Source organism: Hylobates moloch, unplaced genomic scaffold, assembly GCF_009828535.3.
Source record: "Hylobates moloch isolate HMO894 unplaced genomic scaffold, HMol_V3 SCAFFOLD_23, whole genome shotgun sequence".
NCBI lineage: Eukaryota > Metazoa > Chordata > Mammalia > Primates > Hylobatidae > Hylobates > Hylobates moloch.
Window position 1 is genome coordinate 5,371,444 of NW_026652298.1, and position 114,057 is coordinate 5,485,500.

At 39.0% G+C, this 114,057-nt stretch overlaps 1 protein-coding gene and 1 long non-coding RNA gene across 13 annotated transcripts; one reads left to right on the forward strand and one right to left on the reverse strand.

Annotated features, from left to right (window-relative positions):
• Window positions 1-3,575: 3,575 nt before the first annotated feature.
• On the reverse strand, window positions 3,576-89,536 carry SLC38A9 (solute carrier family 38 member 9). Of its 11 annotated transcripts, none has more exons than XM_032144766.2 (16): window positions 89,429-89,536; window positions 88,661-88,708; window positions 74,664-74,810; window positions 50,724-50,856; window positions 48,083-48,204; window positions 47,882-47,945; window positions 47,553-47,646; window positions 42,985-43,155; window positions 35,001-35,060; window positions 31,047-31,241; window positions 27,742-27,849; window positions 24,321-24,427; window positions 13,619-13,732; window positions 11,839-11,987; window positions 5,620-5,709; window positions 3,576-4,384 (listed from the first exon to the last, which is right to left on the reverse strand). In XM_032144766.2, exons 3-16 carry the CDS (start codon window positions 74,774-74,776, stop codon window positions 4,219-4,221), a joined length of 1,686 nt encoding a protein of 561 aa, XP_032000657.1. In that variant the 5' UTR covers window positions 74,777-74,810; window positions 88,661-88,708; window positions 89,429-89,536; the 3' UTR covers window positions 3,576-4,218. The 11 variants fall into 11 exon arrangements, 10 of the variants coding, with proteins under 10 accessions (XP_032000657.1, XP_058289882.1, XP_032000658.1 ...); XM_058433899.1 differs by lacking the exon at window positions 89,429-89,536 and adding an exon at window positions 89,083-89,102; XR_009211761.1 differs by having other exon boundaries at window positions 4,331-4,384; window positions 11,839-11,937; window positions 89,429-89,523.
• Window positions 71,874-106,797, forward strand: LOC131382349 (uncharacterized). Of its 2 annotated transcripts, none has more exons than XR_009211763.1 (4): window positions 71,874-72,002; window positions 91,432-94,166; window positions 104,806-104,906; window positions 106,432-106,797. It is a non-coding gene; the product is annotated as an uncharacterized LOC131382349 (long non-coding RNA). The 2 variants fall into 2 exon arrangements; XR_009211762.1 differs by lacking the exon at window positions 71,874-72,002 and adding an exon at window positions 89,834-90,012.
• Window positions 106,798-114,057: the final 7,260 nt, after the last annotated feature.

Genomic DNA, 114,057 nt, shown 5'->3' on the forward strand with positions numbered 1-114,057 from the left:
TGCATTTGCAAAATATATTTAATATAAATAATTCCCTTTAATATAGTCCCCTTTTATGAATAAATTTATTCCTTACATCAAAGCATTTTTTGAGTGTGATGATAAAATTGATTTTGGATGATCACCCACAGGTGTCAAACTTAATTTTCTTTGTCCTTTCTGGCTATTAACATACCACATATTCATATATAGACTTTCTAAGGAAGACCCCTCTAAATATTCCATATTTTATTTTATAATATCCTCAGTTGTGTGTTAAGCTAAATTCAAGAGTTAAGCATGGGACCAAAAAGTGAAAGAAATTCAATTAGAAAATTCAAGGAGATGACAGCAGACAAAGAAGGTCTAAAATTAGTTGTGATATGAATGACTTCATATCTCGTCATTCTAATGTGTGGGCCAGGATATACACACTTACAAAGAGTTCTCTGACCAAGCCAAATAATAGGCCAAAAGAGTTGATCTCATGAAAAAAAACTTAAGAAGGCAAAGTCATTCAGCACAAGTCTAATACAAGATTTTAGAAGTTCCAAATTATCAAGTCTTTTTTTTCTTTTTTTTGAGATGGAGTTTCACTCTTGTTGCCCAGGCTGGAGTGCAATGGCGCGATCTCGGCTCACTGCAACCTCTGCCTCCCGGGTTCAAGTGATTCTCCTGCCTCAGCCTCCTGAGTACCTGGGATTATAGGCACATGCCACCACACCTGGCTAATTTTGTATTTTTAGTAGAGATGGGGGTTTCTCCATGTTGGTCAGGCTGGTCTCAAACTCCCGACCTCAGGTGATCTGCCTGCCTCAGCCTCCCAAAGTGCTGGGATTACAAGTGTGAGCCACCACACCCAGCCAATTATTTTTTTCTTTAATTAAAAAAAATTGTTTTTTTTGAGACAGGGTCTTACTCTGTTGCTCAGGCCAGAGTACAGGGCTCATTGATCTCCTGGGCTCAAGCAATCCTCTCACCTCAGCCTCCTGGGTACCTGGGACTACAGCTGCATGACACCGTGCCCAGCTAATTGTTTTTTAATTTATTTTTTGTAGAGACAGGGTCTCACTATGTTGTCCTGGCTGGTCTTGAACTCCTGGGCTCAAGTGATCCTCCCACCTCAGTCTTCCAAGAGCTGGGATCACGGCCGTGCCCACATCAAGTCTTTTCATTTTGTTTTGTTTTTGAGATGGAGTTTCACTCTCGTCACCCAGGCTGGAGTGCAGTGGCGCAATCTTGGCTCACTGCAACCTCCGCCTCCTGGGTTCAAGCAATTCTCCTGCCTCAGCCTCCTGAGTAGCTGGGATTACAGGTGCACGCCACCATGCCCAACTAATTCTTGTATTTTTAGTAGAGACGGGGTTTCACTGTGTTGGCCAGGCTGGTCTTGAACTCCTGGCCTCATGTGATCCGCCCACCTCGGCCTCCCAAAGTGCTGGGATTACAGGCATGAGCCACCATGCCCGGCCTCACATCAAGTCTTTTAAAGAAAACAATAGCAAAGATTCACATTGTCTTTTAGTTTAGTAAATACCACATTCATTGTCATATTCACTTAGTTCATTAAATGGACAAAAATATATCAAATCATTTTTTCCATGTGTTAAAACATTCAAGTACATTATTGAAAAGGGGCAATGAAAACTCTGTCTCCACCTCTCAAAGAACTGGGATGACAGGCATGAGCCACAGTGTCCAGCCCTGTTTCTAAAGGTTTTACAGAGAAGGAAGGTGACTGGGGATAAACTGGGATTAAGCCTAGATCGCTCACAGTGCTGTCTGGCTTTTGAATCCTATGTCTCTTAACTGAACAAGATTCTGAAGTCATAAAGATTCAGGGGCTCTCAAGCACAGAGAAGCACTTTCTCCATTCATTATACTCCTTTTCTAAGAGAAATTAACACAGTGATCTGACACCTATTGCAGAATTTTCCAATTAACCGAACTCCTACTACCAGCAATTTATGTGAACAAAAACTTTTGAGACTATTTCCATCAATGTAACTATGTTCAAAAGGCTATTATTAATAGCTGTAAATTAAGGTTTGTAGTGATGAAATAACATCTGGGATTGACAATATTTCAGTGGAAAAGAAAAAAAAAGATAGGTGAAGCAAATACAGCCAAGTTTTATAATTACTAAATCTAGGGGATAGGCATTGTGGGGTTCACCGTATTACTCCATATTACTTTTGTGTGGGCTTGAGATTTTAATAATGAGACTTTTTATTAAAACAAACAAGCTTTAGGAAATACAGTTCATCATTAATATAGGTCTATGGCTTTATAAATAGGACAGAAAGCTTTGCTGAAAGAAATTAAGGCTGATCTTGAATCTGGGCTCCTTACTAGGTTTACAAAAACCGTTTTTCTTTTTCAAAGGAAGGAAATAACACAAATCCATACACTACCCTGAGAGGTGAACATACAATAGATTTTTAAAGTTTAGCTTAAAATTAGAGAAATCTAATTTTTTCAGAAAAAAAAAATCACCATGTTGTACCCTGACCTGGACACAGAGGCTGTATTACTTGGAAAACGTGAATGTGGATTCTAGTTTAGCTTTTAGTTCAGAAGAAAAAAGGGAAGAGTGTCAATTCCAAGGATCCAGATTCCTTAATCTTTTTCTCAGATTTAAGGGGTTTTTCTTACAGGGTTTTAACTCTGTACTGTCAGAGGCATGTGAACCAGAGCAACTCTTGTCTTGAATAGCAGCTGGGGAAAATGAGGCTGAGACCTGCCAGGCTGCATTCTCAGATGGTTAAGGCATTCTAGGTCACAGGATAAGACAGGAGGTCGGCACAAGATTCAGGTCATAAAGATCTTGCTGATAAAACAGGTTGCAGTAAAGAAGCCGACTAAAACCCACCAAAACCAAGATGGCAATGGTGACCTTTGGTCTTCTCACTTCTACACCCCCACCAGCGCCATGACAGTTTACAAATGCCATGGCAATGTCAGGACATTGGCCTATATGGTTTAAAAGGGGGAGGCATAAATAATCCACCCCTTGTTTAGCATATCACCAAGAAATAACCATAAAAATGAGCAGCCAGCAGCCCTCGGGCTGCTTTGTCTATGGAGTAGCCATTCTTTTATTCCTTTACTTTCCTAATAAACTTGCTTTCACTTTACTCTATGGACTTGCCTGGAATTCTTTCTTGTGCAAGATCCAAGAACTTTCTCTCACAGTCTGGATCAGGACCCCTTTCCTGTAACAGTACTGCCAGTTACAGAAGTAAGCAGTTGGAGGTCTCTTTCTGAAGGTCATACCTCAAACAAAATCAATCCTTTTTTGTGGTGCAGAAACCAGTCCACCCCCAGAGGACACAAAATATGCTGGGCTGAGGCCTCTTCCTTCCTGGCCCCTTCTCTGTTCGCCTTCTCCCCTATGGGCCTCTCAGGCTCCTCTCTGCCATGCTTTCCCCACTGGGTCTGTCATGACAGCCTACGCTGGGATCTCAGGGATCCAAAAAGCAAAAGCACCCCCTGGGTCTGTGGGGACAATCATTCTTGTTCCTATGCAAAGTCTGGCTTGGGGAACTGTAATTTCGATCTAAGTCACTGGTACTGGATTAGAAATAAAAGAGGAGTTAGACAGCAACAAACTCTCCTACTTTATTTATTTTGTATACATTTCACGATCCTGGGGATTACATTGACATTACTTTTGTCTCTACTTTTTCTTCAAATAGAGATTAAGACTCAGTTAAGAATGTACTTTATTAACACTGATGCCATGAAAACTTCTTTTTAAAAATGAGGTATTTGGCTTACTGTCCCAAACAGTAGAGGTTTGGGCAAACTGCAGAAATGGTCTAGTAAGAAAATGAAAGTGAATACACTGAAACAAAAAACAGAAGCAGGATTTGGCAATATGCTGCTCTGACACCCTGAGAATCTTTACTGCAGGCAAAATAAATCCACCACCATTTATCTCTAAAAGCAAAACCCAGCATGATTTCTTCCTAGGGCATACATTTCTATTCAGAAAAGACCACAGAATAAAGAGGCGAGTTAATATGAGAAAGGTAAAGACACTAAGATCATTCTTTTTGCCCCTTTCCCCACCCCAATAAAAAAATACTTATTAAGGGGCCACTGTTTCCCTTGCTTTCAAATTATCTTAGAAAATATTTAGAATTACGCAACAGCAGCATTTACAAGTGAATTTATATAGAACTGTTGTCAAGGCTCAAAATATCATGAGCTCTTGAAAAAAACAGTTGAGGTATTTCACATAAAAAACTGAACAATCAGGTTAGCCACGCCCAAAATGATGATGAAAACGTGGAAGATTAATTTAGGCCATGTCAGACGCTCTTCTTGGTGGAGGGAAATTATATAGATGAGAGATGGGTATATGAATACAAAGGCCAGGCCACATGCTGCTCCTGAATATCTGCAAAATAAAAGCTTTTGGGGTTAATATTCATCTTGCCCTTTGCTTTTTTCTGATTTACAATTAAGGTAAACATAGAACAATTTAAATCCTCCTCAGTCTGATAGCTCAACAAAAATTATTTTTGATTCATTTGTTGTTGACATAAAACATCTGGGTTTAAAACTTACTTTACTTGCTAAGTTAATATAAAATATGATTTCCTGCTCATCTTTATAGCATCTGCTTAACAAAGACTTTTTATTCATCCCTCAAATCTCTGTACTTCCTCTGTATTTGGGTGATTGTGGCTACTTCCTCAGAAACATCTGGAGCTAGGCCTCTTATCTTTGATCTTTTATAAACTAATTACTCATTCTCAGTTTTTGAGGGACTGTTAGCATCCCCGTTTAAGTATAAGAACAAATAAATGCTACCATGGCATTCAGGATGATTATGAAAGATAATAACAAAAATACTTAAACATGAGACTGACAGAGAAATATGCACTTTCTTCTCCTTTTCTCTATACTTGGGTTTTCTTGAGGAACAGTTCAATAGGAACTTGTAAGCCCCTTATATTCAATAAGCATCAGGCTAACAATCTCCCCTTCTTGTTCCTTGTTACTTTCTTAGGTAAGAGTGTTCCCAAAAAAATGACTCATTCCTGCTGTCTATAGAGAAATCAGATCATTCTAAATCCCAATTCCCCATGAGAATTCGAGGTACAACTTTATTCCTACTCTAATTCATCCTGTCACGTTTTTAGGAAAAGGATATTAAAGAAAGCCATCTAGGGTCTGAACTCTTACTTAAACTCTTACTTTTTGACTACAGTTGACATTGAAAAATACTTTTGAGTAGAAATGGATTAAGGAACTTAGAATGGATTAAGGAAGCTCTGACAAACAAAGGACCTCCCAGGTAATCCTAAAAAGTTATACATATATTAAAAATAACTTTTAATTTTGGATACAGAGAGGAAATAAAGTAGAAGATGATGAGAGAAAGAAAAAGAAAATGATGCCTGAGGCTAAGGGATAATGGGGCTTCTAGAGTGAGTTCTCCACCAGAACAAACAGAAAGGGAAGATAATAAGCATCCTTACTGATACCAAGGGGCTGTATTTGAATATTACTAGTTTTAAATACTCATAGGAATTTCATACAATTAAATTAAAACAACAACAACAACAGGAAAAGCCTAAAAATAAAGACCAATATATGTAAGGGCACCATTCCCTTACAAGGCAGTACCTTATGATCCCTCCTATGTTTGGGTAGAAACAGGCCATGATCACTCCAGCTCCCACAATAATTAGATTAAGAATCAGCACGTGGAAAATGCTAGAAGTCGAGAAGAGAGTTTGGAGGAAAGAAAAAATATAAAAATAGGCAAATTATAACCACTAATATGAGACTACAGTCCATTCTTAACATCGTTAAAATCAAAATGTCTTAAGCTTGATAAAATCACAGCAAAAATAGAAGGTAACACTAGTCCTCAATTTCGGTAACAAGAAAGTGAAATTAGCTCTTTTGTGCAATTATACTGGTTAAATTTTGTAGAAGTACACTGGTAGTGTGTATCAGACTTCACATTCTTTGATCTATTATTCCATTTGGAATATCTTGAGAAAATAATCCAAACAATGAAAATGCTATGAATATCAAGATATTTATGAAAAAACAGAAGAATCCTGGACATAGCAAGACAATAATTTACTTGATACAATATGTTAAAAATTATTTAAAATAACTTACCTCTATTACCTTGTCAGGTAAAATACTACCTAGGCAATTCAGAAAAAAAGCCAGCTAGGTTTTCCCTACACAAGAAAACCCCAAACACATTTGGAAAAAAAAATCAGAAGGATATACACTGAGAAGGCAGTAGTGATTTTGTTACAATTTGGGGTTTCGGATAACATTCCCTCTTTTCTATATTTAACGAACTTTTCATAAAGTGTTCAAATTACTTTTATATTAAACACATTATATTAAGGGAAAGACAAAATGGGCAGGTTTTTATCTTCCAGATTTAACCACTTAAAGAAAGTGGTCATACTTCATACTTAGACCATAAAGAAAGAACTTAAAGCTACTCACTACCATGAAGAGAATATTTACTAAATACTTTAACTAGATATTAACAATTCAAGGTTTGGGAATCAATTTTGGACACAAATAAAAATAATGTAGATGAAAATTTGATGCTGAAGAAATAACTCCATTTCCCTTGAAAATGATTCTCAAAAGCCAAATGTACACATCAAAGCAATCCTTTGGGCCCAAGTTATCAGAGGTTAATTAATCCCAGATAAAGATTACAAAGAGAATTAAAAACAAAGAAAATTATTTATATAAATAAGTGGTTAGTCATATACCCTGATGAATTAGAAAGATATTAGGCTTACAGATCTTACTGTTTACCCAGAAACTCTAACCTTAAAATTGCTTCAGAGCTTTGAGGTATTGGCTGGGCCTTTGTTATTTCTGTATTATAAAAGGAAACAACTTTGTATACACAGAGGGAAGCAGTTGCACCCATCTGTATTCCTTTTCTGAAATTTTAATTATTATTATTTTTTTAAGAGACAGGGTCTTGCTCTGTCATCCAGGCTGCAGTGCAGTGGGGCAATAATGGCTTACTGAAGCCTTGAACTTCTGGGCTCAAACCAACCTCCTGAATAGCTGGCACTACAGGCATGTGTCACCATGCCCGGCTAACACCCATGCTTTCCATACTGTATTCTTTAATGCCAAACACTCTCCAAAGAATAAAAAAGGTCCTTGATAAAGGAGTAGAACATTAATTTTGCTAAATCTCATGTTTGAATATGTAACTTTTAGATATTCTATGTGATCAAATAGGAAGGTCATAATAAAGCACATCTGCGCGTACTGCAGTACAGTACGCTGGAAGTCTTGAGGAAAAGTACTTGTGTGGCTGAGCTGAGGGGGACCTAGCTGTTTTGCCTACCAAATGCTACGTTTACTTGAATTGCAGTCAAACTATGGTCATTCAAACTCAGATATTCAAAATATCTGTTTGACAAATATTTTCCAGAAAAATGAATTATATAAGTTTGTCACTTCAAGGAAAACAACTGGCAGTATTTGTTGCCAAAGATAAAATTAAAGTTTTCGGCCGGGCGCGGTGGCTCACGCTTGTAATCCCAGCACTTTGGGAGGCCGAGGCGGGCGGATCACGAGGTCAGGAGATCGAGACCACGGTGAAACCCCGTCTCTACTAAAAATACAAAAAATTAGCCGGGCGTGGTGGCGGGCGCCTGTAGTCCCAGCTACTTGGAGAGGCTGAGGCAGGAGAATGGCGTGAACCCGGGAGGCGGAGCTTGCAGTGAGCCGAGATTGCGCCACTGCACTCCAGCCTGGGCGACAGAGCGAGACTCCGTCTCAAAAAAAAAAAAAAAAAAAAAAAAAAAAAAAATTAAAGTTTTCAAATAAAAACTAGAATTTTGGAAAACTTGTATTTGCTACCCTGAGCTTGACAGTTTCCCAATGTTTAAAGGCTCTTATGATGAAATTAGTGACAGTATTAATGAAAGTGTGTTTTGATATTGTAAAATGAAGTGTGTCAACATTTGGAAGATCCACAGAACTCAGTGAACCAATACTTTCCAAATGATCAAACAGATGTTACAAAATCATGCATGTGTAAAAGATCCAAAGTGCACGATAGACCAATTGGTTTTAATGTAAACAAGTTTCAGATTCCACCATGCAACTCATATGAAGCTACCACTTGTCAGGTTTCGGCACAGTATCAAAGAAGAATATCCACAATTATATGGAAAAGCTATTCAAAGTACTCTTTCTTTTTCCAACTATCTATGTGAGGCTGGATTTTCTTCACAAATCTAAACAAAAACAGGATATTGTAACATGGAATGCAGAAGTAGAGAGGAGAATCCAATTGTCTACTAGTAAAACAAACATCAGAGTTTTGCAAATGTAAATTAAAGGTTTTTTTTGTTGGTTTTTTTGGTTTTTTTTTTTTGAGATGGAGTCTCGCTCTGTCACCCAGGCTGGAGTGCAGTGGTGCCATCTTGGCTCACTGCAACCTCTGCCTCCCAGGTTCAAGCAATTCTCCTACCTCAGCCTCCCAAGTACCTGGAATTACAGGCGCCCGCCACTATGCCAGGCTAATTTCTGTATTTTTAGTAGAGGCGGGGTTTCACCATGGTGGCCAGGATGGTCTCGATCTCCTGACCTCATGATCCACCCGCCTCGGCCTCCCAAAGTGCTGGGATTACAGGTGTGAGCCACCATGCACGGCCACATGAAAAATTTTTTGAAAGCAGTTATTTTTATTTTTTTAGAATTTTAATTTTGGTGGGTACATAGTAGGTGTATATATTTATGGGGCACATAAGATGTTTACATACAGGCACGTAATATATAATAATCACGTCGTGGAGACTGGGGTATCCATCCCCTGAAAGTGGTTTTTTACAAAAATGTTACTTATGTTAACAAGTAATGGTTTTATCATTGATTTTAAAGAAATTAAAAATACTTTGCTGGGCATGGTGGCTCATGCCTGTAATACCAGCACTTTGGGAGGCTGAGGCGGGCAGATCACCTGAGGTCAGGAGTTTAAGACCAGCCTGCCCAACATGGCGAAACACCATCTTTACTAAAAACACAAAAAATTAGCCAGACATGGTGGTGGGTGCCTGTAATCCCAGCTACTCGGGAGGCTGAGGTAGAAGAATTGCTTGAACCCAGGAGGCAGGGGTTGCAGTGAGCCAAGATCATGCCACTGCACTCCAGCCTGGGCGACAAGAGTGAAACTCCGTCTCAAAAAAAAAAAACAAAACACAGAACCTAAATTCTGTTTTTTAATATTTAGATACTGATAGCTATACCTGTATAAACTGAAGCTCCTGGAGTCCTCAATACATTTTTAAGAGCATAAAGGGTCCTGAGACCAAAAATTATGCTCCAAAGTGTGCACACTCTATAGAGTGCTTATAACCGTCAGATAAATGAAAATGACAATGTGTTCTTGGTGGTAGGGGAAGAACTGTAATGTGAAAATGAAAGGGAAATCTCTGACTTTTTCCAAGAAGAAAAAACATTCTTGTAAAGATAGCCACAATTCTGCAAAATAATGGTAGAAAACAGGAATAATGTATTTACTTAGCATTTTTTCATCTATGACTTCACTGTATTTATTTTCTTTGATGAATATAAATACAGCAGAGTAGAAACACAATCAGAGGCTTACACGTACTGAGCTCCAATCTTCTGGATAATAACACTAGAACTATAGCTGCTGCTATACTTATCAGTGCTTGAGACCTGGTAACTCCTGACTTTTGCTTTGTTTTGAAACCAACATATTTATGGCAAAAATTATTTATTGAAGAAGCAGACTACATCAGTTCATTTTAAACAAGAACTGATTAAGACCACTTGTTTAGTTGGTCTTGAAAAAAAATGCAATTTTTTCCAAATTTTATTAAACAGTTATCTTTCTTTAAAAGAACTTATTCCTAATAAAAGTGGACTAGGTTCTTTTCACTAGGATGAACCTATAAAAAGACTTAATGTAAGAGTAGGAGTTAACCAAGGGTCCACAAGAAGGCTGCTGGGAAACTCTGAAATGACATATAGAAATTTCTCTTGGAAAAAAAAAAAAAAGAGAAAAAAAAAAGAAATTTCTCTTGGATGAGGGTAACCAGCTTTGAAAAGATTTTCAAAAGAACTCACAACTCCTTCATCCCCAATAAGAGGTTAACAATTATAGCAGTAATTTAAACTTGTTATATATCAAATAAAAATTAATTATATATCTGACCTTCAATTCTAAACAATTGATCATTTATGTAAAACTGCATAAATGTAAGCCGGGTGCAGTGGCTCACGCCTGTAATCCCAGCACTTTGGAAGGCAGAGGCGGACGGATTACAAGGTCAGAAGATCGAGACCATCCTGGCTAACACAGTGAAACCCCACCTCTACTAAAAAATACAAAAAATTAGCCAGGCATGGTGGTAGGCGCCTGTAGTCCCAGCTACTCAGGAGGCTGAGGCAGGAGAATGGCGTGAACCCGGGAGGTGGAGCTTGCAGCGAGCCGAGATCGCGCCACTGCACTCCAGCCTGGGCAGCAAAGCGAGACTCCATCTCAGAAAACAAAAACAAAAACAAAAAACAAACAAACAAAAAACTACATAAATGTTAGTGAATATAAAAGTAAGGATTGTTGGACTCAGCAAACCATACCCCAAAATGAAAGCCTCAGAAACAAAAGTTTTTCTCTGACCTTCTGAATCTCAGTCCCATTCTCCCGAAGCTAGCTTAGAAACTAGAATCCCTCTTCCCCAAAGCGGAACATGGAAACCTTTTCCCTCAAGCTGGCCATAAAACCTAAAAATATCACTCCAATTTCCCTCTATTTCTGTGTAAAAACTAGCCATAAAGAAATGATCTGACCTGTCTTGTTTGACTGCAGGTCATAAGACTCCCATTCCGGAGGGTCCTGCCCCAGACGCCGATGAAAAAGACGCATGCTCAGAGAGGCTAAGAATCTAGACAGCGAGGCCTTGCTGGGTTTCCCCTCTCAGTCTATTAGCATTAGACATGGCTGTTCACATAAACGTAACCATAAAAATGGACAATTTCCCCTGTATCTTTGGGTCTTCTTTCTAAAGGCTCCCACGTAACATAAAACCACATTCAAATACATTTATATGCCTTTTCTCCTTTTTTTTTTTTTTTCTTTTGGAGTCAGGGTCTCACTGTATCACCCAGAGCAGCAGCGTGATCTCAGCTCACTGCAGCCTTGATCTCCCGAGCTCAAACGATCCTCCTCCTCTCACCTCAGCCTCCTGAGTAACTGGGACTACAAGCATGCCCACCATGCTCAGCCAATTTTTTAACATTTTGTAGAGATGGAGTTTCACTATGTTGCTCAGGCTGGTCTTCAACTCCTGGGCTCAAGCGATCCACACAGCTTGGCCTCCAAAAGCGCTAGGATTACAGGCATGAGCCTGGCCCTTTTTGCCTATTAATTTGCCTTTTGTCAGTCACTTTCAACAAACCTTCAGAGGGCAAAGGGGAAGTTTTCCCTTGGTCCTGATAGTTTCAATGACCAATAATTAAAATAAAAGTGTTGCTTCTCATTAGCTACACATTGCCAACATAGGTACTATACACTATAAACTTCTTGACAATGTGTAAATCAATAGCAATTAAATAATAAGATAAATATAAATGATATCAGAGCTAATTAACTATACTGGAAGGAACGAACTTTAAATCATTGTAGACAAGGGAGTGGCTTCTATTTTTAAAGCTCTTCAGGGAAGAGGACACCAATGATCTATCTTTAGTCACCACTCGCATTAGGCATTTTTATAGCAAAAGATCAGTCACACTTTAAACTGACCTGCTTGCACAATCATTTGCTGTTTGGCACATCTTGCTGGTCAAGAGAAGAGCCCTTACCTAGGATAAATGTCACCGAAGATATGGCCCAAAAGCTGGACACGAGCCAGGTAGCCTAAGAGTGGGTATACAGTCATCATCTGGAACAGCAGGAATATCCTTGCAATGAAGGACAGGGTGTCACTGCTAGGGAAGTTGTCTAAAAAATTCTAATCCAAGAAAGATAATGAGGTCATGTTAAAAATCAAATTCAGTACAAACATTGATAAAATGGAATGTCTTCTGCTTATTTTGAACACAGGTGCTACTCCAATTGTGGTTTGTGGACTAGTGCCCATCCACAACTACTTGTTAAGTATTTTTTCAATGAGGTAAGTATAGAAATTGAAAGTGTTCAGAAACTTTTACAGAAATCTGACATTGCCACAATTTTATTCTATTTTACAAAAGTATCAGCCTACAATTTATTTAACATTAAGGCAACAGCAAAGACAATTTTGTCCTTCACCAGATAGATCGAGAAAGCACTGCTTTATGTGGTTCAAGGAAAATACCAGTCCGCTTTAAAGATTTAAAGAGCTAATTTAATTCAGTGTTATTTTACCCTCTCTGGCTCTCTTGCTTTCCTCCTCTGAAGCACTGTAAGCACTTTTGAAGTAAAGATGACAGAATAAGGTGAGAGTATGTCTGTCACCTACTACATCATTGTTTAGTCTATCACTAAATTGAAAAGGATTTATCTCTACTTCCTTTCACGACCCTTTTCTCCATTTTGGTTTGGTATCTTAAAAAAAAGTTAATTACTCAGAATTTTTATCTTTTCTTTCAAATACAAATACCACAAATATTCCTCTTCCCAACGGAGTAGGCTTTGTATGAATTTGTTCATATCAGGGAAATTTCCAGCAAACATTTGGCTGCCAAAGAACTTCTGGAGTCAAGGAAATCAAGAAAATAAGAACATTTCCAAGCTGCCATAATAGCAGTAATTCAAACTTATTTCTCTTATAAAGATGAGAACACTATTAACATTATTTTGCTGAAATAACTGTTATAATTCAGCTGTAATAAATCACATTGTATATTCCACTGCACTCTATAAGAGGAATTTCTTCTGACCAGAAAGTCACTTGTGAAATGTTGTTTTTTGTGAGAAACTCTTCAGTCACTTATAACTAAAGACTATACTATTGCTAAGTTTTTCATGGGTTAAATCAAAGAAAATATTAGTTATGGCAATCTTTTATTAAAATATTTTTTTCTTTTACTCTTTCTTTTTTTTTTTTAACCCTCTGGTGACTCACAGGACAACTCTCTCTCTTTTTTTAACAGTCAAATACTCTTTTTGTTTTGCTGCCTGTCACTCAATATAAGAATGACAGTCTGATTAATCATTAGGGTCTGATAAAATAAGACTCTAGTTTATCCAGGGCATTCCTGATACAGGCTTTTAAAAATAGGGAGTTCCTTCAATGTATTCTCTGTGAGGTTTTATAACTACATGAGAACTACTTGTACCAGTTCCCCATAAAAAGAGAAATATATGTACATAATAGTAGACATTTATTTGAGTATGACAAGGTGCCTGGCATGTAGTACATTATCTCAGAGTCCATCTAAAAATCAAATGGGGGTACTTATTATACTATTTAATGGAAAAGAAAAATAAAGCTCAGAAAGAAAAGGGAAGGTGCCTAAATTCCCATACTTGGAGTAGATAGCAGAGATGGTATTAAAACCCAGGCCTATCTGATGTTATATCTTGCCACTGTATCACCCTACCTACTATAAATACATGAAAGTGTACACGATCACACAGAGAGGGTACACAGTGCCTTACCTGCTCAATACAATCTTTGGATAATGGTGGTGAAGGAAATGAAGCAAAAACCAGGACTCCAATATAGAGATAAGTTAATGTCACCAGCATATAAGCAATGCACAAGTCCCTCACCTGTAAATACAGAACAAAAGTCCCATAACACTGAAGAACCTTGCAGTAAGTCTACCTGAATAGGCTAAGAAGACTAACAAATAAATATAAAATTTGTCTTTTTACCTTGTACATGTGTGTATATACTTCTAGATATTCAATTTGTTCACAGAAAGTAGTTAAAACAAAATCCACACACTTAACAATTAGTCTGCCAATTTTTTTAAAAAAAGTACTCTGAAGTATGTAGACTAGGCTACCTGTTGGCAGACTTAGAAGTTAACATAGTGGTTTAACATGATTGAAATTCTGACTTAATTTCAAAAGATAATTTAGTTGCCAAATTACAAAATATTTAACTACAATAATAAAGCTAAGGGACAACAAGAAAGTAAGCATAGCCACTTCAGTATGGTCTGCAACATTTTAAAAATTCGTCCTTTGGTAAATTAACTTATATTATTAAAACATGCCTAGACCACAGCAGAGCAGAACATACTAAAATATATTTAATAAAGAAAGAAAGCTAGTTAAAGAACAGACAACAAGCAGTATTAAAGACAAGCTTAATAAATCTAAACAGTAAACAAAAGGAAATCAAAAGACAGCTGTTCAAACAGCTGCACAATGTTACTGGAATCAGCAGACAAATGCAGAACATTAAATAAAGTGGACTGCTTTCTTCTACTGCAGTTCCCACCCTCCCAACCTTCCATCTCCATGCAAAGTAAAAAGCTCCAAGATATTTAATGTAGCCAGCTGTCAGATCCAAACAGAACAGATTCCCCAGCTCAAAAATGTGGTCTTCATCACCACTAAAGTTATGGCCAAACAATTCAGCACAATTAAATTATGGCAACAAGCCTATTCGTTTTTCATTTTAAACAAAAATTACTTTGAAAGCTAAGAAAACAAATTAGAAAAAAAATAAACTTAAAAACATTTGATAGCACAATAAAAAAACTGGACATTTGGTATTAGGGAACATTTCTGACTTTTTGGATTACTTTCTTCCTTAAATGGGCTAGCTAACAGAGTTGTATAAACTCGAATGTTGACAAATTCAGTTAAAAAGCAAGTAACAAGTTATGAGAAATCTTAAGGCCAGGTCTAAATTGACAATCAACTTGAAAGTAAATCAAGGGTTTTAAACCCTAAATTAGATGGTGGATAAGCCCATGGAGCTAAAGGCTTATGCAGATTGGTTCCAGCCCTCTCAAAATGCTTCTAATTGCTTAGGAATGAGGAAGAGGATGACTAGGCGCGGTTTCAAAATCATTCCTCTTTAGTTCACGAAGCTCTAGGTCTGACGGGAGGCCAGAGTTCAGTCACCCCCAGGGCTGCCTCCTGATCTTGTGTAGGATGAACAGCAATGAACCCGGCCAACTCTACTTTTTTGTCAAAGAGTAGTAGTTTCCCATTATGATGGTTGAAAGTCATTCTATTCCCACCTATGAGTGAGAACATGTGGTGTTTGGTTTTTTGTCCTTGCGATAGTTTACTGAGAATGATGGTTTCCAGTTTCATCCATGTCCCTACAAAGGACATGAACTCATCATTTTTATGGCTGCATAGTATTCCATGGTGTATATGTGCCACATTTTCTTAATCCAGTCTATTGTTGTTAGACATTTGGGTGGGTTCCAACTCTTTGCTATTGTGAATAGTGCTGCAATAAACATACGTGTGCATGTGTCTTTATAGCAGCATGATTTATAGTCCTTTGGGTATACACCCAGTAATGGGATGGCTGGGTCAAATGGTATTTCTAGCTCTAGATCCCTGAGGAATCACCACACTGACTTCCACAATGGTTGAACTAGTTTACATTCCCACCAACAGTGTAAAAGTGTTCCTATTTCTCCACATCCTCTCCAGCACCTGTTGTTTCCTGACTTTTTAATGATGGGAATTGAACAATGAGAACTCATGGACACAGGAAGGGGAATATCACACTCCGGGGACTGTTGTGGGGTGGGGGGAGGGGGGAGGGACAGCATTAGGAGATATACCTAATGCTAAATAACGAGTTAATGGGTGCAGCAAAACAACATGGCACATGGATACATATGTAACAAACCTGCACATTGTGCACATGTACCCTAAAACCTAAAGTATCATAATAAAAAAAAAAAAGAAAAAGAAAGTCATTCTACACTCAACCTACTCAATGCCACTCGAGAACAGAGGTAGCCTTGTGAAAAAATCCTGGGAGGCAAAGCAGCTGGGCCTGAGACAGCTCTCTGTAAAGTGGGACAGCTACCATTCCATAGACAGTTTTCAGCTTATCTACTACCTGATCACCACGTTATTTTGGTCTGACTTCTTGCAAAGAAGTGTACCATAGCACACTTAGGGGGAAATCTGATTAAGATGCAAAGGCTATGGTGCACAGCTTCCAATAAGACTTTTCCCCTCCACTTCTCTGTTCTCACGGCACTATATACATATCTCAAATACAGCAACTATTCCACTGTATTGTGACAGTCATTAATTTATATTATAAAAGTAAACCATGTGCACGATATAAAGAATTTCAAGTGGAGATAAAATGTCCCTTGACATCCCTAAAATAGCCAAGGTTAATAGTTCTTGCATCATGTTGGTATTTTAACTTTTCTCTAAATGTGTCTGTACCACAAGACTCTGGGATTCTGAGGAGAGAGACCATGGCTTTTTCTTCTTTGCATACCCAATACCCAGGACCACACCTGGTACATAGGAGGAACTTGGTAAATGTAGATAAAGAATAATAGCCACACTGGCTTTATTAAGTGCTTGTAGGTGCCAGGCTCTATTGCTAAGCACATTACAAGTGTCATCTCATTTAATCCTCATTGCAACCTTATAATGTAGATACTGTCATTTTCTTCATTTTACAGATGTAAACTAAGCGCAGCAAGGTTACAAAACTCGTTTGTGGCTGCAAAGTGAGTATCTGGTGAAACCAATATTCAAATCAAGATCTTTTTAGTTCCAAATTGCAGGCCCTTAGCTACTACGATGGAGAGCTGACTAGTCTCCAATGCAATTGTGTCATAGTTAATAAGCAATAATAATAAAAAAAGAGAGGTAACAAGTTATGAGTAACAACTATACAACAGAACACATACAGGGATGCTTCCATTTTGAGATACTAAAATCAGAAAAGTTTTATTTCACAGTACTCCAACATACCTTCAGTAAAAGTGGCTCAGGAGCTGCATATGTGTTTTCATCTGAATACTCCAATGAACAGAAATGATGCTTTTATTATAAAAGCAGCTGAGGTTTAGCATGACGCTGGGAAACATGCCACTTACGAAGAGTATACACATATATGGGCTTTGCTATTCTCTGGCTCAAACACAAGCCATTACTGTATTAGGCCTAAAGATATAGCCTCTTGAAAGCCCATTTAATGGAACATTAAAAGCTATTCTTCAGAAAATGAGGCTCAAAGTAAAAAATATGTTTAAAAAGAGACACAAGTGACAATATAAACTGGTAATTATGTCAAGAAGCCTATACATTAATAAGGTGACTGATTCTGTCTTGTGAATAAGAAATGGCTGGCAGGGTTGACGGTAGAAAACTAAAGACAGGTAGAATGCCAAGTCAGAATGAAAACTGGATCTACAACAGGCCCAGAAGTGGGTTTGGGAGCACATTCTGTTTGTCAGACATGGTTTATTATTTGTTCCACGTACTGTTCATAGTGAAAATACTATCCAGTGGAGCATTTACTAACAAAAATGACAGAAACTGACCACACAGACTGACCCCAAACATTTACATAACTTCTCCTGGTATATAGCCAAGTAAACCACAGATTCATATGAAGAAGGAAAAAGTAAATAACAAAGCACAATATGAGGCATTTCAAATCGTTTTAAAGAACAAAGCAGGGTAATACAACTAAACACAGACAAAACAAAACTAAACAAAAGAAGCACTTAGAGGTTCTGATTCAAATACGATGAGGAAATATCAAGAGGTCAATCCACACAACCAGGAGGGTTATAGGGCCTACATACTCTGGTGATAAACTAGTTGGATGGTCTTCAGCTCCCTAATCCCCTTTTTTTGGTAAGATATGACAAAAGAATAGAAATGATGGCCGGGCGCGGTGGTTCATGCCTGTAATCCCAGCACTTTGAGAGGCCGAGGCGGGAGGATCACCTGAGGTCGGGAATTAAAGTCCAGGCTGACCAACATGGAAAAACCCCATTTCTACTAAAAATACAAAAGTAGCCAGACGTGGTGGCACATGCCTGTTATCCCAGCTACTTGGGAGGCTGAGGCAGGAGAACCGCTTGAACCGGGAAGGCGGAGGTTGCAGCGAGCCAAGATCGTGCCACTGCACTCTAGCCTGGGCAACAAGAACAAAACTCTGTCTCAAAAAAAAAAAAAAAAAAAGGAATAGAAATGATATCCCATTTACACATATAACAAATTACTTTTCATGGAAAAAAAACTGTATGAAATAAAGTTGAACTTGGAAAACCTGGAAAATTTGATCACTACACCTATTTAGGAGTTTGTTTCTTTCTTTGCAAATGTCTTTAGTTCCAAGTCCAGGTATAGTTTATACAGAAGAGGAGGCCTTTTCTATTCTTTTGTCTTCTTTTCTATTTTCAAACTTTTGTTTACTGAGCTTGGAATGATCCAGTACCCACATCATGAATTCAGAGTCCCTGGCAAGCTTTACATTTTCTGACTTTAATCTCAAGAAAATATTACGCCATGATATTAACAGGACTTCTTTCAAATTACTTACTGAAACCTGCTGAAAGGTATAATCATTAAATAAATCAAATGACAAAGTTTTTCTCAGTATATAGTACCCATTTAGCTTGATTTTTGCTAACATATAAGCCAATTTCAGTATAATCAAAAAGAGAGTGTATATATATTTACATATAGTCAAAGTGTTTAGAATGTTGCTGGCACATAGTGCTTCATAAATGTTAGCTTTATCCTTAGTAATTATTAATATTTTAAGAAGTTAACATGAAGTACAACTAGTTTTTTGAATGGTAGACCATCACTTCATAACCCAATTTCAATTAAGACAGTACAAAAAAAAAAACAAAACATCCATTTAAACTTTTGCTTTTTTTTTTTTTTTTTTTTTTTGAGATGGAGTCTCGCTCCGTTGCCCAGGCTGGAGGGCAGTGGCGTGATCTCAGCTCACTGTAACCTCTGCCTCCTGGGTTCAAGTGATTCTCCTGTCTCAGCCTCCCAAGTAGCTGGGATTGCAGAGGCCCACCACCATGCTCAGCTAATTTTTGTATTTTTAGTAGAGATGGGGTTTTGCCATGTTGGCCAGGCTGGTCTCGAACTCCTGACCTCAGGTGATCCAACCACCTCAGCCTCCCAAAGTGCTGGAATTACAGGTGTGAGCTACCATGCCCAGCCATTTAAACCTTTGCTTTTAAGCCTTTGTTTTAAAAATAGTTTCCACAAGTGACAAAAGGTGAATCAAATTGTATTAGCTGAACCTAACATAATAGTTCTACAAAGCCCTAGTCCTAATACTAAGTGGAAAGAACTCATTTTATGGTATTTACATATGAAATACGGATTTCAAGGCCCACTGAGTGTTCTACTAAGAAAGGCAAAGACATGTCCTCAGTCCTTGGGAGACCATGAACTAAGAACGCCCATCTCAATCCAGCCCTGAGCTTCTCACAATGGGGCGTATACACCTCCAGATAAACTGGTGTGACTTTCCAGAAAAGCAATTCAACTTGAGAATTTTGGTGAGTGAAAAGTTAAGCACAGACAGTCCTCACTTTGCAGGGTAGTATGAGATTATAAAAATTACTATGCAACCTGAAACTCTGCAAAGTGATCACAATAATCAATGGGAAAAATTATAATTGTTCTAAGATCTTTAACAATTATCAAAACATTAAATACTCTTACTGTCAGTTATAAATGTGTAGGGAAATGAAGAAAAAGTAAAATATATATATATTTTTGAGACAGAGTTTCACTCTTGTTGCCCAGGCTGGAGTGCAATGGCGTGATCTCGGCTCACCGCAACCTCCGCCTCCCAGGTTCAAGCGATTCTCCTGCCTCAGCCTCCCTAGTAGCTGGGATTACAGGCATGTGCCACCATGCCCAGCTAATTTTTTTCGTATTTTTAGTAGAGACCGGGTTTCTCCATGTTGGTCAGGCTGGTCTCGAGCTCCTGACCTCAGGTGATCCACCCACCTCGGCCTCCCAAAGTGCTGAGATTACAGGCATGAGCCACCGCGCTCAGCCAACATTTTTTAAAGTACGTTGCAATGTCAAAAATATTGAGCTTAAAATATTTTATTTTTTGGTAAAAACGTACCAAGAGTAGTCTGAACTATGTTTGCCTCCTTCTTCTCATTGTATAACTTAACAATATGGAGCAGGCATCTTTTCCATGCCTTGGTGAACTGTCATACTCCTTCATCCTTACTGTTCACCAGCTTCTAACGTTTCATCTTTTGTGCTTTCAATGTCGTGAGACATCTCTAAGAATTCGATTAATGTGAAGTTTTCTGACAATGTCACTTCCTCTGGGATGTCTTCATTCTTGTAATCATAACCACTTTCCAAATGCATGTTGATAAGCTCACCTTCCTTAAGTTTCTCTAGCTGCATATCTGGAGTCTCTTGTATGGCAGCAGTGTCAACATTTCCACAGTTGGCTATTTCTTTTATAACTCTATACATAGAGTTCAATTCAAATTTTACTTCTTGCATTATTGTTTTGTTTCATTGTAGCACTTTCACTTTGTTATTGTTTTGTTTCATTGTAGCACTTTCACTTTGTTATTGTTTTGTTTCATTGTAGCACTTTCACTTTGTTTGACAATTCCCCGTTCAAGTATCCAATTTTTGTAAAATATCATGTCAGTTTATCACTGGGAGACAAGGAGTTAACACAACTATCTGCTTTGCAGACTGAACAGTGAAAAACATACACAGTGACCAGTCATTGACAGACTTTGAAAGAAGTTATGTGATTGGTTACTAATTATCACGTGCACTTGTTATTTATGTAGTGCTTTGTGAAGTGAGGGCTAGCAGCTACTACTTTACAGGTACTAATAGTTCAAATTCTGTGGTAACTGAGATTTGAACAAATGTTGTTAGGAGGAACTGATGTAATTTAACTAAACCAGATTGATGAAACTGGTGCATGTAAGAACCATGCAACGTGAGAACTGCCTGTAATTTAACTCATTTTGAGCCCCTCCCCTTCCCCTTTCCCTTCCCCTTTTCTTTTTTGAGACAGAGTCTCACTCTGTCACCCAAGCTGGAGTGCAGTGGCGCGATCTCGGCTCACCACAACCTCCACCTCCCAGGTTCAAGTGATTCTCCTGCCTCAGCCTCCCGAGTAGTGGGGACTATAGGCACGTGCCACCACACCCGGCTAATTTTTTGTATTTTTAGTAGAGACGGGGTTTCACTGTGTTAGCCAGGATGGTCTCAATCTCCTGACCTTGTGATCTGCCCGCCTTGGCTTCCCAAAGTGTTGGGATTACAGGCGTGAGCCACCGTGCCCAGCCTGAGACTGTTTTCTAGTAAGATAAACAAATATTGAGCATGATAAAAATATGTGTAAATGTTTAAGATAAAACATGACACTTCAATAAGATTGTGTTTGTCTTCCCCAGATTCCTAGGTACATGAGGTTGTTCTGTTATTAGGGAGACTTTGGTGGTGAAGTTTGAGAAGCACAGCCTTATGGATAGGATTATCCAATTGTGAGAATTCTACTTAACAAAATGAGTTTCCAGGGCACTTGGGCTAACTTAGCTTACAAGAACACACTGTAAATATCAGGAAAGAAAGGGTAAGAGGGATAAAAATACTAAAAATTTCCAACCTCTATTGTAAGTTAGATCATGTTAACATCACAACCCTGATAGGTAGCTATCATTTTTACATATGACAAAAATGGAATTTGAGGTAAATTCACCAAGATAGGAAGTATGAAAAATCCAGATTGACTCAAGTACAACTCCATTTACAGGTAACATGCTACATGTATGGTTAGTAAAGATGAAGATGGAAAAGCTTAATTTATATTTTTGCTCTAGAGAGCTTACTTCCTCTACTTAGAAAGGTTTTTGCCTTCTTAACGACTGCCAAACATTACCCCTTACTCAAAGCCTTCTCAGAATCTCCAGGCCCAGCAAATCCTTCCTTCTCTTGCATTTCAGTAACAACTGTATAGATCTCTACTAGAACTTCATTATGACTTTTGTTTACAAGGTCAGAAGCTGTTAAATTGATCACAAAATCTGCAGACAAGCCAACAAGTAACTTGTTAACTTCCATTTGCCTCGGGTTTAGTTTGCTTTACTTTTTCTATTGTCTAAGGTACAAAGTTAGGTTTTTGAGATCTTCATTTTTAGTGTAGGTGCTTACAGCTATATGTTTCCCTGTAAGCACTGCTTTAAGTAAACTCAAAGTATTTCTAATTTTTCGTCTGATTTCTTCTTTGACCCATTGGTTATTTAAGAGTATGCTGTTCTATTTCCACAATTTGTGAATTTCCCAAATTTCTTTCTGTTATTGATTTGTATCTTCACTCCATTATGGTTAGAGAACATACTCTGTATGACTTAAATCCTTTCAAATTTATTGAGAATTGTTTTATGACCCAGCATATGGTTTATCTTGGAAAATGTTCTTATGTATTTAAGAAGAATGTACATTCCGCAGTGGAGGGAAGACTTTTTATAAATATATATTAGATTAAGTAGATTGACAGTGTTTTTCATGCTTCCTCTATCCTTACTTATTTTCATCTATTTGTTCTACCAATTACTTGAAGGAGGGTGATAAAATGTCCAATTATAATTGGGGATTTGTCTACTTCTCTTTTCAGTTTTGCAATTGTTAATTTATTTATTTTGAAGCTCTGTCACTGAGTGCATATACATTTAGGATTATTATGTCTTCTTGATGAATTGATCCCTGCAGATCATTATGTAAGGTTCCTCTTTATCTCTGGCAATACTCCCAGTTCTAAAGTCTATTTCATCCGATATTAATTTGGCCACTCCAGATTTCTTATGTTTAATATTTGCATGGCATATCTTTATGTTTAATATAAATTCCTTGTAGACAACATATAGTTAGGCTTTGTTTTTTTAACAAGTCTGAAAATCTCTTTTATTTATTTATTTTTTTGAGATGGAGTGTTGCTCTGTTGCCCAGGCTGGAGTGCAGAGGCACGATCTCTGCTCACTGCAACCTCCACTCCTTGGATTCAAGTAATTCTCCCGCCTCAGCCTCCTGAGTAGCTGGGATGACAGGTGCGCACCACCATGCCTGGCTAATTTTTGTATTTTTAGTACAGACAGGGTTTCACCATGTTGGCCAGGCTGGTCTTGAACACCTGGCCTCAAGTTATCCACCTGCCTCAGCCTCTCAAAGTGGTGGGATTACAGGTGTGAGCCACCGCACCTGGCCTCTTTTAATCTTTTAACTGCAGTGTCTTTTAATGTAATTATCAATACAATGGGTTTAAATCTACTATGTTGCTATTTGTTTTCTATTTGTCACATCTATTCTTTGGTCTCCTTTCCATGGCTTCTTTTGGATCAGTTGCATTTTTTGTTTGTTTGTTTTTGTGAGACGGAGTCTGGACCTGTTGCCCAGGCTGAAGTGCAGTGGCGATCTCGGCTCACTGCAACCTCCACCTCCCGGTTCAAGCAATTCTCTGCCTCAGCTTCCTGAGTTGCTGGGATTACAGACGCCCAACACCACGCCTGACTAATTTTTGTGTTTTTAGTAGAGACGGGGTTTCACCATCTTGGCCAGGCTGGTCTTGAACTCTTGACCTCGCAATCCACCCACCTTGGCCTCCCGAAGTGCTGGGATTACAGGCGTGAGCCACCGTGCCCAGCCGCATTTTTTTTTTTAAGATGGGGTTTCGCTCTGTTGACCAGGCTAGAGTGCAGTGGCATGAACACAGTTCACCACAGCCTTGGCTTCCTGGACTTAAGCAATCCTGCTGCCTCAGCCTCCCAAGTAGCTGGGACTATGGGCATGTGCTACCAAACCAGGCTAATTTTTTTTGTAGAGACAGGGTCTAACCATGTTGCCCAGGCTGGTCTCGAATTCCTGGGCTCAAGTGATCTTCCTGCCTTGGACTCCCAAAGTGCTGGTATTACAGGCCTGAGCCACCACACCCAGGGTATCTTTAAAAGATTTTACCACGATTAATGGCTTATTAGCCATACCTCTATTTTTTCAGTGGTTGCTCTATGGCAGGCACCAGCAAACTATGACTCATGGGCCAAATCTTGTCTGATGTCTGTTTTTGCAAACAGTTTCATTGAAACAATGCCATCACCCATTTGTTTATGTATTATCTATGGCTGCTTTCATAACATAACAGCAGAGTTGGGTAGCTGCAACAAAAACCATAAGGCCTACAAGGCCTGAAATATTTATCGTCTGAATCTTTACAGAAAAATTTGCTGACGACTGCTCTATGGTTTAAGTTTAAAAATTAAGATCTTGTAACAAAATTGCCTAATTGTACTTCAAATATAAAGTGCCTCAAATACTGACTTAAAACATTTATCCTCAGGAGATACAAAAGTCAATTCCAAAGATAATTACTCACATTGTTTTCTTGTTTCTTGTTGTTCTTCAAGAGTGTGATGATACAATTATGAATAAAAAAAGCAAGGGTAAGCACTCCAGTCAGCTGTGGAAACTGAAATCTTATCTCTAAGAGAAAAATAAAACAAAAACATTAAAACTGACAATTAGAAAATGAGTATTGGTAGCCAAAAGTTGATTACTAAAAATCAGTTGTCACTGTTTCATCCAGGGAATAAGAATATTAAAATGTCTCTATAAAGTTCCTCAAGGCCAGCATTATACTTAGGCAAAGCACTCAAAAGAGGGAAAAAAGTATGCTCTGGCTGGGTGTGGTGGCTCACACCTGTAATCCTAACACTTTGGGAGGTCAAGGTGGGCAGATCACCTGAGGTAAGGAGTTTGAGACCAGCCTGGCCAACATGGCGAAACCTTGTCTCTACTAAAAATACAAAAATTAGCTGAGTGTGGTGGCGGGAGCCTGTAATCCTAGCTACTTGGGAGGCTGAGGCAGGGGAATCACTTGAACCTAGAGGGCAGAGGTTGTAGTAAGCCGAGATCGCGCCATTGCACTGCAGCCTGGGTGAAAGAGCGAGATTCCATCTCAAAAAAAAAAAAAAAAAAAAAAAAAGTATACTCTGTGCAGGCGCTTTATATCAATTATTCCTATGTGAGGTCATACAATTGGTATGGGGAAGGGCAGGATTCAAATTTAGAGACCGTCTCTGTCTGACTTTAAAGTCCTTCATTTTTTTAATACCTGAATATGCCAGAAAAGTACCTCTAGAAAAGCAATTATGAAAGGGCGAACTGGTCATTTAACATTCTTCACTGAGAAATCTAAAAAACATTATTTAAAAATATTAGAAATAAATGTCCACCTACAGGGGATTCATTAAATTGAGATACAGTTGTGCAGTGGTATGTGGTATCAAAAATTATGTTGCAGAGGCAGTTTCTTTTTTTTCCCTATGATTGAAATAGCATACATACTGTGATTTTACTTTTTATTGTTTTATTCTTTTTGAGATAGGGTCTCACTCTGTCACCCAGGCTGGAATGCAGTGGCACAAACACAGCTGACTACAGCCCCAACTTTCTGGGCTCAAGTGATATTCCTATCTCAGCTTTCCTGGTAGCTAGGATTATAGGTGCATGCTACCACACCCAGCTAAGTTTAAAAGAATTTTTTTTTTTTGTAGAAACAGGGTTTCACCATGTTGTCCAGGCTGGTCTTGAACTCCTGGGCTCAAGTAATCCTCCCACCACACCCTCCCAAAGTGCTGAGATTACAAGCATGAGCCATTGTGCCCAGCCTACTTTTATTTTTAAAATATATGTGTGTGTATAGATGTGTGTATGCAAAGAAAAAAGACTGGTGGGGGGGTATCCACAAAAACATAAATAGTGGTTATGTCAGGTTATGCAATTTATTTTAAATTAACCACTTACCTATAATCTCTAAATGTTCTGCAATAAACACAAAGCTACTTTAAAGTGAGAATAAAATAACTGCAAAAGCACTGCCAATTTCTGTTCTGAGGACTGCTAATAGAAGGAAAAAAAATTATTTTATGTAGAATAAAACCATGATTTACTTGAAAATACTGCTGGTCTAGACAAACCCATCTCAGGAGATTCCTTAGAGTAAAAAGTAGAAATGTATAAAAAGTCCACTGACTCTGCTATATTATTTTAGGAAAAGAAGAGAAAACAATTAAGAATCAAGCACTAGCTCTAAAATAAAATAAATAAATCTAAATAAAATAAGATCTATTAGTTTTCAACACGTTCTTTTCAATTTAGCTGAATTTCCTGTCTCTCAGAGTAATCAGTTCTATTACTTAGTTAAGATACCCTGTAAAGCAATTTGTTAGCTAATCCTTTTCTATCTTTTCTAATTAAGGCAAGTAAGACCACTGTTAGGTTTCTAACCTGTCATATTACAGTGGGTAAATAGTCAGCTTTTTCCCATTAACTAACAAAAGTTATCTTTTTGAGAAAATTTCTTGAAAACCTGAGATTCTTTTTAACAGCACTATTGAAATAAAATTCATGTTTCACCTACTTGAAGTGTACAACTAGTTTTTAATTGAATAGCATATTCACAGAGTTGCACAACACATAACTACAGCACTTCATTCCTTTTCTATTGCCAAATAATATCCCATTGCACAGATACACCACATTTTGGCCGGGTGTGGTGGTTGGTTCATGCCTGTAATCCCAGCACTTTGGGAGGCTGAGGCAGGCAGATCACCTGAGGTCAGGAGTTTGAGACCAGCCTGGCCAACATGGTGAAAACCTGTCTCTACTAAAAATACAAAATTAGCCGGGCATGGTGGTGCGCACCTGTACTCCCAGCTACTCAGGAGGCAGAGGCAGGAGAATCACTTGAACCTGGGAGGAGGAGGTTACAGTGAGTTGAGACTGCACCACTGCACTCGAGCCTGGGTGACAGAGTGAGACTCTGTCTCAGAAGAAAAAAGAAAGATACACCACATTTTATTTATCCATTTGTTAGTGATAGACATTGGGCTGTTTCTATTTTTGGCTATTATGAATAATGCTGCTATAAACATGCATGTACAAGTTTTTGTGTGGAAAATACACTTTGTAAAGAACACAGACATTTACACCATGATTATTACATAACACATTAAATAACAGACTCCTTCACAAAATGGTTTTAAAGAAGCTCCAAACTTCTGATCATTTTCAAACTGCTTACTTTATTCCTTTGAAAAGGCATATCAAGAAAGGATGTAAGCAGGAAGAAGATAATTGCATTACATGTATCTGAGAAAGGATTCATATTTGGAATGTATAAAGAACTCCTATAAATCAATATGAAAAAAACAGACAGTTAAATAGAAAAACAGAAGCACTTCAGAAAAAATGAAATCCAAATGGCCAACAAACATATGAAAAGTTGCTAACTCCACTGATCATTACAGAAATGCAAATTAAAACCACATTGTAGTTCCCAACAAAAAGATAAATGTTTGAGGTGATGGATATCCCAATTACCCTGATTTGAACAATACACATTGCATCGAGGTATTAAAATATCATATTGTACCCCCCTAAATACGTACAACTATTATATGTCAATAAAAATTTTTAATTAAAAAACACAAAACCACAATGTAATACCACGTTATATACCCATCAGAAAGGCTGGATGAAAAACACAGAAAATGCAAGTATTAGTGCACTATAACTTAAATGAACTTCAACTAACAAGTAGAAATGACAAAGGGCCCTGGTTACCACTAACTGCAGGAAACCCAAAATAATCTCAATTGTAGTCCTGTTTTTAACTTAATAGCATTTATAAAAATGCTCAGCATAAAAAAAATTACTTGTTTTAGAATAGCATATAAAAATGGTTAACTTAAGATCACATTATTATAATTTATTATTTTGCCAAAGCAGCTCACCTGGTACAAAAAATTCTGTTGGTATAAACCAATGAAATTCCAAATGAAATCCCAAGCGAACAGCCTTAAAGGTGACAAGGAAAATCAAATAAAGGACAGATACTGTGCCTGTGAGGAAAAATTCAGAAACCATTTATTATCTTTGTGTGTTTTACAGATTATTTTAAAATCAAGCATTGTTTCCATAGTCTCAGCAAAGTGTGGGAAACTGATACCTGCATTGATTATCGCCACTAACACCCAGCTGGGATCTAAAGACTAGAAACAAGCTGAGGGAGTTACCAGAAAAAAAACAAAGACACTCTATGTAGTAGGCCTAAGAAGAACCAGATGGACTGGGCGTGGTGGCTCACACCTGTAGTCCCAGCACTTTGGGAGGCCGAGGTGGGCAGACCACCTGAGGTCAGGAGTTCGAGACCAGCCTGGCCAACATGGCGAAACTTCGTCTCTACTAAAAATACAAAAGTTAGCCAGGTGTGGCGGCACACGCCTATAATCACAGATACTCGGGAGGCTGAGACAGGAGAATCACTTGAATTCAGGAAGTAGAGTTTGCAGTGAGCCAAGATTGCACCACTGCACTCCAGCCTGGGCAACAGAGCGAGACTCCATCTCAAAGGAAAAAAAAAAGAATAAGAAAAGAAGAATCAGAAGAAGGTAGCTCATATATTGCTGAATGCAAAACTGCTTCATTTACTTATGAGTTGAGTTTAAGCAGAAGATACAAGCAGAGAGTCCATTATAAAATTGTAGGATTACATAGGATTGAAAAAACAACATGAAACTTACTTTTATTCTTTGAATTGGAAGTGTTAGAGACAGTCTGTCACAGTATTTAATGTGAGATGGTAAGAAGGTAAAGAAAGAAAAGCAGTGAATGTGGATCAAAAGAATATTTGAGAAAGGTGAGAAGCCAAATACATGAACAATCCTGATTTAGTATCTAGATGAGGTTTTGATTGGGTAGCATTACTTGCTAGATGGAGATTCCAGACTCCATTCTCAGGTATTATATACCGGGTAAAATGGGCATTCAGAATTTCTTAGTAGTGTAGAAGGTGGAAGATTATTCCTTTTAAGAAATTAAGTCTAGTCATTATGGAGTAGAGTCAGAAAATTCAGGAAGGCCTTAGATGCTAATTCCTCTAATGAAGCTATGGTTTTAAGAGAAGGGGAAAGTACCAAGGAAAAGAACAAAAGCAGAATATCCTTAAGGAGCTGAAGAATGAACAATCAACCTGGTTGGAAGTCTGGTGATTGTTGTGCCCAATTGAGCAAATCCTTCTATAAGTTTATATTCTTTTAAAAGATCTGTTTCACAGAAAAGTTGGCAAGCAAATCAGGAAACCACAAATAAGCGATATAAGCAGTACTGTGGGTTTGGAGATTAGCTGATTCAGAAAGGATGAAAACAGGACGCCAGAGCTTATATAACCACAACTCTTCACCTTCGGTGTGTCTATGGCAGCTTACAGTGAATCCTGTTCCTGAGGCAGACGGGCAAAGAGAAATAATTTTAACTTTTCCTCTGGTCTTCTGGAAACCTAGAAGCCACTGCCTTGTTCCTTGATATGATGGGTTATTTATTTATTTATTTGTTGAGACAGAGTTTTTGCTCTTGTTGCCCAGGCTGGAGTGCAATGGCATGATCTCTATGCAATGGCATGAAGTCTATGCCTCCTGGGTTTAAGCAATTCTCCTGCCTCAGCCTCCCGAGTAGCTGGGATTACAGGCTTGCGCCACCATGCCTGGCTAATTTTGTATTTTTAGTAGAGACGGGGTTTCTCCATGTTGGTCAGTTTGGTCTCGAACTCCTGACCTCAGGTGATCCACCTGCCTCAGCTTCCCAAAGTGCTGGGATTACAGGCGTGAGCCACTGCACCCAGCCTATCTATTTTATGCTCTAGACTGCCTGCCAGAGATCACATCCACAGGGAGGAGGTGAAATCGTATGGTTTATGTGGCGTTATCAATTCTTTATGAATGATATACTTGTCTTTGGTTAGCCAAATCTGAACTTTCACTGGGGGGTTCCTTTCGCGATTTTTTTTTTTTTTTTTTTTTTTTTAAGACAGAGTCTCGTTCTGTCATCCAGGCTGGAGTGCAGTGGCATAATCTCGGCTCACTGCAACCTCCACCTCCCGGGTTCAAGCAATTCTCTACCTCAGCCTCCCAAGTAGCTGGGATTACAGGCACCAGCCACCACACCCAGCTAATTTTTGTATTTTTAGTAGAGACAGGGTTTCACCATCTTGGCCAAGCTGGTCTTGAACTCCTGACCTCATGATCCACCTGCCTTGGCCTCCCAAAGTGCTGGGAATACAGGCGTGAGCCACCACAGCTGGCCCCTTTTGCCACCTTAAGTGGGGTAAAAACATTCGTTTAGTGGTTTCTGAAAAGCAGGGCTCACAGAAAGAGGTCTGTTCCTTGAAGAAGGCAATAGCATTCTAAGAAAAAAAAGCACTGAGGAAGACAGCAAAAGCAGAATAAACCTAAGAAGCCTGAGATACAGAATGACTTCCCAGGTTCAAAGTCAGGTGACAATTCTGCATAATACTCTTAGAGACTGTAGGAAAAAACATTCTACAACTTTCCTTAGTAAGTTCTGTTTCCAACCGTTAGAATCAAGAATTCCTATAATATCCAATTTGGATCTCTCCTCCTGAAATTTTCGTCTATTTCATCTAGTTGTATCCTCAGAGGAAATGAGGAAGAATTGTTCATAAGTTTGGAATGAGAAACCAAATAATTCATGTCTCAAAAAAAAAAAAAAAAACACACAACAAAACCAAAAATGGTCATCTACACTTTTCTCCGTGCCAAACTCCCTAAAAAAAATAGAAAAAATCAGGTTATCATAAGGATGAACAAATTGCTGGGCGTGCTGGCTCACACCTGTAATCCCAGCACTTTGGGAGGCCGAGGCAGGTCGATCACCTAAGGTCAGGGGTTTGAGACCAGCCTGGACAACATGGTGAAACCCCACCTCTACTAAAAATACAAAATTAGCCGGGCGTGGTGGCGCATACCTGTAATCCCAGCTACTTGGGAGGTTGAGGCCAAGAATTGCTTGAACCCCGGAGGCAGAGGTTGCAGTGAGCTGAGACTGGGCCATTGCACTCCACCCTGGGCAACAAGAGCGAAACTCCATCTCAAGAACAAAACAAAACAAAACAAAAACAAATGAACAAATTAAACACAGATGAACAGGCTTGGAAGGTAACTCCCCACTCAGACCGTATTTCCCTAGACTCCACCACGTATTCTATTACACAAAGTCTCCATAATTCAGTGCTACTACTTACCTAGGATATTAAATTTTGAAAAAAAAGAAGGAGACTTGAAATTGAGCAGTGGAAGGAGGAGCCCTACAAGATAAAAGGGCACTGTCCTGGACTTATCCCACCACTTTTCAAACTGTTGGGCTCCTGTGTCATTGGCATAGAAAATCATAGAGCTGTTGTCAGGATGGCCTCCACTCCCGGCACTTGGACAAATCACTGCAATAGGAAAGCACCAGATTAGAGAAGAGGACAAAAAAACAAAACAAAACAAAAAACAGAAAATGACTGCCTCTAGAGACAGATACTTGCTCTACCAACCTCAACTCTTCCTAGGAGCCTAAATTTCTCTTTTCTGGAAAAAATAGAGGGTTAATTTTAGGAATATTAGGACTCCTTCACCTAAAAATAAATAAGGGTGATGGAATCTTTAAAATTTCTGAGATATTATCATTATTGTTATTTATTTTTTGAGACAGAGTCTCACTCTGTCGCCCAGGCTGGAGTACAGTGGCGTGATCTTGGCTCACTGCAACCTCCGCCTCCTGGATTCAAGCGATTCTCTTGTCTCAGCCTTCCAAGTAGCTGGAACTACAGGCGCACATCACCATGCCCAGCTAATTTTTGTATTTTTAGTAGAGAGGGCATTTTGCCATGTTGGTCAGGCTGGTCTCGAACTCCTGACCTGAGGTGATCCACCCACCTTGGCTTCTCAAAGTGCTGGCATTACAGGCGTGAGCTACCGCGCCCAGCCCTGAGATAGTATCTTTAAACTCTACTGAAAACTATAAAAATATCCCACCAAATATCCCTTGGTTCCATTGCCAGAGTGAAAATACTGGGCTGGATGGTATTTGGTCTTATTTACAAAATAATATAAAAAATATCATTTAGGGTGACTGTTTATTACACTAATGACCCATACAAAGGCCAAAGAGCAGATTTCTTTTAACAACAAACAAAATCTATGGGTTCGGAATAAAAAGCAAACATCATTGAAACAGTTGACATGATATCATAATGACTGATAAAAATGCAAGAATCTTGAATCCCAACAATCCAAAATAATTCTGGAAGTTGATCACATTTGATAGAAGCCTAAGAGTCCAAATGGTACCCAGATGACTGGGAAATCAGTAAAATGTTTTTTTTTTTTTTTTTTTTGAGATGGAGTCTCGCTCTGTCGCCCAGGCTGGAGTGCAGTAGTGCGATCTCGGCTCACTGCAACCTCTGCCTCCCGGGGTCAAGTGATTCTCCTACCTCAGCCTCCTGAGTAGCAAGGATTATAGGCACACACCACCATGCCTGGCTAATTTTTGTATTTTTGGTAGAGACGGGGTTTCACCATGCTGGCCAGGCTGGTCTCGAACTCTTGACCTCGTGATCTGCCCGCCTCGGCCTCCCAAAGTGCTGGGATTATACGCCTGAGCCACCGCACCGGGCCTAAATGTATGTTTCTTAAATACTGATCTACAAGTGGCAATTTCTTCTGTTATCAGACAGAGTACCAGCCATTCTCATTGTGTTTCTAATGTCACAATAGAGCTTTTGCTAATAATCAGCTTTTCGTAAAGAACTCTTAATGCAGGTAGAAAATACTCATATTAAGTAACCCTATGCTTATCATTTGAAAAAGAGAAAGAATATTCATTGTCAGTTCTATTTTTAATTTTATTCTCTATCCATTATTTGGCATGCCACAGAGCCAAACATTTAATTTTCTTTCTCCTTCTTAGTCAACATTTTAGTGTGCTTTTTTTCTTCTATGCTCTGGACAGAAATTTTCTTGTGCTAATTACAGTGGTTAAAAGCACAGGCTATGGCAGCTGGGCACAGTGGCTCATTCCTTTAATCCCAGCCCTTTGGGAGGCTGAGGCAGGAGGATCACTTGAGGCCAGGAGTTTGAGACAAGCCTAGAAAACATGGCAACCCTGTCTCTACAAGAATAACAAAATTTTCCTGGATGGGATGTAGTTCCAGCTACTCGGGAGGTGGAGGTGGGAGGATTGCTGAAACCCAGGAGTACCAGGTTGCAGTGACCTATGATCATGCCACTATAGGCCAGCCTAGGCAACAGAGAGAGATCTTGCCTCAGAAAAAAAAAAAAAAAAAGAGCACAGGCTGTGGATGGAAGTTAATTGACTGAATAATGAATCCCAACTCTGCCACTTAATATTTAGGTGTCCTTGGATGAAATTAACTTCTATGTTCCCTGGTCTCTTCAACTGGAAAATGGAGTTGACAGTATCTACCATTTAAGGTTGCTATAAAACATTTAATGCAATGCCTGCACACAGGCATTCAATAAATGTTAACATTCAATAAATGTTAGCTGTAATTTTTTTTTTTTGAGAGACAGGGTCTCACTTTTTGAGACAGGGTCTCACTCACTCAGGCTGGAGGGCAGTGGCATAACTATGGCTCACCGTAGCCTCAACCCCTCAGGCTCAAGTGATCCTCTTGCCTCAGCCTCCCGAGTAGCTCAGACTACAGGCGCACGCCACTATGGCCAGCTAATTAAATTTTTTTTTTTGTAGAGACAGGGTCTTGCTATGTTGCCCAGGCTGATCTCAAACTCCTGGGCTCAAGCAATCCTCCTGCCTCAGCATCTCAAAGTGTTAGAATTAAGAGCGTGAGCCACCATGCTCAGCAGCTAAAATTTTTTACATTAACTGAAATGGATTGTTTCATACTCTCACTGTTTACTACACTATTCAAAATAAACATTAGCAGAGAAATCAAGAAGTGCTGGATATAAGGTATCACTATATAAAGTAAACTGACTTTGCTGATGGGTTCTCTAAATCACCAATGTGACTGTGATATTAATATTTATTACCTTAATGATGAACTGACTCCCTACTGGAGGAGAAGTACTATTAACTTTAGATATTAGTAAACTAGTTTCATCAATTAATATCAGAATAGGTATAGTAAAATAATTTTCTCTTTAAATACAAGGATATTATTTGGTCCTTTGAAAATTCTGAAGTAAGGGATAGGGCACAAGAGATTTTAGTATAATAATTCAAAGGTATACGTGTATGTGTCCACAGGAATAAAAGCTAGTACTTTACTCACTCATTTTCTAGCATTAACAAAAGACAGGTTTAATTAGGGGGAAAAGTAAGACACTGAGTAGCAAACACTGGAATGTAAACTTCATGAGAGGAGGGACTTTTGTCTGTTCATTATTATATCCCCAGAGCCTAGAACAGTTCCTGACACATAGTAGGCTTAATAAATGTGTTTAATGAATTATCCTCTTAGTGATCAATGTGCATCTCCAACATGACATCAATTTGGTATCCCTGAAATCTAAATACATAAAGCTTTAGGTGACGTTTAAGTTTAACAGCATAATTGTTACCAAAGTTATATTAATGTTTATATTCACTTTCCCTGTAACGGCCATACTGGATTAAACCCATTGGCCACAAGGGTTTACTTTTTAAAAATAAAGAAAAATTTCTAAGAAATTAATTTCTTTTGGAGTCAAAGCTTCAATTTATTTTTCCATATTTAGTTACTAACCTCTGTTTATTACTAGAAAATGAATTCTTTTACAGGTTACAAATTTGTATAGCCTATATATTAATAACTAAAACAATAGATCTCTAAAACTAAGTTAAACTGAGAACTATGCTTCTAGACATCTGATATAATTAATAGTGATATAGGTTCTTGAAAATATTGATTATTCACAGGCAAATATGGATACTGTAGATAAAATTGTGGATTGTATAATATGAACTAAATGTTACCTAGCTCACATTAATACAACCTACTGCCTGGTTACATTAACACAGCCTTTTTGGAGGTTCTTTTTTTTAAACACACTACCAACAATTTAGTAGCAGCTCGTAAACATAATAACTTTGTACTAATCATTTACCTAAAATAAGGTCACATGTTCTACCTTAAATCCTTTTTGGAGCAAGGTGGAGAGTAAAGAAACAAACATCCCAAACTACTTACCAGGGTTGCTATTATTGGTACTCAGTATAGTGTCTGTGTCATTAATGTGATGAATAAAATCTAAAAATAAAGGAAAAAATATAGTTTAACAGTGAATGAAAGGTACTAAATCTATTACCCTTTAAGGTCTTTTAGTTATAAAAATTTTTTTTTTTTTCTTTTAGATGGAGTCTTGCTCTGTTGCCCAGGCTAGAGTGCAGTGGCACGATCTCAGCTCACTGCAAGCTCCGCCTCCCAGATTCACGCCATTCTCCTGCCTCAGCCTCCCGAGTAGCTGGGACTACAGGCGCCCACCACCACTCACGGCTAATTTTTTCTATTTTTTTAGTAGAGACAGGTTTCACTGTGTTAGCCAGGATGGTCCTGATCTCCTGACTTCGTGATCCACCCGCCTCGGCCTCCCAAAGTGCTGGGATTACAGGCGTGAGCCACTGTGCCCGGCCTATAAAAATCTTTTAATATCCGTGTAGTAATCTAGTACACTGAACCAAGACTACTTCACTGTTAACATAGCTTCACCTTCTACAGTTTTCTTCACTTACAGGCATGATAATGTTAATGGCTTCACAGTTCCACTGTGGAAAATCTTTACATAATTGAAGATTTCAAAAAAATCTATCCACGACACTGAATTAATGATAGTTTAAAGCCCCAGAATAAAGATATGTATGTAAGTTTTCTCTTATACTCACACTAAAGTTACATCTCACATAGAGTACAATTCTAAAGTGTGCAAAAAGGGGAAACCAACACTCACACACAGCTGATCTTACCTGGAAAATCAATTACAGTTTTGTTTTTTTTTTTAACAAAGTACAATACATACTTTTATAGATCTAAGGCCATATACGAATTGTTATGTACATAAGAACCACTGAGTTAGACTAAAGGAAGTAACAAAGAATAAAGCACATGCAGATGGCTGAGCATTCATCATTCTACAGTGAAAGAGAGAACAGGCAGAGAATGTGTTTACTTGCCTCAGGGGGTTTACTTTATTCTGTTTGATATTAACCTTCTATAACCTGAGTAAGCATTAATAAAAGTATCTGTTGTGAAACTTGAATAAGATAGTAAAAGGTGCTGGGTTAGGTTTTAAGGTCATAAAAGTAAGTTAAATAGTTAAATTATTCATCTTCACTGTATGTTTCTCAAGACAGAATAAAAGAAACAGTGTAGTACTCTGGGTTTTTATACTATCTCCAAGGGTTGTTTATGATTTAAGATTGGAATTTATGAATCTTTGTGTAATTTCTTGATGCCAGACTTACAATAAGGCTAGTAAAATCTTGACACAAAGTGTACTGGGTTACATAGCATTCCCCTTACCCCAAATTTATGTCCACTAGAAACCTCAGAATGTGACCTTATTTAAAAATAGAGTCTTTGTAGATACAATCAAGTTAAGATGAGGTCATAATAGATTAGGGTGGGCCCTAAAGCCAATGACTGATGTCTTTTATTTTATTTTATTTTTATTTTTTTGAGACAGAATCTTGCTGTCACCCAGGCTGGGGTGCAGTCACATGACTGCAACCTCCACCTCCTGGGTTCAAGAAATTCTCCTGCCTCAGCCTCCCGAGTAGCTGGGATTACAGGCACCTGCCACCATGCCCAGCTAATTTTTGTATTTTTAGTAGAGACAGGGTTTCACCATGTTGGCCAGCCTGGTCTCAAACTCCTGACCTCAGGTGATCCACCTGCCTCAGCCTCCCAGAGTGCTGGGATTACAGGCATGAGCCACCGCGCCCAGCCCAATTTATAGGAAGAGGGAAATTTGGACAGAGACACACAGAGGGAAGAGGGCCATGTGAAGATGGAGGGAGTAACTGGAGTGATGTACGTACTTGCCAAGGAATGCCAAGGACCACCAGCAACCAACAAAGGTCAGGAAGAGGCAAGGAAGGATTCTTCCCTAGAGCCTTAGGAGGGACCAGGGTCCTGTTCACCGTTTGATTTCACATCTCTAGTCTCCATAGTTATGAAAGAAGAAATCTGTGTTGTTGTAAGCATATTTATGGTAATTTGTTACTGCACCCTTGGGAAACTAACACACCAAGGCTCATGGACAGCATGAAAAAGAAAAACCATAGGCCAGTATTTGTTAGGAAAAGACACAAAAGATCTAAACAAATATTAGTTCCTACCCCTCCAAAAAAGCAAATTCAATCCAGTAAGGCAACTGAAAAATATGTCATGACTAATGAACTTATTTAAGTTTGCCCCACAATACAAGGATGGTTTAAATTTTACAAAAAGTATTCATTTAATTCATCATATTGATAAAGGAGAAAATTTAATTAAGATAGTCTCTTGATTATCTCTTCATATCTTTTGTTTATCTCAAGGGATGTAGAATAAATACTTGATAAAATTCAACCACTTTAATAAAAATGCTTAAGAAGACAATATGCGGGAATGTCTTTAAATTATTAAAGGGTACAACTGATATCCCACAACAAACGTAATATTTGTGAAACATTAGAAAGATTTCCTTATGAACAATATAAGAATATCTACAAGCACTGCTTCAATGCAACTTCACACTTAAAAAAAAACGTCAATATATACATATAGATACACACATTTATACATGTGTCTGTGTATGTATATATAATTACATACATATATAAATATAAATATGTATACATATATGAACTATTAAAGAAAACTGGAGAGGTTTTTTTTTTAATTTTATTTTTATTTGAGATGGAGTTTCACTCTTGTTGCCCAGGCTGGAGTGCAGTGGCATGATCTTGGCTCACTGCAACCTCCACCTCCTGGGTTCAAGCGATTCTCCTGCCTCAGCCTCCTGAGTAGCAGGGATTACAGGTGCCCACCACCACGCCTGGCTAATTTTTGTACTTTTAGTAGAGATGGGGTTTCACTATGTTGGCCAGGCTGATCTCAAACTCCTGACCTCAGGTGATCCACCTGCCTTGGCCTCCCAAAGTGCTGAGATTACAGGCATGAGCCACTAAGCCCAAACAGAAAGTTTTTTAAATTCACAGATGATGTGATTATTTAAATAGGAAACACAAAGTGCATCTACAAAATTTTTATTATTATTATTATTTTTTGAGACAGTCTTGCTCTGTTGCCCAGGCTGGAGTACAGTGGCGCAATCTCTGCTCACTGCAAGCTCCGCCCCCCAGGTTCATGCCATTCTCCTGCCTCAGCCTCCTGAGTAGCTGGGACTACAGGCACCTGCCACCACGCCTGGCTAATTTTTGTGTATTTTTGGTAGAGACAGGGTTTCACCGTGTTCGCCAGGATACTCTCGATCTTCTGACCTCGTGATCTGCCCACCTTGGCCTCCCAAAGTGCTGGGATTACAGCCGTGAGCCACCATGCCCGGCTACAAAATTTTTAGAATCAGTAAGAGTTCAGCAAGTTTGCTAGATTCAAGATAAACATTCAAGGGGCAGGGCACGGTGGCTCATGCCTGTAATCCTAGCACTTTGGGAGGCCAAGGCGGGCAGACTGCTTGAACTCAGGAGTTCAAGACCAGCCTGGGCAACATGACAAAACCTGTCTCTACAAAAAATAAAAAAATTAGCCAGGCATGGTGGTGGTATTTGCCTGTAGTCTCAGCTACTCGGGAGGCTGAGGTGAGAGGATCACCTCGGCCTGGAGAAGTCAAGGCTGCAGTGAGTTGTGATCACACCACTGCACCCCAGAGCCTGGGTGAAAGAGTGAGACTGTCTCAAAAAAACATTCAAAATGTAATCAGGTTCTTTTATAATAGCAACAAATAATTTGAATGTATAATCAAAAATGTGTCATTACTTTCTGGGAAGATGGAAATGTTCTATTTCTTGAAGGAGGTCTGGGTTGTATAGATGTATGTATGTATAATTAAGACTTATTTATTTCAATGAATACTATCTAAAAGAAGAACTATACAAATACTAATAGTTGAACTAGGTGGGGAGTGGGAATAGCATGGATTATGTCTTCTTAATGGATGTGATGTTACTCTCAAGAGGGACAAAATTCATTCTTAAGGTGTGAAAGAAACTCTTCCTACAGATAAAGCATATATATGCATACAGTTCATAAAGAGATTTACAGTATATCTTCGGTATTAAAATTTCATGGGAGGGGTGATCAGAAAAAAATATCTAAAAGGCTCCTTGAAGGGATAATAATGAAAAAATGGTTGAAAAACACTACTATAGTTGATTTAAAAATGACAGAATGTTGATAACTGTTAAAACTAGGTAAGAAGAAATTATACTATTCTGTTTTTTGTATTTGTTTGAGATTTTTTATAACAAAAACTGCATATTTGTATATTAGAACTATAGTTACAGAAAAAATGTTAAGATCCCGAGGAAAAACTCCAAAAAGAAAAAGATACACAAGATCTTTATCAAGAAAAACTTAAAAAAAATTTTTTAAAGACCTAAATAAACAAAGAACTATGCCATGCCAAAGTCATGAATAGGAAGACTCAGTATCTAGGCCGGGCGCAGTGGCTCACGCCTGTAATCCCAGCACTTTGGGAGGCCGAGGTGGGTGGATCACGAGGTCAGGAGATCAAGACCATCCTGGCTAACACGGTGAAACCCCGTCTCTACTAAAAATACAAAAAAATTAGCCAGGCGTGGTCGCGGGCGCCTGTAGTCCCAGCTGCTGGGGAGGCTGAGGCAGGAGAATGGCGTGAACCCGGTAGGTGGAGCTTGCAGTGAGCCGAGATCGCGCCACTGCACTCCAGCCTGGGTGACAGAGCAAGACTCCGTCTCAAAAAAAAAAAAAAAAAGGAAGACTCAGTATCTAAATGATATCAATTCTCTCCACATCAATAAATCCAATGCAATGTCAATCTAATTCTAACTCAATACGCAACGATATCAATTACTGTACGGTGTACAAACTGATAAAATCAATGCAAGTCCAGTCAAATTCTGATTGGAATTTTGTGGAACTTGATAAGTTGATTCTAAAACGTATATGGAAGAGTTGTGAATCATAATGGAGAAAAACACTAATTTTAAAATAAAAAACTTTTGAATAACATACAGCTACCATATAAAAAGAGAAGACAAGCCACTAATTAGAAGATATTTGCAACACGATAATGGATAAAAGGTTAGTATCCGAACTTTACAGAGGTCCTATAGGTAAGAAAAGGACCAACAACCCGATAGAAAAAGGGGCAAAGGATATGAATAAGCTATTTAATGGTCAATATAATTAAGAAAAGATGATTAATGTCACTCCTTATGAGGAGAAATGCAAATTAAAACCACATCCTGATGGCAAAATTTAAGTCTGATAATACTGAGTATGACTGAGGATGTGGAACAAGGGGAGCTTTCATAAACTGTTGGCAGGAGTGTAAGTGGTACAAGCATGATAAAGAACAATTCTGCAATTTCAAGTAAGGTTGAAAATGTGAATATCTTAAATTCCAGAAATGTGACTATAAGGTGCATAGCTTGGAGAAATTCTCCCCCATGTATACAAGGAGATAGAAATAAGGATGTTTAATAAAGCCTTGCTTGCAATAGCACAATAAGTGAAAACAAATTAAATGTTTATCAATGAGAACAGATAAAAAAGTTGTATATTCATATTACTAAACTCAATTAGAATGAACTTTGTGTATTAATAGAGATGATGAAAGACAGAAAGCAAGTTGCAAAAGCGTTTATGTAGATTAAAAACAAGCAGCCAGGCGCCGTGGCTCACACCTGTAATCCCAGCACTTTGGGAGGCTGAGGTGGGCGGATCACGAGGTCAGGAGATAGAGACCATCCTGGCCAACACAGTGAAAACTTGTCTCTACCAAAAATACAAAAATTTGCTGGGTGTGGTAGTGCACGCCTGTGATCTCCACTACTCAGAAGGCTGAGGCAGGAGAATTGCTTGAACTTGGGAGGCAGAGATTGCAGTGAGCCGAGATCTCACCAGTGCACTCCAGCCTGGTGACAGAGCAAGACTCCGTCTCAAAACAAAACAAAACAAACACCAAAAAAAAACTGCAAAACAAATAGTATATGTTGCTCATATATTCATGTAGTAAAAGTCCAAAAAGTGCATGGGATTGATAAACACCAAATTCAGAGAAGGAAAATGAGATTGAGAAGGAGTGCACGTGGGGCTTCTACTCTATCCATAATATTTCTTTTTATAGGAATACAGAACTAACGAAGCATAGTGGCTTCTGTCTATAATTCTTCTTCTTCTTTTTTTTTTTTTTTTTTTTGAGATAGAGTCTTGCTCTGTTGCCCAGGCTGCAGTGCAGTGGTGCAATCTCAGTCACTGCAACCTCTGCCTCCCAAGTTCAAGAGATTCTCATGCCTCAGGCTCCGGAGTAGCTGGGATTACAGGCATGCGCCACCACACCCAGCTAATTTTTGTATTTTTAGTAGACACAGGGTTTCACCATGTTGGCTGGGCTGGTCTTGAACTCCTGAGTTCAGGTGATCCACCCGCCTTGTCCTCCCAAAGTGTTGCGATTACAGGCGTGAGCCACTGTGCCTGGCCTGTGCCTATATTTCAAGCCTCTTAGCAAGCTGAGGTGGGAGAATGGCTTGAGGCCAGGAGGTAGAAACTAGTCTGGGCAACATATTGATACTCTGTCTCTACCAAAACAAACAAAAAAAAGGAGATCTAATAAAAATATGACAAAATGAGACATGAAAACTCATTAGTCAGTATACTGGTATTTATATTAGCTTTTGCATTTTTTTGTAGTTTGAAATATTTCATAGTTTTTTAAACAATAAAGATGCTTGGGGCCAGGCGCGGTGGCTCATGCCTGTAATCCCAGCACTTTGGGAGGCCAAGGTGGGAGGATCACTTGAGGTCAGGAGATCGAGACCAGCCTGGCCAACATGGTGAAACCCCATCTCTAAAAATACAAAAATTAGCTGGTTATCACGGGTGCCTGTAATCCCAGCTACTCGGAAGGCCGAAGCAGGAGAATCACTTGAACCTGGGAGGTGGAGGTTGCAGTGATCTGAGATCGCACCACAGCACTCCAGCCTGGGTGACAGAGCAAGACTCCATCTCAAAAAAAACCCCCCCCAAAATAAAAATGCTTGACGATAAAAATTATAAAGCTAATTTTATTTTTTAATGTTTAAAATAAAATAGAATTTATCTCCCTCATTCAAAGGCTCTTAGGGAAATTAGCTGTTGTGATTACGTTAGGACTCATTTTGAAATGTGGTTTTCATGTAAATCCAGATTTTAAATATATGTTTTATTTAAAGCTGCTAAACATATATTAAACTTTAGGTTTAGTGAAAACTTTAGTAAAACCTTTATACAGAAAATGGTTTGGTATCTTATACAATGAACTTCTAGCTTGGTACAGTGGCATGAGCCTGTAACCAGGAGGCTGAGGTGGGAGGATCACTTGAGCCCAGGAGTTTGAGACCAGCCAGGGCAACATAGCAAGGCCCTGTCTCAAAAAAAGAAAAAAAAATTCATTAATTAAAAAAATGAACTTCCTCTATCTAACCTAAAAAAAATTATAAGAAGTATTTGGACTGATTCCTAAGACTCTCTTCAGAATTTAAGTAGCTGATTTGGGTAAATTATAATTCTGTGATATGTAAATATTAATAATATATTTATCACATAAATTCCATTATTCTTTGACTTCCTAATCTTATATCCTAATATGTTGAAAATAAGTGGCTGAAATTTGTTTCCCCTAGAGTCTACATATCAAATTCTTTAGTGAAACAAACTTAAAAGATCTGTCGGATTATAGACATATTTTATATTAACTAAAGATTTTGGAGGAATATTATTCCTTCAAAGATTAATGCTTGGAAATAAACATACACTATATTTGAGATCACAACCATAGAAAGCAAACTGAATAAAATATATTTTCCAAAATTATATATGTTACTTCTTATTTTATTTATCCCAAGTCCTAGAATTTAAGGCTAGAACTAACATTACAGTGGTAATAGTATTTGAAAGTGCTGTGTTAAAAGCATATGATGTAGATACTTACTAAAAATAAACTTTCCAGTATTAAAAAGAAAATTTGACATAAGCACCCAATAAACTATCATTGCTCCAATGAGAGACACCAAGGAGAAAAGGAGACTTGACCACTGCCCAAAGGAGCCGAAATAATGTCTGCAGACATCTGGATATTCCCAGGTAGTGGTATCCAACGAAGCTAGAAAAAATAAGAGAAAGAATAAAACTAAATGTTGAACATATATTCCATATTCATAATTTGTGTTCCCCAAATAAACTCAAAATATTTGGCGAAAGATTATGGGTATTCTATCACTAGACATTAGAATATATTATGAGATAATAAAATTAAAACAATATAGAAAAATAAAAGAAATGTAGATAAAATAGTACAGATAACCTGAGAAACAGATTATAGTATCACAACATTTTATAATTCATAAAAGCAAGTGATAAACTAAGGTTAGACAAAAGCATCAGTAAGGGCCAGAAAATGTTACTTAATATTTGGCATATTCGGATAACAACATTGCGGTAAGTTTCTTGAGTCACACTTTCTACCACATGCCAATATAAATTTCAGAAAACTGAGTCAAACAGGCCGGGCACGATGGCTCATGTCTGTAATCCCAGCACATTGGGAGGCCGAGGCAGGTAGATCACTTGAGGTCAGGAGTTTGAGATCAGCCTGGCCAACATGGTGAAACCCCATATCTACCAAAAAATACAAAAAAATTAGCTGGGCATAGTGGCGCGCCTGTAGTCCCAGCTGCTCTGGAGGCTGAGGCATGAGAATTGTTTGAACCTGGGAGGCAGAGGTTGCAATGAGCTGAGATCATGTCACTGCACTCCAGCCTAGATGACAAAGCGAGACTCCATCTCAAAAAAAAGAAAGAAAAGAAAAGAAAGAAATTAAGTAACAAAAAAGTTAGAAAACATAATGTAGAAATAGAACATGAAAGGTTATCCTCTTCTAGCAACTGAAGAAACAAATTATAATGAAAAAGACAAACAGGGCTGGGCATGGTGGCTCAGGTCTGTAATCCCAGCACTTTGGGAGGCTGAGGTGGGCAGATTGCTTGAGCCTAGGAGTTGGAGACCAGCCTGAGCAACATGGCAAAACCCCATATTTACAAAAATACAAAAATTAGCCAGGTGTGGCAGCATGCACCTGTAGTCCCAGCTACTCAGGAGGCTGAGGTGGGAGGATCCCTTGAGACCAGGAGGTTGAGGCTGCAGTGAACCATGATCCCACCACTGCACCAAAAAGAAAGTAATTTAAAAGAATACAGAAAGTATATATAAAATATTTTTAGAAGAGTATTCTTTAGAATAGCAAAAACAAGCAATGACTTTAACATACGACATAGGGCAATGATTAAGCAAATACAATAGAGCTGCCATGTGCAACTGTATACAATCATTAAGAGACACAAATGGTGATTGTAAAAACATAACATGTACTAAAAAATAGGTGATAAAGTAGAAGACAACTAAAATACAATATGATTAACTTTAAAAAGCATGTATTTAGAGATTCCTATCATTTAGGATAGAAATTTACATTAGAAAACAAAAAACTAAGACCATTTGCTTTTCCATGATAGGATTATTATATTAATAATATAAACTTTTTGTTTTGCATTTCAATGTTCAAGAAAGAATACAGATAAGTATAACCTATGAAAGAGTATTTTAATTGTCATCAAAGGATAATTTTACAGTCTTTTTTCCTCTATGATCCCATGCTTTGAACTACTTTGAAATAATTGTTATGTTTGATGAATATAGAAAAACTGAAGTTCTGCCATCTTTGAAGCAAAATATGGCAGCTAGCACATGGCAGAAAGCAGTCATAAGCCTGAAAAGTTGGGGACATTAGACTATGAGAATTCACATCTAGATAAAGAACGTGAGGACAATATCACTATCAAGAATAACTGTTTTGGCTGGGCGTGGTGGCTCATGCCTGTAATCCCAGCACTTTGGGAGGCTCAGCAGGTGGATCAACTTGAGGTCAGAAGTTCGAGACCAGCCTGGCCAACATGGCGAAACACCATCTCTACAAAAAATACAAAAATTGCCGGGCACAGTGGCTCACACCTGTAATCCCAGCACTTTGGGAGGCCAAGGGAGATGGATCATGAGGTCAGGAGATCGAGACCACAGTGAAATCCTGTCTCTACTAAAAATACAAAAAAATTAGCTGGGCACGGTGGTGGGCGCCTATAGTCCCAGCTACTCGGGAGGCTGAGGCAGGAGAATGGTGTGAACCTGGGAGGCTGAGTTTGCAGTGAGCTGAGATCGCGCCACTGCACTGCAGCCTGGGTGACAGAGCGAGACTCTGTCTCAAAAAAATAAAAAATAAAAAAAATACAAAAATTAGCCAGGCGTGGTGGTGGGCGCCTGTAGTCCTAGCTACTCGGGAGGCTGAGGCATGAGAATTGCTTGAACCTGGGAGGAGGGGGTTGCAGTGAGCTGAGTGACTCTTAGCATTTCTAATAAAATTCTCTTTTGACTGATAATATAATTCTAAGTCTCTTCTAGTTTTTATATTATTTAGGGTTTTTGGTTGCATTTGACAATATCTCCAAAAAAAAAACTTATTAATTATGAACATTTCTATGTTTTCTTGACTTTAATGAAAACTGCTTTAGCATTTCATAATTTTAGAATGGTGCCAGTACTTGTCTGGGAATAAATAGACTTTGTTATTTTTAAGTAGTGCTTTTCACTTACAGTTTTAATCAGAAACAGGTGCTGAATTCTATTAAGTGCCTTTTTGACATCTATTGATGTAATTATGAATTTTTCTTTGTTAATGTAGTGAATTATGTTGGATTTCTTAATAATGAAACATCCTTGCATTACTGGAATAAACCTTATCTTAGACACAGGATATTATTTTGATATACCATTGGATTCTATATGATAATGTTTTACAAATAAATTTTACATCTCTATATTATTTTCTTTCTTTTTGGTAGTGTCAGGCTTTGTGTTAGGGGTGTGTGGACTTTGTAAAATGAATTGGTGGAAGTTTTATTTTATTTATTTTATTTTATTTTATATTTTATTTTATTTTATTTTAGACCGTCTCACTCCATCACCCAGGCTGAAGTGCAGCGGCACAATCTTGGCTCACTGCAACCTCCACTTCCTGGGTTCTAGCAATTCTCGTGCCTCAGCCTCTCTTCTTTTTAAATGGTGTGGAATAGTTTAATAACATGGAAGTTAACAGTTATGGAGCCAATAATCCCAGCATTTTGGGAGGCTGAGGTGAGCAGATCACTTGAGCCCAGTAGTTCGAGACCAACCTGAGCAACATGGTGAAACCCTGTCTCTATGAAAAATACAAAAAATTAACCGGGCATGGTGGTATGCACCTGTTACCAGCTACCTGGGATGGTATGCACCTCCCAGCTACCTGGGAGGCTGAGGTGGGAGAATCACCTGTGCCTGGGAGGTCCGGGCAGCAGTGAGCTGTGATAGCGCTGCTGCATTCCAGCCTGGGTGACAGAGTGAGATCCTGTCTCCAAAAAAAAAAAAGAAATAAAATAAAAGAAAAAAACAGTTATAGAGAGAACTCTGTGGGGGCTCTGTTCCAATTTTAAATGAGATGCTGAATTAGATAAGACACGAACTTACTATATATATTTAAAGAAGTCTTCCAAGTTCAGCCACAATTTGCCTTAGAAACCGGAGGCTAAAATGATCTCCTCTTACCATTTAGAAACCAGAATGAGTCTTCTCTCAAGACTTTTTTATTCTTTTTTTTTTTTTTTTAAGATGGAGTATTGCTACAGTGCCAAGGCTGGCCCCAAACTCCTGAGCTAAACTGATCTTCCCACCATGCCTCCTGAGTTGCTAGGACTACAGGCACACACCACCAGGTCTGGCTTCTCAAGACTTTTAAACAAATACTTGCCCAGTGACTAATACTAGATCTGGTTAACATAAAGAAGGAAGCTGCTTAGTAGGCACAGAAAAAAACTGGAGGCAAAGTCTGGCCTGTTGATTCATACTTGCTAAGATTTAACGAAATATGCATGCTTGTTTAGGTCCTAGACTACTTAAAAACAACCTAAAAAAAATATTTCCCTGATCCAGAATTTGTAGATACGAGTAGAGGTAAGGTGTTCACACAACTTCAAATATTCATTACTAGAGAGTTGCTTGCATTTTCATATTTTTCTAGTTATAATTTCTACTTTTAGCAGATTCTAACATTTAGATCTTTTGGTATGAATAGGTCAAAACAAGTCACCATTAACTGACAGGAAGCACAGAATTCTCAATTTAGTTTTGGCAAAGACATTATTTTATAAATATGAGTTTTTAAATGATTCTTATGAAGAAACTAGCACCAAAGTGAATGCACTCTGCAAATAACTCCCAGCTTCTCTGAATTTCAAAAGCAGCCACTAATATATTATTAACAAATCAATTTAGCTGAAAGCGATGAATTACAGAAGTAAATCTTTAGGTACAAAGTAGACAGTTGACACACATGTGGCATATACACACTAGTGATCTGCCTCAAAGGGAAATGCTTATTAACACCCACAATCTATTGTCACTGTGTCAAATTCTTACACATCATAGTCCGTGATTTCACTACTCTGTAGCAGCAATAAAGTGTTAAAAGGCCCATCAATATGATGACACACATTCCAGTAGTAAATCCAGCCTGTTTAAAAATAAAAGTATAAAACAGCATATATCATCATGTAAGCATAAATTCATATGCAATTATTTCACCCTAAACAATCATGATAAAAACTTGACAACTCATGAAAAACTAAATATAACCATCTATTTTCTTTAATGAATTTTATGTAGATTTATTAAAACCTCTGTTATAAAACTTACAATATAAAAAGAAAAACATTTAGGCAAAAAGTGTGCTGAAAAATTAGTATTACCTGTTTTATGCCCCAAGGAATGCTTAGTATAGATGTTCCCATCATGGTATTCCAAATCATAAAACTGAAAACACAGAGTAATAGCAGTAAAAAAATGGAGTTTGACTCTTCAAATATTTTAATTGAGACAAAAATTAAAATAACCAGTAATTTTCATTCATATACAGTTTAAGTCATGCTCCAAAAAGCAGTTTCACTCACATGGTTACTAAACTGGTGTTTTTACCGTATCCTTCCGTGTAACTTTGAAGTTTATAAGCAGAGCCCAATGGACTATATACATAGCACTCTTCTGGAGCTGGAACTACATGGTCTGGGGCAATCTGGTAAAAAGGAAACACAGAGAAATGTCAGAACCAGGAAATGCAAAATAGGATATTTTCTACACATCAGAATACCTGACTCTAGACATCTTTTTTTTTCTTTTGAACGGAGTCTCGCCCTGTTGCCAGGCTGGAGTGCAGTGACGTGATCTCGGCTCACTGCAAGCGCCGCCTCCCGGGTTCACGCCATTCTCCTACCTCAGCCTCCCGGGTAGCTGGGACTACAGGTGCCCACCACCACGCCCGGCTAATTTTTTTGTAGAGACGGGGTTTCACCGTGTTAGCCAGGATGGTCTCGATCTCCTTACCTTGTGATCCACCTACCTCGGCCTCCCAAAGTGCTGGGATTACAGGCGTGAGCCACCACGCCTGGCCCTCTAGACACATTTTAACTATCATAAACAAGTACTATGCATCCCTGATTAGTGAATTTAAAAATTATTTTTCAAATATAGAAAATCTAACTAAAAAAGCAAGAGTTTAAAAATCCAAAATAATTTTGAGATTTTCAGAAAACGAGTGTGGATGTATACACACATCCATTAAGAATGGTTATATCATTGTTAATTTTACATCACTGTTTATATACTTTGACTTGCTAGACTCATCTCAGTGTCAGTTAACAAATGGCATTCAACTTTGGTGCACATGCTGACTCTATTTCCAGGCAAACAATAAACATGCAGGTATAAACTTGCTCAACTGGGATCTTGGAGGTTTGTTTCCAAGAGCAGAGCCTCTAGAAGGTCTCAACTAGACCCAGAGATATGGGATTACCTCTACTCCTCCAAGGGCTTAAGTAATTCCATTATGGAACTAAGACTTTGCCACAACTACTGATGTCAAGGCCTAAGGGGAAAAAGCCAAAAAAAAATTGGGAAAAAAATTACCCTACCCAGAACATTTTGGAAATCCCTATTTTGGCCACACAAGAGGAAATCTTAATATTTATTTCACATAGCTATTGTTTAGGCTTAAATGAGATAGCTACATTCCAGTGATGCCCAATCACTGGTCCTTATTAAATGTTAATGAATGTTGGTTCTCTTCTTTTTATTAGTAATACTAATTTCAAAATCCTATTTTCTCCCAGAATGTTCTTATTTTCAGTTAAACTTGCAAGTTTCTGAATATCTCATATGTGGTAGTTTTTATAAACTACCAAATTACTTACATATTTTTTATCCTAAAATAGTAATAGAGATTTTTAGAAGATCAAGGGTCAACAAACTCTGGCCCATAGGCCAAACCTGGCTTCAACCTAATTATTATACAGCCTCTTTCCTGAGAATGGTTTTTATAATTTTATAAATTTTATAATTTATAATTTTGATGATCATAAAATGAAGAATATCATGTGACAGTATGTGACCTCAAAGTCTAAGACATTTAGTATCTGGCCCTTTGACTACTGGTTTTGATCAATAAAAGAATAATGCTAAATAAGAAACTACTATATTTACGTGTACATATTTCAGTTTCTCATTCTTTTTTTTGTTTTTTTTTTTAAGAGATGGGGTCACACGGCCGGGCACAGTGGCTCACGCCTGTAATCCCAGCACTTTGGGAGGCTAAGGTGGGTGGGTCACGAGGTCAGGAGTTCAAGACCAGCCTGGCCAACATGATGAAACCCCATCTCTACACAAAATACAAAAATTAGCCGGGCGTGGTGGCACACACCTGTAATCCCAGCTACTCAGGAGGCTGAGGCAGGAGAATGGCTTGAACCCAGGAGGCAGAGGTTGTGGTGAGCTGAGATGGCGCCACTGTACTCCAGCCTAGGTGATGGAGCGACACTCTATCTCAAAAAAAAAAGAGATGGGTCACACTCTTTTGCTCAGGGTGGAATGCAGTGGTACAATCACAGCTCACTGCAGCCTCAAGGAATCCATTCTGGGCTCAAGGGATCCTCCTGTCTCAGCCTCCCAAGTAGCTGGAACTATAGGTGCGAGCCATCATGCTTGGCTAATTAAAAAAAGTTTTTTTTTGTAGAAACAGGGTTTCACCATCTTCTCCAGGCTGGTCTTGAACTCCTGGGCTCAAGTGATCCTTCTTGCCTTGGCCTCCCAAAATGCTGAGATTACAGGCGTGAGTCACTGTGCTTGGCCAGTTTCCCATTCTTGTAGAAAATTTCTAAAAAAATATTTCCCTTATAGCTTCAAAGTTAAAACTGACCACACTAAGCAGAACCTGTTATTATTTGCTATTAGTCAATGGCCTAACCTGCCATTTCAAAAGTAATTTATCCTCCTCAGAGATTTGGGGAATGGGGATTAGGAGAATTTAATCCAAAAAAATCTCCAGGTTGTTGTCAACATAGAAAGATTGTTTCAAATTTAGATAAGAATGAACTGGCCTGAGATGCAGGATGTGTATTAATTACTATCTTTGACTTTGCATGATGCTGTCCTTGAAATACAGTCAGAAAGAAGTTCAGTCACTGGGAGGTGCCCTGGCTTATATTGTTCACTGTTCATTTCAACTGAATTTTAGACTATTAGTAATGTTTTGTCTCTTACCAGTGCCTTGTCTGCAGGAGTGGTGAGCCGGCTGTAGTAATGAATTCTCTTGTTCATGGCGGAGGCATGGTCACTAACCCTCTGAATGACATGATTCACATTCACGATGTTTGTGGGCTCTATATAGAAAGGCCTACGGAAGGGAATATACACTTGACAAACAGCGTTCAGCCAAAAATTCTGGAAGTCAGCCTTTGAAGAAAATAACTTCTCGTCCTCCATTAGTAATGGGATGCACAAAGGCGAGGCATTGACTTCTCACTTTTGGTGCAAACAGAAAATGTCACAAAAGAAGTATTATCCTATCCACAGAATAAAGCTTTTGTCTCATAACACTTTTACTTTAAGCACACTTTTTTGTAATCTTCAGGAATTTAGCAACAGAGAAGACAAAACAGAAAGAACTTAAAACAGTTATTAAAAAGAAATATAGCAGCTATCAATTTCCAACAATGAAACTTAAGACAGCTTTGAATAGTCTCTCAAAAAAGCTTTTGGCACTAAATCAGAGAAATTATGGACTAAAATGTCCCTCTCCTGAAGAGTCCCTACTCCTTCCTTATGGGCCAAAGTTATTTCCTATGATAAACAGAATTCTTATTCCTTGGTTCATGTATTAAGGATTAGTGACCTCAACTATCAGATCCCTCATGAGACTTATCCAACTCAGTATAAAATGGAACATCAGAACAATGGAGATATTTTGCCTCATTCTACTTTTTGTGGATTTTAGCAATATACCCTTTTATTTATATATATGCTTCCTTTCCACAACTGCATCCTAATCAACTGCAGATTTTGGTGTTCAATCATCCTTTTTAGTCATTAACCTCTTCAGTTCCTTTCTGAAACTCCCTCATTTTCTTCTGAAGTTTCCAATAATATACTATCCAAAATGAAAAGACCAGGCAGAGTTTTATGAAAAGACTCTATCCCTCTGCTGATTCTTAGACTCCTTGAAGTCATAAGTGACACTGTGCCCCAAATTGTACATAATTTGCCATTTCAGGCACAGATCCAAAGAAAGAAGAAAAAAAATCCAGATTCATCATTGGTTCCACATAACTCCTCTATACTTATGGTTCTGAAAGAAACTTAAAATGTAGTAACATATGGTAATCATTTCTGGAGATACTGTTAATCTAATCTCTCTTTTTTTTTTTTTTTGAGACAGAGTCTCACTCTGTCACCCAGGCTGGAGAGCAGTGGCGCGACCTCGGCTCACTGCAACCTCCACCTTCTGGGTTCAAGCAATTTTCTGGCCTCAACCTCCAGAGTAGCTGGGACTACAGGTGTGTACCATCATGCCTGACTAATTTTTGTATTTTTAGTAGAGACAGGATTTCACCATGTTGGCCAGGCTGGTCTCCAACTCCTGACTTCAGGTGATCCGCCTGCCTTGGCCTCCCAAAGTGTTGGGATTACAGGCATGAGCCACCGCACCCAGCCATTAATCTAATCTTGTGGGAAGTACTTGAAAAACCAAGTGACTGAACATTTAATTTCTGCTATTTTTCTTATTAATTCTGTGATATTTGAGAAATGGTAGCAGAGGTGTTAAACTTAGTTTTATCTCTCTAGTTAGCATACAGAATCTTTGAATCTTTTATTATTTGTTCTCTACTGCAACACCTAAATATGCTGGGTACTATATAGGTCAACTCAATGAATATGTAAATAGAGCACTTATAGAGCAAATATGTGGATATAGGGATCAATATGACGTATCATACATACTAGTGCTGTGGTTTGAATATGTCCTCCAAGGTTTACGTGTTGGAAGGAAATCCCCAATGCAATAGTCCCAACAGTGGAACCTTTAAGAGGTGATTAGGTCATGAGGGCTCTGAGTTCACAAACAGATTAATGACATTATCTTGGGAGCAGGTTAATATCATAGGAGTGGGTTCCTGCTAAAAGAATGAGCTCAGTTCCCTTCCTTCCCCCTACCCTCTCTCATGTACTCTTTGGCCCTTCCACGATGTGGTGATAAGCAAGAAGTCCCTCCCTACATGTGGGCCCTTTGACCTTGGACTTCCCAGTCTCCAGAACTATAAGAAATAAATCTCTGTTCTTTTAAAATTACCCAGTCTCAGGTATTCTGTTACAGCAGAATAAAAGGAACTAAGACACTAAGCATATTATTGTTAAGTGAATTAAGTGGTGTCAATATATTTCAAAGGGATATAATAAAAATGAATGGATCAGAAGCTGAAAAAGCAATCCCTACTTGTAAATTTGGTAGTCTGCTGTAACTACCAATTATCCCAAAGCATTATGATGTCCAATATAATTTGCATCTCCACTATGACACTCAGTGGTACTAAAAAGCAACATAAAAATATACCTGGCAGATGGTTTAATTACACCTGGGGTCACACTCTATAATGCATTCTCTTTTTGCTTTGCAAAAATGATGCCCTACAAAATTCAAGAAAGAATGATAGCTTTAATACCAACATAAGGCAAAGACTGAAGCTAGTCATGGATTACCAAAAGAGACTGATAAATATCATACTGATAGAAAGAGATGTAGATGTTCTACTCCTAGCCTTTTACTTTAAAAATTCAATGGTATTGGTTCCAACCACTAAGTTGGTTTGAGGCCTGCTTGCTGAAAAGCAGTCAGGAAGTGCTAAATTTCTTGGCTCCTGGTTTCTTACAGAAGTGTTAACTGTACCAGTTTAGTTGGCTTGACTACTCTGAGGGCAGAATGACTCTGAAAGTTTTTCTTTTCCAACAGTTTTCATCGAGATGCTGAGTGCCTGTTCAAACAAATATTTTGGAATCTTTTCAAAACAGATTCTCTTCAAAAAATATACAACTCAGCATATTTAACTGAATTATTAGAAACATATGCTTAAAGCTTCATTTGAGAAGAAAAAATATAAACTATATTTTTAAATTGAACTTTAGTTGGATATGAAAACACTTTTAAAATTAAACAATACCATACAGAGAACAATATTCAGAATAAGACTTTTGAAACTTGGGCTTTCTTTTTTTGAACATAGTTTCACATGACTGCTCCCTATCAATGTTACTTCTCATTTGAAATGTAGTTCAGCTGTGCCACACTGAAAATAAAGAAGTCATATTTGTCTTACCTTATAAACATTTATGGTCATGCCACAGAAAAAATGCTTTTAATATTAAGCAAAATTTACAAAATATTTTAAAATGTGAGTCAAACCTCATATTTTCATTTAATACATGTATAAACAGAGAAACCTTATTTCTACCTAACACCTTTTCTAGGTTCCACTCCTTAAATTCCTTAAAAATTTTTGGCTTATACATCTGTCTCCACCCTCCTGCTGACCAGTTATGCTTCTCTGAAATTTAATAACAATGCCATCACTCTTAAGAAGGTCTGTACCCTGAATGAGGCACAAAACCAGGTACAACTGAATTCAGTATTTAGGGATATACAGACAATAAAACTATTATAAAGCATAGGGAAATAATTATACACAGTCAAGATAGTGCTCATCCCTAGGGAGGATGGGGGATGTGTTTGGTGAAGGACAGATGGAGAACTTTTAGGTTACTGCTGTGTTTTGACCTTATGTTGCTTGGATGGATGTTGGCTTTATTATTCTTTCTTTCTTCTTTTTTTGAGACAGGATTTTACTCTATTCTATTGCTCAGGCCAGAGTGCAGTGGCATGAACATGGCTTACTGCAGCCTCAGCCATCTGGGCTCAAGCAACTTTCCTGCCTCAGCCTCGGCCTCCCAAGTAGCTGGGACCACAGGCACACACCGCCATGCCCAGCTAATTAAAAAAAAATTTTTTATAGAGACAGGGTCTCGCCATATTGCCCAGGCTGGTCTCAAACTTCTGGCACAAGCAATCCTCCTGTCTTGGCCTCCCAAAGTGTTGGGATTACAGGCAAGAGTCACCGTACCTGGCCTATAAATATTTCTTAAATTGTACATATACAATGCACTTCTTTGTACATGTGATATATCAAAGATAAGCCTTTAAAAATAGATTTTAAGTGGACACATCCTTTCAAAATTTAGTAGAGAGATTGAGAGAGACTCAAAAATCTTTTGTATCATACAGAAATTTATTGGTTATGTTGTGGCAAACTTAAACAAGCTACCTATTTTTCTTCTACAAGAAACAACTGCTCCGAATTTGATGACTTTTTCTATGATGACACATAGCTGTCAATAGTATGCTACATAGGTACACAGCAGATATTAAAAACAACCCCCTCCCACATACTTAATTTATCTCCCTTCAAGATAAAGATGGTATTTTAATTGTCTGAGAAAGTAGTTGCTTTTAAAAAAAAAACATGTTATACAAAGAACATTCTGATAATAAATGTTTAGAAATTTTTCCATTGTTAGATGGTTTTATTGTTGAACATGTCTGTCACCAATAAAAACTCCTAACTGCAATTTCATACACATGGATTCAAAATTTTCTAAGATTTAAAAACTTCCAAATGAAGAATTTAAATGGTCTTTGAACCTGTCATTAAACATGACAGAAAAATCAAAGTAATAATTATAATTCTAAAGCAAATTGCACTACCAGTATCTTGGTATTTACTCCATGTAATGCCAGTATTAATACTAATATTTTAATTGAAAAGTGTGCAGAAGTATAATGATGTTTAGAAATCAGTGAAATTAAATACTCAACATATTTCAAATGTGGAAATTTACAAACATTATAAAGTATCAAATAAAGCATTAATATATAAAAACAAACATTAAAAAATAAAAACATAAACATTAAACAGTTATGATTCTAACATAAAGTATTCAATATGATTGTATGCAATGCCTCTTTACCCTTTGTAAACTTCCACCCAGTGTGTCTTTCAAAATGACACCTCTCAAGTAATCAGTCCAGAAAGACTTCAGGACCTTCCTAAAGTGTGTAGTACTCCTCCAATGGAACTTTCAGACCAGCTAGGCAGCTCCTCCACTCTGTCTAGAAGCTACTGAATTGTAGGTCTTGTTTTGTTGTTTGTTTTGAGATAGGGTCCCATTGTGTCACCCAGGCTGGAGTACAGTGGTGCGCTGATAGCTCGCAGCAGCAACAAGAGGCTCAAGTGATCCTCTTGCCTCAGCCTCCCAAGAAGCTGGGACTCCAGGTGTGCACCAACGTGCCCAGCAAATTAAAAAAAAAAAATTTTTTTTTTTTTTTGGTAGAGATGGGGCTCTTCGTATGTTGCCCAGGCTGGTCTCAACTGATCCTCCTGCCTCTGCCTCCCAAAATGCTGGAATTACAGGTGTGAGCCAACATGCCTGGCCAAGAATTGTCCTGTCTATCAACTCTTCTCCTTCCCCCAACAGAGAGACTTGCCACCTTCTGAGGAGTCCCTCTCAATCCTTTTTTTCTTTTGTGTGTGTGTGTGTGTGTGTGTGTGTGTGTGTGTGTGTGTGTGTGTGTGTATGTGTGTAGTGTGCAGTGTGTTGGGAGGGAGGGTAGTGGCTGGAACAACTGGGTGGTAAAGTAGAGCTAGGAGGATGTCAGAAATGAAGGGGAAGGCAGAAAAGTAGAAGAGAAGAGAGCTTAGGGGACAGGCTAGAGAGAAAAACTCAGACTAGACAGAAAACCACAAAAGGTGAACAAGGTTACTGGTTTTTTTTTTTTTTTTTTTTTTTGAGACAGAGTCTTGCTCTGTCTTGCCCAGGATGGAGAGCAGTGGCACAATCTCGGCTCACTGCAGCCTCCACCTCCTGGGTTCAAGCAATTCTCCTGTCTCAGCCTCCCGAGTAGCTGGGACTATAGGCATGTGCCACCACATCCAGCTAATTTTGTATTTTTAGTAGAGACAAGGTTTCACTATGTTGGCCAGGCTGATCTCCAGCTCCTGACCTCAGGTGTGCCACCCTCCTTGGCCTCCCAAAGTGCTGAGATTACAGGCATGAGCCACTGTGCCCAGCCAATTACTGGTTGCTCCTAAATTAACAGTATTAAGTCAATGAAAACACTAGTATTTTGAGCTTAAAAATAGCATGGAATACTAAATATACAAACTAGTACTGCAATCACTAAATGTAAGAATTGAATGATATTATGGAGGATGAAAATTCATCATGCAAATTTCAACAAAAAAATCACATGTAATTGTCAGATGAGACCGAAATGAACTTTGTTTTTTTGTTTGTTTGTTTGTTTTGCTTTTTGTTTTTTTGAGACAGGGTCTTGCTCTGTCACCCAGGTTGGAGTGCAGTGGCGGTGTGATCATTGGCTCACTATTACCTTGAACTCCTGGGCTCAAGTAATCCTCCTGCCTCAGCCTCCCAAGTAGCTGGGACTACAGGCATGTGCCACCATGCCTGATTAATTTTTTTTTACTTTTTGTAGAGATGAAGTCTTGTTATATTGCCCAGGCTGGTCTTGACTCCTGGCCTCAAGTAATCCTCCTACTTTGGCCTCCCAAAATGTTGAGATTACAGGCATGAGCCACTGTGCCTGGCCTGGAATAAACTTTGAATCAGTTTAAATTACTGTGTGACAAAGTATTAAATAATAAAGACTATTACAATGTTAAAGTGAAAACAAAAAATTGAGTATACTGCCAATAAATCAAATTTAAAGTTAATTTTATCAAGATTGATTATATCTTTCTAATAATGAAAAATTTCTATTATGTTTTATAGAGTATATAATATGTAAGTATAGAAGTATATGTACATAATTTGCAAATGAATATGTGCATGCACACACGCACACACAGTCTCATTTTTTTAAGATTGTTATTTTTTTTAACCAAGTGGCATGGTGAAAAAGCTTTTGAAAAAAGTAAATGTTAATAAACACTTGGTTGAAGATTATGAGTTCTCTGTTTTAGAATTCCAAACTGTTACTTAGTTGAAAGAAAACAACTTCATCAACAACATATAGACAAAGAACTTGACCTGGAAATTAATTCTCAGGCCCATATATTTTATTACAGATTCTGCTGAGAATAAATTTCAAAATTCTTTTCAATGCAATTTATGTTCTTAAATTTTGGTTTTAAAAAAATCCATTAATTTTTAAAAATTCTACTATGCTGAGAATCTCTTATTTTTATGTCTACAAAATGATCAGTGAAAGAAATGCAAGTTTTGAGTTGTTTTTTTTTTAATAGCAGCAGCACTGGAATGAGGCTTAAAGAATTATATAAACAACAGAAACATTTTAACCAAGTTAAGATGCTTCCATTTTTCTCTAGGTTGATGTAAAGAGTACCACCACCACCACCACCACCACCACAACCACTCCATTTCATCTACTATCTAGAAAGAGCAGTTCCGAACTGGAAATGGTGAGTGACATTCCACAAAGGAAAATTAGGAATGTGGAAAAACTTCCCAAGTGGGAAAGTTTTCCAAGCAGCTTCTCCTTTTATCCACTTTATTAGGAAGTAAAAATAAATCACAAATTATCTCAATCTACTTAAGTGCAATAAGTTAAGAGTATTATTAACTTAATATTTTGAAATAAAGAGCGTGTCTTAATTATAAATAAAGAGTAACTGCAATGCCGTGCCAATTATTACTCTCCTTCTTACACAAACCCACCAGAACAATTTCTGGAAAATTAATAAAATTTCCAGTTTCATAACCCAATTCCCCATGGGGGAAATAAAAGTGGGGAAGAAGAAAAATGCCAGGCTAGCATTTTAACTAAAATTTCCTATCCTTAAAAACTAGAAAGACAATGAAAGAAGGTAAAGGTTTCAGTGTATATATATAGAGAGAGAGAGAGAGAGAGAGATACATCTTATTTTTAATACTATACATAGATGTGATTCAAACGAAACACATCTACTCTTTAAACAGATCACCAAAGAAAAATAGACTCTTTCTTGTTCCTTTCCCATATCTTAATGCTATAGTTTGAGTGTTCCCTCCAAAATTCAGGCATTGCCAATGTGATGATATTAAGAGGTGGGGCCTTTAGGAGGTGATTAGGCTGGGAGGGTTCCTCCCTCGTAAAGGCCCTTACAAAAGAGGCTCAGCATAGCATTTGGCTAGCTTGTTCTTCAGCTCTTCTGCCATGGATGACACAGCAACAAGGCCCATGTCAGATCAAATACCAGTGCCTTGATCTCAGATTTCTCAGCTTCCAGACTTGTGAGAAATAAATTTCTGTTCTTTATAAATTACCCAGTCTCAAGTATTCCTTAGAGCAGCACCAAATGGACTAAGGCACTTAAGGATTCTATACATCAAGCCTTAGAAATCCTCATCATGGCTCTCAAGAAAGGCAGACAAAGAGAAATTCTGCTTTACCACTGGAAAGACACTATCAACAAATGGTTTACACAAACTGGTCATTCAAAAGATGATGGCTGTATTTTCAATCCAGATGGCAAATATTGTAGTAGCCTGATCAGAATCTATTGCTAGCCACATTCTGCAGATCAATCCCACAATAACAGAACAGATAAAGGCAAGAGCTCAAAGTGAAACCTGCCCTGCCAACTGGCTCCTATCAACTAATTTTTATCTATAGGAAAGTTTTACAAACTAAATATGAGATATTTTAGGAAAAAAAGAAAAAAGTAGTGCTAGAAAGTGTATGTTGAAATAAGAACTTTCACACAGTGCTAGCAGAAGTATAAGTTGGCATAATCTTTCCAGAAAGCAATTTGCAATATGTGTTATGAACCTTAATTCTGTTCAAACCCTTCATTATAATAGTTATACCTTTGAGACTCTATTAGAAATAAATTGAAATATGATATAAAAATTATGTAGAAAGCCGCTAATCACAGCATTTAAAATAATTAACAATGTAAACATCTTAATATTAAAACACTCTTAAATTATGTTTATTTTAATTTAAGATGATATTTAGAAAGAATTCCTAATATGGAAGAGTGCCTGTAAAACAAATTTCTTCTTTCGGCATTTCAGTGAGTCTTAAGGACAATTTTTATCATACAACCTTTTACTACTGTTGGAAAGCCAGTACTTTCCCACCTTTTACTACTGTTGGAAAGCCAGTACTTTCCCCTTATCTATCATCCTTAGCTTCAATCTCTACCCCTATGGTTTATGGCAGCTAAAATCTTTGCATGACCTTGCCAAAGGACTGCAGGTTTGCTTCAGGGTTTAGGAGAGGCTGGAGACTGTTTTGCTGTTTTATTGTCCAAAGAGCCATTTTGATCAGAACATTTTTATTAGAATTGTGGGGATAGACTGAAATTAAGGTGAATGAGCCTGGCCTTTTTATTAACTTCCCCAGAAACGAGGCAAGAGGTATCCCTATGGGTGTCACAGCAGTACGAAGTACAAGTCCCTATGGTTGCTGACATTAGAGTCCTTCTGTGTGGACCAGGGGTAGGTACACTATGGCCTGATAAAACAAATCCAAGCCCATGTCCTGTTTTCATAAATGTCCTGTTTTTGCAAATAAAATTTTTACTGGAACACAGCCAGGCCCATGCACTTATGTTTTTGTCTATGGCTACTTCCACTCCACAATGGCGAAGTTGAGTCCATATGCCCACAAAGCCTAAAGTATTTACTAACGTGTCCTTTATAGAAAAAAATTTGCCAACTCCTGTCCTAGACCATCTTAAGGCCCCCTTAAGGACTTAGATCTGGAAAAGAGTCTTCCGCTCTCCTCCTTGACGGGCAAAGGAGACGAGTGAGGGAGGAGCCTATATGCCCTTAACAGATCCATGCCAGGGAACATCTGAATAGGTTTTTCCTTTAGTAATATTTATAACCAGATGTCCCTAGGTCTCATTCAGCTTAATCCCTTGCAAAATCTACCTCTCACATTTAAAAACAAAAGCCAAACAAAAAATCCTTAACCTCAGCCAAAACAACTACAATAAATGTTCTTGCACAAAGCAGCACCTGCACAGAAACCTTCCCAAGGTACCTGGTCATCAGTATTACATATGGCCTCATTCCACTCCTGGTACAACCAGAACCTATAGCATAGTCATTCACAGGAGTATGATCCACAGGATTCTTGGTAATGCTAGTACAGGATGCATTCAATTCGTATTTTTCCTAATGAAAAATGAGTTCTAAATATATACATATATAGGCTGGGTGTGGTGGCTCATGCTTGTGATCCCAACATAAGGACTGATTGAGGCCGGGAGTTCAAGACCAGCTTGGGGAACACAGCAAGTCCCTTTCTCTACAAAAAATAGAAAAAGCAGCCAGGCATGCTGACATGTACTTGTAGTCTCAGCCTCCAGGGAGGCTGAGGCAGGAGGACTGCTTGAGCCCAGGGGTTCAAAGTTACAAGGTGCTATGATCATGCTACTGCACTCCAGCATGGGCAACAGAGGGAGACCATGCCTCAAAAACAAACAAACGTGTGTGTGTTTATACACATAAAACAAGTATTTATCACTCCTTATTTTTTGCTAGGTATCCATCTCCCCCACTGGAGGGTGGAGCTGTGTTTGAGTAAAGTGTCTGGCAAACAGAAGGAACATGATGAATGTTTGCTGACAAAAGAATAGAAGAAGGAAGGAAGGAAGGAAGGCAGAGGAGGAAAAGAGGGAGGGAGGGGGGGAAAGAAGAGAAGAAGAGAGGGAAGGAGGCAGACAGACAACTAGGGAATAACTTGCAGAAGTAACGATGGCATGTAATATAAATTTAAAATGAAAAAGCAGCACAATAAATTATATATACTATGTGATCTCATCTAAAAACATCATAGAAAAGGCGGCTAGGAGTAAATACAGTAAATATATCAAAAGGTTTTTTGGTTTGTTTTACAGATGAGGTCTCATGATGTTGCCCAGGCTGGAGTGCAGTGGCTATTCACAGGCATGATCATAGTGCACTGTGGCCTCAAACTCCTCAGCTCAAGGAATCCTCTTGCCTTAGCCTCTTGAGTAGCTGAGTCTACCAAGGTAATTTAAACAAAATTTTAAGAAAATAAGTTTTTCATTTTGTATATACCATTTTTATCCTAAGTTATAGGAATGCCATATTTTCGGAATAACTTTGTTCTCATTAGAAATGTAGCACATTGTCTACATTTAAGATAATCAAGAAGTTATTGAAGAAAATGAAATCACCTATCAGAAATAACCACTGTTAACATTTTAGTGCATTTCCTAGACACATATATGTGCACACATGTATGAAATTAGTTTCATTTGCTTTCGAACTTCTCATAAAGTAGAATAATACAATATATATTTTTCTGTCTGGCTTCTTTTGCCAACATTATCTTTGTGACATTCACCCATATTCTGTATGTAGCTATAGTCTGTTCATGTTCATAGCTGTATAACATTCCATTATATAAAAACACAACAATTTACTTACCAATTCCTGTGATGGGTATCTGGGTTTCTTTGGAGCTCTTATAATTCAATTCTAATTTATATTCTCTTACATGTCCCTTTGTGCAATGTGCATACATTTTTACTGATTATAAACTCGGTGTGTACTCAATGGTAGCAGATAATTACAAACTCATTTCCAAAATGACTGTACTTACACTTACTAGAGTAAGTATACGTATACTAGACTATACGTATACTTACTACAAGTATAGTATAGTATACGTATACTTACTACAAGTATAGTATAGTATACGTATACTTACTCTAGTAAGTATAAGTACTATATGAGCATTCCCACTGTTCCACATTCTAGTCAACATTCATTATTGTCACTGATTTCTTAATTTGGGTACTGTAATTACAGAATTTCTATTTGATTCTTTTTAAAAAAACATTTTCCACAAATTTATTTTTTTCATATTTATCTCTAGTCACTGCCAAATTCTCAGTCTTATTTTAATTTCCTTGAACATGTTAAAGACAGTTCTTTAAAAGTCTGTTCCTGATAACTCCATTATCTAGATCATCTGTGAGTCTCTTTCTATTGTGTATTGAGTCTCTTAATTTCCAATTATCTTGTCCTGGCTTCTCTCATGCTTGGCTACTTTTTAGCAAGTTCCTGACATTGTATATAAAAAAACTGTATGAATAACTTGAAACCTAAAATATTTTCTTTAGAAAGAGTTTATACTGGCAATCAGAGAAATGCAAATCAAAACCACAATGAGATACCATCTCACACCAGTTAGAATGGCCATCATTCAAAAGTCAGGAAACAACAGGTGCTGGAGAGGCTTTTACACTGTTGGTGGGACTGTAAACTAGTTCAACCATTGTGGAAGTCAGTGTGGCGATTCCTCAGGGATCTAGAACTAGAAATACCATTTGACCCAGCCATCCCATTACTGGGTATATACCCAAAGGACTATAACTCATGCTGCTATAAAGACACATGCATATGTATGTTTATTGCGGCACTATTCACAATAGCAAAGACTTGGAACCAACCCAAATGTCCAACAACGATAGACTGGATTAAGAAAATGTGGCACATAGACACCATGGAATACTATGCAGCCATAAAAATGACGAGTTCATGTCCTTTGTAGAGACATGGATGAAGCTGGAAAACATTCTCAGCAAGCTATCGCAAGGACAAAAAACCAAACACTGCATGTTCTCACTCACAGGTGGGAATTGAACAGTGAGAACACATGGACACAGGAAGGGGAACATCACACTCTGGTGACTGTTGTGGGGTGGGGGGAAGGGGGAGGGATAGCATTAGGAGATATACCTAATGTTAAATGACGAGTTAATGGGTACAGCACACCAACATGGCACCTGTACACATATGTAACAAACCTGCACGTTGTGCACATGTACCCTAAAATTTAAAGTATAATAATAAAAAAAAAGAAAGAGTTTATATTGGCTTTGGGAAGTCAATTTGAGACAGGAGCAATCCTAGATCACCTTAATCCAGTTTGGGGGACTGAGATGAGTTAAAGTTGGGCTTCGGTTCCTGAAAGAAGGCCATTCTATTTCAAATTCACTCACATTTCTAGGCTGTAGCCCTTTGGGCTTCTAACCTAAAGTTTATGTGAAGTCTCTCTTAGTGGACCCTGGACTCCAAATTTTCTTCCTGTAGCCCTGCAGGCTGGCAAAGGCTCTGGTTTTTGTTGTTGTTGTTTTTTTGTTTGTTTGCTTTTCTGAGATAGAGTCTTGCTCTGTCGCCCAGGCTGGAGTGCAGTGGTGCGATCTCAGCTCACTGCAGTCTCTACCTCCTGGGTTCAAGCGATTCTCCTGCCTCAGCCTCCGGAGTAGCTGGGATTACAGGCATCTGCCACCACGTCCCACTAATTTTTGTATTTTTAGTAGAGACAGGGTTTCACCATGTTGGCCAGGCTGGTCTCGAACTCCTGGCCTCAGGTGATTCACCTGCCTCGGCCTCCCAAGGTGCTGGGATTACAGATGTGGGCCACCACGCCTGGCCAAAAGCTCTGTTTTAAGCCTCTCAGCTAATAAACTGGAATTGGCATATATTCTTGAGGAAATGCTGGGCTGTCCTTTCTGGCTTTGTCTTCGTTCTGATTTAGACCTCGGTATTCTACATTGCCTTATTAGTTGTCCTATGTCTTCAAGCATATTTTTAAAAACATTTTGTCAGCTTTTCTAGTTATTCTCAACAACTTGGTCAGCCCAAATTCCTTAATCTGTCATTCACAGATTGATGACTGTACAGCCATCACCATAATCCATTTTAGAACATTTTCACCCTCCCAAAAGAAGTCCCAGACCCCATTTTCCCCTTTCCCCAGCCCCTGGAAACCATTAATCTACTTTCTGTTTCTATGGCTTTACCAAATCTAGAAAGTTTATATAAATGGAATTATACAATATGTAGTGTTTTTTGTGTGGCTTCTTTCACACAGCATAATGTCTTCAAGGTTGATACATATTGTTGTTCATCAGTTGATGGACATTTGAGTTGTTTCCACTTTGATCATTATGAATGTTAGGAACATTTGTTTACAAGTATTTGTGTAGACATATGTTTTTAATTCTCTGGATAGATACCTAGAAGTAGAATTGCTAGGTCATATGATAGCTCTGTATTTAACATTTTGAGGAGCTATCAAACTGTTTTCAAAAATGGCTGTACCATTTTTTTTTTAACTTTTAAGTTCAGGGGTACATGTGCAGGATGTGCCTATGTACACAGGCAAACATGTGTGATGGGGGTTTGTTGTACAGATTATTTCATCACCCAGGCATTAAGCCTAGTATCCATCAGTTATTTTTCCTGATCCTCTCTCTCCTCCCACCCTCCACCTTCCGATAAGCCCCAGTGTGTGTTGTTCCCCTCTATGTGTCCATGTGTTCTTAATATTTAGCTCCCACTTATAAATGAGTACATGTGGTATTTGGTTTTCTGTTCCTCTGTCAGTTTGCTAAGGATAACGGCCTCTAGCTTCATCCATGTCCCTCCAAAAGACATGATCTCATTCTTTTTTATGGCTGCATAGCATTGAATGGTGTATGCATTTTCTTTATCCAGTCTATCATTGATGGGCCTTTTGGTTGATTCCATGTCTTTGCTATTGTAAATAGTGTTGCAGTGAACGTATGTGTACATGTATCTTTATAATATAACTATTTATATTCCTTTGGGTATATACCCAGTAATGGGATTGCTGGGTCGAATGGTATTTCTGTCTTTAAGTCTTTGAGGAATCACCACACTATCTTCCATAATGGCTCAACTAATTTACACTCCCACCAACAGTGTATAAGCCTTCCTTTTTCTCCAGAACCTCACTGGCATATGTTACTTTTTAACTTTTTAATAATAACCATTCTGACTGGTGTGAGATGGTATTTCATTGTGGTTTTGATTTGCATTTCTCTAATGATCAGTGATGTTGAGCTTTTTTTATATGCTTGTTGGCTGCATATATGTCTTTTTTTTCAGAAGTGTCTGCTTATTCATTTCTTTGCTCACTTTTTAATGGGGTTGTTTTTTCTTATAAATGTGTTTAAGTTCCTTATAGATGCTGGATATTAGACCTTTGCCAGATACGTGGTTTGCAAAAATTTTCTTTGCAAAAATTTTCTTCCACTCTGTAGGTTGTCTGTTTACTCTGTTGATAGTTTCTTTTGCTGTGCAGAAGCTCTTTAGTTTAATTAGATCCCATTTGTCAATTTTTGCTTTTTTTGCAATTTTTTTGGCATCTTTGTCATGAAATCTTTGCCTGTGCCTGTGTCCTGAAAGGTACTGCCTAGGTTGTCTTCCAGGGTTTTTATAGTTTTAGGTTTTATATTTAAGTCTTTAATCCATCTTGGGTTAATTTTTGTATATGGTTAAGGAAAGGGTCCAGTTTCAATTTTCTGTAAATGGCTACTCACTTATCCCAGCACCATTTATTCAATAGGGAATATTTCCCCATTGCTTGTTTTTGTCAGGTTTGTTGAAGATTAGATAGTTGTAGGTGCACAGTCTTATTTCTGGGTTCTCCATCCTGTTCCATTGGTCTGTGTGTCTGTTCTTGTACCAGTACCATGCTGTTTTGGTTACTGTACTCCTGTAATATAATTTGAAGTTGGATGGCATGATGCCTCCAGCTTTGTTTTTTGTTTTTTTTTTTTTTGGTTTTTTTTTTGTTTTTGCTTAAGATTGCCTTGGCTATTTGGGCTCTTTTTTGGCTCCATATGTATTTTTAAAAGTTTTTTCTAGTTCTGTGAAGAATGTCAATGGTAGTTTAATGGAAATAGCATTGAATCTATAAATTGCTTAGGGCAGTATGGCCATTTTAATGATATTGATTCTTCCTATCTATGAGCATATGAATGCTTTTCCATTTGTTTGTGTCATCTCTGATTTCTTTGAGCAGTGGTTTGTAGCTCTCCTTGTAGAGATCTTTCACTTCCCTAATTAGCTGTATTCCTAGTATTTTATTTTTTATTATTTATTTATTTATTTTGAGACAGAGTCTCGCTGTCACCCAGGCTGAAGTGCAGTGGCGTGATCTCGGCTCACTGCAACCTCCGCCTCTTGGGTTCAAGTGATTCTCCTGCCTCAGCCTCCCGAGTAGCTGGGACTACAGGCATGTGCCACCATGTCCGGCTAATTTTTTGTATTTTTAGTAGAGACGGTGTTTCACTGTGTTAGCCAGGATGGTCTCAATCTCCTGACCTCATGATCCACCCGCCTTGGCCTCCCAAAGTGCTGGGATTACAGGTGTGAGCCACTGCACCCGGCTGGTATTTTACTGTTCTGTAGCAATTGTGAATGGAAGTTCATTTGAGATTTGGCTCTTGGCTTGACTGTTGTTGGTATATAGGAATGCTAGCAATTTTTGCACATTGATTTTGTATCCTGAGACTTCGCTGAAGTTGCCTATCAGCTTAAGAAGCTTTTGGGCTGAGATGATACAGTTTTTTAGATACAGGATCACGTCATCTGCAAACAGGGATAGTTTGACTTCCTCTCTTCCTATTTGAATGACCTTTATTTCTTTCTCTTGCCTGATTGCTCTGGCCAGAACTTCCAATACTATGTTGAATAGGAGTAGTGAGGGTGGGCATCCTTGTCTTTGTACCATGTTTCAATCCCACCAGCAATGTATGAATTAGGGCATGATCTCTTTTTTTTTTTTTTTTTTTTTTTTGTGAGACAGAGTCTCGCTCTGTTGCTCAGGCTGGAGTGCAGTGGCCCGATCCCGGCTCACTGCAAGCTCTGCCTCCCGGGTTCACACCATTCTCCTGCCTCAGCCTCCCGGGTAGCTGGGACTACAGGCGCCTGCCACCATGCCTGGCTCATTTTTTTGTATTTTTAGTAGAGACGGGGTTTCACTGTGTTAGCCAGGATGCTCTCGATCTCCTGACCTCGTGATCCGCCCGCCTCGGCCTCCCAAAGTGCTGGGATTACAGGCATGAGCCACCGCACCTGGCCCTAGGGCATGACCTCTTTAAGCAATTATTTTTAATACCCCATTTACTAGCCTTAATAAAATAGAAAATATATAACTACCTAGAGACATAATTTTTTAAAAATAAAAATAACTCTCACTATAATATAAAAGAGAAACAAATGAAAATAACATAATGAAATTGTATTTTAACATGTAAACTCCCAGGCATAGCTACACTCAAAGACATAATAAAGAAGGCCAATGCTTGCCTCTATTTGAAATTAATAAGACAATTTAAGAGAAGTAAAACTAGAAGCCATTCTGTATATGAAGTGTAGGTAAATAAAAAAGCAGAAGTTTTGAGAGACGTAAGTAAAAACTAGTGTTATTTTAAAAAGCTAGTGTTAGAATAAGTATCAGGTCAGATCTGTATACTCTAAACGAAGATAAAAATAACCTTAGTTGAAGTAGTGATAATATACCAAGATAAACTATAAACTACTGAAGTAGAAAAAATAAGGAAGCATGATGTTCTAGCAAATGAACCAGGGCTTTTTATAAGTATAGCGCCAAAACAATTCCCAATATTATTTTACAGAAAACATATCTCCTAACTTAAAATAAAGCATAGAAAAGTTATGTAATAGACTTTGGGGACAATTTCAGAAAGAGACTAAAAAAAATCAGGCAAGCCAAAGATGCATAATCTCAATGTGTAATTTTTACACCAATTCCTTATCACTGGCCTATAGTCAGCCACTGAGCTATAACAAGACCCTTGCATTTCATGTGCCTCCATCAATTCAGTAATATTTGGTTTTAAGTCTGCTTGTTAAAAGATGTTTCAAGTCTCTTGTTATATACTTGCAATTGGTTTTACTGCTTTTATAGTATAATTATTGCACCAAAACCCTTTTGACTAAATATATACTTGGATATGTTACAATATTGAGCAGACAGAGAACAATGCTAGCCCAACCCTTCATATTATTTCCTCCAAAAAACCCACACTTTTGATGTGGCCCTAAAGAGTACCAGTCGAACCCAACGAGGCTCCCTCTTTCTTCAGGCTTCTCTAATATAGTCCCCAACTTACAGCAGTTCAACTTATGATTTTTTGACTTTATGATGGTTTTATCTGGGTATTAAATGCATTTTCAACTTAGGATATTTTTGGCTTATAATGGGTTTATCAGGAACACCCCAAAATAAGTGGAGGAGCATCATAATAATAATGAGAGAGGGAGAAAAGATGATAAAGCAAAACTAGCTTCCAGGCAAGTAAACAAACAGTAAAATCAATTAGAACAGATTGATCTAGGAAAGAAAGAAGCCACTCAGGCAAGCAGTTATGGATACAAAAGGGCAACTAAGCAAACAAAACTATCTGAAAAGAGAGGAAGAAAGAAAAATATATAAGGACAATGAATTTGAAAGAGTAAAAGGATTCTAATGGGCCTAGAAATAAGATCCCAGTCTAACAAAGTTTGTATTTAGATTTTTTTTTGTTTTTGTAGAAATTTGCTAAGTTTTGCATATATCTCGCTATGTTGCCCAGGCTGGTCTCAAACTCCTGGCCTCAAGCAATCCGCCTCCCTCAGCCTCCCAAAGTGCTGGGATTACAGGTGTAAGCCACTGTGCCTTGTCTGTATTTAGATTTAAGGCATCTCTGACTCTAAGGCCAGGATTTGCTAAATACTCTTCAAGTGTTTAGCAAAAAGACAGTTCCTTTGAGGAAAAGTAACAGTGGAAAGTTGGAGAGAAGAGAGGGAGGCCCAACTGTGAGAGAATGGAAGGGAAAGAGGATGGAGAAGTGTATAAAGTAATACAACTAGCAAGTTGGCCATCAGCACTGGCCACTGATGAATGACCAAGGTCCTAGTCCATCTGTTTAACACTGATGTCAAGTTCCTCAAAATATAATTTATGCAACTCTGGAAACCACCCCTCCTGGGAAAACTACTTTTCTGTCTTTTGTTGAACATCTGTATAATCCCAGCTATGAAACCACCAAGCCTCAATTACTTCCAATCACTGTCACTGGGCCAGGATCTATCTACTGTTACCTATTAATAGATAAACTCTTCACTTTGCCTTAGTAAATATCCTTTTACTAGATGTACTAGATTCCCCAAAGGAACTTTTTGTTAAGTGCTAAGAGGACAATCTGAGATGTGGAGTTACAGATGTCTTAAATCTAAATATAAACTTGTTAGACTGGGATCTTATTTCCAATCCCATCAGAATCCTTTCATTCTCTCAAATTCTTTGTCCTTATATATTTTTCCTTCTTCCTCTCTCCTAAGACCTCAAGTACCAGAAAGAGTCAATTTAGGCTGCTCTATAGTGACAGTATTAGTGACAGGTGAAACAGAAAGACCAATTTACAGATGTGCACACTAGAGGACATTCTAAAAAAGAGTGCCACAGCATACCTAGGTTGTTTGAAGGGCAGTAGGAATGCTGCCTGTACCCCACTGGCTTATCAGAGCACCTGAAATGTTCTCAGTTAGAAAAATCTTGAAACTTTTGGTTAGGACTTCATATTTCCCGGATTCTCCATGTTAAAATGCAAATAGCCATGGAAATGTAATAGACTAGGTCTCTGACATATCCAATTGTTTTCCATTATAATACCAAGCTGACAACAGAGCCCTGGAGGGAATAGGACACATAAGTACTGGTGAATAAGGGGCAGAAGAAAAATATGGTTTACAAAGAATTGCCTAAGGGGTTAAGTCTGAGTGAATTCCTGCCCTGGGTAATACTGGGCATACAGAGAAGGATATGAAATCCCTAGGACCTGGGGAAAATGGAAGAAGAGGAAATAGAGATAGAGAAAGACTGAAAAGCAAGAGAAGCTCAAAAACAAATTAACTATTTCACAATCTGTTTGTAGGCTAGCTGGATAGTCAACTTCCCCAGGGCATAGTCCGAGAATAGCAGCAATCCTGAATATGCAGCAACATCAAGCAATACTGAAAATCAGGTTCTATCTTTGGCTACCAGAAAGTCTGGGAAAAACAGGAAAATAACCTCTTAGACTGGTACTTGCTAATGGAATGTAGCACATATATCAAGATAGGAGACTTCTAAACCTTTCTGTCCCTCCACTCACACTCCTTATTCCACTCCAAATCAGGGGGAAAACTGGTGGGGGAGGGGAGGTATGCAGAATAAAAAGTAGGCCTGCATAGTTTGAAAAAGCCCCCCAAATGATTTGACATATATTATTCCCCTATAACAACAAGCTCCTTCCTCCACATAAGTTTAGTTAGACCCCAGTTCCACTGAAAGGATAAGCGAACCATCATACTTTCAGTCCAAAGCAGTTATTAAAATTATGTGATTTTTATTGCCACCTAGTGGAAGAGATAGAAAACTACAAGCTAAACTGAGAAGTAATCTAAATATATACTTGACATACTCTGACAGCCAAAGACAGTTTCTCAAAGTATGGTAATATGTAAGACGATTGTAAGCAGCACAAGAATAAATGCTATTTAAACTAGTTGGTATTTAATGAAGTGAATATTAGAAAAAAAGCATAAACAACACTTCAAATCCATCGTTTTACAAATCTGGGTTGAGGCTAAATTAACCCTAATTTTAAAAAGTAAATAGATTTTTGAAGAAACATTCACTTATATTATACAGGTACTACTGAAGATATTGCCAAAGTCATAAGGTAACTCTAAAATGACCACAGTTTTGGAAATAGTTGTCCTACTCTGGTTCTTCAAATGGAAGATAATTTTCCCTCAGTGTAGATATTGCCAAAGTCATAAGGTAACTCTAAAATGACTACAGTTTTGGAAATAGTTGTCCTACTCTGGTTCTTCAAATGGAAGATAATTTTCCCTCAGTGTAGATGAGTTTTATTTATACATGTAATGCGAAGTAATCCATATTTTAACAGAAATAACAATGTTTGAAGGTACTCACATTTTTTTCTCATTAAATAGTTTGTTTTCCTAAACAAATTATTCCACAAGCAAATTAGCATTTAGTACTGCTAAGTTTCTATATTTGCCTTTCTTAAAACATGCTTACCTAGGTAGTTATGCCATGATTGTAAATAGCTGATTCCCTCTCATTTCAACAAGTTTCATTATAGAAAATATATTCCCATTTAATCCACCCAGTTAAACAAATTTACAGAGAACTGTTTGAACTCCTGCCAACTTACTGTAATGGAATGCACTTTAATGACTTATGTTCTGTTGTCACAGTGGTCAATTATTTATCATAGAATTTAGAAGTTTCAAGAAAACCCTGAGCATTCAAGTCAACATTCATCAGTGCTTATATTTACTGACACTGGAATATATAAGTAAGAATCGAAAGTCTTATTTCATTATCTTTTCTGATGGCCACTATAAATGACAATGATAAATTTCTCATGTGATAAATTTCACATTTCCACCTCTAGTTGTAAGAAAGACTAAAAACTTACGTATGTGCCAATGAAAATAGGATTATCAAGATTAGCTTAAACCAACCATCTTTCATCTCTTGGATGAAGACCCATTGTGACTCAAAAAAATAAGGATTCTGTTGACATTAAGGAATAGGTAGGGTTGCTGATTAATTGTTGGGTGTCTACCTAACAGTATCTGCCACACCATCCTGCCTAAAGCACTCAGTTTCCCTCTGAGGGGGCAACCATCTTACAGTTTCCTATTTACTACCCAAAACTTCATTTATATATATTTATTTATTTTTACCCAAATGGTGGCATACTATACACACTGCTCTGTACTTCAATTTTTCACTTAACAAAATAAGAAGACTTGTTCCATTTTGATATGTAATCAAGCCACCTCCTTTTTAATAGAGGAAAAAATATTCCATTGTATAAATGTGCCACAACTTATTTATCCAGTCCTGTAAGAAAAGAAATTTTGATTGCTTTTAATCTTTACTATTATAAAAAATACTGCATTACACAACCTTGTACACATATAATTTTTGACAATGTGAATTAATGCTTAGAAGTGAAATTACTGATCCATATAAACTTTGGAATAGGCTGCTGGCATTTTAGGGGGGAAATCACATTAAATTTATGGATTAAAATTTGAAGACTATGACATCTTCAGAGTCTTCCCAATGAGAGCAGAATATGCCTCATTTAATTCTTTTTATTACATTATATTTTACTGATTCTAATATAGATATTTAAACACTTCTAAGTAAGGATGAATCTCATAATCTAGAACACCTTTTCATCACTGCCAGAGCCAGGCGTGGTGACTCACACCTGTAATCCCAACACTTCGGGAGGCCAAGGTGGGAGGATTGCTTGAGCCCAGGAGTTCAAGACCAGCCCGGCCAATAAAGTGAGATGCCATCTCTGCAAAAAATAAATTTGAAAAATTAGCCAGGTGCAGTGGTGCGCACCTGTAGTCCCAGCTACTTGGGAGGCTAAGATGGACAAATTGCTTGAGCCTGGGAGTTCAAGACTGGCCCCGGTAACACAGCAAGACCCCTTCTCTACAAAATAAAAATTTAAAAAAATTAGCTGGTCACAGTGGCATGCACCTGTAGTCCCAGCTACTCAGGAGTCTGAAGTGGGAGGACTGCTTGAGCCCAGGAGATCAAGGCTGCAGCAAGCCATGATTGTACCACCACACTCCAGTGCAGGCTACAGAGTGAGACCCTGTCTCAAAAAAAAAAAAAAAAAAAAATTCCTGTCAGCAAGTGACAATATGATTGTAGTTATTCCTGATGGCATGACAGGTAACTGCCATCCCTGGTCATGTCAGACAAACCATTTAAGGACCATTTGAGGAAGATGGATGGGTCATGTTCTTGTTAGAAAACCTTTTGTGACATCTTCTGGTAAGATCAGGAAAGTGCAAGCATCAAAACTTAAGTGTCGGTGACCTGGAAGAAAATCTTTTCAGGAAATGTTACAGCACCAGGGTTCTTAATGGCACTAAGGACAATTCTGTGTGTGTGTACGTGGGGAAAACACCTATTTTGATGACTCTACATCAAAAAATAATTCAGAAGAATCATATTCTAAATGTGAGGTGTCCGTAATACCTTAATCAATATACTTTGTTTCTATTTTCATTTTTATAATTGCACAAGAAATATAGGATAAAATATCACATAAGTCCAAGAGTTCTCCCTTTCCCCTTTCCCCTTTCCCCTTTCCCCTTTCCTTTCCTTTCCTTTCCTGACAGAGTCTTGCTCTGTCACCAGGCTGGAGTGCAGTGGTACGATCTTGGCTTACTGCAACCTCTGTCTCCCAGGTTCAAGTGATTATCATGCCTCAGTCTCCCAAATAGCTGGAATTACAGGTGTGCGCCACCACGCCCAGCTAATTTTTGTACTTTTAGTAGAGATGGGGTTTTGCCATGTTGGCCAGGCTAGTCTGGAACTCTTGACCTCAAATGATCCACCCACCTCAGCCTCCCAAAGTGTTGGGATTACAGGCATGAGCCACCGTGCATGGCCCAAGAGTTCTTTCAGTAAATACAAAACAAAAACTCTAAGTCCTAAGAGGTTATTGTATCAGTGGTATGGGCAGCAGTTTTTCTTAGTGTTAAATTTTTTTTAAATATGCAATTTATAATCAGTAGCATCTCAGATTTTATGAAATACTCTAAATCTTATTTTATGTCAGAAGCATTTTAGTTTCTCTCATATAGATTTTACACATTCATGTTAAGACCATTTCTATGTATTTTATTTTTTCTTACATTTTCTCATTGGAAGTCTATTTTTGCCTGTTTTGTAAGCAGCTACTTTATTGAATTCTCTGTTTATAATTTTTTCGTGGATTCTTTTGGGTTTTACAGGTATGCAATGAAATAAAATGTAAACTCAAATTATTTTAAACTATCTGCTGAAATTTTACCTCAATGAAGATAAAGATTTTCTATTACTTTTACTCTTCTACCTCGAGCACTTAGCATATTACCTTGCGCAAAGTGGGTAATCGATAGATATTTGTTAAATGAATTATATTAATGTACCTTACTTTGTAAAGTTACCCCAACCCCTCCCCCAACAGAGATGTTGAGTTTAGTGGAAAAAAAAAAAAATCAAATATAAACCAGTAAATAGTATTCCTATTTACTTCTCTCCACATGTATACACACAAATCCTATAAGAAATTGGATATTTTATAACCAAATCTATACATGTTTGGTTATAATTAGATGTATTTTAATCATTAAAGACCCTAATTATGAAATAAGTGTTTTGTTTTAAATGCTTACCTTTTGGATCTTAGATCTGATGGCTCAAACTGGATATTCATAGGTCCAGGATCTCTTTCATGATCTACCTTAGCGGTGCCAAGATGCCTAGAATCACTATTCATATTTGCCATTTTTCTCACGCTCTAAGCACTGAAGAAGTTAGTCCTACACAAAAAAGATAAATAATTTAGTTTAATTTTAAAATATTTTATTATCCATCACTAATAAACATTCATGAACAACAGATTGGAAAAATACTGGAATTTGCTGAAGATATCTTAATGCGGTACATGCCTGAAATATTTATCAGAAACTTGCTAACCTTAAATGGAGTTATTTCTTGTTTTTCAGCTTACTAAAAAATAAGTAGGGCAATTCATTTTCAGTAATAAAACAGATTAGGCTATTCGGACTCATTTTTCCTGCGGAAAAAAACTAAAAATACTGAATAAAATATTTTTAAAATCTTTGAAAAGCATCAAAAATAGTAAGGAAAATCAGGCCATTTGTAGGTGAAATTAAAGAACCAAGAGAGGAAAATGACTGAAGGAAAATGCTGCTGCCTGGAGGGTATTTGCTGTACCGGAAGAATTCCAGCTGAGGTTTTCAAAGCCTTGTGTAGTATTCGGGAAACACAAGTCAAAGCTCAGTGTTCATCCAAAGTAACGAATTATTATAATAAGAAATCATCCGCTTTCCCCACTTCCCCACCACAAAACAGCTGGAACTGTAAAGACCTTTGCCATCAGAGTAAGGTTTAACGAGAAGTAAAATGGCTTATTCCCTCACAAGGGAACTACAAAGAAGTCTTCTTAAAATGGACCAGAGGCTATAGTGTCTCACACCTGTAATCACAGCATTTTGAAAGGCTGAGGCAGATCACTTGAGGCTGGGAGTTTGAGATTAGCCTGGGCAAAATGGCACAACCTCATCTCCACTAAAAAACAAACAAAACTAGCTGGGCCACAAACAAAACATGTGGCACATGCCTGTAGTCTCAGCTACTTCGGAGGCTGAGGCTGAAGCGGGAGGATTGCTTAAACCTAGGATTTGGAGGCTACAGTGAGCTATGATTGTGCCACTGCACTCCAGCCACCTGGATGATGGAGTGAGACCCTGTCTCAAAACAAACAAACAAAAAACAACAGAAAAACAAACTGGCCAGGCGGGTGGTTCACGCCTGTAATCCCAACACTTTGGGAAGCCGAGGTGCGTGGATCACTTGACGTCAGGAGTTTAAAACCAGCCTGGCCAACATGGTGAAACCCCATCTCTACTAAAAATATAGAAAAATAGCCAGGCATGGTGGCACGCTCCTGTAATCCCAGTTACTTGGCAGGCTGAGGCAGGAGAATAGCTTGAACCCAGGAGGTGGAGGTTGCAGTGAGCCAAGATCGTGCCACTGCACTCCAGCCTGGGTGACAGAGCTAGACTCCATCTCAAAAAAATAAATAAAAAAACCCACCCAAAACTACTGACCACATCATGTGTGTGTATGAGCTTTTTTGTTACCATAAACTGATAATTTATTACCATAAACTGCACCTCATGAGAATTTGCAAGGAACACTTAAAGCTATGAATGTAATTTAAGATTAAACTGCTTGGTAGCACTTCTAGGTAACCAATAGAAGCAAATGTAAATCTTTCCTGTGAAGATACACCTTCATCGTAGGCCTCAAAGAAGTCCTGCTAACAATCATTTAAAGACAACAAACAGTGAGTCAAAAATAACCTAGCATATGAGGAAATAAAGTACTATGAGTGAGAACAAGAAACAAAAGCAGAAACAGACCCACAAGAACTTCAACTATAAAAATCAACAGAATAAAAATATAAAATAATGTTTCCTATGTTTAAATAAATAACAGAAAAAGTAGACATTTTCAAAAAGTGACTTAGTGTGTTTAAATAAGGACCAGAGTGAATTTTTAGGAAAAAAAAAATTCAAGAGCCCAAATTCAACACTCAATGAATGAGTTTAAAAGTCAAAGAGAAAATTAATGACATAGAAGATAAGTCAGAAGAAACTACCTAGAATATTGGCAGAGAGAGGAAAATAAAGGCAGAAAATGTGGAAGGTGTTTAAGAAACATGGAGGATAGAATGAGAAGGTCTGAAAAGCATGTAATTGGAGAATCAGAAAGAAAGAAGACAGAAGTAATATCTGTAGAGATAATGGCTGACCACTAAAGATACCTATCTACAGATTTATGAAATTTAATGAATGTAAGAGAATAAACATTATAGGGTTTGAAAAAAATAATTAAGGCTGGACACAGTGGCTCACATCTGTAATCCCAACACTTTGCGGGGGTCGAGGTGGGCAGATCACTTGAGGTCAGGAATTTGAGACCTGCCTGGCTAACATGGTGAAACCCCGTCTCTACTAAAAATATAAAAATTAGCCAGGTGGGGTTGTGGGCACGTGTAATTCCAGCTTCTTGGAAGGCTGTGGTGGGAAAATCACTTGAACCAGGGAGGCAGAGGTTGCAGTGAGCCAAGACTGCACCACTGCACTCCAGCCTGGTCGTCACAGAGTGAGACCCCATCTTAAAAAAATAAAACGAAACAAAACAAAAAAAAGAAATGAAAAAAAGAATTAAAATCCCAGACCAAAGGGGGAAAAAAAAGTCAGATGAAGGTAAGGTCTTGGAATTAAAATGTCCAAAGGTCCTTATGTTGTCCAGCTCAACATCACATATTGATGTTGTTATTTTAAGGTAACTATTAATAGAAAGTAGTGTATAACCTTGAATTTAGTAGAGGGGAAAGAAGAAGGATAAAAAATAACTGAACTAAAGGAAAGCAAAAGATGAGAAAAAAATATAAAATAGGTGGGAAAAAATAGAAAGCACAAGATAAATAAGATCTTCTCATTCTTTCTTCAACCTATGCTAATCATGGTATCTTTCCTATCACTATCCAGAAGCTGTTCTTATTGGATCACTAAAGATCTCCACACTGGTAACCCCAAGGGTTATTTCTCAGTCCTTAACTTACTTGACCTATTGGAAATATTTGCCAAAAGAATCACTTTCCTCCTTGATAAGCTGGATTCACTAGGCCTCCAGGTTTTTTCCCTACCTCACTGGTCCCTCCTCCTTCTCCGTCTCCTTTGCTGCTTTCTCATTTCTCAGATCCCTTTATAGTTGCAGAGTTCCAAGGTTCAGTCTTGACCTACCCTTGATCTCTTCGTAATCTTATGCAGTCTTATGGTGTTACTATCATAGCTTGTGCTGTCCAATACAGTAGCCACTAGTTAGATGTGGCTACTTAAATTAACTAAAATTAAAAAATTCAGTACCTCAGTCACACTAGCTACATTTGAAGTGCTCAAAATCCACATGAGGCTAGTGGCTACCATATTAGACAGTATAGATATAAACCTTTTTCCATCATTGTAGAAAGTTCTATTGATTTAGGCAATGACAATTTCCACGCTAATATCTCTAGCCTAAACTTTTTTGAATTTCAGACTTGCTTATTCAACTGCCTACTCAACATCTTTAGCTAGATGTAACAGACAACTCAAATCTAACATGTCCAAAATGGAATTTCTGATTTTCTTCCCCCAAAACTACCCCACCTAGTGTTTTCCTATTTCAGTTAATAAAATCTCTTTCTACTTGCTCAGGCCAAAATTATTGGAATCACTCATGACTTCTTTTTCTCACAGTCTACATTCAACCCATTAGGAAATCTTATAGGCTTTTCCTTTAAATATATCCAGAATCTAATCATTACCATTTCTTACCAAGATTACCACAACAGCATTCTAATGGAGCTCCCTGCTTCTATCCTTATCCCCCTGCACTGTACTCTACACAGCATGTCAAGAATTGTAGAAAAGGGTAATAAGGAATTTGGCCTTACCCAATTGGTTGTTAGAATTAAAGGGAGTGCTACTGACACCCAGTGGGTAGAGGTTGGGGATGCTGTTGAAATAAATAGGTTTTAACATGTAAAAGCAAGGGATGTAGCTTTATTACTTACCCTGTAAATTACTATTATTATCCTCATTTTATAGATAAGGATACACAGCAGAGAAGTAACTGATCACAAAGTTAGTAAGTGGCAGAGTTGAAATTAAAAACGAGGCAGTCTAAATCCAGAGCCTGTTCTCTTTACCACTATGCTGTGCTGTCTTTCCTGTTCTGTCATTTCTTTCTCAGTCCCTTGTATCTTTCACTTTCTTCTGTTTCTTGTTACTGCCCGGACTACGTAACAAGTACAGTTTTATTGTTGCCATATTTGTTTAATGGACTCATATGCCCACTTTTCTTAATTTTCTAAATGTAACATTTATGAAACAGTAGGAAGAAAATAAAGTTTTTGAATTAGAAATCCTGTATCTAACACTCACTACCTGTGCAACTTAGCACTAACCATTTAATCTCCATGAGACTATCTCTGCATCTTCAAAATTAAAAAAAAAAATGTTTGAGGATTAAATGAGATTATACATATTACATTTAGCATTAATTTTTTTTTTTTGGGACAGGTTCTCAGTGTGTCACCCAGGCTGGAGTGCAGTGGCATGATCATGGCTCACTGCAGCCGTGACCTCTTGGGCTCCAGTGATCCTCCCACCTCAGCCTCCCAAGTAGCTAGGACTACAAGTGTGCACCACCATGCCTGGCTATTTTTATTTTTTTTTTGGTAGAGACAGAGTTTCACTATGTTGCCCAGGCTGGTCTTGAACCCCTGACCTCAAGTAATTTTTCTGCCTCAGCTTCCCAAAGTGCTAGGATTAAAGGCATGAGCCACCACGTCTGACCTCATTTAGTACTTTGTAATGGGAAAATAAATGTTCAAATGTATTATCATTTCCATCAAAAACCAAATGAAAATACTTGCTCTTTTTTTTTAAACATAGGCAGCCTCTTGAGGTTTTTCCTTTTTTAAGTGAAAAATTTTTCTTCAGTAATAAACATCTAGGCAAATGATGTCAACCTGCCACTGATTATTATGTGACACAGATGTTGGTAACATGTTCTATTTCCCAAATATGTGCATTTTTTTTCTCTGTTGTTTTGCTTTCCACTTCCCTTTTCTCTTCTGCTTTCCTACCCAATGTTTAAGCAAGTCAAAGCTCTCGTTAACTTAGTCCTACTATAGACAAACTAATAAAGTTAAATAAAATTAAAGTAGTACCTTACAACAGTAACTTAAAAAAAAGTAAAACCAAAATACCACCATTTCCAAACAAGAGGAGCTTTATTTCTATATCTTATGAAGGGAGTGTGATGGTAAAAATGATTATCTATTTTAAGATGTGACAACTAAAATACTGAGTAATGGTAAACTCTGAACAATATATTCATTCAACAAGTTCTCAACAAGTCCCTACAATATACTGAGGTATTGAAAAACATAGAAAAAAAATTTAAGTCATGATCCCTACCCTCAATAAAGTTAAAAAAAAATCATTTATGAAGCCTAGAGAAGTCAAGTAACTTGTCCTAAATCACTTGAATAATAAAACATATTAGGATGCTAATAACCAATTCCAATTTTCAGTTCATCATTTCACTTTTAGCTCAAATCTATACCAATTGCTAGCTCTAGCTGTCAAATTAGCTTAGTAATAGATCAGTGCAAAATTTATTCTTTTAAGGTAAAAAGAATAAATAAGCTGACTCTTTGAGACACAGATTCATATAATGTATTATACATATTCGAAAATCAATAGCATAAAAATGTTCTTGACTATAAAGTACATTATTCAGTGATAATTGTTACGAAAATCCTAGTAAGATGGGACCAACTGAGATAAAGTTACTCATTACTGTTAATTTCATTAAAATAGTTGAGAAGCAAAAAACAAAAGCCTGCTCTTTCTCTTCCTTCCTTTACATAATAAAACTGATTAACAATTCGATTGACTTGTTTGGTCTTAAGTTTTAAAACTAAAAGGCAGAATTTTTCAAAATTAACCTACTAATTTATGACATTAAGATGGAATGAAGTTAGGACTGATAGAATCTGTTAATTTTCTTAGTTTAAAACTGTCAAATTGACTAATTAACTTGAAAAGATGATTCCCCAGAAATAATAAATGAAAACATTCTATATAAATGGGCCTGGCATGGTGGCTCATTCCTGTAATCCCAGCACTTGGGGAGGCTAAGGCAGGAGGACCCTTTGAGGCCAGGAGATCCAGAGTTGAGACCAACCCTGGCAACATGGCAAGACCGTGTCTCTACAAAATTTGATTATATATATATATATATATATATATATATGCCAGGCATGGTGGTGCTCACCTATAGTCCCAGCTACTCAGGAGGCTGAGGTGGGAAGACAGTTGGAGCAAGAGGGTTTGAGGTCTCAGTGAGCTATGATCACACCACTGCAGTCCAGCCTGGGCAGAAGAGTGAGATCTCATCTCCAAAAATAAAATAAAATACAATACCAACAAAAAAATACATTTTAAATTAACCTGGGTGTAGCACCAGAATTAAAAGCTTAGGAAAGAAATAAACATATTGTAGAGAAGTTCTATTTAGAATTGTATTATAGCTTTATAGATTTTTAAAGCATTATCTCAATTTAAAAAATTAAACATTTTAGAAGTTGAAAAGATGATTGTAGGGAAGCCAGTATCCTTTCATCAAAAAGAATAACGCAGAACTTGGGAAAAACTTATTCAGGAAACTCTGAAACACATGAAAATTTTAAAAGCCTATAAGTTAGTAAGTACAAGCATTTAGAACAATGTCAAACTCTTACCAAACTCTGTGTAAGAGTTTGCTATTATTATTTTTGAACTTAATGAAGGTTAATAAAATTTTTGTATTGTAGGGAAGAACAGCAATCTATAGAATTGTTAAGAAATGCTAGAGAAAAATTTTAATATTGATAAGTAGCCAGAACCGTATCACTCCTAAATCTCCAACAACGCATAAAAGCACTTTCAGAAAGAACTGCAAGGCATTAATTTGTTTGAATTACACACACTGGGTAATTTGAGATTTGGGCTATTCTGGTGCTATCAAGTAGCGTGTGGTGGTTGATAGCTCACAAGTAAGATTGCCTGGATGTGAATCTTGGTTCTGCCATTTATCAAGTGTGCAACTTTGGGCAACTTACTTAAATTCCCTAAGATTCACTGGTTTTGGAGATAATAAAAATACTAGTCTTACAGGGTTTCGGATTAAAATGAGACAATACATATAATGTGGCTGGTACACAGTGAATATTCAGTAAACATAGCTATCACTTTTATTATGAATTTGGCTGTTTAAAACTAGAAAAATTACTCATTGGAAGGACATACAAGAAGAAACTTTTTTTAAAAGAAAAAGAAAAAATATGTATTGCCTTAACTTAGCGGCCTGAACAAAGTTGGCTGACGTATCTACATGCCTTTAGTATAAAGTGAGCAAACTCAGCAAGGTAAGAAAAATAAAAAGGTTGACCTTCATATAATAGAATTATTGAACTGCCACAAACAAGATAGCACTAAAGGATATCAAAAAGACAAAACTTGGTGTCATTTTTGAAGGAAAATTGAGAGAAAAAGACAAGTTAATAGGAGATAGTGGGAGATGGAACTAACATTTATTTATTGAATGCCTAATACTGGCCTAATGTTTTACATGTTATTGTTTAAATCCAATTAATCCTTAGAATTTGGGAAATGGATATTACCTTCATATTACAAAAAAAAAAAAAAAAAGAAAGAAAAAGAAAGAAAGAAAGAAAGAGAAATTAATTGAAGTTCTGAGAAGTAACTTGTCCTAAATCACTAAGCTAATAAAACTATACTTGGGATTGAAACCAGGTCACTTTGATTCTAAATGTTATTTCCAGTATACTCTGATGTCTGCCTTAAAAAGGAGAAGTTAGGCTGGAAGACAAAAGAAGCATCTGAAAATCAGGTCTTCTTTGTTTAGTTTTATAAATATAAAATAATAGCTATAATGGCAAATGGCCTTAAACTTTTTTTTTTTTTTTTTTGTGACGGAGTCTCGCTCTGTCACCCAGGCTGGAGTGCAGTGACACAATCTTGGCTCACTGCAACCTCCACCTCCCCAGTTCAAGCAATTCTCCTGCCTCAGCCTCCCGAGTAGCTGGGACTACAGGTGCCCGCCACCACACCCAGCTAATTTTTTTGTATTTTTAGTAGAGATGGGGTTTCACCATATTGGCCAGGCTGGTCCCGAACTCCTGACCTTGTGATCTGCCTGCCTCGGCCTCCCAAAGTGCTGGGATTACAGGCATGAGCCACTGCGCCTGGCCGGCCTTAAACTCTTTAAGACATAATCAGGACTAGAATGAGTGAAACTTCATGCCTGGGTATCCGGATTACACATTAAACACCATGAATCTGTTTTTCTTGAAGCAAGCTAGTTTAGGTCAATTTCTTTTGTTGCAAAATTTTTTGTCTCAAGGCTCAATATTTCCTTAGCCAGCAACAACCCTTCCAGTGGCAGTGAAACAAGGAAAAGGACAGAAGCCAAGTCAGAGTAGCAAAAATATATCTGCCTAAACAATGGCAGAAATATATGGCTATACTTTCTAATTTACTTTGTAAACCAATATACTCTGTAGTATTGGTTCCTAAACTAAACTGAGAATGTGGGTGAGTTTAGAGAGAGAAGATCCTTTCACTTTCTGGAAATTAATACTTTACTTAAAGATTGAAAGTGAAGAAACCAGGAAAGAGGAGAAATCTAGAAAGATCCTTGGATTTCAGTGAACCTTACCAAAAAGTGAAATCAAGGTTGGGGAAAAATGTAAGAGCCACTGAGGAATTAAAATTTCCAGTTTAGTCACCTATGTGTATTTGTTCTGAGCAAATCCAAAGTTCTGCGGCATAGTAGAATTAGCTATTTATTCTAAATAAGTAGAAAACTGATGATTTCAAATAACAAATCATAAATGAGTTCAAAGTCCCTGATGCCTTTCAGTCAAAGATTTATAATATTCAAGTAAATATGAAGAACTGTAAGAAAATTGGTAATTTGCAGTTGTCTCAATTAGTCAATTAGCATGATGTCAAATTTTCAACAGAAATTTAATGCCCCCTCCTTTTTTCCCCACACAGAGCCAAGGTGGAATTTTTTTATTTCAATTTTTTAGTTTTTATTTTTTTTTTGTAGATGGTGCAAGTTTTGTCACAACAGAAACAACTGTATTTGTTGCTCCTGAGAATTTCAGTTGACAACAGATATGCTTTCTTTCTTTCTTTCTTTCTTTTTTTTGAGACAGGGTCTCACTCTGTCACCCAGGCTGGAGTGCAGTGGTGCGATCTGGGCTTGCTGCAACCTCCTCCCGCCAGGCTCAAGCTATCCTCCCACCTCAGCCTCTCAAGTAGCTGGGATTCCAGTTGTGCGCCACTATGTTGCCCAGCCTGGCCTCAAGTAATCTTCTTGCCTCGGCCTCCCAAAGTACCAAAGTGCTGGGATTATAGGCATGAGCCACCATGCCTAGTCTTAAAGCTTTTTTGAATGTCTTGATGAGAAGTATAAAATATTCCGAAGTTTGATGAATTAGGTTGAGAGGTGAATTAGAGTTCCATAGCAAATATTACATAGGTGATAATGCAGAATAGTTTATCAATGATTAACAAAAATGCTAAATACTTCTATAGTATTAATTTGTCAGACATTACATTGATACAATTTGGTAGGGGCTAAATATACAAGATGACATAAACAGACATATTCCAGCCTGGCCAACATGGTGAAACCCTGTCTCTACTACAAGTACAAAAATTAGCCAGGAGTAGTGGCACACACCTGTAGTCCCAGCTACCCGGGAGGCTGAGGCAGGAGAATTGCTTGAACCCGGGAGGCAGAGGTTGCAGAGCAAGACTCTGTCTCAAAACAAAACCCAGACATAATCACTTTTAACATCTCACTCAATCTCTGAGTTTTAAAACAAAGTCCCAGATGCAAGACCACTAAGTCAAATCTAAGTCATTAAATGAGTCTCTAATTGTTTAAGATTGGTTTTAATATGGAGTCCAGCTATGATTTGAATGTTTGTGTCCCCTCCAAAATTCATATGTTGAAACTTAATTGCCAATGTTATGGTATTAAGAGGTAGGCCCTTTTGGAGGTAATTATGTCAGGAAGGCAGAACCTTATGAATGGAGTTAATAACCTTATGAAAAGTTTGAAGGGAACTAGCTAGACCCCTTTTGTCTTTCCATCCCTTCCCCCATGTGAGGACACAGCATCAAGGCGCCATCTTGGAAGCAGAGACCAGGTCCTCACCAAACATCACATTTGCAGGTGGCTTGATCTTGGACTTCCCAGCCTCCACAACTGCTAGAAATTAATTTCTATTGTTTATAAATTACCTAGCCTGAAGTATTTCATTAGAGCAACACCAAGAGACTGAGATAGGTCCCAATGGGGAATGAACAGCTTAGTTGACTTGCTTAGTACTTTCAACTTTTATTTAAAATGTTGGTGACTGAGCAAGGCATGGTAGCTCATGCCTGTAATCTCAGCTACTCGGGAGGCTGAGGTGAGAGAACAGCTTGAGCCCAGGAGTTTGAGATTGCAGCGAGCTACAATGGCACCACTGCATTCCAGCCCAGGTGACAGTGAGACTCTGTCTCTAAAAGAACAAAAAATGTTGGTGCCTGTACTGAAGCACTTCTCTCCATAAAAAGGACATAGAGAGAATCAAAGAAAACTGGTATGACATTATTTTAAAAAGGTATTGACTGTGATTATTGGCGTATCTCAAAGAATATCAGCCCTTTCCACACTAGGCTTAGAAACGTCTTTTCACAATTCTTTGCAAAAATAAATCTATAGTATCTATGCCAAGATGCTAGCATCAATCTGCAATAGAATACACTAGCTTGTGCCCAAATAAATGTGACTATGGACCCACATACAACTATTATATATGTTCTTTCTCAGAGACTAAAAATGAGTATTACTGAATACTTCTGTGTATGTTATAGAGTTTCAGATACTACATTTATACTCAGTGTACTAGGCTAGGGGTTGACATATTTTTTTCTATAAAGGGTCAGATAATAAATATTTCAGGCTTTCTGAGCCATATAGTTTCTGCAGCTACTCAATTCTACCTGTTAGCATGAAAGGCAATTGAGTGGCTGTGTTCCAATAGAACTTTATGAAAAAAATATATGTCAGCAGGCCAAATTTGGTCATAGTTTACTCACCTCTGTAGTATGCCAACATAAAAGCAAATGGAACCACACCACAAAAAAGTCACCCTGGTGGAAGCAGTTATGCTATGTATATATGTTTTCTTCTGTATTAGTCTGTAACAGCTATAAACTCCAATAACAAACTTATCTAAATCGCTTCCTGATGAATCATTTACTGGTTAGCCAATAGGATCTATAATGCTCCTATTCTGATGTGACAGTTGGAACATGCTTCCAACCTGATCAATAAATGCTTCAAAAGGCGTTAAATTTGACAGTGCTGGAGGATGGTGTGGTCTCACAAAGAAATTACCAAAGCAATGCTATGGTACCAAAGAATCTCTCCTACACTGGGAACACTAAATGCTCTCAATTTATATTTAAGTGGTAAGAAAGAAAGAACCCTAGCAAAGGACAGAAGTTTAAGTATGTTATAAAATGCAGGCCTGGTAGACATTTTTAACCTCTAAGTGATTTTTTTTTTTTTTTTTTTTTTAACTTTTAAGCCCATATACACTTTTTAAAAAATACCATATAGGTCCAGTGTGGTGGCTCATGCCTGTAATCCCAATGCTTCGGGAGGCTGAAGCAGGAGGATTGCTTGAACCTAGGAGCTCAAGGTAACAGTTAGCTATGATAGTGCCGCTGCACTAAAGCTTGAGTATCAGAGCAAAACTCTGCCCCTAACCCCAAAAAGAAAAAAAAAAAAACTAAACAGTACTATTTTAATTTGTAGTTCAGGTTGGTATTCCATCCTCCTATGCTGAGTTTACCCTTTATTATAAGTATTTAGAGTATTATAAAATCAGAATTAAAAGCATATTATTTTATGTACGTAACTGAAATATAGAGTATTTAAGATTGTGATTAGAAATCTAAGGCTAACTGGCTGGGTGTGTGGCTCATGCCTGTAATCCCAGCACTCTGGGAGGCCGAGTTAGGCAGATCAAGAGGTCAGGAGATTGAGACCATCCTGGCCAACATGGCGAAACCCCATCTCTACCAAAACACACACAAAAAATTAGCCGGGTGTGGTGGCGTGTGCCTGTAGTCCCAGCTACTCAGGAGGCTGAGGCAGGGGAATCGCTTGAACCCGGGAGGCAGAAGTTGCAGTGAGCTATCACGCCACTGCACTCCAGCCTGGCAACAGAGCGAGACTCCATCTCAAAAAAAAAAAAAAAAGTAAAAGAAAAGAAAAGGAATCCAAGTCTAACTGTTCTCAGAGGTCTAGGGGAAGGAAAGGTAAATTTTATTTTCTTAGAAACAAAGAAACTATAGGTGACAACTTTTTTTTTTTTTTTTTTTTTTTTAAGACAGGGTCTTGCTCTGTGGCTCAGGCTGGAGTGCAGTGGTGCAATCTTGGCTCACTGCAACCTCCGCCTGCCGGGCTCAAGCGATTCTCCTGCCTCAGCCTCCCAAGTAGCTGGGATTACAGATGAGAGGCACACCACCACGCCTGGCTGATTTTTGTATTTTTAGTAGAGACAGGGTTTCACCATGTTCGCCAGGCTGGTCTTGAACTCCTAACCTCAAATGATCCGCCCACCTCAGCCTCCCAAAAGTGTTGGGATTACAGGCGTTAGCCACCGCAATCAGCCGAACCTTCTATCTTAACACGAAGTTTGTAGTTGTTTATGAGGCAGAGAGATTTTTCTTAAGTTAGGACATGGGTAATTTTGACCTATTGAAACCTTTTTTTGTTTTGTTTTTGTTTTTTGTTTTTTTTTTTGAGACGGAGTCTCGCTCTGTCACCCAGGCTGGAGTGCAGTGGCGCAATCTCGGCTCACTGCAAGCTCCGCCTCCCGGGTTCACGCCATTCTCCTGCCTCAGCCTCTCCGAGTAGCTGCGACTACAGGCGCCCGCCACCACGCCCGGCTAATTTTTTTTTTTTTTTGTATTTTTAGTAGAGACGGGGTTTCACCGTGGTCTGGATCTCCTGACCTCGTGATCTGCCCGCCTCGGCCTCCCAAAGTGCTGGGATTACAAGCGTGAGCCACCGCGCCCGGCCTGTTTTTTTTTGTTTTTTTTTTTTTTTTTTGAGACAGAGTCTCACTCTGTCACCAGGCTGGAGTGCAGTGGCACAATCTCGGCTCACTGCAACCTCCGCCACCTGGGTTCAAGCGATTCTCCTGCCTCAGCCTCCTGAGTAGGTGGGACTACAGGCATGTGCCACCACACCTGGCTTATTTTGGTATTTTTTTTTTAGTAGAGACGGGGTTTCACCATATTGGCCAGGACAGTCTTGATCTCTTGACCTCGTGATCTGCCCGCCTCAGCCTCCCAAAGTGCTGGGATTACAGGTGTGAGCCACGGCACCTGGCTGAAACGTTTTTTAAAAAACCTTTCTCCTCAGCAGCTGCCTGCTATCCTACATATGTCAGATCTTTGTCATGTCTGAAGGTATTAAAAAGAAAAAAGAGGCTGGCGCAGTGGCCCGCGCCTGTAATCCCGGCACTTTGGAAGGCCAAGGCAGGCGGATCACTTGAGATCAGGAGTTTAAGACCAGCCTGGCCAACATGGTAAAACCCCGTTTCTACTAAAAATACAAAAATTAGCGGGGCGTGATGGCGGGCAGCTGTAATCCTAGCTACTCAGGAGGCTGAGGCACGAGAATCGCTTGAACCAGGGAGGCGGAGGTTGCAGTGAGCCGAGATCGCTCCACTGCACTCCAGCCTGGGCGACAGAGCGAGACTCTGTCTGACAAATAAAATAAAATAAAATAAGAAAGAAAACAAAAGAAAAAAGAAAACAAGGTGGAGATACAACTTCCAACTTATAGTGTGCTCATCTACGGAGCTCGGCAATGGATAAGACACTGCCTGAGAGTCATGACAATTAGGTGTTAGTCGAGTTTGCCATTAAATGGTTACCTGGTGTTGAGTGGGTTTCTCCAACTCGGTGGACCTCAGTTTCCTTCTCTGTAAAATGAGGAGAATGCGCTTGACTAGCTGCTCTCAAACCCCTCTTCCAGCTTTACTATGCTGAGATGTCAAGCTACCCACTATCAACACACTCACTCTCACAACTGAGTCGTGTGAAAAGTGTGGCCAGGGCTTACCAGTCATGGCCCTCACCCCATCTGTGGTCCTAGCTCAAGGCCCAAAGGCGGTTCCTCCCTCATGTTCCCCCTCTAGATGTCCCCAACTCGGGATGGAGAAAGGTGCTCCCAGCCGTGATCGCGCCACCTCACTCAAGCCCAAGCGACGGAGCGAGACCCTATCTCAAGAGAGAGAAAGAAGGGTGCTCCCATTCCTGCAAGTCCCCCAATTCTCCTACTCCCTCCTTCTCTCACCCGAGGGTCAGGGTGTTCATTTACCCTAACCCTATCTTTTCTCTAAGGCTCCAGCTGACACCGACTCCCATAGACACTCGGATTCCCTCAGACCCCGAGGGACTCCTGACTTCCTTTCACTGAGCCCTTGAGGAGCGCGCGCCGTGCCCCCGGAGCAGTCTCCGCGGCTCCAGGCTTTGGCCTCCCTGAGCCCCAGAAGAAGAGACGGTTCCGATGCGCTGCAAAGAAGAACTATCCCAGGTGACAGCCGGCTTCGCCCCAACCTCAACCCTTCCCGCCGCCTTCCCTCGGATACCTTCCCACCTCCCCGAGGGGCGAGTTTGCTAGACGTGGGAACGTGATCTACCTGAGCAGGCCGAGCCTTCAACCTCGGAGAACTAGACAAGAAGATAAAGACTCCCTTCCCAAATTCTCGCAATTTGCGACCACGGGGCTCCCAGTCCAAACAGGAAGCGGCAACAGCCTGGGTCGCAGGGGCCGGCGGGAGTTGGAGTTCTGAATGCGCCAAGTCGGCGGTCGCTGTCAAACCTCTCGCCTCTACGGACTACAACTCCCAGAGGGCTCTGCGACGGCCAGCACGCCCATCACCGCAGGGCCCAGCCCCAAGGCTTCAGGAGGCGGGGCAGCCGGCGCGCCCAGGTGGGCGAGTCTAGTCGGAACTGCAGCCCCGAGTTTGTTGCAGTTCCTTGTCCCGGCTGGAGGCTGGAAGGGATAGTAGAAGCAATGCGATCTCTTGCCATTCGTAGAGCCCCGGAGGCCACGTGAGAAAACGCTGATGCGGCACCTCCATCGAGGGATCACCCCTCTTTTGGGCTTTCCTGGCGCGTGTTGTATGATCTGGTTACGTCCTTGGACCCTACAGACACAAAGGGAAGCTGGTTTGAAAAAACTGTTGAGTTGGCATGCTCCCTCCGTCGTCTAGATATTTGGGTTTGTTTTTTAAAAATGTATTTGCAAATTAGTCTCTAGGCTAAAAGGGGCTTTAGAAGGATTTTAGAGGCCCACCCCACATACCCAGCAATTTCCCCCAAAACCTCCCCAAGTAAACATACAGTCTAAGTAAAATTAATGTGCTTGTTATGAAAATCAGTTCAAGGTCAGTCCCTGAAAAGCATATGGCCACCCTAAGCTCTTCTTACAGAGGAAGCCAGTGGCTCTTTTTGTTTCTTTTTCTTTTTTCTGCTTAAACCAGAAGAAACAGTGTCTGTAATGCCAGAAAAAAACTAAAAATTTAGGCCGGCTCCATGGCTTATGCCTGTAATCTCGGCATTTTGGGAGGCTGAGGTGGGAGAATCACTTGAGGCCAGGAGTTGGAGACCAGTCTGGGCAACATAGGGAGACCCCATCTCTACAAAAGAATTTAAAAAATTAACTGGGCAGGGTGGCACCTGCCTGTAGTCAATCTTACTTGGGAGGCTGAGGCAGGAGGATTGTTTGAAGCCAGGAGTTAAGGCTGCAGTGAGCTATGATGGTGCCACTGCACTGCAGCCTGGGTGACAGAGCAAGACCCTGTCTCAAAATGAAACAAAACAAAAAACCTAAACTTGAAAATTCAAATTTAGGCTGGGTGCAGTGGCTCACACCTGTAATCGCAGCACTTTGGGAGGCTGAGAAGGGCAGATCACAAGGTCAGGAGTTTGAGACCAGCCTGACCAACATGGTGAAACCCGTCTCTACTAAAAATACAAAAATTAGCCAGGCGTGGTGGCGTGCACCTGTAATCCCAGCTACTCTGGAGGCTGAGGCAGGAGAATCGCTTGAACCCGGGAGGCAGAGGTTGCAATGAGCTAAGATTGTGCCACCGCACTCCGGCATGGGCAACAGAACGAGACTCCGTCTCTAAAATAAAATAAAATAAAAATTCAAATTTAACAAATAGCTAACATTGAATGCCAAGAATTTTACGTGTGTATCTTTTTAAGTCTTTACCACAGTTCTGGAAATGATAATATCTCTTTACGTCTTTGTCACAGCTCTAGAAATGTATATTTTTCCTGTCTTACAGATAAGGAAATAGTCCCAGAGAATTTAAGTGCCTTGTACAAGGCCAAACAACTGCTAAGTGGCAGAAGATCTGGAATTCATACTAAGATCTTATCCCAAAGCCTGTGTGCTCTTAAACATTGCGTCTATTATGGAGGGCTTGACAAATACAAGGCAAACGATTTAATGAATGTTGTCTTTAAGGGAGATAAAAGTTGTTTTGCTGATGGTATTCTTGTTCAAAAACTTTTTGAACTGCTCATTGGCCCTGCCTTCAAGTCAGGGCCGGTCAAGTAACACAAGTCAGTAATACATTCTTTTGATAGTTTCAGTGATAGCAACCTTTCTTTTTTTTCTGCATTCCAGGCTGAGAAAATAATTTCAAGCAAGGCTGGGAAACACAAAAGTAAATAGAATGAAATGATGTCAGCAAAAAATGGGAAAAAAGTAGAGAACTCAAGAATGAATAAGCTGGCAAAACTGTCAGGAGCACCTTTTTTGGAAATTCTGAAACGGATAAAAAACTCACAAAAGCCAGGGGAACATGTAATGAAGAAAAAACTGCTGAATTTTGGTAAGAGAGTTCTGTGATCATCTTCCACTCTCCAAGTTGGCAGTGGCCTTGAAGATGGCAGCCACATTCCTGGTGTGGGTTGCTGGCACCAGAGGGAGCACTATGGACCTTATCCTCAAGGAATTGTAGGTGTGTTTTGACCTCTCTGATGGTTTCCTGAAGGTTCAACGCAAGGGCTTGCCTTTGTTTCACCTGCCTCAGAGCTTCCTCAGGGCTCAGGCAGCTTCCCAGGCAGTGTTTGTCAAAAACATTAAAGGCAAACAGCCAGTGTCACAGAAAGCAAGGTATGAAAGCCAGGACAAGCAATAAACAGACCAAAAATCCTGGGAAGGAAGAGGCTGGAGAAGGAGATAGTTGGGGGAATAAAGGCTTTGGAAAGCTTCATTTTATTCTGGGGAATCTAGAAGGCCATCAGCATGCCCTGGTCTGGATGCATACTCAGAGAAAAACCTAAGAACACTGTAAACTCTCACCTCTGACTGACCTTCAGCTTTCATGCAAGCAGTTGTAAACTACCTAGTTAAGCATTGAAGGGGTGCCACAACACATAGCTAACTGGCAAAGACTGGGAGTGTTTTCTCGCATTTTGGGCTTTTATCTTTTTATTTTTTGGTTCCAGACATTTAATAAAAGAAATCAACAACAACAACAAACTCTGGTGGGGAGTGGGAGAAGCAGATATCCAGAATTACCATATTATATACAAAATGTCCAGTTTTCAACAAGAAAAAATTATGAGGCATGCAAAGAAACGAGAAAGTATGGCTTATTTATAAGGAAAAAATTTTTAGAGAGCATTCCTTTGGGAAGCCCAGACATTGTCGACTGTCTTCAATATGCTCAAAGAGCAAAGAAAATAATAGACAATAACTAAAGGAAACTAGGAAAAGTGAATTGTTCAATAAATAGAGGATACTATTAAAGAGGTAGAAATTATAAAAAGAAACCAAATAGAGTTGCTGGAGTTGAAAAGCACAATAATTGAAATATAATGTTCACTGGAGGGGTTAAATAGCAGATTTGAGCAGGCAAAAGAAAGATTGGGGAATTTGAAGATATATCAAGAGTATACAGTTTGAGGAACAGAAAGAAAAAATAAGAAAAATGAACAAGACCTGTAAGGATTGTGGGACACCATCAAGCACAGTGGGAATTCCAAAAGGAGAGGAGAAAAGAAAGGAGTGTAAAGAATATTTGAAGAAATAATAGCTGAAAAATTACCAAATTTAATGAAAGACAGGCGTCTACACATCTAAGAAGCTCAATGAACTTCAGGGCGGATAAATTGAAAGAGATCTACACCAAGACAAATTGTGATTAAATTGTTAAAAGACAAAAACAGAGAATTTTGGCAGCATCAAGAGAGAAATGACTGGTCATTCCTTAATGAAGGAATCTTCATTAAGATTAACAGTAGGCTTATCATCAGAAACCATGGAGCTCAGAAGGCAGTGGAATGACATAAGTGCTGCGAAAAAAAGCCAAAAAAGAATCCTGAATCTAGCAAAAGTATCCTTAAAAAATGAAGGAGAAATAAATATGTTCCTAGAACAACAAAAACAGAGGGAGTTCGTAAGTACAAGGAATACTAAAGGAAGTCCTTCAGCCTGAAAAGAGGCTAGGAGAGAGTAGCTCAAAGCCATATGAAGAACTAAAGAATATCAGTAAAGGTAACTACATAGGTGAAATTAAAAGTAAGTAGTTTTCTATTTTTGGATTTGTAACTCCTCTTTTTTAAGGAAAAAGGATTTAAAAAATAAATGCATAAAAGAATATTTATAAATCTATGTTAGGCCGGGCGCGGTGGCTCACGCTTGTAATCCCAGCACTTTGGGAGGCCGAGGCAGGCGAATCACGAGGTCAGGAGATCGAGACCACGGTGAAACCCCGTCTCTACTAAAAAAAAAAAATATAAAAAATTAGCCGGGCGTGGTGGCGGGCGCCTGTAGTCCCAGTGAGCCGAGATTGCGCCACTGCACTCCAGCCTGGGCGACAGAGCGAGACTCTGTCTCAAAAAAAAAAAAAAAAAAAAAAAAAATCTATCTTAATAAGCATATAATATATAAAGATGTAATTTTAGACAGTGCTACCCTAATAGTTGGAGAGTTCAACACCTTGCATTCCATAAAGGCCCAGATAGAAGATCAACAAAAAAGTTGAAGACTTGAACAACACATAAACCAACTAGATCTAACAGACATTTATAGGACATCACTCCCTCCCAGGAACAGCAAAGTATGTGATATGGTTTGGCTGTGTGTCCCCACCCATATCTCATCTTGAATTGTACTCCTATAGTTCCCACGTGTTTTGGGAGGGACCTGGTGGGAGATAATTGAATCATGGGGGCAGTTTTCCCCATACTATTCTTGTGGTAGTAAGTCTCATGAGATCTGATGGTTTTTTAAGGGGTTTCTGCCTTCGCTTCTCTCTCATTCTCTCTTTGCCTGCCACCACCATGTGAGATGTGACTTGCTTCTCCTTGCCTTCTGCCATGATTATGAGGCCTCCCCAGCCATGTGGAACTGTAAGTCCAATTAAACCTCTTTCTTTTGTAAATTCCCCAGTGACAGATATGTCTTTATCGGCAGCATGAAAACGGACTAATACAGTAAATTGGCACTAGTAGAGTGGGGCGCTGCTAAAAAGATACCTGAAAATGTGGCAGCGACTTTGGAACTGGGTAACAGGCAGAGATTGGAATAGTTTGGAGGGCTCAGAAGAAGACAGGAAAATGTGGGAAAGTTTGGAACTTCCTAGGACTTGTTGAATGGCTTTGACCAAACGCCTGATAGCGATGTGGACATAAGGTCCAGGCTGAGGTGGTCTCAGATGGAGATGAGGAACTTGTTGGGAACTGGAGCAAAGATGACTCTTGTTATGTTTTAACAAAGATACTGGTGGCATTTTGACCCTGCCCTAGAGATTTGTGGAACTTTGAACTTGAGAGAGATGATTTAGGATATCTGGCAGAAGAAATTTCTAAGCAGCAAAGCATTCAAGAGGTGACTTGGGTGCTGTTAAAAGCATTCAGTTTTATAAGGGAAGCAGAGCATAAAAGTTTGAAAGATTTGTAGCCTGACAATGCAATGGAAAAAATCCCATTTTCTGAGGAGAAATTCAAATGGGCTGCAGGAATTTGCATAAGTAACAAGGAGCAGAATGTTAATCCCCAATTATCCAGGGCATGTCAGAGGCCTTCATGGCAGCCCTTCCCATCACAGGCCCAAGGCCTTGGAGAAAATGGTTTTATGGGCCGGGCCCAGGGTCCCCGTGCTGTGTGCAGTATAGAGACTTGGTGCCCTGCATCCCAGCCACTCCTTCCAGAGCCATGACTAAAAGGGGCCAAGGTACAGCTCAGGCTGTGGCTTCAGAGGGTAGAAGCCCCAAGCCTTGACAGCTTCCACGTGGTATTGAGCCTGCGGGTACACAGATGTCAAGCACTGAGGTTTGGGAACCTCTGCCTAGATTTCAGAGGATGCTTGGATGCCCAGGCAAAAGTTTTCTGCAGGGGTGGGGGTGCTCACGGAGAACCTCTGCCAAGGCAGTGTGGAAGGGAAATGTGGGGTGTGAGCCCCCACACAGACTCCCTACTGGGGCACTGCCTAGTGGAGCTGTGAGAAGAGAGCTACTGTCTTCCAGACCCCAGAATGGTAGATCCACCAACAACTTGCACCATGTGCCTGAAAAAGCCACAGACACTCAATGCCAGCCCATGAAAGCAAGCGGGAGGAAGGCTGTACCCTGAAATGCCACAGGGGTGGAGCTGCCCAAGATTATGGGAACCCACCTCTTGCATCAGCATGACCTAGATGTGAGACATGGAGTCAAAGGAGACAATTTTGGACCTTTAAAATTTGACTTCCCCGCTAGATTTTGGACTTGGATGGGGCCTGTGGCCCCTCAATTTTGGCCAATTTCTTCCATTTGGAACGGCTGTATTTACCCAATGCTTGTACCCCCATTGTATGTAGGAAGTAACTAACTTGCTTTTGATTTTACAGGCTTGTAGTTGGAAGGGACTTGCCTTGTCTCAGATGAGACTTTTTTTTTTTAAGACAGTGTCTCACTCTGTCACCCAGGCTGGAGTGCAGTGGCATGATCTCAGCTCACTGCTGCAACCTCCACCTCCACCTCCTGGTCTCAAGTGATTCTCCTGCCTCAGCTTCCTGAGTAGCTGGGAATATAGGCGCCCACCACCACACCTGGCTAATTTTTGTATTTTTAGTAGAGATAGGGTTTCACCATGTTGTTCGGGCTGGTCTTGAACTCCAGACCTCATGTGATCCCCCCACCTTGGCCTCCCAAAGTTCTGGATTACAGGCGTGAGCCACTGCACCCAGCCTCAGATGAGACTTTGGACTATGGACTTTTGAGTTAATGCTAAAATGAGTTAAGACTTTGGGAGACTATTGGGAAGGCATTACTGGTTTTGAAATATGAGGACATGAGATTTGGCAGGGGCCAGGGGCATAATGATATGGTTTGGCTATGTCCCTACCTAAATCTCATCTTGAGTTGTACTCCCATAATTCTCACGTGTTGTGGGAGGGACCCAGTGTGAGATAATTGAATCACGGGGGTGGTTTTCCCCATACTGTTCTTGTGGCAGTAAGTCTCATGAGATCTGATGGTTTTGTTTTTTTTTTGAAATGGAGTTTCGCTCTTGTTGCCCAGGCTGCAGTGCAATGGTGCAATCTCGGCTCACTGCAACCTCTGCCTCCCAGGTCCAAGTGATTCTCTTGCCTCAGCCTCCTGAGTAGCTGGGATTACAGGCATGCGCCACCATGCCCGGCTAATTTTGTATTTTTAGTAGAGACAGGGTTTCTCCATGTTAGTCAGGCTGGTCTCGAACTCCTGACCTCAGGTGATCCTCCCACCTCAGCCTCCCAAAGTGCTGGGATTATAGGCGTGAGCCATTGTGCCTGACCCCAAGATCTGATGGTTTTATAAGGGGTTTCTGCTTTCGCTTCTGTCTCATTCTCTCTTTGCCTGCTGCCATCCATGTAAGATATGACTTGCTCCTCCTTGCCTTCTGCTTGTGAGGCAAAGGGATTTGTGAGGCCTCTGCAGCCATGTGGAACTGTAAGTCCAATTAAACCTCTTTCTTTTGTATATTGCCCAGTCATGGGTATATCTTTATCAGCAGCATGAAAAAGGACTAATACAGTGTATGTTTTTTCTCAAGTGCATATGGAACATTTACCAAGATAGACTATACGTTAGGCTACAAAACAAGTCTCAATAAGTTGTTTTTCATTTCTTTGGTTTTTTTTCTTGTTTTTCTTGAGACAGAGTCTCACTGTGTCACTCAGGCTGGAGTGCAGTGGCATGCTTATGGCTTATTGCAGCCTCGAACTCTCAGGCTCAAGTGATCCCCCCCACTTCAGCTTCCCCAGTAACTGGGATCACAGGTGTATACCACCATGCCCACCTAGTTTTTGTATTTTTTTAGAGATGAAAAATCCAAAAATATTTTGTATGATTTTAGTCTTTTAAAACTTATTGAACAGGGCACAGTGGCTCATGCCTGTAATCCCAACACTTTAGGAGGCCAAGGGGGGAGGACTATTTGAGCCCAGGAGTTTGAGATCAGCCTGGGTAATGTGGTGAAACCCTGTCTCTACCAAAAATACAAAAATTAGCTGGGCATGGTGGCGCCTGCGTGTAATCCTCGCCACTTAGGAGGCTGAGGCAGGAGGATCTCTTGAGCCTGGGAGGCGGAGGTTGCAGTGAGCCAAGATTGCACCACTGCACTCCAGCCTGGATGACAGAGTGAGACCCTGTCTCAAAAAAAAAAAAGAAAAAAAGAAAAAAGAAAAGGAAAGATCTCAAATCAACAAACTTTCCAACTTAAGGCACTTGAAAGATAAGAACAAAATAAACCCAAAGCTAGCAGGAGAAAGGAAATAATTAGGATTTTAGACGAGATAAATAATTTTTTTTTTAATAAGCCTGTCCAACATGCTGAGATCCTGTCTCTACAAAAAAATAGAGAAACAGCTGGATGTGGTGGGATGCACCTGAAGTCCGTCCCTTGGGCGGCTGAGGTGGGAGGATTGCTTGAACGTAGGAGTTCAAGGATGCAGTGAGCTGTGTGATTGTGCCACTGCACTCTAACCTGGGTGACAGAGCAAGACCTTGTCTCTCTTAAAAAAAAAAAAAAAAAAGGAATAGAGAATAGAAAACAATAGAGAGAATCTACAAAACCAATAGTTGGTTCTTCCAAAAGCTCAACAACATCAACAAACCTATAGCTAGACTGGTAAGAAAAAAAGAAGAAAATTACTAAAAGAAGAAGAGAAAGTGTGGTTATTACTACCAAACTTACAGAAATAAAAAGGATTATGAGAGAATACTGTGAACAATTGTATGTTAACAAATTCAATAAGCTAGAAGAAATGGACAGATTCTTAGAAAAGTGACTGGTATGTGATGAAAAAATGAGAGTTGATTGGGAAGAGTCCGGATAAACCACCAAAAAGCATGTAATTGAATCAAAAATAGATTGGCAAAGACTTACAGTGTCGGAAACAACTAGGATTGATCCAAATTCTTCTAAACTCTCTAATCTGGAGTCTATAGCTCTTGCACACTACAACCTTCAATTCTCATTCAATTGTTCTACAAAAATTTAAACCTCATACCAAATGTTTGAGTGGAGTTTTTTCTTGTAAGAGCTGCATAAGCTCCAAACGCATGAACCTTCTCTTCTCACTAAATTCTTGAGCTCTGCACAAAATACAATAAATGCCACCTGTGGCACTAAAGAGCAAGCAAAAGCAGGAGGGTAGATAACATTTGAAACAAGGGAACAGCACTGGGTGAGTTTCCCCTGTTTTTGCAGATTCTAGCATGAGAGTAAGCTCCACTCTGCACTGTGAAAAGTGCCTGGAAATCTGGTAGATCACAGCTTTTCTGGTCTAAAAAACTAGAGGACAGAATTTGAGACAATCAGCTGCTGGAAAGTAAGGGGGAATACCTTAAGTAAAAAAAGAGGGTAGAACCCTAGATTTTACGCATAAACCTCGTGATCCGCCTGCCTCGGCCCCCGGAAGTGCTAGGATTACAGGTGTGAGCCACCGCGCCCAGCGAAACACACCCCATTTTTAAGAGAAAAGACAACTAACAGACCAGTTCTAAGATGCCCAGATGTTTGAATTAGTAGACAGAGATTTTAAAGTAGCTATTAAACTAAGTCAAGGATGTGAAGGGAAATAAGATCACAATGACGTAAAAGTAGGAAATATTAGCAGAGAACTAAAACCCACAGACATATATACAGATACAAAACATCCCTGAAAATTTTAATATCTGAAATTAAAAATTCACCTTTTTAGTGAATAGGCTTAACAGCAGAATGGAAGTGACAGAAAAGAGTCAGTAAACTTGCAGATAAATCAACAGAAATTGTATAATCTGAACAACAGAGAAGTAAATAGTTGAAAAAAATAGCCTCAGGGACCGTTTTGATATGGGACAATATCAAAAGTTCTAACATAAATGAAATTATTTTCCTAGAAAATGAGGAGAGAGAGAATATTTGAAGAAATAAAAGGTGGGAAATTCCCCTAATGTTGTGAAAAATAAAACATGAGATTCAAGAAGGTTAATGAAACACAATAAGATCAATTTGGGGGATGGCCGGGACCTGTGGCTCATGCCTGTAATCCCAGCACTTTGGGAGGCTGAGGTGGGTGGATCACCTGAGGTCAGGAGTTCGAAACCAGCCTGGCCAACATGGTGAAACCCCATATAACCTAATACAAAAAATCAGCTGGGCATGATGGCGCATGTCTGTAATCCCAGCTACTCAGGAGGCTGAGACAGGAGAATCACCTGAACCCAGGAGGCAGAGGTTGCAGTGAGCCAAGATTGTACCACTGGGCGACAGAGTGAGACTCTGTCTCAAAAAAATAAATCAATAAAAATAAAATCTGGAAAATTCCCCTAATGTTGTGAAAAATAAAACTTCAGATTCAAGAAGGTTAATGAAACACAGTAAGTTTAATTGTGGGGACAGCCGGGCCCTGTGGCTCACACCTGTAATCCCAGCACTTTGGGAGGCCGAGGTGGGTGGATTACTTGAGGCCAGCAGCTCGAGACTAGCCTGGCCAACATGGTGAAACCCCATCTCTACTAAAAATACAAAAATTAACCGGGTCTGGTGGTGCACACCTGTAGTCCCAGCTACTTGGGAGGCTGAGGCAGGAGAATTGCTTGAACCTAGGAGGTAGAGGTTGCAGTGAGCTAAGATTGCACCACTGCATTCCAGCCTGAGCAACAGAACAAGACTCTTCCTCAAAAAATAAAATAAAATAAAAAAGATTAATAAAGGGAAAAATCTGAGTACCACACTTTTTCTCCACTCATTTCCTTCCTCTAACAAAATCTACCTGTTTAATGGTAGTTTTTGTCTAACTAAGCAGGCATAGAGTTTTTTTTTACAATTTATATTTATTTAGCAATATAGGTGGTAAAAATATAAAAGTATAAAATATAAGTTGTAAAAAACTTTATGCCTCCCTGTTGAGAAAAATTCATATTTATTTAGCAATAAATATAAGTTGTAAAAAACTCTGTGCTTGCTTAGTTGGACAAAACTCAATCCCCAAGTCTGCCCCCCACCTCACCACACCAGTTTGAGTTGATTTAGACACCGTAATCTACTAGAAGTGAATAGAAATGACATGATCTCTTCCAAGAAGGAACTTATATTCAAGTCAAGGAGAAAAACAATAATAATAACAATTAAAAGTAAGCATTTTATCTAATAAATAGATGTTATGGTAAGTTCTGTTACATAAATAAACTGAGTGCCATTGTACAGTATAATGCTTTGAGGGTACTACTTTAAATCAAAAAGTCAGAAAAGGATACTGGAGTAGTTTAGATGAGAGATGATAACCACTAAACTACATTAGTGACAGTGGAGAATGATAAATGAGCATTCAACGTATAAGATATGAGCATATTCAAGATATTTGAGGTAGAATTGACAGATTTTACTACCTGAATGTGGGGAGTGATGGATATTGAGGAGTAAAGAATAGGATTCCCAGGTTTGGGACTTGGACGAGTCTATGAATGGTAGTGTCCTTCATTGAGATTGAGAATAAAGAGGGAAAACAGATTGGGAGGAGAGGTTGAGAGGATGAATTCAGCATTGGAAATGCTGAGTGAAGAGTAGCTGTAAAACAACTGATTGTAGGTATCTAGTGGGCTGCTGGGTGGCAAGATGTGGAACTCTACATTTGAGAGTTATCAACATGCAAGGGGTCATTGTAGCTTTCTTTAGGGAACTGAGATAGCTACTTTTACTTGCCCAGTAAAAATTTCCCTTTCTTCTGATAGTAGACCCTGCTCCCTTGGTCTTACCCAGGCCTCGTCATTCTACGTCATCCTCCCATATGGGGAACATGACTCAAAAGGCAAATCAGAGTCTTTCCCTAGAGTTGGTCTGTAGACAGGAAGAGAAAGAAACTGTCTTCCTGGAGTTGCTTATTTGTTCACCAGATGGCTAAACTAGATGAATGTGATTCTGGGGCTGACAGTAGTCATCATTTTCCCTGCAGCATAAAGAGAACCTGTCTTTAGAACAAAGACATCTCTGCTTGATGCATGGAGATAGAGTGCCTCGACTAGTGGCACTAAGTCTAGGACTGAGGTCTGGGTACCTACAACTCTGATCGTCATTCTGGATTCTTCCCAGATAAATCTCCTTCACTGCTTTTGTTTGTTTGTTTTGTTTTGTTATTTTTAAAGTGAGTTGAATAAGATTTGTTACTGTTTGGGAGAAACTCTCAAAGAATGTTTTTCCTCTGCTCTCATGCTACCATGACAACAAGCATCAACACAGAAAAAGTCTTCTGTGAGCAAGTGTGTGGGGGTTTCTCCCCACCACCAAGCAAGTAATGAATTCTGCAGCAGACACCAACTGGGAGTCCTCCAACCAATTCTGATACTGGAGATAGCAACAGATTCCACAGGTTGAGGACTCAGTGCCCAAGATTGCCCCCAACCTCACCACACCAGTTGCAAGTCCAGGCCTCTGGAACTTCTGGTGGACTAGCTTCAAGTTGGGGTTCCCATGACCCCCTCTCTGGGTTCAATTAATTTGCTGGAGTGGCTCACAGAACTCAAAAAAACACTTAATTATATGTACTGTTTTATCATGAAGGATATTACAAAGGATATGAATGAAGAAATGTATAGGGTGAGGTATGGGGGAAGGGGCATGAAGCTTCAATGCACCCCCTGGGTGCACCACCCTCCAGGAACCTCCACATGTGCAGGTATCCAGGAGCTCTCTGATCCCTGTCATTTTGGGTTTTTATGGAGGCTTCATTGCATAGGCATGATTGACAACTGTGTAGAAATGTGATTGGACAAAAAAAATATGATTTAAACCCAGCAAGGCTTGACTTTTCAGATTTTTCTTAGCCTCTCTGCATTGTATTCCTTCCTCTAAGGTGTGGGGTAGGGTGCTTTCTGGAATAAGGGTATTTTGACCCACAATCAGATTACAGTCTTGGCTTGGGCAGGTAAAATGAGGACAGGAGAAAGAAAGAGAGAGATTCTATTTCCTAAGGCCTTAAGTGCCCCAACATTGTAACAAAGACTATGGGAGATAGGGGTCAGGAACCATGGACAAAAAACCAGTACATATCATAACATAATAGCCACTAAAACTTTGTTTTCGTTTGTTTGAGACAGGGTCTCACTCTATCACTCAGGCTGGAGTGCAGTGGCACGATCACAGCTCACTGCAGCCTCTACCTCCCAGGCTCAAGAGATCCTCCCTACTCAGCTTCCTGAATAGCCGGGACTACAGGCGTGCACCACCACACCTGCCTGATTTTTAAATTTTTTGTGGAGACGAGGTCTCCCTATGTTGCTTAGGCTGGTCTCCAACTCCTAGCCTCAAGTGACCCTCTCATCTCAGCCTACAAAAGTGCTGGGATTACTGGCACGTGCCATTGTAGCCAGAGGCCCTAAAACATTTTTGATTAATACACTCGTGCACTGTGAGAGAAGATAAAAATCACTCAAGACAAAGAAAGGATGGGGCCAGGAATTGAGAACAAATTCCAAGAAATCCCAACATTTAAGGACTAGGTAGAGACTCCCTGTATCTATCACTTATAGATGTTGCCTTATCTGTGTTATTACAGATATCACTTATCTGTGTTGCCCAGGCTGGCCTCTAACTCCTGAGCTCAAGGATCCTCCTGCCTCAGCCTCCTAAGTAGCTGAGACTAGAGGTGTGTACCACTGTGCCTGGCAACTCAGTATGTATTTCTAAAAGATGAAGACTCTTCCAAGGCCAGGTGCAGTGGCTCATGCCTATAATCCCAGCACTTTGGGAGGCTGAGGCAGATAGATCCCTTGAGTCCAGGAGTTCAAGAGTATGGGCAACATGGGGAAACCCTGTTTCTACAAAAAAATACAAAAACTAGCTGGGCATGATGGTGTACACCTGTAGTCCCAGCTACTTGAGAGACTGAGATGGGAGGATCACCTGAGCCCAGGGAAGTTGAAGCTGCAGTGAGATTGCACTACTGCACTCCAGCGTGGGTGACAGAGTGAGACCCTGTCTCAAAACAACAACAAAAGACTCATCTAAAAAATTATAATCACAATATAATTATAATATCTAAAACATTAATATTTACTTAGTATCATTTAGTATCATGAGTTTACAAATTCTTGAATTGTATTGTAGTTTAATTCAGTTGGTTCGAGTCAGGATCCAAACAAGATCCACACATTGCAATTAGTTATGTTTCTTACATTCCCTTTAGTCTCTAAGTTAACCACCTCTTTTTTTCCTTTAAATTTTTTTTTAAAGAAACCGAAGTATTTTTTTCCAGTAAAATTTCTTGTAGTCTAGATTTTGCTGATTATATCCCTGCAATGTTATTTAACATTCTCTATTCCCTCTAATTGCTGTAGGCTGGTAGTTAAGTCTGGAGAGTTGAACAATTGATCATATTCACACTTGATTTTTTAAAATCAAGCCTTTATAGATAGTGTTTTGTACTTCTATTGTAACACTTTGGGAAGCACATGATTTCTGGAGGTCTTTCTTTTGTGAGATTAAGGCTGTTCAGTGGGCTCAAATATTGTCTACAACAAAGTTCCTCGTCTGCTTTTCACCTAATCATTTCAGCAGCCATGGATGATCATCCACTTGATCAGAAGTTCATGACATCTTTAGTGTCTGAATAATTTTTTCTCAGTTCCCATAGGTCAATAGAAGTACCTAACATTTCTGTTTATTAAGCAGTTAGGGTCAAACAAATTAATATTATGTTGGTGCAAAAGTAATTATGGTTTTTGCTACTACTTTTAACATATATATTTATGTCCTAATAACTTAGTAGCGACTTTAAAATATACACATAATTTGAAAGAATAATACTTTAATTTCATTCTTAAATAACCACATTTGCTTACTAATGGGATGTCTATACCTCTTGGGCACCTCATAATTTCTGAAACCTTGAAATCAGGTGGGACACCACTACCCTCATTTCCTGTTCCTAACTGGATTCTGCACAACACTTTCTTGAGACCATAGCAACCACCGAAAACCTGACTGCAAAGATAAGTTAGTCAAAAGAATGTAATTTGCCCTAATGTTGAAACTTTGAATTACCTCAAGCTGGTAGTTCACATAGCTTCTGACAGATGTCATCGTTGTTTCCCCCCAAATTTAAAATACCTACTGTGATGTCCCTGTGAGTTTGTTATAGTGCCCTCACGGTTTGGGCACTGGAGGTCATTGGCTATTATTCTCCTGGACTAGAGCAAGGATTGGCAAACTTTTTCTGTAAACAGCCCAGTAGTAAATATTTTAGGCCTAGTAGCCATGCGGTCTCTGTCATAACTACTCAATTCTGCCTTTATGGTGTGAATGCAACCAGTATAGACAATATGTAAACAAATGGAGTGACTGTTGCCATGGTTTGAATGTGTGTTACCTCCAAAATTCATGGTGAAGCTTAATCACCATCATTGCAATAAGTGGGGCCTTTTTAGGAAGTGATGCTTATGAGAGCCATGCCCTCATGAATGTAGGGCATTTATAAAAGGGCTTGAGAGAGTACGTTTGCTCTCTTTACTCTTCTGCCATGTGAGGACACAGTGTTCTTCCCCTCCAGAGAATGCAGCAACAAGGTGCCATCTTGGAACTGGAAACTGAGCCCTCACCAGACACTGATCCTGCTGGTGCCTTGATCTTGGACTCCAAGCCTCTAGAACTGTGAGAAATAAGTTTATGTTCTTTATAAATTACCCGGTCTCAGGTATTTTTGTTATAACAAGCACAACGGGCCAACACAACTGTATTCCAGTTTATTTACAGACACAGGTGTTGGGCTACAAAATAGAGAGGAATTTTTCATTTATTAGCTGGAATTCTTCTAAGGAGAAGAATTTTCCCTCAACAGTTTGGTTACCCCAAGATAAACTGTGCTTAAGAAATGTAGCATAAACATTTGCTTCTTTCTTTTTTTGGGGGGATGGAGTCTCACTCTGTTGCCCAGGCTGGAGTGCAGTGGCACGATCTTAGCTCACTGCAACCACCACCTCCTGGATTCAAGCGATTCTTCTGCCTCAGCCTCCTGAGTAGCTGGGACTACAGGCGCATGCCACCATGCCTAGCTAATTTTTGTATTTTTAGTAGAGACGGGGTTTCACCATATTGGCCAGGCTGGTCTCAAACTCCTGACCTCGTGATCTACCCGCCTAGGCCTCCCAAAGTGCTGGGATTACAGGCGTGAACGACTGCACCTGGTCGCTTCTTTCTTTTTACTAGTTTTCAAAATTGGTTGATTCCCTAGCATCCAGCAAAGGGGGCCAATAAGGTTTTTGGGTTTTGACTTTTTTTTGCATCGTTAATGATGAAGTCATAAAATTTAAAAATATATTTGATATGTTTCAGTCATTTGAAGATATTTTCTTTAATTTGAAAAAACTTCAAACTTGTAAAAATGTTGCAAAGATAGCACAAAGAATTCCCATATACTTTCACCCAGAGTTACCAATTGTTAACATTTTGCCATATTTGTTTTATTATTCTCTCCCTTCTTCCCTGCTCCTGGCTTCCTCTCTCTCTCTCTCTCTCTCTCTCTCTCTCTCTCATATAGTTTTTCCTAAACCACTTGAGATTAAGTTGCAGACAATATGCCTCTGCCCTTAAATTCTTCAGTGTGTATTTCCTAAAAACAAGGATGTTCACAGTACAGTTATTACAATTAGATCATTTTTTATTGACACAGTGCTCTTACTTAATCTATAAACCTTACTCAAATTTCACCAATTGTTCCAATAGTGTCCTTTATAGCATTCTTTTTTTCTCATCCAGCATCCAACCCAGGATTAATCATGCATTTAGTCTTCATGTCTCTTTAGCCTCCTTTAATCTGAATTAATTCCTTAGCCTTTCTTTGTCGTTCATGACATTGACATTTTTGAAGAGTATAGGCTATTTAGTAGAATGTCCCTTAATTCAAATCTATCCCAAGTTTCCTCATGATGAGGTTCAAGTTAAACATTTCTGGCAGAAATAGCACATGAGTATTGTAGTGTCCTTCTTACTGCATTACATCTGGAGGCACATGATGCATATTGATCATGACTGATAGCTAGTCTCCAAGTTCTTCAGTGAACTATGTCCCCAGTTTTCATGGCCTTATGTTGTTCCCTCTCCTTGAATCTGGACTGGCCCAGTGACTTTCTTTTAACTAATAGAATGTGGCAGACGTGATTGTTTCTTCTTCTACTAGATCTGAAGAAGCCTCGCAGCTTCTGCCTTGTCTCTTGGAATTTTGTCCTTGCAATGTTTGCCTGGTTGGAATGCTCACTCTGGGGGTAAGCAACCAACATAAGAAGTCTGACTGAGACCACCAACTGTGAGGAAGCCCAAGCTAGCCACTTGGAGAGAGAGAGACACCTGGCCAGCACCCAGCTGTTCCAGGTATCCCAGTCACCAGAGAGCTGAAGAAAGAAGCCATCTTGAATGTTAAACAAATTGATATCAAACGTTAAGATGAATCAAGTCCCAGCCAACATCTGAAGGTAACTGCATGAGAGATGCCAACTGAGCCCCCTCAATCAACAGAACCATGAAAGATAATAATAAATTGTTTTAAGCCACCAAGTTTTGGAGTAGTTTGTTATTCAGCAATAGATCACCAGAACAGTACTGTTAACTTTGGTGACTTGGTTAAGATAATGTCTTCCAGGTTTCTCCATTGTACAGTTATTATTTTTTCCTTATAATTGATAACTAATTCGTGGGGAGACACTATAAGACCTTATTAATGTCCTTTTTTCATCAAACTTTCAGCTGCTAGTTTTAGTAAGCCAGAATCAAATATTAGTATGATAGTTGCAAAATGGTAACTAAAAAACTCCTCTATTAGTTCTTCTACGTTTGTTAGCTAGCATTCTGCTGTAAGAAAGAGATTTGCTGGCCGGGAAATCTCTTTGCGCCCGGCCTAGCACACGTTCTTATCCTTTGCTGGTTCCCTCTTTTCTTTCCATTTTATTAATTTTGATTTATCCTTCCATTAAAAATGAGCAAATATGTCTTTTTAGATATAAGCTAGCATACTGGACACACTACTCTGGCTTTTTTCCAATAATACATCCTGGCAATCACTCCATAGCAGTGTATAGAGATAATCCTCTTTTCTTTTAATGGCTGCAGAGTATTCCATTGGTAGATGTTTTGGCCTGCTATTGAGCAAGTTTTCAGTTGTTTTCAGTCTTTAGCTTTTGGTTCTGCAGTGAATAACTTTGCGTAAAATCCTTTTGTATTTTTTGCCAGTGTATCTCTGAGATAACTTCCAGAAGGAAGATTGCTGGATCAAATGGTACATGCATGTGTAATTTTGCTAGGTCTTGTCAAATTCCCTTCCCTCAGGATTATGCCACGGTACATTCCCAAGAGCAATATATGAGTACCTATTACTTTACAGCTTTCTAACAGAGTACATTATCAAACATTTGCCATTCTAATAGGTGAAAAATTGTTTCTCAGTGTAGTTTTCATTTGCATTGCTCTTAAAATGAAGTTGAGATTCTCTTCATTTATTTAAGGACTATTTGCTTTTCTTTTTCTGTGAACTCTTTGTTTGTATCTCTTGCCAATTTTTCTTGAGATTTGTTAATCTTTTTCTTTTTTACTTTTAGCAGCTCTCTCCATATTACAGATCTTAATCTTTTTACTGGGTGTATATTGAAAATATATTTCTCCAGTTTTTCATTTGTCTTTTGGCTTTCTTATAGTTACTTTTTGCTATGAAGTTTTATTTTTTAACCTTTACTTAGTCACATTACGTAAAATTATTCCTTCGGGATTTTAAATCATAGGTAGAAAAGTTTTTGCAAGTACAGAAGAATTCATCAGTGTTTTCTTCTAGTTTTTGCATAGTATTATTGTTTTTATATTTGAATTTCTTATTCTGTATAATGTGAGAAACAGGTCAGATTTTGTCTTTTTCCATATGGCTATCTAGTTACATATAGAGTATTTTCATAAAGAAGTGGTCAACAGTGTCACTGACTGCTAAGAGGTCCCCTAGGTTAAGAACTGAAAACTGCCAATAGGGTTAGTAACAAGGAGGTCAATGTGACCTTGCCAGTAGCAATTTCAATAAAGCAATGAGGCAGAAGTCAGATTGCAGTGGATTGAGGATTGAAAGGTGAGGAAGTAGAAGGAACAAGTGTAGATAACTCTTTGTGAGGTCCTAAATTGATAGTCTTTTTATTAGGCACTACATAAAAGTTTCAGAATTCCAAAAGACAGATTTCAGGCAAAGAAGTTTTCCAATAAAACCCCTGTATCCGTCAGGGACCAATCAGGCAAATAGAAACCATTCTAAGTATTTAAAATAGAGGGAATTTAACCTTTGTGAGAATTGGAATGGTGCCTCATATGAGTAGATGCAGCTGTGCAGGTGCCTGGCTTGTTCATTAGAGAGTAGGCAGAGAGGGTTCAGCTATTTCTTGCCTTTTGGTTTGGTGCCTTTGTGCAGGATACAACCTCCATATCTGTATCTGATGGCCCTGGTTATCCCCATTTTACAGAGAAAGATTAAATAACTTGCCCAAGGTCATATGGCTAATAAATGAACAATCAGAGATTACCAATGTTGAATTCACAGCCAATTGCTGGTGACTTTCCTCCTATTTGAAAGCTGTAATCTTTCAGTCTTGGGAGAGGTAGTCAAAAAGAGATTCATTCCTGGCCAAGGTTCATGGACAGGATCTGGTCACTGCTTCTCCTCCTTGGGTACTATGCTTTCCTAGTGACTCTTTACTAAATTCCATAGTTCACTGGTCAACCACTCTTCTGTGACAAAGGGCCAATAAGACCCCTTAGTCTAAGGAAGTATTGTCCAAGGAAACCTGACACAGTGTTCGACTTTTATCCTTCACTTACTTTAAGCTCTCATTAAACACACTTATAACAGAGTTTAGGTGCGACTGAATGTGTTATATCATCTAGGAAGGCTGGTTGATTGCAAACAGGACCTCTCAGGAACACTAGTTAAGCTCAAACAAGACTGATTTGTAAACCAGAATTTCAATGTATGAATTCATAATAAGGAGCAAGTAAGGCTTGTATGTCTTGTTTATGCCACCTCCTTTCCCAGTATCCAATCACTTGGGAAGTTGAGTGATTAGTCAAGAAGTTGCTAAGTAAGCATGGAATCAGAACAGGTGCTGATGAAATATCTTTACTCATAATAGAGAACACTTCTCTAGTGGCCAGCTCCCAGATTTAGAGTCTTTTAAATCTGCACCAGTGTTTCCCAAGCTTCAGTCATTTGAATACCACCTTCATGATTTTACCATTCCTGCCTTTCAATACACATATATTTAGTTTTCTTCCTTTCCTTCCTTCCCTTCCTTCTCTTCCCTCCCTTTCCTCCCTTTCTTCCTCCTTTCTTTCCTTCTTTCCTTCCTTATTTTCTTTTTCTTTCTTTCCTTCTTCTTCCTTCCTTCCCTTTCTTTCTCTTCCTTCCTTCCTTCCCTCTTTCCTTCTTTCCCTTCCTTCCTTTCCTTCTCTCTCTCCTTCCTTCCTTCCTCCCTCCCTTCCTTCCTTCTTTCCTTTCTTTCTTTCCTCGGAGTCTCGCTCTCTCACCCAGGCTGGAGTGCAGTGGCGAGATCTCTGCTCACTGCAAGCTCCGCCTCCCCGGTTCACGCCATTCTCCTGCCTCCAGTAGCTGGGACTACAGGCGCCCGCCACCACGCCCGGCTACTTTTTTGTGTTTTTAGTTGAGACAGGGTTTCACCGTGTTAGCCAGGATGGTCTCGATATCCTGACCTCGTGATCCACCCGCCTCGGCCTCCCAAAGTGCTGGGATTACAGGCGTGAGCCACCTCACCCGGCCCTTAGTTTTCTTAATTGAATAAGTTTTTAAAACAAAACATTTACTTTAGCTTCATTCTAAGCAATTATATTTCTGAAATCATATTTGGTGTGCTAGTTTTCTAACACATATTGAAATAAATATAAACATTAAAATAACTACCAAAATGAAAATGTCCATGAACTGCTTAAACTCAGTGGTGTGTATACCACACCTTAGTAAATATTGCCCTAGCCATTACTGGAAAAATAAAATACATACGTTTCTCTGAATCCCGGTTGGTATGTTGAACACCTCTGTCTGTTGAATTTCTTCCTCAGGTGTGTACTAGCATCATGGTATCTTGTACCATCATTGTACCCACCCCCTGTATTTTGTGTTGATTTTACAGGGCTCCAACCTACAGTATTTTATTCTATTTTTTTTTTGAGATGGGGGTCTTTCTCTGTTGCCCAGACTGGAGTGCAGTGGTGCAATCTTGGCTCACTGCAACCTATGCCTCCCAGGTTCAAGTGATTCTTGTGCCTCAGCCTCCCGAGTAGCTGGGATTACAGATGCCTGCCAGCACGTCCAGCTAATTTTTGTATTTTTAGTAGAGGAAGGGTTTCATCATGTTGGCCAGGCTGGTCTTGAACTCCTGACCTCAAGTGTCCACCCACCTCAGCCTCCCAAAGTGCTGGGATTTATAGGCGTAAGCCACCATGCCTGGCCTCCAGCCTACAATATTTCATATTTTATCTTTAGTATTTGTGATTTTGTGCATAGTAAGAGATTCTCAAATATTTGTGTACCTATTATTCTTGAATATTTTCTAACCTCAAATATTTATAGTACCTAAGAATGAACATATACTCTACCATTTGAGGTGATTAATTTTGGCCTACTGGTGGATTAAAAGAATTTTTAACAGTGTTGACATGGCGCTAGACACAATCCACATCAATAAAAAATCATTATTTGAATAAGATGAAGATAATGCTGAAAAGATAAAAAGACTAAAATATAAGTTCTCTTTATTTGTATTAACTTTGAGAATTCAGTGTTTCAAAAGTGTGAAGGGTCTTAACTGCAAACTTTGATTTAAAACTGAGACTTCTTTGAGGAAATTGTTTTGCTTTAATCAGTCCTTCTAAATATGGGATTTAGAGAATTTGGAGGAATCTGTATACAATAAAGTTTTTTTTCACCTAAGCTTTCTAGTTAATCATTTGACACAGCAGTCTTAAGATTTTAAATTCCAGTTGCCACTGCCATTCTTTCCACTAGAATGTTGCTTGAGATATGGGCCAATTTTACTTAGCACCTAGCCTGGTACCTGGTGTATAGTAGGTGTTCATTTAAGGCTTATTTTACAACTAAGCAAATTCGTACCTTTTCTCTATGTTACAGAACATCACTAACACCAAGTTAAGATCTATAAGAGGGAATCAGAAAATAGAATATTAGTTTCACTTTCTTGGAACACACATGAAGGAGCAAATCTTTACAAAACTGTCTTTTTTCGCTATTCATGGTCAATATTTGAATTATATTATTTTTATGCACTGCTTATTTATCCTTTCCTCAATATTGAACTTCAGTTCTCATCAGAATTCACTGTTTCTTAACCAAAGATTCCTCTCACACATTATACATGCAGACTTTTTCATTAAGTCATTTTATTGCAATACCTGAAAGCAACAAGAATCTGTACTCTCTAAGTGAGTGAATAGCAGAGAATGTTTGCTAAGTGTTTTTAAAAAATGTCTTCATTTTAGAAAATTTGCCTAAGTTTTCCATACTCGAAAAAAAAACCTAGTTGTCATTCTCTCTACATGATTTTATATCTTGCTTTTTCTGCTTAGTAAATGTTTTCCCATAGAATTAAAAATTTCGCAGGAACAATCTCTAATTTGAATTGAATTAAAATACCGCAGAGGACCTGAATACAAATTCAGAATCTTGAAGATTGGTTGCTCTCCTCCACCATGGCTTGAGGGTATGTGATGTGAAAATTTGGTTTAAAAATGGAAATTATTTAAAATGAATTATATCAAACTGTATTTTGATTTGGCCTTTGTTAAATATAATCTTTTTTTTTTTTTTTTGAGCCGAGTCTCGCGATCTCAGCTCACTGCAACCTCCGCCTCCTGGGTTTGAACAAGCGATTCTCCTGCCTCAGCCTCCCAAGTAGTTGGGACTATGGGTGTGTGCCACCATGCCTGGCTAATTTTTTGTATTTTTAGTAGAGACGGGGTTTCACCGTGTTAGCCAGAATGGTCTTGATCTCCTGACCTCGTGATCCACCTGCCTCAGCCTCCCAAAGTGCTGGGATTACAGGCGTGAGCCACTGTGCCCAGCCTAAATATAATCTTTTAAGGTTGGGTGTGGCTGCTTATGGCTGTAATCCCAGCACTTTGGGAGGCTAAGGCAGGAGGTTCACTTGAGGCCAGGGATTGGAGACCAGCCTGGGCAACACAGGGAGACTCTTGGGAGGCTGAGGCAGGAGGCTCACTTGAGGCCAGGAATTGGAGACCAGCCTGGGCAACACAGGGAGACTCTTTCTCTACAAAATTTTTTTAAAAATTAGCTGGGCATGGTGGCTTGTGCCTGTAGTCCCAGCTATTTGGGAGGCTGAGGTGGGAGGATCACTTGAGCACAGGAGGTTGAGGCGGCGGTAAGCTATGATCATTAGTGCGCTCCCCTCTGGGTGACAGAGTGAGACCTTGTCTCAAAAATAAATAAATAAATATATTCATTTTGATCACCTTGAGAATAGTCTGACAAAGTTTATTGCTAACTAGATAAATCCTGACATTCTTGGTGGTGATGGTTCTAGAGATAAAAAGTATGAAGCAAGCCTGAGCCTATTAAGTGCTTTATCCTTTATGTACCAGTATCAAACTGTGTTGCTATTTATGTTCCTGAATGAGATAGGAATTTCTTCAAAGATTCAGAGAAGGGAAAATGACAGAAACAACAACAAAAATGAGAACTACACTTTTTTTTTTTTTTTTTGAGACGGAGTCTCGGTCTGAGGCCCAGGCTGGAGTGCAGTCGCGCAATCTCGGCTCACTGCAAGCTCCGCCTCCCGGGTTCACGCCATTCTCCTGCCTCAACCTCCCTAGTAGCTGGGACTACAGGCGCCCGCCACCACGCCCGGCTAATTTTTTGTATTTTTAGTAGAAACGGGGTTTCGCCGTGTTAGCCAGGATGGTCGCATCTCCTGACCTCGTGATCTGCCCGCCTCGGCCTCCCAAAGTGCTGGGATTACAGACAGACGTGAGCCACCGCGCCTGGCCTCTGAGAACTACACTTTTAAAACAGCCCACGGTCACGCTTTTTGAAGGGCTAGGGAAAATACTGAGGGATTTTACCTGCTTTGGGGTGGGGGGTGGGGGCAGAACAAGAAAATCTGATTGAAGACAGCATGAAGTATCAAAATTACCCTTGGCCACTTTGGCTAGTGCCCGTAGGAATATAAACAGGTGGGCCACAAATCCAAGCCTTGATGAATGACCTATGCCAGCACCAATTTCCTCCCTCCCTCTGGATCAGAGCCTGTTTCCTTCCAAACTGGTGGACCCCCCAAATCTTACAGGCTTTTTTTTCTTTTTTTTTTTTTTCCCTCTATCTCACTCTGTCGCCCAGGTAGAGATCAATGGCATGATCTCGGTTCATTGCAACCTCTGCTTCCCGGGTTCAAGCGATTCTCCTGCCTCAGCCTCTTGGGTAGCTGGGACTACAGGCACCCGCCACCACACTCGGCTAATTTTTGTAATTTTAGTAGAGACGGGGTTTCACCATATTGGCCAGGCTGGTCTCGAACTCCTAGCCTCATGTGATCCGCCCACCTCGGCCTCCCAAAGTGCTGGGATTACAGGCGTGAGCCACCATGCCCAGCTGAGTCTCACTTTCTTTACAATTTCCTGGGGTCCCAGCTGGACGGAGTCTCATCCCTGCCCCACTTACTGGGAGGAAAAGGGAATGCACCTCCTCCATGGTCCTCAGCTGCACTTTGAGGCACCTGGAATCCCCGGATGTGGAGTG

Bases quoted from the DNA above. Each gene is read 5' to 3' on its own strand.
- SLC38A9 (XM_032144766.2), bottom strand. From the start codon at position 74,776: ATGGCAAATATGAATAGTGATTCTAGGCATCTTGGCACCGCTAAGGTA. The intron at 43,156-47,552 runs GTAAGAATTTGA...TATTTTTTCTAG, and splicing joins GAAATCACGGACTATGATGT to CTTCGTTGGATACCACTACC. The intron at 13,733-24,320 runs GTGAGTAATTAT...CTGTATTTACAG, and splicing joins ACAAGAAACAAGAAAACAAT to GTGAGGGACTTGTGCATTGC.